Genomic DNA, 126,783 nt, shown 5'->3' with positions numbered 1-126,783 from the left:
CCCGTGGTCAAACCTTCCCCTAACCCAGGCGATGCTGCCCTATGGGACTCCTGGTTACAACCGGTAATGACCCCAGGCAGTAGTGACGCCGCATCACTGCGATGCAGTGCCTTAGACCACTGTGCAACTCGGAAGGCCACTTCATTCAAATCACATCAAATTGATTTATATAGCCCTTCTTAGATCAGCTTGTCACACCCTGGCCTTAGTTATCTTTGTTTTTTAAATTATTTTGGTTAGGTCAGGGTGTGACATGGGGGATTTACGTGTTTTGGCTTGTCTAGGTGTTTTGAATGTTTTATGGGGCTGTTTCCGTTCTAGGTAATTGTATGTCTATGGTTGCCTAGATTGGTTCTCAATTAGAGGCAGCTGTCTATCGTTGTCTCTGATTGGGAACCATATTTAGGCAGCCATATTCTTTGGGTATTTTGTGGATGATTGTTTCCTGTGTCAGTGTTTGTGCCACACGGGACTGTTTAGTTTAGTTCACGGTTTTTTGTATTTGTGTTCATGTTGAGTTTTTCACATTAAAAACCATGGACACCTACCACTCTGCATATTGGTCCGATCCTTGTTTCACCTCTTCAGAGGAGGAAATCTGCCGTGACACAGCTGATATCTCAAAGTGCTGTACAGAAACCCAGCCTAAAACCCCAAACAGCAAGCACCGCAGGTGTAGAAGCACGGTGGCTAGGAAAAACTCCCTAGAAAGGCCCAAACCTAGGAAGAAACCTAGAGAGGAACCAGGCTATGAGGGGTGGCCATTCCTCTTCTGGCTGTGCCGGGTGGAGATTATAACAGAACATGGCCAAGATGTTCAAATGTTCATAAATGCCAGCATGGTCAAATAATAATAATCATGGTAGTTGTCGAGGATGCAACAGGTCAGCACCTCAGGAGTAAATGTCAGTTGGCTTTTCATAGCCGATCATTGAGAGTATCTCTACCGCTCCTGCTGTCTCTAGAGAGTTGAAAACAGCAGGTCTGGGACAGGTAGCAAGTCTGGTGAATGTAAACTTCTGACCCACTGGGAATGTGATGAAAGAAATAAAAGCTGAAATCATTCTCTCTACTATTATTCTGACATTTCACATTCTTAAAATAAAGTGGTGATCTTAACTGACTTAAGACAAGGAATTTTTACTAGGATTAAATGTCAGGAATTGTGGAAAAACTGAGTTTAAATGTGTTTGGCTAAGGTGTATGTAAACTTCTGACTTCAACTGTACATTCGGGAAAGTAGTGTCATCCTGGCAATGGCCTAATCCAGATTTGTCTGTCGGACTGCCCGACGGAGAAGCGTGATTCATCACTCCAGAGAACGAGTTTCCACTGCTCCAGAGTCCAATGGCGGCGAGCTTAACACCACGCCAGCAGACGCTTGGCATTGTGCATGGTGATCTTAGGCTTGTGTGTGGCTGCCCGTCCATGGAAATGCATTTCATGAAGCTCCCGACAAACATGTGCTGACGTTGCTTCCAGAGGCAGTTTGGAACTAGGTAATGAGTGTTGCAACCGAGAACAGATTATTTTTACGAGCTATGCTCTTCAGCACTGGGTGGTTCTGTTCTGTGAGCTTTTGTGGCCTACCACTTCGCGGCTGAGCCATGTTGATCCAAGACATTTCCACTTCACAATAACAGCACTTACATTTGACCGGGGCAGCTCTAGCAGGGAGGACATTTGACAAACTGACTTGATGGAAAGGTAGCATACTATGACGGTGCCACGTTGAAAGTCACTGAGCTCTTCAGTAAGGCCATTCTACTGCAAATTTTTGTTTATGGAGATTGCATGGCCGTGTGCTCGATTTTATACACCTGTCAGCAATGGGTGTGGCTGAAATATCAGAATCCACTAATTTGAAGGGGTGTCCACATATTGTTGTATATATATATATATATATATATAGTGTATATGCCATTTAGTCAACACTTTTCTCCAAAGTGACTTACAATGAGTACATACAATAGTACTTATGATAAGTACTGATAAGCACTGCATCAATTGCTGACATGTATATTTCAATGTGACTACTCATTGCTTTTTGAATTGGGTGACAATGAGATTTTTAAACCTTTTTCCAGAAGTACTTTTCACAATTGTATTATTTTACATGAGCCATTATATAGCTGTGTGTGAATGTGTGTTCATGCGTGTGCGAGTATAAGAGATCACATACCATCAGGTCCAAAATGATTGTTACCCTTGATAAAGATCAAATCAAAGTTTATTCACCTTACAGTGAAGTGATTACTTACAGGCTCTAACCAACAGTGCAAAAAAGGTATTAGGTGAACAATGGGTAAGTAAAGAAATAAAAACAACAGTAAAAAGACAGTGAAAAACAGTAGCGAGGCTATATACAGGCACCGGTTAGTCAGGCTGATTGAGATAGTATGTGCATGTAGATATGGTTAAAGTGACAATGCATATATGATGAACAGAGTGTAGCAGTAGCGTAAAGAGGGGTTGGCGGGTGGCGGGTGGCGGGACACAATGCAGATAGCCCGGTTAGCCAATGTGCGGTAGCACTGGTTGTTCTGGCCAATTGAGGTAGTATGTACATGTGTACATGAATGTATAGTTAAAGTGACCATGCATATATGATAAACAGAGAGTAGCAGCAGCGTAAAAGAGGGGTTGGGGGTAGCCATTTGATTACCTGTTCAGGAGTCTGTATTTTTGTCCTAGACTGGGCACTCCGGTAACGCTTGCCATGCGGTAGTAGAGAGACAGTAGAGAGACTTGGGTGGATGTGGTCTTTGACAATTTTTAGTTCCTTCCTCTGACACCGCCTGGTGTAGAGGTCCTGGATGGCAGGCAGCTTAACGCCAGTGATGTACTGGGCCGTACGCACTACCCTCTGTAGTGCCTTGCGGTCGGAGGCTGAGCAATTGCCATACCAGGCAGTGATGCAACTAGTCAGGATGCTCTCGATGTTGCAGCTGTAGAACCTTTTGAGGATCTCAGGACCCATACCAAATCTTTTTAGTTTCCCAAGGTGGGAATAGGCTTTGTCGTGCCCTCTTCACGACTGTCTTGGTGTGTTTGGACCATTCTAGTTTGTTGATGATGTGGACACCAAGGAACCTGAAGCGCTCAACCTGCTCCACTACAGCCCCGTCGATGAGAATGGGGGCATGCTCGGTCCTCTTTTTCCTGTAGTCCACAATCATCTGCTTAGTCTTGGTTACGTTGAGGGATAGGTTGTTATTCTGCCACCACCTGCTAGGTCCCTGACCTCCTCCCCATAGGCTGTCTCATCGTTGTCGGTGATCAGGCCTACCACTGTTGTGTCGTCTGCAAACTTAATGATGGTGTTGGAGTCGTGCCTGGCAATGCAGTCGTGGGTGAACAGGGAGTACAGGAGGGACTGAGCTGTAGTCAATGAATAGCATTCTCACATAGGTGTTCCTCCACTGTAAAGGGCAGTGTGGAGTGCAATAGAGATTGTATCATCTGTGGATCTGTTTGGTCGGTATGCAAATTGGTCTCTGGGATAATGGTGTTGATGCGAGCCATTACCAGCCTTTCAAAGCACTTAATGGCTACGGACAGGAGTGCTACGGGTCTGTAGTCACTTAGGCAGGTTGCATTTAGGCAAGTTGCCTAGATGAGGGGTATTGATAACGAACGGGTGCCAATCATTTTGACCCCTATCTTATTTAATGCATCTCTTTCTCTGAGCAGTTGTATTCGTATAAAATAATATAATTAGATGTTTTTCTTCTTCATACAATAGGGTTCAGTATTTGTATTGTTTATTTTATACAGTCTTTTTTTGCTCATCTTTATCAAGGTTGCCATAATTTGGGACCTGACTGTACTTCACATATCTACATGTACTAATTTGCCTGACAATGGAAATCAGGCATGACACAATGACAAGAGAAAAAGTATCTAACATCCGTCTAACATCCGATACTTCGCAAACCAAACTAGAAGAGAAGCATTTTTAGCTCTCACAGTCTTCAAATGATGGATTATCATAGGACCCTTTAACATAAACATCTTAAATCAGACCTCACGGTCCCACATTCCTTAAAGAGTTTAATCTTTATGTTTGGTTTGGGAGTGGTTTATGTAATGGTTGGCAACTTGTCAATGACTCATGACCTAAAATCACAAATTCCACTTCTGTCCTTCCCCAAATGTTGACTTTAAAAGGACCTGTGTCTCGAATTAAGTGGTCGTGATAAAACGAAATCACTTCTGAAGAGGAGGGCGCTATATCCTACTATCGCCTAAAGCAGGGTTTCCCAAACCTGGTCCTGGGGACCCCAAAGGGGACACGTTTTTTTGCCCTAGCACTACACCGTTGATACAAATCAACTACTCATCAAGCTTTGAGCATTTCAATCAGCTGTGTAGTGTTAGGGCCAAAACCAAAACATGCACTCCTTGGGGTCCAGAGGACCAGGTTTGGGAAACTCTGGCCTAACGTTCTGTCTTTTTCACAAATGGAACTCATCAGACAATAGTTGACTTGAGTTATAGCCTACTTTTGATAGACAAAAAGACAATGACGTACCCCCAGTGAGCATTATTGGTTGATATTTGTTTAGTCCGCCCTAGCCTGGCTTTCAAAGTCCACAGACTTAGATTTTTGGTCTGGTCTGGACCGGCCTAGGTTTGGCCCCAAAATGGATTTGATTTGGCCAAAATGATATACCCCAGTGAGCACTGACTGATGCAGGACATCCATGGACATTGACTATTGGTTGATGTTTGTTCCGTCCGCCATGGTCTTGATTTCAATGTCTACAGACTTAGATTTTTGATCCATCTGGACCTGTCTTTATTTAGCCCAAACATAGACTATGATCTGTTCAGATTTGGTCGGGTTTTGGCCCAAACATAGACGTCTATGATCGGTTCAAATTTGGTCCCACCCTCAGCATTTGGCAAAAATTGGAGACATATGGTTTCCAGTGGAAAAGGAAGAGAGACTATGAATCGACTTCCGCTTTTGGATGTGTGAAAAGATGAAAGATATAATTTGATATATAATATTGTCTGTTTTTCTTTGAGATAAAATTCTTGACACAAAGTCAACAGACACCACATACCAATTTTGTTGATGTCTTCTTTGGCAGAGATTCCATTAATGCTAGATAACACTTGCTATCTTGCTCTCTGAAGTTGTTTCCATCCTGAATATTAACAAGGTGACACTGCATCTTAACTCCTCCACAACAGTCCAGAAGAGAACCTTCCCCGACATTTGACCAGAATGTGGGTAATTTAGTTTCAGCCGTTTCTTTTACCCGTGCTACATTAGGTTAATCCAGACCTGCCAAATTTGGTCTTGTTTGGGGGCAGAGCTCATTGGAATAATACCCAGGGTGCTTTGCAAGTGTTCATTTTTATATTTACAATTTGGTCATTTAGCAGACACTTATCCAGAGCCACTTACTGTGCATACAACTAAGGTAGCTAAACAACTACATATCACAATCATACACTCCCACAGTTTTAATTTGAAGAACCCCTAAAGGACACTCCAGGAACCTTTTCATTTTTAGAGTGGAGAAAGTCAAATGTTTCTGTAACCCATACTGAGAAGTTAAAGAGTTCTGTTGGTGGTGTCAGAAAACTTTGAACATGTTCACTGCCAATTCTAAAGCTTTTGAAAAGGCTAAGGTAAGTGCAAGTGACAGATTGTAGCAATAATAACTGTTCTCCATTTTACTCTAATTTGATATTTTATTTGAAAATAAAATGTATGAATGTAACAGACTTTTAAATGTACATATGTACATATGTACTTACAGATGTAAGTGAAATTTTTAATGGCAATAGCCTCACTCTCAGAAACATTGATGCTTGTTGGCTCCGGGGTGAAGATTCCACTAGATACAGATCTAGGATCAGCTTCCCCTCCAACTTAACCTTAACTATTAGTGGGGGAAATGGAAAATTGACCCAAGATCAGTGTCTAGGTGCAGCTTCACCCTTTACCTGCTTGTTGAGGAATTTCAGGATTATTTTTCAAGGGCCCTGTCCCACTGAAACATGTATATGGAACGTGTGGGAACAGGATGAAGAATTGTTAACATATTTGGAATACACACTCAGAGAAAGATTTTTTTTTTAGCTTCCCCATCTGTGCTTTTGTCACGACTTCTGCCGAAGTCGTTGCCTCTCCTTGTTCGGGCGGTGCACGGCGTTCGACGTCACCGGTCTTCTAGCCATCATTGATCCTTTTTTCATTTTCCATTGGTTTTGTCTTGTCTTCCCACACACCTGTTTTCAATCCCATTCATTACCTGTTGTGTATTTAACCCTCTGTTTCCCCTCATGTCTTTGTCAGAGATTGTTTTATTGTCAGTGTAGTGTGATTATTGTATAGGTGTGCGTCGGGTCCTCATACCCATGTTAGTGTGTTTATGTACATTTAGTGTTATGGAGCATACTCTGTGGACTTTATTAAAAGACTCCATTTTACACTCCATTTGAATCTCCTGCGCCTGACTTCCCTGCCACCTATTACACCTATGCATGACAGCTTTTCCTGTTTGGAATTCGTCAAAACTGAGCGATTTCCTTCTGATAACGATTAGTGTGTAGAACCAGGAAGGCGTGGGGCTTTGAATGCTGATTGTATCCCCTTTATGTAATTCTGACAATTACCATGAACTCTATGGCTGTGTTTTCACAGGCAGCCCAATTCTGATCTTTTGCCCAATTATTGGTCTTTTGACCAATCAGATCTTTTAACAATAATTGGTTCAAACATCAGATTTGGGCATCCTGTGTAAATGCAATCAATGTGGTCCATAGAATAGATCAGGTTAGAATCATTATTTTGTCTGTATTCCATCCATTGTAAACAAGTGGAATCCCCTGGTTTGTACTCGGTACATCTTTTTATCTCACTACATTTATAAATCAATTCTAAATAACCATAGGATTTCAAATTCTACATTATGGATAGGCAATGATTAATCCTCTCTATCAAGATGTCATACTATGTACTCGTCAGATATCCAGGTTAAAACCAGATGAAGAAATATTTTCTGGTTGCTAAAAAGTCAGACAAAATATCCTCTTAACAACCAGTATACAACTTGAACATGAAGATGTCATTGCAAACTTTTTCCTACTGTGTAGTTTTAATCCATTTAGTGACACTGAAAACACATCATGGCTTTTAAAACAGTTTGATCTTCCCGGATTTCATGGTGTACTAACTTTTCTTCACAAGAGATCAAAGAGTAACAAGCGTGGCCATCTTGACATGATTTAACTCACACAGCCTTCTCATGGCCCATCAATTACCGTGCTTCTTCACGAGCCCACGTTTGCCTACTAAATCATTTCAGATGCTTCTGAACTTTACCACCAGCCTCACCAAGTCTTTAAGTGTGGAGCCCAGTCCCTCAGTATTTTAATGCTATGGGGTTCTCAGACTGATAAAACATTGATCTGTCGTAGGGACTGTTTGTTGGAGTAGTATCAGAAGGCAGCAGGATCCGGTGCAAAATAAAGTTCAGTTTATGATAATCAGACCAGGGGCGGTCCTTGCCGTTCTGCCACCCGAGGAGAGTCCAGAAACTAGAAACATTTCAGTAAGCAAAATGACAATGAAAAGATGTCTAAAATATGTATTTTCCAGATGTTGAAATCAGGCAATTTTTTGGTTCTATTTATCTATGTTTGGGCCAAATCAAGGCTGGTCTAGACCGTACAAAACTTGAAGCAAACAGATGTCTATGATTGGTTTTTGGTCCGCACCAAATCTGAACCAATGGCAGTGGATGTGGAAATCAAGGCCAGTCCGAACTGCACCAAAAAATGTTTGTGAATGCCCATCTGTGGTAAGCCTACCGTTTGTAAAACAAAAAAAAGATGTCTGGTCTGGACCAAAAGAAAGACATCAGCTCGTGCTTACTGGGTTGTAGTGTAACGGAGACACAGAGTCGAGGTGCAGGTGAAACGTTGAATAAAACATGGAACGAAACATAACAGTAGCATAAACACAGGAACGATACTGACTGGGGAAAGAACCTAATGGAGTGCCAGATAAAGGGGAGGTAAGTGAGGTAATGGAGTCGAGGTGTGCCTCAAGACGTGCAGGTGTGTGTGATGATTGATCCCAGGACCGGTGGTTAGTATACTGGTGACGTCGAACGCTGGAGGGGAGGAGTGGGAGTAGACATGACAGTACACCCGACGCACGGGTCCAGCCGCAGGACAACGCCGACCAGAGGGTCGGTTGGTTAAGGTGGAAATCAGATGTTGGGATCCAGAATGTCCTCCAACGGAACCCGCTGGAGTCTCACGTGAGCGTCGCGCCACACTTCTGCGTGCCTGAACCATCTGCCGCAGGAGCGTTGGTCTGGTCAGGGGGCTATGGATCCAGGGCCGGCTGAAAACACTGGAAGGGGGGGGCTCAACCCAGTGGAGGAGTGACGTAGCCAATGGAAGGAGTCGAGCCCACTCTCCCTGCCGGTGACTCCTCAGGAACCTCCCCAGCTCCTCGTCCATCCTCGCCACCTGCCCATTGGACTGAGGCCTATACCCGGAAGTGAGGATGACCGTGACCCCCAGTTTTTCCATAAAGGCGCTCAATACCCATGATGTGAATTGGTGGCCACGGTCAGAGACGATGTCCTTCAGAAAGTCAGAAGACCTGCTGGAATAGTGCATCAGTGATCTAGAGAGCAGTAGGGAGACCAGAAAGAGGGATTAAAAACAGGATTTTAAATATCTATCCACAACCACCAAAATGGTGGTGAAACCATCAGAGGGGAAATCAGTAACAAAGACAATAGAAAGATGGGACCAGGGATGCTGAGGCATGGGAAGGAGTTTCCCTGCTGGAGCGTTCCGGGGGAATTTGATTTGGGCACATGCAGAACAAGATTTGGCATAGCGAGTGACATCCTGCGCCGCAGTACATTTCAAAGACGGATTGGGTAGTGCGAGAAATACCTGCATGTCCAGGAACCTTCCCACCGCTGGATGCTGCTACTGTCCGGAAGGTGAGCGCGTACTCAGCAGCCATATGGTCCCCCTGCCGTAATTGGAGTAGGCGCTCACCCCCCTCTCTGCCCTCTGGGTGATCAAAGATGCATTTGAACAGAGCCATGAACCCCTCATGAATCTAGCTCCTCTCCTATCCCAGACAGCCGTGGCCCATTCCAACACCCGCCCAATCAGCAGAGAAATAACCGTGGGAATCTTGGTCCTCTCGGTGGTGGGGGCTCCCATCTGGTGCGTGAAGTAGAGGGAGCACTGAAGTAGGTAGCCACGGCATTTAGATGGGGTGCCGTAATGAACCTCTTCCATAGCCATCCCCAGTTGAGTCAGCTTGTCATGATGTTGACGAGCAGGGGCTCGTCGACCATCTGGGAGATATTTTGTTTTCCTGCTGCCTCCATTGTTGGAGTCAGTATTCTGTAACGGAGACAGAGTCAAGAAGCAAGAACAAACATTTACCAAGATAACATTAGCACCTACACATAACCACAGGAACAATACTGACTGAGGAAAGAACCTAAGGGAGAGACAGATATAGGGGAGGTAATAAGTGAGGTAATGGAGTCCAGGTGTGCCTCATGATGACATGCAGGTGCGCGTAATTATCGATGCCAGGTGTGCGTAATGATGGATCCCAGGAACTGTGGTTAGTATACCAGCAATGTTGAATGCCGAAGGGGAGGAGTGGGTGTAGATGTGACATGTAGCCTATCATGTCAGCCCACAATGGAATTTTATGAGACCCACCATTTGTAAAGCAAGCCTTTGCTTTAGCTTTATTAGTCCTGATTCCTGTGACTAATAAATCTGGATGTTTAAGCTCTGAATATCGGCTACTCAACTTTATCAGGAGTAGCCGATAACATCTTTTAGTGATGGGTCGTTCACGAATGAGTCGGCTCTAAGAGCTGGCTCTTTTAGGTAAACGTTGGGAGCCGACTCGCATATCAGAAGAGCCGAATCTATTTATAAAAATATTGGAATACTTCCACAGGAGCACAGTAGGTGCTGAGAAACTAAAGTCTACACAACGCCAGATGGGGATGCCTGAGCTGAGGCTTAAACAAAACTGCACTACAAGGTGGAATTCAACATTTTATATGTTGAAGCGGTTTCTTGAGTCAAAGGATGCCATCATCTCTACCCTGGCCATTGTCAATGCACCTGTTGATGCTCTGACCCAAGAGGAATGGGAGGTGGTGGAGGAGGTGTGCAGAGTCCTGGAACCCTTCGAGCAGGTCACTGTGGAGATCAGTGGAGAGAGGTACCGTAAGCAGTTATTACTACATCATTATTTAATCCAGTATTATATATGTATATGAGCAGCAGATGGGAATGTAGTAGACAAAACATGAACCTGAACTAATAAGTTACTGAACACCCTATGTTCATCAATGGACAGAAAGTTCCACAGAATGGAATATAATCATGTGCTGTCAGAAACTGCTGCACTTGACCCCAGGTTTAAGAAGTTAGCCTTCAGTGATGCCAGAGCGATTGATGAGGCTTTTTAAAAAATAATAACCTCAGCAGCAGGGAGGGACAGCCCCAGCAGCCAGCTGGCTCAAGCACCAGGGCAACAGGAAGAAGAGGGATCAGATGGAGCAGAAGCACCAGCAGTAGTGCCACAAACGTCTGCTGTTTAGATGCTGTTTGAAGAGAGAGCAACTGGGGATGCGCACAAAGGAATCCCTCAGCAGATGCCATAATGGAGGTCCGATCCTATTTGGAGGAGCCCCTCCTCTGCAGATCCTCTGAGCTGGTGGAAGAACAAGGCCTCTGTCTACCCACGGCTTACTAAAGTCATGACAGGGAGACTCTGCATAGTGGCCACATCCGTTCCCTCTGAGAGGGTCTCCTCGAAAACGAGACAAATAATTACTGAGAGAAGAAACCACATCAGCCCCTCGAAAGTGAGGCAGTTTGCATTTCTGAATGCAAATCTCTCATAAAAGCAAAATATGTTCACCATTGCTGTGTGCTGCTGGTTATAACATGGCAATAAAGAAGAGAGAGAAAAGAGGGACCAGTTGAATGTTTAAAGTGAGATGCCACAGTTTTGCATCATTGTTTTTTATTTTTATTTGATATGGTGCAATATTCTATTATTATGTTGTTTAGATTGTATTCGTTTTTGAATTGTTACATTTATATGCACTTTATATACATTTATATAAATACGTTTATATACATTAAAAAAGTTATACTTTAAATGCACATGTGTAATAGCATCCTTCTTTTTTACATTTATTTCAATTTGTGGGATGCTGCAGTTTTACAAATGGTTATTTGTTTTTCTTTGATATGGTGCAATATTCTATTATGCTGTTCAGATTGTATTAGTTTAAATTGGTTAGATTTATATGCACTTTGTTTATACACATTAAAAAGTTATACTTTAAATGCAAATGTTTAATAGCATTCTTTTTCATAACAAACCAATGAATTTTTAAATACATTGTGGTTAAGGTAGACTATGATTTCATTTAGTAATTTAATTTGAATTGTTCTAACACCAATCATAGTCAAACTATCGCAAACGGTTTGACTTGAAAAAAGACTTTTTTTAAAGAGACGTTTGGGAGCCAAAAGAGCCAGAATGCCCATCACTAGAGTCTATTGGCAATATGTCTACACAGCAGGACATGCAGATGTATTTTCTTCTTCGCTATGATCAGCTTGTCAAAAACTGACGGATACAAACTTGAAACCACTAATCATGACAATGGGTTGACAACAGTTGTGATTGTCCATTCCATGTTGTCCATTTCACTTGGACCTGTCCTGTTTTTAGGATATGTTGTTAAGATAACAATGCATTGTTTTATTTGATTGGGCGCAATTTAGGTTAGGCTATTTGATCGGAGAAACCTGCATGATTTAAAAAGTATCCGTCTCATTACTGTCACACCCTGATCTGTTTCACCTGTCCTTGTGATTGTCTCCACCCCCTCCAGGTGTCACTTATTTTCCCCAATGTATTTATCCCTGTGTTTCCTGTCTCTCTGTGCAAGTTTGTCCTGTATGTTTGTCAAGTCAACCAGAATGTTTTTTTCCTGTACTCCTTTTTCTTCTTCTCTTTGCTAGTCCTCCCGGTTTTGACCCTTGCCTGTTTTCTGGACTCCATTCCCACCTGCCCTGACCTCGAGCCTGCCTGCCCTTCGGTACCTACTGGACTCTGAACTGGTTTTGACCTTTTGCCTGTACACGACCATTCTCTTGCCTACCCCTTTTTGGGTTAATAAACATCTAAGACTCCAACTATCTGCCCCCTGTGTCTGCATGTGGCTCTCGCCTTGTGCCCTTATACATTACATTGTCATACATTTTATCTTCGGCGTGTAGGCTACAGAAAAGGCCACATACTCTTTCTACCATATCCTCTATCTGCTACATGAATTACGTTAGATATATATTTTTTTAATGGAACGCTGGTGGAGCGCCGCAGAGATGCGTTTCTCTGACAGCACCCTGGAGCGGCGCCCCTGCCTTTGACAAAGTGGGCGCTGCTTATCACAGGGCGGCATCAACACTCACCTAACTAAAAATCCCTTATGCCACTGGTTGAGAGAACTTGCCATTGGTTTAGGGCAGAATTGTGAGGTTTTACATGTTGTTGGAGGTGCATATTGGTCAGTTTAGCTCAGAAAAGGCCGCCCTCGTCAATCTGCCGCCGCAGGCGGCCGCCTAATCCTGCCTAATGAGCGGGCCTGCCATGAATCAGACTCTCATGTAATTTGTTTTGATAATCTGATATCAAAACCTAAACCTCGATCAGGCCTCCCCTGCCAAAATAACCACAGCAAGTTGGGGTATACAGTACCTTCAGGCTATGGACAGCCTCTCCACACAGCTCACATACATGAGCTAGAAGATAACAGGTACAGGTACATATATACAGATGACCCCTCCCTATGGACCATACCCCATGGAGCTCTATTCACCCAAATGTACATATCCCGGCTAAAACGTTCCTGGCTCAATCTCAAAACAGGAACACTTTTAACAAATGAATATACGCTTCACAATAGTTCTGCAGGTCAACAGGCCCGAAAAATTTAGGCGTATTACTAATGAGCCGAGCACCTGCGCACGCTCCCATTACGAACGAATGACGTGCATGGGACTAGAGCGAGTACCCATTTGCACCTGCACATCCCATGGACTTGGAGGATTGCAAATGGGTAGACCTAAATTACTGCACTCAAATATGAAACTGAAATGGCCAAAATGTGACTTGACCAAACATTAAAGGGGCAATATGTTTTCGGGCAACCTGACCAAATTCACATTGAAATGTGTGTTATAGATCTGTAATTGTTATTTAACATCTACAAATGGTTAGATCTCTTCTATGGGCGGTATTTCTATGCTCCCTGTTCTTTAATTTAGTTTGGGCTTTTACTTTCGGTTTTGTGCACCAGCTTCAAACAGCTGAAAATAAAATATTTTTGGTTATGTAAAAGGTATTTCAGAGCGGTTTTGATTGTACAAAGATTCTCTACACTATACTTGCTTATTTTGTCACAAAAACTAAATATAAAATATGAACGCTCCAAACCATTTTTAAGGGGAAGTAAACAATGTGCCTTTCAATGATAAGAGTGGCAAGTCAGCTTCTTCACACAGTCCTTTATATATGCATGAGAGAAGATGGACCTAGCAATGGCCCCAGCTAGCAGGCAGAGGGGCATTGTGTACTACAACTGTGAACCAGTGTTGCTAGACACTATTGACACTTTCCTGCCCAATGCACAAAAAAGTAAAACAAATTTGCTAGCCCAATGACAAAACAAATGTTTGTAAAAACTGCCCAATTGTTTGTAAAACTGCCCAATCTGGCGAAACTGCTGTAAACCCTGGAACCATGGAACACACCGTGAACGACAGACACAACAAGACACTCTCGGAAACAGCAAGCCTGCATTGGGATTTCCAAAAGCAAGTGAACCTATACAAGTGAACGTATATCACCTGTACCTCAATTCTATCCACAATGTTCTATCACTGTGAGAAATCCCTAACTGTAAGATTCCTTCAGCTAGAGTGGAGATTGTTATTTGTAGTGTAGTTTGACACAGTGGGTTAGACAAATATAAAAAGCTGTCCTACTTGCTCTCCTAGATTCCTGTGATGTCATTAGTGGCGTAGAGATTGCCAAACAACATGCCACAGAGGAGCACAGCGAGGCTGTTTATTTTTTGTTTGTTGTGTTGTGTGTTCTGTGTGTATGTGATTTATTGTGACAGTTGGCTCGGTGTGCTTGGCAGAGGCGTTTGGTGACCGTGTTTTTGGTGAAGGACATAACCAAGTAGGTGAACTCTCTCTGTTCATTTCTCTCCATGTCTCTCTTTCTCTTGGTCTCTCTCTATCTCTCTTTGTTTTTGCTGTGTGTGTGTGTGTGTGTGTGTGTGTGTGTGTGTGTGTGTGTGTGTGTGTGTGTGTGTGTGTGTGTGAGTCTGTTCTCTCTCTGTCTGTTGTGTTGTGGGAGGGGGAGGCGGTCCACTGGCTAGCCATATAATTGAACCTGATAAATATTGTGGTTTCCTGTGTTGGGGTTGAGAGCTAGCCAGTGGGCTGTAGCCAGTGTGAAAGCAATGCCAGATGAGGTGTGAATTGTGAACCGAAGGGAACATAAGAGAGTTTCACACATCGCTTTGCAGAGAGATGGAAAGTGAAAGAGATAAGAGTGAGAGAGAGAGAAATCAAGAAGAAATAAAAGGAGACAGCCAATAGGAGGAGATTGCGAAAAAGGGGTTGTTGACAGACAGCGAATCGGAAACCTTGTCGTGTATGCTTAACATTGAATGGTTGCCTCTTCAGATTTGGCTATTTTCACCTGGCAAAGATGGACAAAGGCAGCATGGGCCCCAAGAAGACTTTCGTGTCCACTTTTCGGATGGATTTTAAGCCTGCCGCCCCTCAGCAGTTTGTGTTGAAGGGGATCAAGAATGAGCTGGAGGACAGGGACACTGCTCGGGGGGGTAGCAGCAAGCAGGGAACCATATCAACAGGTAAGGAATCAGTTTGAACTATTTTTAATAGTTTACTGTTGTCATCAATAAAATATTTCTGTCTCTTGAAGAACGGGATTCAGACCTTCTTTAAAAATAGCATAGTGCTTTATCGTGGCAATGGTAGTAATTATTTTAGTCATCATTTTGGAGTTATGTGGACGCTTTTGGGCATTGGTCCTATGTGAATCTCAGTGATTGAACTCAAGCATCTGACCCTCAATGATCATCCGAAACCTAATTAGCATATGATTCCGAGGTGTTTGCCTGACTCTCGAGGTAAGCAAGCCCCTAGACTAGGGCTGGATGTTTGTTGTTATTATCCTACCTTGCTGTATGGCCAGAAGGCTCTTTTTTGTTTTGTTGATTTGACAATATCAACATGTTCAAAGGCATTTGTGTATCTATACAACTGAACCACTTATAACATTTTCTAATAATTCCAGTTATAATTATTACATGTTTGAATGCATGAGCCTATTGCCAAAACATTGGTGACGTAAAATAAATAACACCTCTTTAGAGGTTCAAGCCAGCAAAGCTGCCTTATATTTAAATCTAAAAAGGTGTCACGTCCTGACCGTAGTTCCTTTTTTTATGTTTCTATTTTAGGTTGGTCAGGGCATGAGTTGGGGTGGGCATTCTATGTTTTGTTCTATGTTTGTATTTTTATGTGTTTGGCCTGGTATGGTTCCCAATCAGAGGCAGCTGTCAATCGTTGTCTCTGATTGAGAACCATACTTAGGCAGCCTGGTTTCGCCCTTGAGTTGTGGGTAGTTGTTTTCTGTCTCTGTACCAGACAGGACTGTTTCGTTTGTTCCGTTTTTGTTATTTTTGTTCTAGTGTTCAGTGTAATTAAAAGATCATGAACACGTACCACGCTGCACCTTGGTCCTCTCCTTCTTCCACCTACGACGATCGTTACAGAACTACCCACCATAACCGGACCAAGCAGCGTGGTAACCAGGAGCAGAGGGTTCTGGACTCCTGGACATGTGAGGAGATTTTGGATGGTAAGGGACCCTGGGCACAGGCTGGGGAATATCGCCGCCCCAGGGAAGAGCTGGAGGCAGCTTAAGCGGAGCGGCGGCGATATGAGGAGTTAGCATGGCAGCGCAACAGGCACGAGAGGCAGCCCCAAAACTTTCTTGGCGGAGGGCACACGGGGAGTGTGGTTAAGTCAGGTAGGAGACCTGAGCCAACTCCCCGTGCTTACCATGTCGAGAGCTTGACCAGGCAGGCACCGTGTTATGCCATGAGGCGCACAGTGTCCCCAGTGCGCAGGCATAGCCCGGTGCGCTACATCGCAGCTCCTCGTATCGGCCGGGCTAGAGTGGGCATCGAGCCAGGAGTAATTAAGCCGGCTCAGCGCATCTGGTCTCCAATGCGTCTCCTCGGCCCGGGTTATATGGCACCAGCCCTACGCACGGTGTCCCCGGTTCGCCACCACAGCCCAGTGCGGTCTGTTCCACCCCGCCGCACTTTCCGGGCTACAGGGAGTATCTAGCCAGGACAGGTTGTGCAGGCTCGGTGCTCGAGACCTCCAGAGTGCCTCCACGGTCCAGTCCATCCGGTGCCAGACTAATGGGCCCAGACTAAGGTGGAGTGGGGTCCACGTCCCGCACCAGAGCCTCCCCTATGGGTTTAGGTTTTGCGGCTGGAGTCCGCACCTTTGGGGGGTACTGTCACATCCTGACCTTAGTTCCTTTTTTTACGTCTCTATTTTAGGTTGGTCAGTGCGTGAGTTGGGGTGGGCATTCTATGTTTGTATTTCTATGTGTTTGGCCTGGTATGGTTCCCAATCAGAGGCAGCTGTCAATCGTTGTCTCTGATTGAGAACCATACTTAGGCAGCCTGGTTTCGCCCTTGAGTTGTGGGTAGTTGTTTTCTGTCTCTACCAGACAGGACTGTTTCTTTTGTTCTAGTGTTCAGTGTAATTAAAATATCATGAACATGTACCACGCTGCACCTTGGTCCTCTCCTTCTTCCACCTACGACGATCGTTACAAAAGGATTACATTTGTTTGTTTTTCCCAGCTGATCTACCCAACAAACAAAGAAAATGATAGACATTTTCTAATATTTATCAAAAAGCATGACTTCTGCCGCGTTCAAAATGACTGGAAACTGGGAAATCTCTGACTTCAGTGAGTTCAAGACAACTGGGAACTCGGGGGGGAAAAAACAAGCTCCGACTGGGAAAATACGTTTTGAACGGTCATCCAAGTCAGGAACTCAGGGCTCTTTGTAGAGCTCCGACCTGAAGATCACCGAAGTCATGATTGAACCTTGTTTTTTTCTGAGATCCCAGTTGTCTTGAAAGCACCATAAATCCAGAGAATGCCAGAATTTGATGACGAAGTTTGATGACAAAATTTACCCACGAAGGACCGCCGCGCCACCTTCCTGTTCAAGTGACCACAGCACAACAAGATTGTACAAAAATGTATTGTATGCTGCTGCATAAATTATGTAATATGCCAGGGAGATATGTATACTGCAGCTAAGAAATAAATACTAAGTGTATGTTGTGTAGTAAGCAGTTAGTAGCCAAATTAGTCACCCTAATAATTTGGTCCCTTTACCCTCGCTCTTTTGTTTGGGTACATCCCAGTGTTTTGTATATGTGTTTGTTTTGGGTCTATTAAAAACCCAGATGTATTCCTGCGCCTGTCTCCAAATCCTTTATACCAGCGTGACAGGTATATATTTCACCTCTTAATTTCACCTACGTTCCGACTTGGTGGTGCACATTTAGCCTATAGCCTATTTTAGAGAAATGTCATCAAATATTTTAAAAGCTTCTGACTTGGTGTACAGGGAGAATACTGTAAGAACGGCCCACGTTCAGAATTCTGTGGTTGCACATTTAAAAAGTGCTGAAGAAATAGTTCTATTGACCATGTCTGTCCTAGCTCGCTCATGAATGTCTTAATCAAAATTACGGATTGCCTCTTATCCATTCGTCGTCCCCTTAAGCCATAGTTTGTACATCTCAATTATCTGTAAAAAACACATTTGTTTAAGCAAGTCAGCCATATCAGCTATGTTTTTTTTAAAGGCAGTAAATGAGGCTGAATGAATTGTTTCGCTGCCAGACAAGGCTCAGCTGATAGCCAGGTGTAGCAGTGGTAAGGTGTTGAGACTGCTGTTGGGACTTTATGTAGGCCCTAACAGTTTGTGGGCACCGTTTGTCACCTTTATAGTGCAATTAATGTATTGTTTACTGTTGTGTTGTGTAGTGGCTTTGATGGCAATCATCACAAGTTTTGGGGGAGTTGGCCCCATCAAAATGGACATGCTAAAATCACCACTGGATAGATCCCAAATTAATACAATCACTAGCATCAAAAAACCTTTTAAGCATTGAGGCTGAGGCAACAGATAAGAACGTTTAGCTTAAAATGTTGATAAACTATTAGGCTATTTTTTCACATAAGCACAGCAATAAGCGCAAATGTTCCATTTGCAGGTATAAACACCATTCTCAAAAGTGACCACAAATGTAATGCTTTTATTATAAAGGTGCATATCTATGGTGAAAATGATCTTCCCCAAACTTGAAACTCACACGCTGTGTATGTATGCCAGTTAGGCTCTACACCCCTTGTAAAACGGATTAAAAAAATGTAAACATTTTAAGAAGTTGATTAGCCACTTTAGATGTGATACGGGCCGGCAGGTAGCCTAGTGGTTAGACTTGGACTTGTAACCGAAAGGTTGCAAGATCGAATCCCGAATCCTCGAGCTGACAAGGTAAAAATCTGTCGTTCTGCCCATGAACAAGGTAGTTAACCCACCGCTCCTAGGCCGTCATTGAAAATAAGAATTTGTTCTTAACTGACGTGGTAAAGGTAAAATAAAAATAAATAACAAATACAAACCTTATCAAAAAAATATAGGCTTTACGGGCTAGGCTACATGAGTGTGTGACTTTGATTTGTAAAAGTTGGGATAAAAAGCATGCGCTGTCTCGTGCTTTAAGCTGAGCACTAAGACGGCACTCAACGAGCTGTATAAGGCCATAAGCAAACAAGAAAATGCCCATCCAGAGGTGGCGCTCCTAGTGGCCGGGGACTTTAATGCAGGGAAACTTAAATCTGTTTGACCTCATTTCTACAAGCATGTTAAATGTGCAACCATAGGGGGAAAAAACTCTAGACCACCTTACTCCACAAACAGAGACGCGTACAAAGCTCTCCCTCGCCCTCCATTTGGCAAATCTGACCATGACTCTATCCTCCTGATTCCTGCAACACAAACAAAAACTAAAGCAGGAAGTAGCAGTGGTCAGATGACGTAGATGCTACAGGACTGTTTTGCTAGTGTAACGGATGTGAAACGGCTAGCTTAGTTAGCGGTGTGCGCTAAATAGCGTTTCAATCGGTGACGTCACTTGCTCTGAGACCTTTAAGTAGTGGTTCCCCTTGCTCTGCAAGGGCCGCGGCTTTTGTGGAGCGATGGGTAACGATGCTTCGTGGGAGACTGTTGTTGATGTGTGCAGAGGGTCCCTGGTTCGCGCCCGGGTATGGGCGAAGGGACGGTCTAAAGTTATACTGTTACACTAGCACAGACTGGAATATGTTCTGGGAATCTTCCGATGGCATTGAGGCGTACACTACATCAGTCACTGGTATATCCCAACATATCCCAACCAGAAGCCCTGGAAAACAGGCAACATCCGCACTGAGCTAAAGGCTAGAGCTGCCACTTTCAAGGAGTGGGGCACTAATCTGGGCGCTTATAAGAAATCCCGCTATGCCCTCAGACGAACCATAAACAGGCAAAGCGTCAATACAGGGCTAAGATTGAATCGTACTATACCGGCTCTGACACTCGTCGGATGTGGCAGGGTTTGCAAACTTTTATGGACTACAATGGTAAGCACAGCCGTGAGCTGCCCAGTGACACGAGCCTACCAGACGAGCTAAATAACTTCTATGCTCGCTTCGAAGCAAGCAATACTGAAGCATGCATGAGAGCATCAGCTGTTCCAGACGACTGTGTGATCATGCTCTCTGTAGCCGATGTAAGACCAGACGGATTACCAGGATGTGTGCTCCGAGCATGAGCTGATCAACTGGCAAGTGTCTTCAACCTGTCCCTGACCAAGTCAACCTGTCCCTGACCAAGTCTGTAATACCAACAGGTTTCGAGCAGACCACCATAGTCCCTGAGCACAAGAACATCAAGGTAACCTGCCTAAATTACTACCGACACATAGCACTCACGTCTGTAGCCTTGAAGTGCTTTGAAAGGCTGGTCATGGCTCACATCAACACCATTATCCCAGAAACTCTAGACCCACTCCAATTTGCATACCGCCCCAACAGATCCACAGATGATGCAATCTCTATTGCACTCCACACTGCCCTTTCCCACCTGGACAAAAGGAACACCTACTTTTAAAAAAATTACTTCAGTTTATTTTAGTAAATACTTAAACTTTTTTTTCTTAAAACTGCATTGTTGGTTAAGGGCTTGTAAGTAAGCATTTCTCTGTAAGGTGTTGTATTCGGCGCATGTGACAAATTACATTTGATTTGATTCGCAAGTGATAGGCTAATATTGTCACCCATCAGACTATTCTTGATGTAATCTTGTCTTTACATATACTAAATAATATATGTGTGAAATTAGTTTTGATTTAGAATGGACCATTATCATTCACATGTCTTGAAACAGGGGCAGAAGAAACATTTTTACTTTATCTATGCACTTAAATAGTGAATAGAGGACGCTTTTCCCATGGTTAATTTTCATGCCAGCCATGTAGGCTATACTCCTGTTGTAATGAGAAGCAATGTGCTTAATATTAGGAAAGTTGTGAAATAAATATAGTAGGCCTAGCCTATAGAAAGCTGATGGGATCCTCCTCTTTTTAATAGAGGCCTTCAGTCTGTTTTCTCACACAATTGCATAGCCTATTGAATTGCTGCGCAACGTGTTTGATGAGATGCTCAATCGCATTTGCATTGATATCAGAGTGAATAGAGGGACAATAGAGTGCTGAGTACCATGCAGATAGCACGTTTGGAAGGCTACTAATGACCATCGGTAGCATCAGAGCTTGGAGAAGCCTAGTTACCGTGACTAAACGGTCACATGGAATTTGACTGCCGGCATGACCACCGGTGTGACAGTAATAAGTCCCCGTTACAACCCTGGATGTGTGCACCCAAAAGTTGGATGCGATCCGCCAAACAAATCCCAAAGAAGAAGGAGACGATGAGACAGGAGAGAGGATGCGAGAAGTAGGCAATTGCGATCTTCCACCCCCCACCCCCCCCCCAAAAAAGTTAGAATATTAATTGCTATCTTCCCATAGTCAATCACCCATGTAATGTGACACTTTTTTTTCAGATATCACCTCAAAGAGAAGAGTCTCCACTGAAAAGGGTGAGTTGGTCCATTGACAACTGCTGGTCTTCCAGTCAGATTTAGAATAACAAGTATCAAGACAAAGGCCCTCCTATTCGCATGTGAACACTTAAAGTACCAAAAACAAGTCAAACTTTACCCAACTTGAAATATGCTTCAAACCGGCAGTTTGCATGTTTTGCAAAAAAAGAGTTGAGCTCAGTGATGTAATGTTAACCACTCGTTGTCTCTGCCTCTTCCAGGTCCCCTGCTGGAGTTTCTTGACCCCCAAGAGCAGTTGGAAGTGCGGGTGGGAGGACAGGCCAAACTCCACTGTGCATTCAGGAGCTGCAGTGTTCCTGTGGCTTCCTGCTGGATCTACAACAGAGAGCAGGTCTGGGATGAATTGGCTTGGGGTCAGAAATAAGTCTGTATTCCTTTTCCATATCTATTGTTGATACTTTAAATAAATGTACAACTTTTCACAGATTAAGTTAAATGTTTTACTTCTCAAAACATCTGGGACCAGTTTACCAGACTCAGATTAAGTCTAGTCCTGGATTAAACACCAATCTCAAGTACATTTTAGTCCAAGAATAGGTTTATTCTGCCTCTTCTCCCTCTATGCAGGTGGTTGCAGGTGGGCCGAGGACTCGTGTAGAGAGCAGTGACACTGACAGCAGTGTGGAGATATCTCAGGTTTGTCCGGACGATGCGGGTACATACACTATATTGGTGCGGAATCGCAGGGGCTTGGCTCAGCACACAGTCACCCTCAGTGTTATCGGTGAGTCTCCTGGGGCGTGTTCATGAACACTAAAGTTTCAACTGTTCAATAAACTAGGGCCATATTCACTAGGCACCAAATGAAAGAAAACGTACTGAAACAGAGAGGGACTAGCTGAAATCCAGCTTGTCCCTCTCTGTTTAAGGTTTTTGTTGCAAAACATTTTGCTACAGTGTACACTAATGAATACAACCCTGCCTTATCCCAATTGACAATTATTGCTGATAGATTGCATTACCACAACATAATACCAATGAGCCTCGATTCTGCTCCTGGAGAACCACAGAACAAGACGAGATGGTTACTCACACGTAACAATTCCAAGAATTGTCCTGCTAGTAAACTCAATGTCAACGAACCCTTAGGGTCGGGGAATGTGTCTTCCTCTTGAATAGTCTTGTTCAGGGTGAAGCAGGAAAAGTTCACAGCTGCTGACCTCGACTACGTCAAAAGAGGTTATGCATTTGGTCTCTCGGAGCTCAATTGCTTCCATCTAAAGTTAACCATGGGCCCTCTTCCAATAGTTTTAAATGGCTTCCTTCTTTCCTACATTGAGGTATCATCACTGCTCTAACATGACTGAACTAATGAGTTAAGTCAAGTATTAGGAAACCACATCTAACTTGGGCCCTGTTCCAATTCTGTACCACATCTACCTTGGATCTTGTTCCAATGCTTTCAAATGGCATCCTTCCTTAGGAATCCAAATCCACCACACCAGTCATGTCAGATCAGTGCTTTCAAAAGGAAGCAAATGTAATCTCACAGGCTCTGTGTTTGTCTCCCTGTCTTCTCAGACCGGCCTCACCCTCCGGCATCTAGTCCCATTGTCTCCCAGCTCTCCTCCTGCTCCCTGGTCCTGTCATGGTCGGGGCCAAGCTACGACGGGGGCACTGCCGTCACAGGCTACGCGGTGGAGGTGAGACGAGAAGGCACTGAGAAGCCCGAGGACTGGACTGAGGTGACGACCCACTGCAAGAACACCTCGTACCGGATCCGCTCGGTCCTGGAGCCCCTGGGGGAGTACCGCTTTCGCGTTCGGGCCTACAATTTGGCAGGTGTCAGTGAGCCGAGTGAGGTGTCAGACTGTGTCAAGATGGACACCAGAGGTTGGCGGATATTGATTTTCTCCAAACAGTGACTTTGATGATTACTACAAGTTTAGATCTTAAAACAGTTGCTGATCTGATTGGTTGTCTCTGTCTATTGGTTTTTCCTTTAAATGTCTCGTATCTACATTCTGTTGAATTCAACTACACATATACTGTACAGTAGTTCTTGTTGACTAATCTTGATTTTGTGCTTTTGAAGGAGAGACAAAAGTGGAATCCCAATCGTATGTGACTGTCACCATTGACACCACGCACAAAGTCAAGGATCATTACAATGTGCATGAGAAGCTGGGAGTGTAAGCATTAGATGGTCACTCACTCAGTATATTGACTCATTGCTGAACTGGGTTGCGTTCAGTTGGCATGAAACAGAACAAAACTGTCCGAAACTGAAGTACTATCTGGCTTCTATTAATTTGTGCTCATCATAGCAAACAAAAAGTGTCAATGAGTGTTTTCATTGGACAAGTTAAGGTATTCCCTCCCAGTTTTGTTTAGTTTTCTTCTGTTTGGCGTCTAGTGAATATGACCATGAACTTGTCAATTTTTATTTTCTTGTGGTGACCCATTTTAAAACACTTGAAAACATTTTGCTACTGTGTGTCCTAATGAACACAACCCTGCTAACTGCCTATTGGAACCTCAACAGGGGGAAGTTTGGCCAGGTGTTCAGGCTGAGTCACAAGGAGACAGGTCAGGTGTGTGCAGGGAAGTTCTACCGGGCCCATAGCTCCAAGGCGAAGGCTGTGGCGCGCAGGGAGATCGAGCTGATGAACTGTCTCCACCACCCCAAGCTGGTGCAGTGCCTCGGGGCCTATGACACCCGCTCCGAAATCATCATGGTGATGGAGTAGTAAGCACAGCCAGTTCCAATCATTAAGATTATTCTAGGAGTACAATTGCATTGATGTCTTTACTGAGTTTCCATTACAATATGATGTGTGCATATCAATATGTGTGCATGTTTATAGTGTGTTTCTCTTCTCTTCTGCACTTTCCTGGAGATAGGATTGAGGGCCACTGCTTGTAGCCTGGTACCTAGATCTCCTATGGTTGTTGTCATTGCCAAGTTTGGACTTGGCAAAACCACACAAACAGATCTGGGACCAGGCTACACGGCTGTTGAGAGATCTACATAGTTTACATTGAACGTGCATATCCAAGGGATCAGTCTAATAATGGGCTTGTATCATCGAGGCCTATCCAACCCTCTAGAGCTACAGGATCTATGGATTGGTTTGACATGAGGACCTTGGTCTTCCTTATACCTTCTATATCTCTAGCATTGCCGGCGGGGAACTGTTTGAGCGCATCGCGGACGACAACTTTGAGCACACGGAGCCTACCAGCGCACGCTACATGCATCAGCTCCTGGAGGGCATGCAGTACATCCACCGGCAGAACATTGTCCACTTGGACCTCAAGCCAGAAAACATTGTGTGCGTGGACACCACGGGCACGCGGATTAAGATCATCGACTTTGGCCTGGCAGCCAAACTGGGTGAGTGGGTTTGGAGAAGAGACTAATAGCATTTTCAAACTATCGTGCTGACCCAAACGTTATTTTGCTACTTTCCTGGCTCAGATATTTTGTTTGCACAGTACAGCTTGGCTGAAGCTCAACCCAGTAGTGTAAAAAGGGTCTTCATAGTGTCCTGCAGATACAAGGGCCACGTGCCAGTAGGGCACAGCGTTGTGGAACGTTCAGAATCAGGTCAAAATAAATATTGCGTAGAACAGACCTACAGTGCCTTCAGGAAGTATCACACCCCTTGACTTTTTCCATATTTTGTTGTCTTACAGTCTGAATTTAAAATGGATTACATGGTGTTTTTTGTCACTGGCCTACATACAATACCCCATAATGTCAAAGTGGAATTATGTTTTAAAAAATGACACTAAACCAAAACATTAACATCACATGTACAGTGTTGGTCCCATGTTTCATGAGCTGAAATAAAACATCCCAGAAAGGTTCCATAAGCACAAAAAGCTTATTTCTTTTTTTGTGCACAATTTGTTAACATCCCTGTTAGTGAGCATTTCTCCTTTGCCAAGATATTCCACCCACCTGACAGGTGTGGCATATCACCAAGTTGATTAAACAACATAATCATTACACAGGTGCACCTTGCAGTGAGGACAATAAAAGGTCACTCTAAAATGTGCAGTTTTGCCACGCAACACAATGCCACAGACGTATCAAGATTTGAGGGAGCGTGCAACTGGCATGCTAACTGAAGGAATGTCCACTAGAGCTGTTGCCAGAGAATTTAATGTTCATTTCTCTACCATAAGCCGCTTCCAAAGTTGTTTTAGAGAATTTGGCAGTACGTCTAACTGGCCTCATCACACCAGACCACATGTAACCATACCAGCCCAGGAACTCCACATCCGGCTTCTTCATCAGCGGGATCATCTGAGACCAGCCACCCGGAGCTGATTTAACTTGGGGTTTGCACAACTGAAGAATTTCTGCACAAGCTGTCAGAAACAGCCTCAGGGAAGCTTATCTGCGTGCTCATCGTCCTCACTAGGATCTTGACCTGACTGCAGTTCGGCATTGTATCTGACTTGAGTGGGAAAATGCTCACCTTCAATGTCCACTGGCACGCTGGAGAAGTGTGCTCTTTCAACTGTACCGGGCAGATGGCAGACGTGTGGGCGAGCGGTTTGCTGATGTCAACATTGTGAAAAGAGTGCTCCATGGTGGGGATGGGGTTATGGCAAAGGCAGGCATAAACTACAGACAGCGAACGCAATTCCATTTTATAAATGTCAATTTGAATTCACAGAGATACCGTGACGAGATCCTGAGGCCAATTGTCGTGCCATTCATCCATCGCCATCACCTCATGTTTCAGCATGGTAATGCACAGCCCCATGTCGCAAAGATCTGTCGCATGCTGAAAATGTCATAGTTCTTCCATGGCCTGCATACTTACCAGACATGTCACAAATTGAGCATGTTTGGGATGCTCTGGATCAACATGTACGACAGCGTGTTCCAGTTCACTCCAATATCCAGCAACTTCACACAGCCATTGAAGAGGAGTGGGACACCAGATACTGACTGGTTTACTGATCCCCGCCCCTACATTTTTAACATATCTGTGACCATCAGATGCATATTTATATTCCCAGTCATGTGAAATCCATAGATTAGGGCCTAATAAATGTATTTCAGATTGACTGATTTCCTTATATGAACTGTAACTCAGTAAAATCTTTAAAATTGTTCCATGTTGCATTTATATTTGTTCAGTGTCATTAAAAATGAAAAGCTGAAATGTCTTGAGTCAAAGAATGAATGTCTTGAGTCAAAGTATTCAACCCCTTTCTAATGGCAAGCAGGAGTAAAAATTTGCTTAACAAGTCACATAATGCGTTGCATCATCTCTGTACATTACATATTCAATTATCTATAAGGTCCCTCAGTCGAGCAGTGAATTTCAAACACAGATTTAACCAGGTTTTCCAATGCCTCGCAAAGAAGGGCACACTTATTGGTAGATGGGTAAAAATGTTTAAATATGACATTGACTATCCCTTTGAGCATGGTGAAGTTATTCATTACACTTTGGATGGTGTGTCAATACACCCAGTCACTACAAACATGCAGGCATCCTTCCTAACTCAGTAGCCAGAGAGGAAGGAAACTGCACAGGGAAGAGTCTTGGTGGTTCTAAACGTATTACAATAAAGAATGGAGGCCACTGTGTTCTTGGGGACCGTCAATGTTGCAAACATTTTTTGGTACCCTTCCCCAGATCTGTGCAGCAACACAATCCTGTCTCGGAGCTCTACGGTCAATTCCTTCGATCTCGTGACTTGGTTTTTGCTCTGACACGCACTGTCAACTGTGGGACCTTTACATAGACAGGTGTGTGCCTCTCCAAATTATGTCCAATCAATTCAATTTAGCACAAATGGATTTGTAGAAACAGCTCAAGGATGATCAATGGAAACAGGATGCACCTGAGCTCAATTTCAAGTCTCATAGCAAAGGGTCTGAGTACTTATGCAAATTAAGTTTTTCTGTTTTAAATAAATAAATTTGCAAACATTCCCCAAAACCTGTTTTCACTTTGTTCTCACTCTGTTTTCCTTATGGGGTATTGTGTGTGGATTGAGGAACATTTGTTTTATTTAAACCATTTTAATAATAAGGATGTAATGTAACAAAATGTGGATAAAGTGAAGGGGTCTGAATGCTTTCTGAATGCACTGTATCTAGATTTGTAAAATAGCTGGACAGCTATTTATTGACAACAGCTTGGACACACGCAGAGGAGGCTGGTGGGAGGAGATATATGACAGACTCATTGTAATGGCTGGAATGGAATGAATGGAAATGCGTCAAAGGTGGTTTCCATAAGTTTGTGTTCGATACACTCCATTTATTCCATTCCAGCCACTACAATGAGCCCATCCTTCTATAGCTCCTTCCATCAGCATCCATTGGGCATGTGAGCAGAGTTGAGCGGTTGGAAACCCCTATCCTAGCTCATGGAGCGGTGCTTGCACACCACTTCGCCGCTGACATTTAATCCTAGTAAAACTGTCCTGTTTTAGGTCAATTAGGATCACCACTTTAATTTAAGAATGTGAAATGTCAGAATAATAGTAGAGTGATTTATTTCAGCTTTTATTTCTTTCAACACCTTCCCAGTGGGTCAGAAGTTTACATGCACTCAATTAGTATTATTTGGTAGCATTGCCTTTAAATTGTTTAACTTGAGTCAAACGTGTTAGGTAGCCTTCCACAAGCTTCCCACAATAAGTTGGTTGAATTTTGGCCCATTCCACCTGACAGAGCTGGTGTAACTGAGTTAGGTTTGTAGACCTCCTTGCTCGCACACGCTTTTTCAGTTCTGCCCACAAATTTTCTATGGGATTGAGGTCAGGGCTTTGTGATGGCCACTCCAATACCTTGACTTTGTTGTCCTTAAGCCATTTTGCCACAACTTTGGAAGTATGCTTGGGGTCATTGTCCGTTTGGAAGACCCATTTGCGACTAAGCTTTAACTTCCTGACTGATGTCTTGAGATGTTGGTTCAATATATCCACATAATTTTCCTACTATGCCATCTATTTTGTGAAGTGCACCAGTCCCTCCTGCAGCAAAGCACCCCCACAACATGATGCTCCCACCCCCATGCTTCACGGTTGGAAAGGTGTTCTTCAGCTTGCAAACGTTTCCTCCAAACATAACAATGGTCATTATGGTCAAACAGTTCTATTTTTGTTTCATCAGACCAGAGGACATTTCTCCACAAAGTACGATCTTTATCCCCATGTGCAGTTGCAAACCGTAGTCTGGCTTTTTTTAGTTGTTTTTATTTTTTATTTTACCCCCTTTTTTGAGGCTGGAGCGGGAAAGAAGACCAAAGGCTGGTGCGTAGGCTATCTCGCTCCACACTCCAGTCAAATTGGGCACGATCCGCTCCTCGCTCACATACTCTGCCGGGCACACACTATCAGCAGGGGGGACAGAGGTCAGTAAACAGGAAAGGGCAGTCCACATATCCTGCAGCTGCACTGGCTAGCATCGCTTGTCAGCAGATGCATGCATGGGCCCTACACTACCTGCTATCCAGTACCAACTACCCTTTTTCATTTTGTGCATTCTGATATCCACTACCCATTTTTATTTTTGTATTTGACTACTGGACATTGGGAGAGCATAACTCTTGAGACGCTTGCTGCCATCCTTTAACGTATTATTGTCGATGTATTTTATTGTTTTACTGTAAAGTATACTGTATTTAGATGTGAAATTCACTTTCAGTTTGTTCCATTGTGATTTCATCTGCTCTGTACAGAGATGGATGAAAAATCTTGAACACAATGGGCACGTTACAGGTCATCTTTATTACAGGCTTTCTGTGCAATTGACCAGATCTCACAATACCACATTAACGTGACACAGCAGTCTTCTGAGACTGCAATAAAGGGAGCCTGGAACGTGGCCGGTATCAATGTAATAACCTTGACCATCATGTTTTTCAACTGTTTTCCTCTCCAATGCCAGAGCCTGGTACTCCACTGATGGTGATGCATGGGACGCCTGATTTTGTGGCCCCTGAGGTGATCAGCTACGAGCCGGTAGGGCTGGCCACTGACATGTGGAGCATCGGAGTCATCTGTTTCATCTTGTGAGTTATGAACAGGCCCACCGACTTGCTTCTATTCAAGTATACCAGGGTCCGGTGTTCAGTAGGGCGCACTGTGGAATAAAATGTCTAGGTTGCGTTCACACTGGTGCAACATGCTTAACCTTTCAGATAGAAATACCATGAATAGAGCAGTTTTTTTTGCTGACTCTACATGTCACAGAGACATGGCTGTAATACACCATATATTTCTATCAGACAGTTTGCAACATTGTGCATTATTGAACATGGTCAAGCGTAAGTTATTTTGTGGCAATGGGTGTAAAGCTTGCCTTTACTGCCATCTGCTGGCTATAAAAATATAACAGTGCCCCATAGGAACTGTCGAATGGTTCAATAAACACAAACAATGGGCAATGTGACCCTGCTTCTCTGCTGCCTCCCAGGTTGAGCGGTGAGTTGCCCTTCCAAGGTAACAGTGACGCAGAGACCCTGAGCCTGGTGACGGCCGCCCGCTATGAGTTTGACCAGGAAAGCTTCGAGGACATCTCGGACCAGGCTAAAGACTTCATCACCTCTCTGCTCAAGAAGGACACAAGGTTTGTGTCTCCTACTGTCAAGATGTTGGTTGACTGGATGGCTGCTTGCTGGCATCCATATTGTCTTATGCACTGGGGACACGTGTACATGCGTGCCTGCCTGTTTAGTCTGTCAGGCTAGATTTTATACTCCACCAAAATGTTCTCCTTAGCGAAACATTACTGACACTTGCTTAGTTACGACCTCTGACACGCACCCAAATTCTGTGTGGAGACCTGCGGCGTGTGGTGAAGTCACAGAGTCTCTATGTAGTACATCTAGTGGAGTATAAATCCAAAGAAATGGCTAACAATATACTACTGGAGTTGGAGCAGTTTATTATGTGTTGTGCTTGCAACTGAATGTGAAACCAAGCGAGAAATCGTATAAGGGTGTGCTCTTGCCCCTCCCCAAAACCTGACCCCGTCTTCAGGTGTAGGCTGTTGTGTGACGAGGCCCTTGCCCACCCCTGGATGGCCTCTTTTACCCTTCTGGTCCGCCGGCCCACCAAGTCCCTCAAGAAGGACAAGATTCGACGTTTCTTGGCCAAGCGCAGATGGAAGGTATATTACCTTACACAAATCAATTCTACATCACATTCCATTTCAAACGTTTTCTGCCCTAATGAACACATCCCTGGCCCCATACGGTATGTGCTGAAGTCAACTCTTCAGTCGTTATCATGTCCAGCCATAGAAACATCTTTGGCACAACTATGAACAGAGAGGAGTGAGCTAAAGCACAAACAGACTGGGCCAGCAGGCTAACTCAGTGAATGAACCAACAAGGGGTGTGTTAATAGCATCTCATTGATTCAAATGGCAGATGCCTGGTTCTCAGTGATGTGGTGTTTTATCTCTCTCCATAACTATAGAAAACAGGCAAGGCTGTCCTGGCACTGCAGAGGATGGCCAACCTCACCAACGGACCTGACTCTCCTGGCAGCCCTGGGGAGGGTAAGAGACGCATCCATTGACCTTCCAGGGCTCAATGTCAGTGTTTTGCCTTTTAAATGTTAAATCAACTTCTGCAAAGTAGTACGCTCCATGGTAGTGTGCTCCTGTTTACTAACCATTGTTGGAAGATGACAGTATTATTTTCCCTCTCTCCTCCCCCCACCCAGGGGCTAGCTGGAGCCCGGCAGCAGAGCAGGCCATCCAGACCCTGGATCAGGAGCTGCAGAGTGAACCCCGCTTCCAGCAGGTCCTAAGGGACACCAGCCAGCCCCGGGGATCTTCTGCCCGCCTGGCCTGCCGCGTCCAGGGTACGTTTGGTTGGAAGCTTAATCAAGAGCAGTGGTTGGGGCCAATTCGAATTGAAGTCAATTCAGGAAGTAAACGCATTCGATAATTGAACAAAAAATGTAATCTATTTCCAATGACTTCTCAATAAATGGAATAGGATAAGCTATTTTTAAAAGTGTTTCCATTTTGGAATTTTCAATTCAAATCATTCCAATTTGAGCGACTTCAGTCAATCAACCCTGCTCGAAACCCTTTTGCTACACACGATCAATGAGAGCACTCTGTTGCCAGTGAAGCAGTCTTCCCATCGGCGTGCTCACGGTGACCCTTGTGAACTTCAAGTTTAATTTTAACCCTGGTCTCATGTTGCTTGTTATTGTAACCTTAGTTTTCCGTCGCTCGTCATTTGAACCCGTCACTCACCATTTTAACGCTATCCCCGTCACTTGCCCTTTGCACCATTGACAAGCCACAGGGCGAGACATTTCAACCCTTCTCGCCCTTTCACTCATAATTTTAACCCTGGTCTCTCCCCATCACAGGCTACCCCGAGCCAGAGGTGGTGTGGTTTAAGGATGAGGAGACCGTGGAGTCATCGTCGAGGGTCACCGTGGGGTATGACGGCATGTGTGAGCTGGTCCTGACTGACCTGGGACCTGCCGACACTGGGGTTTACAAGTGCAGAGCTACCAACGACCTAGGGGAGGCGCTGTGCTCGGCCAAACTTACCGTGGAACTGTAGCCTGAAAACACAAAACAACTACATCTGGATCCCTAATCTCCACCCATTTCCCCAAAGTGTGCACTTTCCGTTATGGATTTAACAATGCTGGAAACTCCCTAGTAGCCGATGATAACACCAATCCAATGTTTTGAATCCATAACGGGAAGTGTGGAAGTGCACACTTTGGGAGAAGGGTGTAGAATCGGGATGTAGCCTACAATCAATGTTGGGGAAGCTATTCTGAAAAGATAGTTTACCAAACTACCAATTACTTCACACTGGAAGAAGTTAAGCTACAAATTGCAAGAACCGATCACTCTTGTTAATAGAATGTTTTTGTGCTCAATAGGACAAATTACACAATGTTTCAAGTGAGAATTAGACAGGTCTGATGTCAAAAAAGAAAGGAAATTGCCTACTTCACCCATATTTTAGCTAAATAAGTGTGTAGTAGTTAGCTTAATGGCAAACAAAAGTAATTAACTGCTGAAAACACTATCAAGATTTTAAATTTTAAAACTACTAATCAAGCTACTGCAAAATATAGTTTAATTAGCAATTGAACTACAATGCAATCTAGAAGGTGACCTTGGTCTAAAATGTATAATCGTTGTGAACTGCTCTGAGGTGGAAGAACCAGTGAAAGCAAATTCCAGGGTGTTCATTAGGTTACTGTAGACCTGTTTTCATGCCATTTCTTTGTTGCTTTTTCTGTTTTTTGACCCTGGGATAGATTGACCACTGTCGGTCATGTTTCTTTCCCATCTCCTAAGACTTCCGATCATTGCAAGATGTAGGAGAGATGAGAAGGCCACTTTAGAATTGAGATACGGTCATTGTTCAACTGTCCACAGATGTCAAGTGAACCTCAAAGACAATAGAATACACAATGGACTGAACTGAGGTCTAAAAAAAAGTCACAGTAAAGCTTAATGTATAGTAAGGGCAAACTAAGAAATGACAAGTGCACAAGGATGGGTAAATTCACTATTGCATGTTGATTTTTGTCATGACTTCCAGACAGTAAACTGTTCCTCAATGGTGCCTCTCACAGCTAGACGCACAAGGAGGGTGTAGAAAGGTCAAACTACACCACTTTCCATTCACTTTGATTCAGTTGTGACACTTAATTTGATACACTAACTTTCAATACCAGCAAAGAACAACGCTTTAGCAAACCCCTAGACTTTTTCCACATTTTGTCACAGCCCGAATTTAAAATGGATTAAATGTAGATTATTTTTTGTCGTCACTGGCCTACTACACACAATACCCCATAATGTCAGTGGAATTATGTTTTTATAAACGTTAACAAATTAATGAAATGCTGTTGTTATAGCAAGCCTAAATAAGTTCAGGAATAAAACTTTGCTTAACAAGTCACATAAGTTTCATGGACTCTCACTGTGTGCAATTAGTGTTTAAAACCTCTTTGGGATAGGGGGTGGTATTTTGACGTCCGGATGAAAAGTGTGCCCAAAGTAAACTGCCTGTTACTCAGGCCCAGAAGCTAGGATATGCATATAATTTGTAGATTTGGATAGAAAACACTCTAAAGTTTCTGAAACTGTTGAAATAATTGTCTGAGTATAACAGGAATGAAATGGCAGGCGAAACCCCGAGGACAAACCATCCCCCCAAAAAAGAATTTAGTCCTACCACTGATTTCAATGGCTGGCACTTTTATAATAGGGTGAAATCATGCCCGGTTGCAGTTCCTAGGGCTTCCACTAGATGTCAACAGTCTTTAGAGTTTCAGGCTGGTTTTTGGAAAAATTTGCCAGAAATTGTAGTTTTTCTAGGTGGCTCCCATTTTGGATGTCGTGTTTCCAAGCACATGAATGAGAGCGCGTTCTTTTGTATTTTTTTCCGTTAAAGACAATAACGATTCTCCATGTTAAATGTTATCGTTTATTTGCGTATTTGGGTACCTAAAGGGTTGATTGACTTGTTTGGATAAGTATTGGTAAACTGAATTTTTACGGATATAAAGAAGGAATTTATCGAACAAAAAGGACCATTTGTAATGTATCTGGGACCTTTTGGAGTGCCAACAGAAGAAGATCTTCAAAGGTAAGGCATATATTATATCACTATTTCTGACTTTCATGTTGCAACTCCCTGGTTGAAAATGATTTGTTATGCATTTGTGTGCTGGGCGCTGTCCTCAGATAATCACATGGTTTACTTTTGCCGTAAAGCCTTTTTGAAATCTGACACAGCGGCTGGAATAACAATAAGTTAAGCTTTATTTTGATGTATTGCACTTGTGATTTCATGAAAGTTTAATATTTATAGTACCCAGTCACGACAAAGATACAGGTGTCCTTCCTAACTAAGTTACCGGAAAGGAAGGAAACCACTCAGGGATTTCACCATGAGGCCAATAGTGACTTTAAAACAGTTACAAAATAAGGGCTGCGAGAAGATAGAAAACTGAGGATGGATCAAAAACATAGTTACTCCAAAATACTAATCTAATTGACAGTGAAAAAGGAAGCATGTACAGAATAAAAAATATTCAAAAACATGCAACAAGTTACTAAAGTAATACTGCAACAAAAAAAATGTGGTATGCAATTCACTTTTGTCCTGAATACAAAGTGTTCAGTAGTATTGGATTTTCCCAACATACGAGTACCATTTTCAAGCATTGTGTTGGCTGCATTATGTTATGGGTATGCTTGTAATAATTTAAAACTGGGGAGTTTTTCAGGATAAAAAAAAGAAACTGAATGGGGCTAAGCAGGCAAAATCCTAGAGCAAAACCTGGTTCAGTCTGCTTTCCACCATACACTGGGAGATGAATTCACCTTTCAGCAGTAATAATCTAAAACTTATGGCCAAATCTATACTGGAGTGGCTTACCAAAAAGAAAGTGAATGTTCCCAAGTGGCCGAATTACAGTTTTGACTTATATCTGCTTGAAAATCTGTGGCAAGACATAAATGGTTGTCTAGCAATGATCAACAACCAATTTGACAGAGCTTGAAGAATTTTGAAAATAATAAAATGGGGAAATGTTGGACAATCCAGGTGTGAAAAGTGCTTAGAGACTTACCCAGAAAAACTCAGCTGTAATCTATGCCAAAGGTGATTCTAACATGTATTGACTCAGGGGTGTGAATACTTACAGTAATAGTCAAAAGTTTGGACACATACTCATTCAAGAGATTTTAATTTTTTAATATTTTCTACATTTTAAAATAATAGTGAAGACATCACAACTATGAAATTACAATTTTTTGGGTTCTACATGATTCCATGTGTGTTAAACAAATCAAGATATTTTTTACATTTGATATTCTTCAAAGTAGCAACACTTTGCCTTGATGACAGCTTTGCACACTCTAGGCATTCTCTCAACCAGCTAACACAAGATCAGGAATAAGTGGAGGGGTATGAATACTTTGAAGGCACTGTATCTACGCTCTCCTAAACTGGTCCCAGATCTGTTTGTCCTGTCATGTTTAATCTATCTTTTCTCAATCTAGAAACAGCACAAAATTTGTGCTACATTTTTATTCCACAATTCCTTATAAACATCCCAAACGGTATTTTTCACTATACTCAACAATTTTATTTATTTTTTACTTAAAGCTATATTAACAAATACTTGATTGACACTAAGCCCTACAAAAGAAACCGTAGTCAAAATGCCCACCGCTATTTGACTCGATTTATGCATTCTCGTGTCTGAAATATTTGTATTTACAGTAGTTTGGTCTTTAGAGTATATTATACCTAGGATTGTCTGATGTCCGATGATCCATTTAAACATCCATATAAAACCAGGTCACGAGGGACTTTTATTTGTTCATTAAAACAGCAAATCTTCAAACTTATTCACTAAGTAGTAACATTAAGAGCTCGATTCAATCCATATCACGGAAGATCTGCGGTATAGCGCATTTTAAATTGTAAGGCAATGTTTTTTCCTGCGTTCGCAGAGACTGCATTCACAGTAAATGCTGCATATGTCGGCACAATCGGAAATAATCTTTAAATTTAAATTGCGTTACACCGCAGATCTTCTGCGATACGGATTGAAATCGAGTCCTAATTCTCTGGCCATGTTTCGTCTCCCACTATATCCACCCAAATGACAAAGAAACAACTATTTCTAAACGAGTGTGTGAAAAGCCAACCAGACAGACACACTGGGGCCATACTTACGAACATTAGAAACAGAAAATCCTAGATGACAGAACATTACATTGTAGCTGGTCGCATCAGATAACCTGGTACACCAGATGACAGTGATTATTTCCTGGAACAAGTTCTGCATCAGCCAATTGCAAATGTTGACCTAGATGGACCTGAACAAATACTTCTCCATGAGAGCGTCCTTAACAAAGTCTCTCGTTATCATCCCACAGATGACAGTATTGCGGCAAAGTTGTTATTTTCAAGATGTATCGCGAGTCCGGACTCAAACTCACGTTAGCAAGCATCCACACTAGAGGAAAGGTTCATTGTTATTCGTTCTACAGCACACCTGTCAATCGTCTGATCAACACATCCTACTGCACACGGTAGACATATTAATAAGGTCATAAGACACTTCAGTGCTTTCAGAGTGTGTTTGTTGTCATAGCGACAACCGCAAATAATACTTAAATTGTACATACATAGAAAAATATAAAAACGCATATTTAAAAATGTACCAATTCAACAGCAAACACCGTTTAGCCTGCATATCTTTTACAGCATGTCATTGCTTGCCTCGTTGCTCAAAGCTCCCCTAACGATTCTACAACACAAAGCAATAAGGAATGTATTATTGTTATCAAGTGAGTAACCGGTGGTCTATAGATAAAATTTTAATAACCGCTCAAATGTCCTGTTTTGTTTTAGCCGAAATAACTGCATACGACCTAGGCCTGATTATGCAACCATTTGGAACAGTTATGGGTATATTCTAGACAGTTTAGGAGGTCCAGAAAAGGAGTACATTAGCAAGCCACTCATAAGTTGTATTTTGTCAGGATGTATTGGTGCTAAGATAATATGGGCTTCTTCTGACACAAATGTCTCTCTCGCCTTTCCAACTCCCCGCCAGTTCTTAAAGCTGTAGCCTATTTTACATTTACATTTTAGCAGACGCGCTTATGCAGAGCGACTTAAAGTAGTGAGATTTCTTTATATATATATTTATTTATTCATTAAGCAAGAGAGCATCTCTCCTCCAATAGGCTATTATTAAATAATATAAAGTCAAAACAAGTGTCCAACAAGCAATTGTAATTTGGCTTTACCTGGAAATCCACACGATTTAAGACGAATAGCCGAGGCAGCAAAGATGCCAGGTGCATAATTGCGCAACAAAACCACGAACACAGACCGTCTTGAAATGTGTAGCCTAAGTTATAAAAGTGTATGCATATTAGGCCATAATTCATTAGCTCAATGCTAGGCTTAATACTGCAGTGAATATACACAAAATTTGAAAAAGTTATCAGATAACGAAATCACAGGTAGCCTACACTCCCAGTCCCCGGGCACGCAGTTTGAAAAGCTAACCTATTGGTTATATTTTATAAATGTACTTTGTCACATATGCATTATTTGACTCGAGGCCCAACAGCGCAGCGTTTTTTTCCTTGAATAAAAACCTTGCCCTGAGGGGGATTCGAACTCATGGCCTTCATACCTTACAGCCTTAGAGGATCACACCACCAAATATAGCGTCTTTACTTTACTTTAAAAAAAACGATATATGAATATAAACGTACATGTTGTATAATCCTCCTACATCTTTACTGTTGTGAAAGCACATGAATGTGTGTGAAATGGACAGGCCAAATTTGGGATTTTGTCATATTTGAAAACGTGAACATTTTGTCTAACGTTAGTACTAGTAGCCTAGTCAAGGATGCATCACTGCAATATTGGCACACACAATTGTTACAGACCAACGGAAACAAAAGTAAACCTTAAATTTGTAGGTTTAAAATATCCCTTTAGTGACCTGGGTTGACCTATTTTAAGAAATGCCAAAGACGGGTTATCTTCCAACGTCACGAAAACAACGCACACACTTCAATGGGGCAGAAGTCGGTGTTGTTGTGATTCTGGATGGCCAGATATCTAGCAACAATGACAAGAAGCTGCCATGTGGGGAATTGTAGGTGGCTCATTTCATCTAGTTTTTATCTTGTTCTTGATACAATGTCTTGTTTTGAGGTGTTGACTGATGTAACGTCTATGCTAATATGGATCAAAGTTGGGCAAATGTATTAATGTCTTCAATAAATATTGGAGACAAAATTTGTTTACATGTTGTCAACAATCTAAGTTTTGCCCCATAATTGCGTACTTGTCGGTTTTGTTGCTAAACAACCAACATGTCTATTGGTTGGTGGAAATAAAGTCTAAATATCTTTGATAGGCTGATGAGGGATTTTGTTCCAGGAAATAATCACTGTCACCTGGTGAGGTTAGCATAGGGCTAACGTGTGCCAGGTTATCTGATGGAACCCGCTACAATGTAGCGTTCTATTCATTTTAATTGGCTGATGCTCATTGAGACGGAGAAACTGTTTAAATTTAAACTGTTTCTAATGTTCACAAGTATGGCTCCAGTGTCTTTTGCAGGCACACCAAAGCAACCGCTGTGGTGCTCTTTTTAAGGGAGACACGTCCCTAACATGATTGCACCCTGGCAGTTTTGGAGCCACCCTCGTCCCTTGCAGGGCATACAGTCGGTATGTGTGCAGTTCACTGTTGTTGTTGTGGTGTGTATGTGTGCGCGCGCGGAGGTCTGACTCAGGACGGTGGCTTGGCTCCTTCCCGACTCTGTTGGATCCGCTTCTGAAGAAGATCCCAGGCCTTCCGTACCTGGGATTTAAATGCAGAGGAAGACGTGAGAAAGGGTTTGTTTATACAATGCATTGACTGGTATCTATATCCTCCCTGAAAGCCATAATGAAAATACTTGGTTGTTAAACGTTAATGTGTAACCTGTGTCCAGATTCTTCATTTTTCCCCCAAAGTGTTCACTTCCACACTTCCTGTCATGGATTTAACAATGGTGGAAACTAGAGATGTGCCGAACTTGCCATACTCTTATTTGTAGCCGTAAATTCACAGGGATAATACTCGTAATTGGAAAAACTGCTTTGAAACGCCTAAATAGAGGTTGGCAATACCTAATCGTCTCTCTGCATTTTCATATAAACCAAGGAAGCTGCAGATCAGGAGCAGCGGATAGATGCGTTTGCTGTCAGAACGCAGGGGTTAAAGCAAAAAATAATTAAAAAAAATACTAAAAACGTCCCATCTCGATCTCAGATCGATTGTCTGCAGGGCCAAGTTAACCTACCATGTAAAAATGTCATGACCATCATGCTTTTAAGGAAAGAGGATCATTTTGTACATTAAACTGCAAGTTTGACCAATTCCAATCTTTTTCAATAATGTAAAACACAAAATCATTGAAGGAGAACTTTAACCCCTGAGAACGTGCGTCAGCCTTTCATATTTTTTCCTACCCTCCCTCCGCTTGTTAGATATTTTTTTAAATCCATGTTTTTCCCAATCATGGAAAATAACCCCCAAAAAATACATCCGTTACAATACTCGTTTTGTCCGAGTAGTCACCCCCGAAAGGCGTCCGCATACTAGGTTCTCCTAGCAGAACTCGGATACGCGAAGCGATCATCAGTGCCTCGCATACTGCCTTAAAAATACATTTGAGAGCGGAATTTTTTTTTTTTCCCCTTGAGACACCGTAGCAACAACATACAGTAACACTTCCTCAAAATAGCCAGAATCAATGTAAAGATAAATCAAGAACACTGTCATCATTTTTTTTACTGAGGTCTTAGCCGCAATTTTACATCTAAGTGCAGTATTTTTAAGGTGACAAAATGTGCATGAAAGTTGTCATTCAACTACAGATGACTAGTTAACACTTAATTGAAGAAACCCTACTGTCGACCACTCACCGACGAAGGGATGTAGGGTATCGAACTTGGGCTTGCCTCAAGAAATACATTTGAACAGCTGTAAGAAAATAAAAACTGTCGAACACCAAAAAGTCATAGAATTTTGTCATAATTCAAACTGTTTTGACTGTTAAGCATACGGTAAGCTTTAGTGGAAACTCTCTCCAGCCAATGTTTACACCAATCCAATACTTTTTAATCCATGATTGGAAGTGTGCAAGTGGCATGCCCACTTTAGAAGAAGGGTGGAGAATCTGGACGCAGCTTAAGATACATAAAAATTATTGTTCCTATAAAAATGCAAGAAGCCTTTATGTGTGGATGGTAAAGGTTTCAGGACTTTTCAAATGTGCTTTATCAAGCCATTTTCCCCCGTCAGTGTGTCTGGCTTCGCCCTGGGTCATGTTCATTAGGGAATACCGTAACAAAATGTTTTGCAATTGGAAAATGGACCAGTCCCTCCTTGTTTTCTTCCTTTGGTTCCTAATGAACAAGAACCTGGTCTCCCTCTCTTACCTGTTTCTGGGTGATCTCGGGCTCCCACAGAGTGCAGAGCACCACGTTGGCCTGCTCCACCTGCTGCGTGTTGGGCCACTGGCTCTGCAGCCGGCGCACAGCATCCTCTTGGCTGACACCGTCCCTCACCGTGATCCGAGACACCGCCTGGGGGGGTAGGAGTGTTGGGGTGGATAATAAATAAATAAAAAGTGTCTGTATCAGTGTTGTGTCTTTTAGCATTAGATGTTATGCAAGGGTCTTACTCACAGTTACTGTGATAAGAGCATCTGCTAAATGACTTAAATGTAAAATGATCATGTAATTGAACTACCACTGTTTAAGTACCATTTTGTTTATTATTTTCAATTCAAAATGTTCTGGTATGTTGTCACTTTGACATTGAGGACAAAGTTGTGTTGAGGAGTTAAGATAAACCCTATGCCTAAATTCCAGGTTGTGTAATGCATCAAAATGAAAGAGTGCCCATTGCGCAGTTATCTATGAGGTTATTCTCAGACGTTCAAAGCACAGATGTGGGATACCTCTTCCTCGGGAATGACGGCGACCCAGACCTCGTGCACGATGTCCGTCCAGCCGGCCTCCAGCAGCACAGCCGCGTCCACCACACACACCTGTTTACCTAGGGGGAATAATAGAATTACATGCCATTTCGAAGACACTTTTATTCAAAGCGACTTACAGTCATGCGTATATACATTTTATGTTCAGATCCCACTCTTCTGGCGTTGCAAGCGCCATGCTCTACCAACTGAGCTACAGGGGAACACAAGCCCACCGTCTGTACACACAGGTGAAAGCACACAAACACCGACACACACAAATATACATACATATATACACACACAACTTTAACAAGTATCAATCAGCAACATACCTTCCTCTCGGGCCTGTTGGATCCTTTCCTTGACGAGTAGAGCTATCTCCGGCCACACAATGTCGGTGAGGGCTTTCAACCTCTCCTGCAACAATAGTAATACTAATTTATTACATTTGTAAAGCGCTTTCATTACACAAGTGTAATCTTAATGTGCATACAAGAAAAATGTTAAGAAAAAACAAGTACAGAATAACATATCTTAAAAGCATACAAGCATAGTTTGAGGATATCAATTGATATAATGATTAACAGAAGCCGATGCCATTAAGTCACAGAGCTAAACTGACAACACATTTTCAGGCCCGATAATGTTTTGGGAAAGAAGCCCACAAAGTGCCTTTAGAAAGTATGCATACCCCTTGACTTCTTCCATATGTTGTGTGTTGCAGCCTGAATTCAAAATGGATCAAATACAGTGCATTTGAAAAGTATTCAGACCTCTTGACTTTTTCAACATTTTGTTACATTACAGCCTAATTCTAAAATAAGTTAAATACAAATCAATCTACACACAATACCCCATAATGTTAAAGTGAAAATAGGTTTATATTAACGTTTGCTAATTTATTAACCATAAAACACAGAAATACCTTTACACAAGTATTCAGATCATTTGCTATGAGACTCCCAAATTGAGCTCAGGTGCATTGATCATTGAGATGTTTCTACAACTTGGTTGGAGTCCACCTGTGGTAAATTCTACTGATTGGACATGATTTGGAAAGGCACACATCGGTCTATATAAAGTCCCACAGTTGAAAGTGCATGTCAGAGCAAAAACCAAGCCTCGAGGTCAAAGCAATTGTTAGTAGAGGGTACTGGGGAAGGCTACCAAAATATTTCTCCAGCATTGATGGTCCCCAAGAACACAGTGGCCTCATCATTCTTAAATGGAAGAAGTTTGGGGGGGGATTAACAAGAACCCGATGGTCACTCTGACAGAGCTCCAGTGTACCTCTGTTAAGATGGGAGAACCTTCCAGAAGGACAACCAACTCTACAGCACTCCATCAATCAGGCCTTTATGGTAGAGTGGCCAGACGGAAGCGACTCCTTAGTAAAAGGCACGTGACAGCCGGCTTGGAGTTTGCCAAAAGACATCTAAAGACTCTCAGACCATGTGAAACAAGATTCTATGGTCTGATGAAACCAAGATGCAAAGTTACTGTGTTCGAACTTAGTCACGCTTGCTCAATATAGATTGATGCTTCTAATTGTGCATGTTAAACTTCTTTTTTTATGATTAAAGGTTACACTCTATGACTGGATTTATGTATTTTTTTCCAATGCTAAATTAATTTGGCAGACCTAACTTGATTGACCCTCTTTCTACAAGGCCTCTAGTCTATGAGAGGCCTAATCATATTTGTATGAATATTTTGTTAACGCCTAGGCTATAGAGACACATTCAGGTAATGAACTCATTATTATACATCAATGTTTTAATTTGATTACAATTATTTATTGTTAATCATTCTTGAATTTGTTAGGCTATACAATTAAGTAGATTAATAAACTGATAATACATTCATAACCTTTCAATAATTTTTGAATATGATAGGATGTATAATAAATAGAATGCAATATTCTATGTGAATAATGTTCATTAACGTTAATTTCTGTATTAATGATAAATCTGAAAATCAGTCAAATTGAATATTTTGGCAATTGTTAATGTCCATATAGCCTAGGACAATGTGGTACTGTTATTCCTTATCCACCTAATGATTATTTTTTTATTCCCTCCCTCGCTCGCCTCACATTTCTGGGGAAAAATCCGTTAAACTGAATCAATTGTCTGGCCTAACGTTAGCTATGATAAATCACAACATTTGCAACACCCCGGATAGCCAACAAGTACAGGTCAACTCCGCGTTGATGTGGAGTTGAGTTTTACTTGGCTAACGACGTACACCCCGGAGTAGTTAGCAGACTACAATTTGAAACGACTACCATAACATACACAAACCATAGCTATCATTGAAGTATATCCCTAGCTGACAAAAAAACTGGGAAAAACTAGCAAGGTAGGTTGCTGTAAACTAGCTAGAACAGACACTAGGGTTCGTGCGTGGAAATAACAACAAACACGAAGAGTGACAATAGCTAGCTACTTTACCTTGTACAAATATTTTAGCAAGGTAACATCAGTTAAGTGACAATCTCGTCTGCAGCAGGGTACTCCCAATGGCTAACTACATTATTGTAGTACCATTTGTTATTATTCTTTCAATAAAGACACCTAGATGGCTAGCAGTTGGACATGGACAACTTTCATTGGTTGAGAAATGTATTTAGGGACAATATTTGCACATTATTCTTTTAAATTCTACAAGCTCTGTCAAGTTGGTTGTTGATCATAACTAGACAGCCATTTTCAAGTGTTGCCATTTAATTCAAAACTATCTAGGCCACTCAGGATCATTCAATATCATCTTGGTAAACAACTCCAGTGTATATTTGACCTTGTGTTTTAGGTTATTGTCCTGCTGAAAGGTGAATTTGTTTTCCAGTGTCCGTTGGAAAGCAGACAACCAGGTTTTCCTCTAGAATTTTGCCTGTGCTTAGCTTTATTCCATTTCTTTCTTTTTTTTTTTCCTTTACCCAGTTTTCTCCTCAATTTTGTGGTATCGAATTGGTAGTTACAGTCTTGTCTCAACGCTGCAACTCCTGTACGGACTCGGAAGAGGCGAAGGTCGAGAGCCGTGCTTCCTCCGAAACACAACCCAACCAAGCCATACTGCTTCTTGACACAATGCCCACTTAACCCGGGAAGCCAGCCGCACCAATGTGTCGGAGGAAACACTGTGCACCTGGCGACCGCGTCAGCATGTACTGCGCCCGGCCCGCCACAAGAGTCACTAGTGCGCGATGGGACAAGGACATGCCTGCCGGCCAAACCCTCCCCTGACGACGCTGGCCCAAATGTGTCTCCCGGGTCGCGGCCAGCTGCGACAGGGCCTGGACTCGGACCCAGAATCTCTAGTGGCACAGCTAGCACTGGCACTGCCTTAGACCCCTGCGCCACTCAGGAGGCCTATTCCATTTATTTTTAATAATTAAAAAAACTCCCTAGTTCTTGCCGATGACAAGCATACACATAACACGATGCAGCCACCACCAAGCTTGAAAATATGGTATTCAGTTATGTGTTGGATTTGCCCCAGTTCATTTCTTTGCAACATTTTTTACAGTTTTACTTTAGTGCCTTATTTCAAACAGGATGCATGTTTTGGAATATTTGTATTCTGTACAGACTTCCTTCTTTTAACTTGGTCATTTAGGTTAGTATTGTGTCCTAACTAGAATGTAGTTGATCCATCCTCAATTTTCTCTTATCATAGCCATTAAACTAACTGTTTTAAAGTCGCCAATGTCATGGTGAAATCCCTGAGCAGTTTCTCCTCCGGCAACTGAGTTTGGAAGGACACCTGTATCTTTGTAGTGGCAGCATGTATTGATACTACATCCAAAGTGTAATTAATAACTTCACCATGCTTAAAAGGGATATAATTTTTATTTTTTTACCCATCTACCAATTGGTGCCCTTCTTTGCGAGGTATTGGAAACCCTCCCTGGTATTTGTGGTTGAATCAGTGTTTGAAATTCACTGCTTGACTGAGGGACCTTACCGAGATGAGGTAGTCAGTCAAAAATCATGTTAAACACTTATTGCACAGAGAGTGAGTCCATGCAACTTTTGTGACCTGTTAAGCAAATGTTTGCTCCTGAACTTATTTAGGCTTGCCATAACAAAGCGGTGGAATACTTATTGACTCAAAACATTTTAGCTTTTCATCTTTAATTAATTTATAAAAACATAATTCTACTTTGACATAATGGGGTAGTCTTGGCAAGTGACAAATTTAAGCTTTGACACATCAAGGGGTGTGAATAATTTCTGAAGGCACTATATCTCTGCTGATATAGTCCATTCCATTGATATTTGAAAAGAAAATGCTAAATACAACTAAATAAACCAACATTTTATTTTTACATCCCTTGCCATTTGTCTAAAATATCAAATATTATGTTCTCAAATATTATTGGGCTGTATTCACACATGCCACACACAAACATTACCTTGTTTCCAAAAACTTTCCTGCCTAGTGCGCGTCTGTTGATAGTTTTGTCCTCATTAATAAGATCTGCAAATGATAAGAGTCATTCATTGAAACAGATGCTTAGGGTAAAGCCTTACATTATATCTGTTAAATCAATTCTCCACTATACAGAATATGATGACAGCTTCTGTCAGCTATGTGGACGGAAGACCCACCCGCACCTGACCCAAACTCCTCCAGCACCCTGTTGTAGGCAACCTCCCCCGGCCGGTAGGTCTCGTGGCCCAGCTGGTCGCTGTCGATGCGGACCGCACCCAGGGCCTCCAACTGCTGGGCAATGGAGCTCTTCCCGCTGCCACTGCCCCCGGTCAGGCCAATCACATAGGGCACCAGGGGGAGATGGGACTTGTTCTGCTTCACAGGGGATAGGCAAGACGGGTAAAGGTGAACGGGGCATCAAAATGCATTGGCAGTCATATGGGGGCTTGTGTGTAAATAATCACACTAAATGTCTGACATATCATATATCTACGATACTGACTACACATTGTTAAATCATATACTAGGCTCAGGTCCAATTAGACTACAATGAGATAAGGAGGAACTGAATTGTGAAAAATCAGGTCTTGTGATACCTGATGCATCCCAACAACGTGCTTGACAAAGCACTCGCTTGCAATTAGTGAATAGTAGTCTATTGTGTGACTGCAATTGCCACTGAAAGATAATTTGCGGAAGCTGGATGAAAAGCATGTTTCTTCTGCTTGAGGAGAAAGAGTCCCTGAATATAGCCTTCTCTACCCTGGTAACCTTGCTGGAGTAACTATCAGTTGTTCTGAAAAAGCCCTGTCTGGGTCCCTAATGGCCCCCTTTTTTCCTATATGGTGCACAACTTTTGACCAGAGCCCTAGTTAAAAGAATTGCACTATATAGGGCAGGGATCAACTAAATTAAGCCGCTGGTCAATTTTTTTATTGAGTGGATGATCGGGGGGCTGGAACATGATTACAGATAATTATTCAATTGCAAATAGACCGCAAGCAGCACAGATACAATATTTGACTAAAACAATCATTTAAAATCTTGCTTACATTTGTCTACAATGACATGTCTCTCTATTATGCATGGAAATACGTGGGAACAGATTTCCAAAATTAAAATCACTTGGAGGCTGATTTCCTGGTGTTTTTGGTCTTTTATGTCCAACAATGAAAATTGGGGGGGTCAAATAAAACCACCTGAGGGTGAAATTCAGCCCTCCAGTTGGGTAAACCTGATATGGGGAATAAGGTGCCATTTGGGACACAGTCCCTGTTATTTGCATAGAGATCAAAAATACTGAAATTAGCCCCATCTTTTGCCAGTGTCAGCGACAAACTACTCTCAGGGGTACACAAAATCCCTTTCTGTCTCAAATATCAAGTAAAAATTAGTATGGTATGTGTGACACCCATGAGCAGGCTGGAAGGTAAGAGGGGGAATGTGTGCACTTTTGGGTCTGTGAGGAGGGTTCCCAGGAGGCGTGAACGGAGGCTGGAGGAGCTGATCTTCTCCTCCTCCATCTCAGTGTGGTGGGCATCCTTCAGCAGCTGGATCTCGTGCAGCACCAGTCCTGGAAGACCCTAATAGGGCAGACAGTTGATGACAAGACACCAGACATAACAAAGAGAATATATAGGCTACGTTCAGACGTAACACAAACAATACATAGCCAGCCATCCCTCAGCCTGTGCTGTATCAAGAGGTCCACTCACAACACTATGACTGTCTTTGCCAGCTAGTAGACACCATTGAAGCTTGTTCAAGTTGTACTGTATGTTTCTAAACCCAGAGACGCAACATCACGAGACTTCCGGGAACGCCTGAATTTGGGATTCGAGAAGTCAATGAGAGAAGTGAAGAATTCTTCCTTAGTAGTTTGTTAATTGTCTCGAAATCTAAAGTCACAACCTGGATTTGAGCCAATGTCTTTAGTTCAACATGTTATTACTCCAACCTCTGAAAGTGACAAACTAAAATGTTTTAAATTATATCGAAGGAGTTCTTTTGATTTGACGGCCTGCACATGCGCAGTTTGGCGCGAGAAGACCATTAAGCCCAACGCACTTACATTTTCGAGGCGCTTCTTGTTCACAGCCTCGCCTCCCCTGCGGGTCTCCTCGCTGACCACAATGCATTGCAGCTGGGCATCAATAACGGAGGGTCCAAAGGGGTCCGAAAGGGGCACGATCTCGTACTGCAGCGAGGGCTTGACGTCCTGCAGGAACTCTTGGAGCCGCTGCACCCGCAGAGCATATGGCTCAATTAGCTCCTTTAGCACCTTCTCTGAGGATAGGCAGAGAAAGATAAGAAAAAGAGGTAGAGAAAGAGGAAGAAGAGAACGAAGAATAAGAGGCAAGGAAAATGGCAGGGTAGGGGACATCAAACGTTTTATTCCGCTATTGTGTAAGCGTATCCGTAAATCCACACTCTTCAATGTCAAGGGTGAGTGCAGGGAATTTTCTGCCGCCTAAGCATTTTTTTCCGGGTCTCCTGAATCCAAACAGTGTACAAAAGTATATATAATAATAAAAAACAAACTTTATACATTTGTGATGGGAAAACACTTTCAGTGTTAACTTAAATGACTAAGAACAGAAAATATGTAGAAAAGATAATCGACCTCTATGTTTTTCAATAATATCATCTTGAGAATTATAACAATCCCCAAAATAAAAACTAGACAAAATCGGGGAGAATTTAAAATACCAAAAACAATGAATTTAGCAGTATTGATTTTGTTATTATGTTTGCGCAAAACAACACAGTATTATCCATGGCAAAATGCATAGGAAATTTACTTTAAAACATTATGGGGTAAGGAACACAATACCTTGTGTATGGATAGAAGACAAGGAGACCTAATAATGCCCAAAGAAACCTGTTTACACAGCAATCATTGTCCTTTCTCATCATTCCACTTACTTTTTAGAAGTTCTTGGTCACACACCCCAATAAGGAACCGCTTGTTCGCCAAGAGGCAAGAGATGTTCAGCAGCGTCTTGTGTGCCCCGTGGAGGCGGTCAAACGTTCCCCCTACCACCACCTCACTGTAAGTCTCCATGCGCTCCGACCTACTATCCCAGTCGTCCTTTTGGCCCTCCTCTACCTCTTCCTCCAGCTTCTGCAGCTGCGGGTGGAGTAGCACCGAGGCCAAGCCGGGAGTGCAGACGTAACAGTGGCCCGTGTACCTCTGCAGACACTGGGCCACCAGCGGGGACTGGCCTGGGTCCTGCAGGGCGTAGTCTGTTAGCACCACCTCAGGGGAGTGGGAGAGGGGCTGTGGGGAAGGGAAGGGGTTACATGCTACCCCTGTCCCACCTGTCTCTGGGCTGGAGGCGTTGTTGGGCTGGGCGCGGACGTTGGTGAGGAGCACTCGTACGTCCAGGTGGCCGCACACATTGGCAGCATTGCTGTAGAGCCCGGTGATAAGGCTGGACAGATCCACCACGGGCTGGATGAAGACAGGCCTGGGCTGGCCCCCACCTGCACCCAGGTTCAGGCCTGGATGGAGATGGACGTAGAGGGTGCGCTCCACCACCTGGGCAGCCGAGCTGAGTACAGGGGCAATGCGCAGAGGGAGGGTGTGGAGGGGAGATGTGAGTACCAGGATGCCCGTGCTGAACATGGACATGTTGGCCAGATGTGTCACCGGAGCAGGGACACACGCTACGCACAATGTCTGGGGTAGAGCAAAAGGCAGGGTCACACCATCACAAAAAACACTGACAAAACCTATACCTATTAATTAGTTACCTAAGCTAAAGGTTGTTATCAATCAAACGGCACAATACCATGCAGAGCGTTCAATTTGGCTGCTGGGGAGCAAGGAGACCAGCGCTACTGAAATGTGTATTTATTTAACCTTTATTTTATCAAGGAGTTATTTTTTCATCTATCCAGATATCTGTAAGCAGGGATCAACACCTTTCAAAGTATATGTTGGTACTAATATGGACACCTTTCAAAGTACATATGCTTAAATCAGAGTTATTTTTATGTGCTCTTCAGAACATATACAACATATACTTAGAATAGACCCCTGTGGGACACCTTTCGTAATATTCAGGAAACCTGATTTAACACCATCAGTGGATACACTAAGTTCTATCTTGTCAAGTAATTTTTAAACCAGTTACATGCAGCCTGGTCTAGGCCAATTGAGAAAAGCCTCTGAATTAACAGGGAGTGATCAACCGTATAGAAAGCCTTTGACAGGTCAATGAAGATTTGACAACTACATGCCATTTTCAAGGGATTGCTAAACAAATGTTATCTATTTGGCTTTAATATCATCACCTCTTGAAGAGCATAGTCAGAACTACACATTTCCAATTATTCCACATTTAACTATATGATCAGCGTTATACAGAAATGCTTTTCATGATCAGTAAACATCAATTGATCATCTATTTTCAGATTGGATAGGCTACCCTCACCTATTGGCATGTACTGTACCTAGCTAGCTAAGCAAACAACATGTGTCATTTAGCTTGCTTCATCAGAGATTAAGCTTTTGGAAAGAGCTTTACATGGGTAAGCCCTCCTCCTGGTAAAGTTGTAAATCGGACTACTGTCTTCAGCACTATAGATGGCGAGCAAGTATAGCCATCGAATTTATCCCCTGAAAGATAACGTCAATATAACAAGCTATCCCTTATATTCTGCTAGAAAATTTGACACGTAGCCTATCATGTCTGTCAGCTGCAATCTTGATGAAACTCTTAAAAACAAACTTTAGGTCTACTTACCAATATGCTCAACCAACTGTGAAAAGTTTCTACCGGTAGAAATTGCAAAGTAGTTTCTACTATGCAATTATATCTACTGGTAGAAACTTTGCACAATTGGTTAAACATACTGGTAAGTAGACCTAATGTATTTTTTAAATAAAGGATGGGAAATGAACCTAAACCACTCATACCTGTCAGGTATAGTTAACTTTTATATCACTCAAATATCCAATTAGTTGTGGCCAATACTGAGAGATATCGTGATGCTACACTCACGTATCTGAAATTACATGATCAATTTATGTTTACTGACCATGAAAGCAGTTCATTGCGGTATAACTTTGATAGCGCTAAATGTGCGCAATTGTTTTGCATGGAATAATAAGAAATGTGTAGTTCTGTGATGATATTTCAACCAAATAGTTGACATGTATTTAACAATCCCTTGAAAACCGCACGCAGTTGTCAAAGCTTTTAGCGGAGCTGGGGGGTCTGCACCTTAATGTGACGTTTTATTGATAACGACCTATTTAAGGGAAAGCTGTCACCCTGGCCTTGTACCAAGGACTAAACCGTAGGTAGCTACGTCTGGTAAATCAATAACGACTAAACAAACGGATGAAGACGAATGATTTCTTATTACTATAGCTAGCTAAGTTAACTATAAGACACATTGACCTTCGCTAAAGAAATAGGAACATTCGACGAAATGTGTTTAGTTAGCTTTGCTATTTGACTTGTTTTTGTTAGTTAGTTTCTGGTACTTGCAGCTAGCTGGATAGCCAAGTAGCTAACGTGAACTAGCTAGCTACGTTAACGTTAGTTGGTTGGTTATGATCAGGACATTGCCAACAAGTCAACCTCAACTCCACGTTGTGGAGTAGCTAGCTACAGTTTCCATTAGAGTGGAGTTTTACTTGGCAACGACGTACACCCCGGAATATTGTCAAAATACTACACCTGGACTTTACTACCATGACATACACAACCCATAGCTATCATTGAAGTATGTCGCTAACGTTAGCTGACTAAAACCGAGCAAGCTAACGTTAGCTACTGTAGGTTGCGGAGTAAGCAAGCTAGCACGGACAACTGCGTTCGTGCGTAGAAATAACATGAAAAGTGACAATAGTTAGTTACTTTACCTTGTGCAAATGCTGTAGCAAGGTAACGTGAGTTAAGTTTAAATCTGGTCTGTAACTGGCTATTCCTAATGGCTAACTACATTGTTGTACCACTGTCCAATATTGTTATTATTCTTTCGATAAAGAGACATGCCCATTTGACCTAGCTAGCTACCGGTTGCACATGGACAACATTCATTGGTTGATAAATTGATTTGGGGACATCTGGGTAATGCAGTCAGCGAAAATATCTAGCTATTCATTTCCATTTCATAATCAGCCGACAGAGGTCACTATTGATATGTTGGTGCTATTTGTGAAATACGATCTTAAAACAAAATTTCTGCTATTGATAGAATAAATCTGGTTCCATTTTATTATATAATTTATATTATACAATGTTTTATTTATTTGTATGCTATCTATTTTATTGCATCACACAGGAGTGTCATTTAACCAGGCAAGTCAGTCAAGAACAAATTCTTATTTACAATGACTGGGACTACCCCAGCCAAACCCTAACCTGGACGACGCTGGGCCAATTGTGCGCCGACCTATGGGACTCCCAATCACGGCTGGTTGTGATACAGCCTGGAATCGAACCAGGGTCTGTAGTGACACCTCTAGCACTGAGATGCAGTGCCTTATACCGCTGCACCACTCTGGAGAAAGAAATAATACAATCACAGACAGGAAATGGACAGTAGGCCGACCACCTGTAAAAACCTGCTTGGCATCTCAGCAATGAACTTTGTAATGAACCTCAAACCCAGTCATGTTGCGATTCCCACCATCATAGACTATAATGTTTCTTTTAAAACAGATCAGTGTCCAAACTTCAGTTCAACATTTATAAGTTGCACCACAAAGCATCTAAGAGTCGGAGTGCAGATCTAGGATCAGTTTGACCTTTTAAGTCATATTGAAAAAAGGTAGAACCTGAGCCTAGATCAGCACTACCGCTCTGAGAAGCTTTATACACACCCGTCTCACCGTTCTCAGTCCTTATTTCTGCTGCAGATGAGAAACAGTAAAAAGACAGTGAATAATAACAGTAGCGAGGCTATAACAATAGCGGGGCTATATACAGGCACTGGTTAGTCAGGCTAATTGAGGTAGTATCTACATGTAGGTATGGTTAAAGTGACTATGCATACATGATAAACATAATTTATATTATAAAGCAGTTGCATAAAAGAGTGGGTGGCAGGACACAATGCAGATAGTCCGGGTAGCCAATGTGCGGGGGCACCAGTTAGTTGGGCTAATTGAGGTAGTATATACATGAATTTATAAGTTAGTGGCTATGCATAGAGAGTAGCAGCAGCGTAAAAGAGGGTGGGGGGACACAATGCAAATAGTCCCGGTAGCCATTTGATTGCATGTTCAGGACTCTTATGGCTTGGGGGTAAAAGCTGTTGAGAAGCCTTTTAGTCCTAGACTTGGCGCACCGGTACTACTTGCCATGCGGTAGTAGAGAGAACACTGTGACTGGGGTGGGTGGGGTCTTTGACAATTTTTAGGGCCTTCCTCTGACACCATACACACTACCCTCTGTAGTGCCTTGCGGTCAGAGGGCGAGCAGTTGCCGTACCAGGCAGTGATGCAAACAGTGCTCTCGATGTTGCAGCTGTAGAAACTTTTGAGGATCTCAGGACCCATGCCAAATCTTTTTAGTTTCCTGAGGGGGGAATAGGCTTTGTCGTCCCGTCTTCACAACTGTGTTGGTGTGTTTGGACCATGTTAGTTTGTTGGTGATGTGGACACCAAGGAACTTGAAGTTCTCAACCTGCTCCACTACAGCCCCATCAATGAGAATGGGGGGTGTGCTCGGTCCTCCTTCCTGTAGTCCACAATCATCTCCTTAGTCTTGGTTACATTGAGGGATAGGTTGTTATTCTGGCACCACCCGGCCAGGTCTCCGACCTCCTCACTATAGGCTGTCTTGTCATTGTCGGTGATCAGGCCTACCACTGTTGCGGGCGGCCCATCAGGAAGTCCAGGATCCAGTTGCAGAGGGAGGTGTTTAGTCCCAGGATCCTTAGCTTAGTGATGAGCTTTAAGGGTACTATGGTGTTGAACACTGAGCTGTAGTCAATGAATAGCATTCTCACGTAGGTGTTCCTTTTGTCCAGGTGGGAAAGTGAGAGTGGAGTGCAATAATAGAGATTGCATCATCTGTGCATCTGTTTGGGCAGTATGCAAATTGGAGTGGGTCTAGGGTTTCTGGGATAATGGTGTTGATGTGAGCCATTACCAGCCTTTCAAAGCACTTCATGGCTACGGACGTGAGTGCTACGGGTTTGTAGTCATTTAGGCAGGTAGCCTAAGTGTTCTTGGGCACAAGGGACTATGGTGGTCTGCTTGAAATATGTTGGTATTACAGACTCAGACAGAGACATGCTGAAAATGTCAGTGAATACACCTGCCAGTTGGTCAACACATGCCCGGAGCAGACGTCCTGGTAATCCGTCTGGCCCCGCGGACTTGTGAATGTTGACCTGTTTAAAAGGTCTTACTAACATCGGCTACGGAGAGCGTGATCACACAGTTGTCCGGAACAGCTGATACTCTCATGCATGCCTCAGTGTTGCTTGCCTTGAAGCGAGCATAAAAGTGATTTAGCTCGTCTGGTAGGATTGTGTCACTGGGCAGCTCGTGGCTGTGCTTCCCTTTGTAGTAGTTTGCAAGCCCTGCCACATAAGACGAGCGTCAGAGCCGGTGTAGTACGATTCAATCTTAGCCCTATATTGGTACTTTGCCCGTTTAGTGGTTTGTTGGAGGGCATAGCAGGATTTCTTATAAACTTCTGGGTTAGTCTCGCACCTTGAATGTGCTAGCTCTACCCTTTAGCTCAGTGCGAATGTTGCCTGTAATCCATGGCTTCCGGTTGGGGTATGTACGTACAGTCACTGTGGGGACGACGTCCTCGATGCAATTTTTGATAAAGCCAGTGACTTGTGGTGTACTCCTCAATGCAATCGGAAGAATCCCAGAACATATTCCAGTCTGTGCTAGCAAAACAGTCCTATAGCTTAGCATCTGCTTCATCTGACCACTTTTTTATAGACTGAGTCACTGGTGTTTCCTGCTTTCATTTTTGCTTGTAAGCAGGAATCAGAAGGATAGAATTGTGGTCAGATTTACCAAATGGAGGGTGAGGGAGAGCTTTGTACGCATTTCTGTGTGTGGAGTACAGGTGATCTAGATTTTTTTCACCTCTGGTTGCACATTTCACATGTTGATAGAAATGAGGTAAAACTGTTTTAAGATTCCCTGCATTGAAGCCACTAGGAGCACCGCCTTTGGGTGAGCTGTTTCCTGTTTGCTTATTACAGCTGACTGAGTGTGGTCTTAGCACCAGCGTCCATCTGTGGTGGTAAATAAACAGCCACGAAAAGTATAGATAAACTCTCTTGGCAAATAGTGTGGTCTGCAGTTTATCATAAGATACTCTCTACTTTCTATACTTTAAAATCTTGAGACTTCCTTACATTTCGTGCACAAGCTGTTTACAAATATGCACAGACTGCCCACCCTCGTCTTACCGGGGTGTGCTGTTCTATCTAGCCGGCGCAGCGTATATCCTGCTAGCTGAATATTCATGTCATCATTCAGCCACGATTCCATGAAACATAAGATGTTCGTTTTTATATCCCGTTGGTAGGATATTCGTGATCGTACCTCATCTAGTTTATTGTCCAATGATTGTAAATTGGCGAGTAATATTGACGGTAGGCAGCTTTTCCTCTCGCCTTCTCCGGATTCTTATGAGGCACCCCGCTCTGTGTCCTCTATACCTGCGTCTCTTTCTCTTGCCAATAACGGGGATGTCGGCCTTGTTGGGTGTTCGCAGTATATCCTGTGCTTCCTGCTTGTTGAAGAAAAAAATCTTAGTCTAATCCTAGTTGAGTGATCGCTGTCCTGATATCCAGAAGCTTTTTTTTGCAGTAAAATACAGTGGCAGAAACATTATGTTCAAAATAAATTACAAATAACGCATTTTTTTTTGCACAATTGGTTAGGCGCCCATAAAATTGCTGCCATTTCTTCCGGCACCATTATACACGGCTGATCGATACAGAATTAAACATCAAGTAGTTTGGTGGGTTGAAGACGTTGCATTGTGTCAACCTGGTTGTGCGTCACATCATCAACTGCATAGTCTGCTTCTGATTGCCATATCGTGGTTAGCTGATATGTTTTCAGTTTATTTTATAAAGAAATAAGGAATTTCAGTTACCACCATCATGCTAGTGCTACACCAGGAAGTTGCATATGGCGTTCAGCCAAACACTGCACAAATGGACCAGGGCATGACTCTTTGTTAAGGGTCACCTAATTGGCTGAACACTGTTAGCTACACCTAGCATAGAGGGGATTATATTAATGGCTAAGGCCTGGCCCGAGTCAAAGTGTTGAAGTTGATTGCATTAGTTTTGGAACTGGGCTTCCCCGGTGCCCTACTCTGAAAACAAAAGTGACATAGGTTAAGCACGTGGAGTAATGAGTAGAGTTCTGTGTTTTCACATGCAAAAGTGATTGCTTTGATAAAAACACTTTATTTACCTTCCAAATGAAAACTAGTTTGAACATTCTTAAACATATACTGAACTATAAACACAACATGTAAAGTGTTACTCCCATGTTTCATGAGCAGAAATACAATATCCCATTAATTTCCCATATGCACAAAAAGTTTCTCTCAAATGTTGTGCACAATTGTTAATATCCCTGTTAGTGAGCATCTCTCCTTTTCCAAAATAATCCATCCACCTAACATGTGGTATAAAAAGAAGCTGATTAAACAGCATGATCATTACACAGGTGCACTTTGTGCTAGGGACAATAAAAGGCCACACTAAAATGTGCAGTTCTCACAAAACACAATGCCACAGATGTCTTAAGTTGAGGGAGCGTGCAATTGGTGGTCAGGCCATCAAAACATTGGCTTAATACATCACTCTTACAAAATTTCCACATGGGACGAGGATATTGGACATTTAATCAAAGCCTATTGGATGACATCTTGTTTTTAACCAGGACAGAATAATTCATAACTGACTTTTTCCCTACATAACATAGGTACAGCAGATCCCCTTATTGTATGGGACTCTTTTAAATGTGCCTTTAGAGGCCATGCAATTTAAAGACTCATCTTTAAAACAAAAGCAATTTAAGTCAAAATAATCCATAAAAAATAAAGGAAATAGAGGGACTAACAGTACAGAAAGCAATAAAAACAGTACCATAGAGGTACAGAATACGTTAGAGGAAATACAAAAAGAAATGGAGGAACTTACACAAGAAAGATCAAGTGTAATATATTATAAAAATAAAGCAAACTAGCATAGAATTAAAAGACTATTATCTGATATTGTTTATCCTAATGAGACAGTTTTTTTTTTACATGGATGATACATTGCAGATAATATATGACAAGTACTGGAAACAATAGAACACTTTGAAAAACCAGGCCTGGTATTCATAGCTGTCTTTGAAAAGGCTTTTGATAAAGTACGAATAGAATTTATAAATAAATGCCTGGAATATTTCAATATTAGAGAATCTCTTATACAATGGGTTAAATTTACAGTTGACGTCGGAAGTTTACATACACTAAGTTGACTGTGCCTTTAAACAGCTTGGACAATTCAAGAAAAAGATGTCATGGCTTTAGAAGTTTCCGATTGGCAAATTGACATAATTTGAGTCAATTGGAGGTGTACCTGTGGATGTATTTCAAGGCCAACCTTCAAACTCAGTGCCTCTTTGCTTGACATCTTGGGAAAATCAAAAGAAATCAGCCAGACCTCAGAATCTATTTATTAGACCTCCAGAAGTCTGATTCATCCTTGGGAGCAATTTCCAAACGACTGAAGGTACCACGTTCATCTGTACAAACAATAGTACACAAGTATAAACACCATGGGACCACACTGCCGTCATACCGCTCAGGAAGGAGAAGTGTTCTGTCTCCTATAGATGAACGTACTTTGGTGCGAAAAGTGCAAATCAATCCCAGAACAACAGCAAAGGACCTTGTGAAGATTCTGGAGGAAACGGGTACAAAAGTATCTATATCCACAGTAAGACGAGTCCTATAGCGACATAACCTGAAAGGCCGCTCAGCAAGGAAGAAGCCACTGCTCCAAAACCGCTATAAAAAGGCAGACTACGGTTCGCAACTGCACATGGGGACAAAGATTGTACTTTTTGGAGAAATGTTCTCTGGTCTGATGAAACAAAAATAGAGCTGTTTGGCCATAATGACCATCGGTATGTTTGGAGGAAGAAGGGGGAGGCTTGCAAGCAGAAGAACACCATTCCAACCGTGAAGCACAGGGGTGGCAGCATCATGTTGTGGGGGTGCTTTGCTGCAGGAGGGACTGGACTGGCACTTCACAAAATAGATGGCATCATGAGGATGGAAGATTATGTGGATATGTTGAAGCAACATCTCAAGACAATCAGTCAAGAAGTTAAAGCTTGGTCGCAAATGGGTCTTCCAAATGGACAATGACTCCAAGCATACTTCCAAAGTTGTGGCAAAATGGCTTAAGGACAACAAAGTCAAGGTATTGGATTGGCCTTCACTAAGCCATGACCACAATCCTATAGAAAATTTGTGGGCAGAACTGAAAAAGCGTGTGCGAGCAAGGAGGCCGACAAACCTGACTCAGTTACACCAGCTCTGTCAGGAGGAATAGATAAGCTCTTGCTTCCGTGGAAAGGAAAATCACCATAATACCAGTTTACCTATTTGCTTATGGCCTTGCCTACACCTAGTGACTTGTTTTTTACAGTACCAGGCAAAAGTTCGGACACATCTACTCATTCAAGGGATTTTCTTTATTTTTACTATTTTCTAAATTGTAGAATAATAGTGTTTAAACAAATCCAAATATATTTTAAATTCGTCAAAGGAGCCACCCTTTGCCTTGACAGCTTTGCACACTCCTGGCATTCTCTCAACCAGCTTCACCTAGAATGCTTTTCCAACAGTCTTGAAGGAGTTCCGACATGCTGAGAAATTGTTGGCTGCTTTTCCTACACTCTGCGGTCCAACTCATTCCAAACCATCTGGGTTGAGGTCGGGTGATTGTGGAGGCCAGGTCATCTGACAACTGATTGGCTCAAACACATTAAGAAGGAAAGAAATTTCACAAATTAACTTCTAACGAGGCATACCTGTTAATTGAAATGCATTCCAGATGAGTACCTCATGAAGCTGGTTGAGAAAATGCCAAGAGTGTGCAACTGTCATCAAGGCAAAAGGTTGCTACTATGAATAATCTCAAATATTAAATATGGTTACTACATGATTCTATATGCGTTATTTCATAGTTTGGATGTATTCACTATTATTCTACAATGTAGAAAATAGCCCAAATAAAAGAAAAACCCTAAAAATTTGTAGGTGTGTCCAAACTTTTGACTGGTACTGTATATATATATTTGCAAAAAAATATGGGGGATTGGAAATAATGCAGACAATTGCGCTGATCGTAGCTACAATCTGCAATATTAAAGCTGATCTACACACTAAAAAGAAATAAAAAGTTGAGGGAGCATGCAATTGGTATGCTGACTGCAGGAACATCCACCGGAACTGTTGCCACAGAATTGAAAGTTAATTTCTTTACATTAAGTCGTCTCCAATGTCATTTTAGACAATTTGTAGTACGTACAGTGCCGTGAAAAAGTATTTGCCCCCTTCCTGATTTCTTTTTGCACATTAGTCACACAAATGTTTCAGATCAAACACATTTTAATATTACACAAATATAACCCAAGTAAACACAAAATGCACTTAAGTGATCATTTAATTTATTAAGTGAAAAAAAGCTGCCCGAACCTTCTTGTCCCTATGTGAAAAAGTAATTGCCCCCTATACCTAATAACTGGTTGTGCCACCCTCAGCAGCAACAACTGCAATCAAGTGTTTGCAATAACTGGCAATGAGTCTTTCACATCACTGTGGATGAATTTTGGCCCACTCTTCTTTGCAGAATTATTTTAATTCAGTCACATTGGAGGGTTTGAGAGCATGAACTGCCGTTTTAAGGTCACGCCACAGCATCTCAATCAGATTCAAGTCCAGACTTTGATTAGGCCACTCCAAAACCTTTAAAAAAAAATGTTTTTTAAAGCCATTTAGGAGGTGGACTTGCCAGTGTGTTTTGGATCATTGTCCTGCTGTAGAACCCAAGTGCGCTTCAGCTTGAGGTCACAAACTGATGGCCGGACATTCTCCTTCAGAATTGTTTTGTAGAGAGCAGAATTCATGGTTCCCTCAATCACAGCAAGTCATCCAGGTCTTGAAGCAGCCCCAGACCATCACACTACCACCACATTTGACTTTTGGTATGACGCTTTTTCTGAAATGCTGCGTTACTTTTACGCCAGATATAAAGGGACGCACACCTTCCAAAAATGTTCAACTTTTGTCTCGTCAGTCCGCAGAATATTTCCCCAAAAGAATCATCAAGATGTTTCTTGCCAAAAGTGAGACGAGCCTTTGTTATTTTTGGTCAGCAGTAGTTTTCGCCTTGGAACTCTGCCATGGATGCCATTTTTGCCCAGTCTCTTTCTTATGGTTGAGTCATGAACACTGACCTTAACTGAGGCCTGCAGTTCTTTAGATGTTGTTGTAGGTTCTTTTGTGACCTCTTGGATGAGTCGTCGCTGCACTCTTGGGGTAATTGTGGTAGGCCGGCCACTCCTGGGAAGGTTCACCACTGTTCCAAATTTTCTCCATTTGTGGATAATGGCTCTCACCGTGGTTCACTGGAGTCCCAAAGCATTAGAAATGGCTTTGTAACCCTTTACAGACTGATAGATGTCAATTACTTTGTTTCTCATCTGTTCCTGAATTTCTTTGGATCGCAGCATGATGTCTTGCTTTTTGAGATATTTTGGCCTACTTCACTTTGTCAGACAGGTTCTATTTTTTTTAAATATTTAATTTTAAAAAAAATTACCCCTTTTTCTCCCCAATTTCGTGGTATTCAATAGTTTTTTAGTAGCTACTATCTTGTCTCATCGCTACAACTCGCGTACGGGCTCGGGAGAGACGAAGGTTGAAAGTCATGCGTCCTCCGATACACAACCCAACCAAGACGCACTGCTTCTTAACACAGCGCCATCCAACCCGGAAGCCAGCTGCACCAATGTGTCGGAGGAAACACCATGCACCTGGCAACCTTGGTTAGTGCGCACTGCGCCCAGCCCGCCAGGTCTGGCAGTAATCAAGTCTGGGTGTGGCTAGTGAAATTGAACTCCGCTATCCAAAAAATGTGTTTGACCACAGTAAATTCATGATTTAACAAGGGGGGGGGGGGGGGGCAATTACTTTGTCACATAGGGCCATGAAGGTTCGGATAGCTTTTTCCCTTAATAAATAAAATTATCACTTAAACTGCATTTTGTGTTTACTTGGGATATCTTTGTGAAATATTAAAATTAGTTTGATGATCTGAGACATTTAAGTGTGACAAATGTGCCAAAAAATAATAAATCATGAAGGGGGCAAATACTTTTTCACAGCACTGTACAACCAGCCTCACAACTGCAGACCACGTGAAACCACACCAGCCCAGGCCCTCCACATCCGGCTTCTTCGCCTGCGAGATCATCTGAGACCAGCCACCCGAGCTCCGACTGGGAAAAATCATTTTGAACAGTCATCAAACTTGGAATTCCAACTCGGGAACTCGGACCTCTTTCTAGAGTTTCAACCTGAAGATCACGGATGTCATGATTTGACCTCATATTTTTCAGAGTATCACAGTTTTTTTAATGTGGCAACTGTGTAGGTGTAGACACATGGTGTTCCATGATCAGAACTCTGTAATCAGAACACTAAAACTGCATGAGAACACTAAAACCGATGCCCTGGCTAGCTGTCTAAATCACCAACCAACCTCTCCACTCACCGGACCCTTTTGATCACTCGACTAAGCATGCCTATCCTTAATGTCAATATGTCTTGTCCATTTCTGTTCTGGTTAGTGTTTATTGGCTTATTTCACTGTAGAGCCTCTAGTCCTGCTCACTATACCTTATCCAACCTATTAGTTCCACCACCCACACATGCAATGACATCTCCTGGTTTCAACGATGTTTCTAGAGACAATATCTCTCTCTTCATCACTCAATACCTAGGTTTACCTCCACTGTATTCACATCCTGCCATACATTTGTCTGTACATTATACCTTGATGCTATTTTATCGCCCCCAGAAACCTCCTTTTACTCTATGTTCCAGACGTTCTAGACGACCAATTCTCATAGCTTTTAGCCGTACCCTTATTCTACTCCTCCTATGTTCCTCTGGCGATGTAGAGGTGAATCCAGGCCCTGCAGTGCCTAGCTCCACTCCTATTCCCCAGGCGCTCTCTTTTGACGACTTCTGTAACCGTAATAGCCTTGGTTTCATGCATGTTAACATTAGAAGCCTCCTCCCTAAGTTTGTTCTATTCACTGCTTTAGCACACTCTGCCAACCCGGATGTTCTAGCTGTGTCTGAATCCTGGCTTAGGAAGACCACCAAAAATTCTGAAGTTTTAATTCCAAACTACAACATTTTCAGACAAGATAGAACTGCCAAAGGGGGCGGTGTTGCAATCTACTGCAAAGATAGCCTGCAGAGTTCTGTCCTACTATCCAGGTCTGTACCCAAACAATTTGAACTTCTACTTTTAAAAATCCACCTCTCTAAAAACAAGTCTCTCACCGTTGCCGCCTGCTATAGACCACCCTCTGCCCCCAGCTGTGCTCTGGACACCATATGTGAACTGATTGCCCCCCATCTATCTTCAGAGTTCGTGCTGCTAGGCGACCTAAACTGGAACATGCTTAACACCCCAGCCATCCTACAATCTAAACTTGATGCCCTCAATCTCACACAAATAATCAATGAACCTACCAGGTACCTCCCCAAAACCTTAAACACGGGCACCCTCATAGATATCATCCTAACCAACTTCCCCTCTAAATACACCTCTGCTGTCTTCAACCAAGATCTCAGCGATCACTGCCTCATTGCCTGCATCCGTAATGGGTCAGCGGTCAAACGACCTCCACTCATCACTGTAAAACGCTCCCTGAAACACTTCTGCGAGCAGGCCTTTCTAATCGACCTGGCCGGGGTATCCTGGAAGGATATTGATCTCATCCCGTCAGTAGAGGATGCCTGGATATTTTTTAAAAATGCCTTCCTAACCATCTTAAATAAACATGCCCCATTCAAGAAATTTAGAACCAGGAACAGATATAGCCCTTGGTTCTCCCCAGACCTGACTGCCCTTAACCAACACAAAAACATCCTATGGCGTTCTGCATTAGCATCGAACAGCCCCCGTGATATGCAGCTGTTCAGGGAAGCTAGAAATCATTATACACAGGCAGTTAGAAAAGCCAAGGCTAGCTTTTTCAAGCAGAAATTTGCTTCCTGCAACACTAACTCAAAAAAGTTCTGGGACACTGTAAAGTCCATGGAGAATAAGAACACCTCCTCCCAGCTGCCCACTGCACTGAAGATAGGAAACACTGTCACCACTGATAAATCCACCATAATTGAGAATTTCAATAAGCATTTTTCTACGGCTGGCCATGCTTTCCACCTGGCTACTCCTACCCCGGACAACAGCACTGCACCCCCAACAGCAACTCGCCCAAGCCTTCCCCATTTCTCCTTCTCCCAAATCCATTCAGCTGATGTTCTGAAAGAGCTGCAAAATCTGGACCCCTACAAATCAGCCGGGCTAGACAATCTGGACCCTTTCTTTCTAAAATTATCTGCCGAAATTGTTGCCACCCCTATTACTAGCCTGTTCAACCTCTCTTTCGTGTCGTCTGAGATTCCCAAAGATTGGAAAGCAGCTGCGGTCATCCCCCTCTTCAAAGGGGGGGACACTCTTGACCCAAACTGCTACAGACCTATATCTATCCTACCGTGCCTTTCTAAGGTCTTCGAAAGCCAAGTCAACAAACAGATTACCGACCATTTCGAATCTCACCATACCTTCTCTGCTATGCAATCTGGTTTCAGAGCTGGTCATGGGTGCACCTCAGCCACGCTCAAGGTCCTAAACGATATCTTAACCGCCATCGATAAGAAACATTACTGTGCAGCCGTATTCATTGATCTGGCCAAGGCTTTCGACTCTGTCAATCACCATATCCTCATCGGCAGACTCGACAGCCTTGGTTTCTCAAATGATTGCCTCGCCTGGTTCACCAACTACTTCTCTGATAGAGTTCAGTGTGTCAAGTCGGAGGGTCTGCTGTCCGGACCTCTGGCAGTCTCTATGGGGGTGCCACAGGGTTCAATTCTTGGACCGACTCTCTTCTCTGTATACATCAATGAGGTCGCTCTTGCTGCTGGTGAGTCCCTGATCCACCTCTACGCAGACGACACCATTCTGTATACTTCCGGCCCTTCTTTGGACACTGTGTTAACAACCCTCCAGGCAAGCTTCAATGCCATACAACTCTCCTTCCGTGGCCTCCAATTGCTCTTAAATACAAGTAAAACTAAATGCATGCTCTTCAACCGATCGCTACCTGCACCTACCCGCCTGTCCAACATCACTACTCTGGACGGCTCTGACTTAGAATACGTGGACAACTACAAATACTTAGGTGTCTGGTTAGACTGTAAACTCTCCTTCCAGACCCATATCAAACATCTCCAATCCAAAGTTAAATCTAGAATTGGCTTCCTATTTCGCAACAAAGCATCCTTCACTCATGCTGCCAAACATACCCTTGTAAAACTGACCATCCTACCAATCCTCGACTTTGGCGATGTCATTTACAAAATAGCCTCCAATACCCTACTCAACAAATTGGATGCAGTCTATCACAGTGCAATCCGTTTTATCACCAAAGCCCCATATACTACCCACCATTGCGACCTGTACGCTCTCGTTGGCTGGCCCTCGCTTCATACTCGTCGCCAAACCCACTGGCTCCATGTCATCTACAAGACCCTGCTAGGTAAAGTCCCCCCTTATCTCAGCTCGCTGGTCACCATAGCATCTCCCACCTGTAGCACACGCTCCAGCAGGTATATCTCTCTAGTCACCCCCAAGACCAATTCTTTCTTTGGCCGCCTCTCCTTCCAGTTCTCTGCTGCCAATGACTGGAACGAACTACAAAAATCTCTGAAACTGGAAACACTTATCTCCCTCACTAGCTTTAAGCACCAACTGTCAGAGCAGCTCACAGATTACTGCACCTGTACATAGCCCACCTAAAATTTAGCCCAAACAACTACCTCTTTCCCAACTGTATTTAATTTTTATTTATTTATTTATTTTGCTCCTTTGCACCCCATTATTTTTTTATTTCTACTTTGCACATTCTTCCATTGCAAAACTACCATTCCAGTATTTTACTTGCTATATTGTATTTACTTTGCCATCATGGCCTTTTTTTGCCTTTACCTCCCTTCTCACCTCATTTGCTCACATTGTATATAGACTTGTTTATACTGCATTATTGACTGTATGTTTGTTTTTACTCCATGTGTAACTCTGTGTCGTTTTATCTGTCGAACTGCTTTGCTTTATCTTGGCCAGGTCGCAATTGTAAATGAGAACTTGTTCTCAACTTGCCTACCTGGTTAAATAAAGGTAAAATAAAAAATAAAAAAAAATGAGCTGTCAAGTCAACCACCTGATAGAGGCCCTAGATGGCAGGGAGCTCAGCCCCAGTGATGTACTTAGCTGTCGGCACAACCCTTTGTAGCGCCAGGCGATCGAGGGGGGTGCTATTGCCATACCAAGCAGTGATGCAGCCAGTCAGTATGCCATTTAGCAGACACTTATCTCTACCAACTGAACTAGTGTCAGAGGACTAAATTAAAGCATAAATGCTTCAAATGAGTTTGCAACTAAAGTTTGTCAATATAACTTATGACATTGCATATGTTTTGTGATTGCAATGTAATGTGTCCTGACCCTCTTATGACAAATGCAGGTTATACAACAAAAAGTTAACATAATTTGCAGGAGATTCTGGTTCCCTATAGTCATGTTTTTTTGCTTGTCATTATCAACATCTATAGAATAAAATTCACACAACTGGAGCTATGTAGTAAACACATTCAAACATTAAAGAGATTTCTGGGTAAAAACAATTCAGGTAGTTTCAGTGTAAAAATAACCATCCAATTAACCAAAATCACTGTATTAAAAACAAAACATTGAATTCCTATGCTGTTTTTAAACCAAGGATTAAACCATGAGAATATTGTGCCTCTAGTATTCCTAAGAAAAATGTGAGCCTCCTCAAGGTTTCCCCATCGGCAGCATTTTGACAGCTGAGTATTTCGCTAGTGTTTGACAATGTAGAGAGACATTACTACCACACGGAGACCATGACTTTTATAATTTGTGAATTTTCTGGTGTGATTTTAGGGAAGATGCCGTTGTGAAACTTCTCCCACAGTCCGAGCAATAGTATGGTTTCATTCCAGTGTGTCTCCTCTGATGATTTTTCAAATCTGTTGAAAAAGCAAAGCTTCTCTCACACTGAGAGCACTGATATGGTTTCTCTCCTGTGTGAATTCTCTGATGCTGTGTTAAGTTTCCAAATGAAGAGAAGGCTTTGCCACAGTCAGAACATCCGTACGGCTTGTTGTCTAGCCTGTGCACTCGCTGATGTGCATTTAAAGAGTCTGCCCTAGCAAAACCCTTCCCACATTCAGTGCATAAGTGAGGCTTCTCCCCTTTATGAATTTGCTGATGTGTTTTGAGGTGATGTGATCTGGAAAAACCTGTCCCACAATCAGGGCACATGTATGGTTTCTCTCCAGTGTGCACACGCTGGTGTTTTTGCATGTTACCAAAATGTGAGAACCCCTTTCCGCATTCAGGACAGTTGAAAGGCTTCTTTCCTGCATGCACAGCGCTCTCATGCGATTTGAGGTTTCCCAATTGAGAGAACCGCTTTCCGCACTGAGTGCAGGGATAGAGTTTCTCTTTGGTGGGACACTGCACCCTCTCTGAAGTGTGAACTCTCTTGTGTATGGTTAAGATGTCTGACCTAGCAAATACCTTCCCGCACACAGAGCATTTGTATGGTTTCTCTACACTGTGAATTTTCGCATGTTTTTTTAAATAGTCTGACCTTGAGAAACTCTTCCCGCATTGAATACAGCCATAGCGTTTCTCTCCTGTATGCGTTTTAATGTGTAATTTCAGATGTCCCAATTGAGAAAATCCCTTTCCGCACAGAGAGCAGTTGTACGGTCTGTCTGATTTGGGCAGCTCTCTGTCTGATTCCCCTGACTCCGAGGAAGTCTTCCCACTGTCGGAGTGTGAGTTTGGGCTCCCTCCTGGCCCTGGCAAAAACAAACAAGATCTTGAGTTAGAGCTTAGTAAAATCTCCACATGATAAATTGTCATGTGACCAGTCCAAATCAGGGCTCTAGACTCCCTATTCCTAGGTTTACGTTAGTGTAGGGGACTGATTTAGACCTGGGACAACAGGTGGGAACAATCCATTATCTGGTAGAACAGAAAACCAGCATTACTCTGGACCTTGCAGGGTAAAAGGCGCTGCATGGTCAATACAACGTCTGCATTGGCCGTGCAGTATTTACGCTCATACTTCTTGTGCTTCGCAGAGCAGCGCAGAGCTGTTGTCAAGGAAGTTTGTGTTTATACAGGAACTCCCGCCCCCACCTACCATCAACCAAACATGTCAATGCAGAGCTATACAGAACCTCCGCATTGTTACAAAATTTGGGATGTGCATGGCGATGCGGTTCGGAACTCAATTTGGCCTCTGCATGCCTCCGCCATTGCGTCGCACCCTTTTTACAAGTCACAAGTAAGTCTCAAGTCTTAGAACTCAAGTCCCAAGTCAAGACCGACAAGTCCCAAGTCCTTAAGTCATGTGCTCTTCACCAAATTGAATAGAAATTCATATTTTGAACGAGTAATAGTTAGTATATTAAATTTACACAAATCATGAATGCTTTTAAAAATATATATATTTATTACTTTCCAAATAAACTTGATATTTTCATGGAAATATATGGATAGCCATGAGATAAACATCAATGAAACAAAACAAATATTGTAGTGCTCTCTCTCTCTTCAGATATACTCTAGACACCTAAAAACGATCCTGTCATAAAGTTACAATCATTTAATAAAATCTTCTTCGGGATCGGTGTCCCTTCCATGGGACGGTTGAGCTAATGTAGGCTAATTTAATTAGCATGACAAACTTCAAAGTGTTTCCTTTCTTTGTGCAGCTTCAAATGTCAAACAAAGTTGGAAGTTGTTGCGCCGCAGTCTAATTTTCTTCTCGCATGTTTTCCAAGTTGCAATCAGTTTTTTGTTGACTACAGCGTAGTCTTTATATCATCTTTCCAAGGGCTCCGTCTGAATTCACCTGCCGACGTTCCTCAGCACTGCCACTCGCAACATTTTCTCCGCTGGCACAATTTGATTGGCTGCTCTCTGATTCAAACTGTAATCCGTTAAATGAAGAATTGATGCGCTGAACACTTTTTTTAATAGCATCATTTTTATATATTTGGGCTTGGGGAGGGTATCAAGTCAGTTTGAGTCAAAAGGCTCAAGTCCAAGTTAAGTCACAAGTCATTGGTGTTAAAGTCAAAGTCGAGTTGAAAGTCTTTTTTTGATTTTGTCAAGATGAGTTTAAAATAATCATGTGACTCGAGTCTGACTCGAGTCCAAGTCATGTGACGAGTCCACACCTCTGATATATCATACACAGCATTTGAGGAAACAATGGGTAAGTAATTTGGATTTGAAAGTTGATCAACTTGTAAACTCATTTTTGAGAAATCTTTCAATGTTTTGGTACTACTATTAGAGAGCCCTTCTTTGTCTACACCCATTCACACCCTCTTAAGCCTTAGCCCCACCCATCTCTTTAAGGGTTGATCTGACCATTCTGTACTAACTTGTCAGCTACTTCCAGACATCTAAGAGAGAGAGAACCGCTCACTGAACATTACTCGCCCTAGCAGAGCTGGTTAGGCTGTTATGTTATCTTCTTATGGCTGGGGGCAGTATTGAGTAGCTTGGATGAATAAGGTGCCCAGAGTAAGCTGCCTGCTACTCAAGCCCAGTTGATAATATATGCATATAATTAGTAGATTTGGATAGAAAACACTCTGAAGTTTCTAAAACTGTTAGAATGATGTCTGTGAGTATAACAGAACTCATATGGCAGGCAAAACCCGAGAAAAATTATCTAACCAGGAAGTGGGAAATCTGAGGATTGTAGTTTTTCAAGTCATTGCCTATCGAATATACAGTGTCTATGGGTTCATATTGCACTTCCTAAGGCTTCCACTAGATGTCAACAGTCTTTAGAACCTTGTTTGAGGCTTCTACTGTGAGGGGGGGGGGGAATGAGAGCGGATTGAGTCAGGGGTCTGCCAGAGTGGCATGAGCTGATCACGCGCGCTCATGTGAGAACGACCTGCGTTCCATTGCGATTCTAAAGACAAAGGAATTCTCCGGTTAGAACATTATTGAAGATTTATGTAAAAAACATCATAAAGATTGATTTTGTACATCGTTTGACACGTTTATACGAACTGTAATAACTTTTTGAACTTTGTCTGAAATTTCGCCTGGACTTGCCCGCGCCTCGCGAGTTTTGGATTTGTTTACCAAACGCGCTAACAAAAGGAGTTATTTGGACATAAATTATGGACTTTATCGAACACACATATATTGTGGAACTGGGATTCCTGGGAGTGCATTCTGATGAAGATCATCAAAGGTAAGTGAATATTTATAATGCTATTTCTGACTTCTGATGACTCCACAACATGGCTCGTATCTGTTTGGCTTGTTTTGTTGTCTGAGCGCTGTACTCAGATTATTGCATGGTGTGCTTTTTCCGTCAAGTTTAAAAAAAAATCTGACACAGCGGTTGCATTAATTAAGGAGAAGTGTGTATATAATTCCATGCATAATAGTTGGATCTTTTATCAATGTTTATTATGAGTATTTCTTTAAATTGATGTGGCTCTCTGCAAAATCACTGGATGCTTTAGAACTACTGAACATAACGAGCCAATGTAAACTCAAGATTTTTGGATATAAATATGAACTTTATCGAACAATACATACATGTATTGTGCAACATGAAGTCCTATGAGTGTCATCTGCCATAAGAAGTTATCCAGAGTGTTAGTGACTGCAACTCTGCTGTCAGATAGTCCGTTTGTAAATTCAGAGTGTTTCACGTTCAGAGCGCACACTGGATCCTCAATAAGTAGGCTTGTTCTGAAAGCTCTGACCTCACAACTACAGTCAAGCACCCAAGCTAACTGGCTAACTACTTCCAGACACAATGAGAAAACACCCCACTCTGACCATTATACTCACCCTAGCAGAGCTGGTTAGGCTTGTTTCATGTTATCCAGAGCATTGGTGGCTAACTGTGCTGCTGGCAACAATTGAATTACACTTTGTTTATGACGTTTACTGACACCGGACATATTCAACTATTCAACGGATGTTGAACGTTAAAATATTATTCTGCGCTCTGGCACACTAAGACAAGCTTCTTTTGTTAAGAAATATAGCTAGATAGCTAGCTAGGTAAACAATAAATCCAATGCATGAAGTAATGTTAGTTAACAAGCCAGCCAGCTATCATTAGCTAGGTAGCTAACAGTACATTAACTTAAAATGAAAATACTTTGTCAAAATTATAGTAGAGTCTTTTGTTAAGACACGTAGCTAGCTAAACAATGGACCATAATCACAACTCGCGATACGTTTTCAAAAAGCCGCGTTCGACACGATTACCTAGACATACTGACCAGCTCCAATAGACAGATATGTGCTATATGGCAGACCAATCCAAACTCATCTCTCGGCGTGTCCAGCCCACTCATTATCTCAGCCAATCATGGCTAGCGGGAAGGTTGCTCACGTCTTCTGTGGCTAAACCAACTAAGCTTGTAATTTAACGATTTTATTTGTATTTACAGATGGCATACAAGTTTGATAATAAGGCACATGAAAGTTCACATGTTCGAGAAGGCATTTCTTCCTTATACTGTAGCTCTCGAATTCCCTTCTCAGAGAAGGACATGTACACTTCACAGGGAGGGAAAGAAGATAGGCGTAGGCAACCCTGTTCCCGGAGTGCTGCAGGCACTTCATGTTTTTGATTTAACTGACCTGGAAGACCAGGTGTGCTCAGTTGGTCAGGGCTGCGTTCAGTACATAAAAACGTAATAGAGTGTTCAACTGAACAGAAGCCATGCTGCACTGATCGATCGACCAGTTGGAAAACCGGGAAGGGCTGGGTTGGGAGTTCAAAATGCACCCTTGCCCTTTAAATACGTCACTCGTTGCTTCAAGTCTGTTAAAGAACATTTGGGGAAAACGTGTAGTTCAGTAGAAAACGTTCCGCAACGTACCAAACGTTCAAGCGTTTGATCAGGGCCTAGATGGAACAAAATCCAGCAGTACCTGTGGCATTCCAGGAACAGGATTGCCTACCCCTGCAATAGTGTGTGTCATTTTCAGCGCGTGGGCCACTTATTCTCCCAATATTCATTGATTTGTTTTCTCTATGTAATCAAAATGCAGTTAACCAGTCCTATAATTCATCTTCCATATCAGAATAAACTAACGTAAATAGCAAATTAAGAAAAAAGGTCATTGGGGATTTTTTTTGTACCACAACACTTATCCAGTAATAATCCCCAGCCACCACTCTTACTTTGATAACTGAAATCGCCATGGTCCTCTTCTTCTTTGACTTTCAACTCCGTCGGTTGATATTTATTCACCGATGTCCTGCCACGAGGCTGCGTAGATAAATGTATAGATTAATGAGCATGAACGCATTCTATAAAAAAGCACGATTAGCCTATATCGCGGTCAAAATCCTACAAGAGCTCCACGTGAAGTGTGTCTCCTGCCTCAAAGTTGTAGCAGACATTAACCAAAGCAAAGGGGCAATGGTGAAACAGGCATGCCAAATGTACCTCTTCTTCCATCGTGTCCCGCAAAATCTAGTAAAGAACATGAAGCCTATGTAGGAGGCTATTATTTTGAGCAAACTTTGTGTTAAAGTATAGTCTGTAGGCTAGTCTGTGTCCGGTAAAGCGTCGAATAACGATGTAAACGCTCCCATGGGGCAGAAGTCAGCTTGTTGTTGTGATTCTAGATGCCCGGGACGTCACGCTCCAGGAAATCGATGAATCCGGGAGAGAGAGAGCGCGCGTGTTTGAAAAAGGGAAATCTTCGTGGTAGCTATTGATAAAGAAGAACATCAAGATGAAGCAGCTGCTTTACAAGTGGGACGCACTTTTGAGCGCTACATCCGGAGGGGTTCTTGCTGATTTTAGGGAGATTGTGAGGTGGTAGTTTTTGGAAAAAGGGGACCCTTGCCCTTTGGCTGATCCATTTGACGTTTGGGCTCCCGAGTGAAGCAGCGGTCTAAGGCACTGCATCTCAGCAAGAGGCGCCACTATAGTACCTGGTTAGAATCCAGGCTGTATCACATCACAGGGTTGTGATTAGGAGTCCCATAGGGCAGTGTTTGGCCGGAGTAGGCTATCATTGTAAATAAGAATTTGTTCTTAACTGACTTGCCAAGTTAAATAAATAACTATGTTAAATAAATTAAAAAGTTGGGTGCTGTGGAATCAATGAGGGTAACCATAAGTGGTCTTGTGATAATTGTATATGTTTCTGCTGGTCAGAGGGAGCAGGTGCTCCATGTTAAACGAGTGGGGGCAAGAGATGTGAATTGTTGTTTTGCTCTCAAGAAAAGGGCACCATTGAAAGTAGTGATTACTGGGGTAGCGGTAAATGTGAAAGCTGACCAACTGAAGGGGAAAATTCACAATATTTGTGATGCTCATCGTTTGAGGCGACACAGACAGGGTGACGTGAGTGGAGAAACAGAAGTCATTGTCTTTCCTGTTGAGTTTTGATGTTGAGTTTTTGCCCGACAAAGTGATGTTAGGATATAGAAGTGCATTTGTGCTGACTACATTATGTTGTTACAGGTGTCAAGCTTATGGGCATGTTGCAGCAGTGTGTAGGAGGGAGGTTCCTAGGTGTGAGGAGTATGCAGAAGGGCAGGAGACAAAAGAATGTGTAGCATTGGGGAAAGTAGTGGTATGTGTTTAATTGTGGGGGTTCCCATGGGGCTGGGGATTAGAAATGTCCTGTGCGAGAGAGGCAGGTTGAGGTTTCCAGGGTTAGAGTAGTGAAGAAAGTAGAGGAAGATGGATCAAAGGGGAGGGATCCTGAGAGGAGTGGTGTGAGTAGTAGATTTGTACCAGTACCAGAGGGATAAACCAACAATTGATATGTTTCAGTAAGAATGGATTTTTGGCATTTATGGCAATGGTTATCAACTGTACTGCAGGGATGGATTGTGAGTTGCAGAAAATAGAGGTTGCAGAAAGGTATTTGAGTGTGCGAGACTTTACATCAGAAGAGTTACAGGGTGTTTTAAGTGGTGGTGTCCCATCCTTCAAGGCTGTCGGCCTGAAGTAGGACTAAATCGATTTAAATAGTGGAGTATGGTATTTATTATTTTTAGTGTGTAGTGTTTTAAAAAATAAAAAATAATTATGCAAAGTATAAGGGAGTTATACATCAGTCTAGTAGGTGGCGGTAATGCAACGTGTATTGGATGCCAACCCCCGTTAAACCTAATCGAAGAAGAAGAATTCTAGATGGCCAGATTGCTAGCAAGAATGACAAACTGCCATGTGGGGAATGTTAGTGGCTCATTTAATCTTGTTCTTGATACCATGTCTTGAGGTGTTTTGACTGATTTCATGTCAATGCTATATGGTTTAAAATGGCTAGCTAGCTAACCAATAACTGTAATGATGTATTTGAGACAAGTGGTCATTGTGCGAATGTATTTATGTTTTCAATAAACATTGGAGATGAAATATACTTTACATTTTGTCAACAATCTAAGCCAACCCTGTCTGTTTTGCCCCATAGTTGTGCACCATTAGGTTGTTGCTTAACAACCAACCCCTCTATGTTCACCTAGCTAGAACATTTTGGTTTCTAACCTTGGCATTTTAACACAATGGGCACAGAGGTGTAAATTGCTATTGGGCAGATGGAGCATGGCCATGAAATGCCAGACAGACCACCTGAATATGGTTCCTGTCTTTGTGAATTGGTGCATTAACACAAAGCGTTGACCCAAAGATATAGAACCTTGTTGATACTTGAAAATAGAGGGTTTCACTCTGTTTTTGTGTTGTATGCCAATTCGATTTGAATCAAACCTGTAGTTTCTAATTGAAGCCAGAAAGTTCATTTCTTTACCATGTTGTCTTGAAGTAGCCTTCTTAACGCCTTAGTACCACAACATGAGTCATAATACCCATAAAACCCATTGGTCAAACAGGGAAATGGTTCCAATCGTTTTTCCACCATTCAATTTTCCCATTTGAGGATTTTAGAAACACTTAAAGTAAGGTCTGTTTTGTTTAGGCTTGCACTGGCGTGACGTTTTGATAACTGGGTAAATCTCTAAGGTAAGAAACTGGATTACCTATGAATAAACTGGCAAAAAAAAATGTAATGGACAATTCTGTGAACTGTCTCGTGCACATTTTAAATTAACGGTACCTGGTAGCAAAGGTGTCAGCTAGAGATAACGTGCAGGAGCTTGCAGGGATTTGACGTCTACTTTGAAGCGAATTAGGATTTTTGAATCAGAGGAAATAGAGCCAAATATATTGATAAGTCACCTTGTCCGAAAGAGATTTACATGGTTATCAAAACGTCACGCAAGGGTAAGCCTACACAAAACATAGCCCTTATGTCTTTCTAAAAGCCTTAGTGTTTATAAAATCCCCTTGGGAAAAATGAATGGTGGAAAAACATTTGGAACCATTTCCCTGTTTGACCGCTAGGTTTTATGGGTATTATGACACCTCCACTGTGGGGCTCTATTGCTAACATAATGGATGCTTTGGAGTGGATTACTTAACGCAGGCTTCTTTCTTTTCACCTTTTCATACAGGCCAGTAAATGTGGAATGAATGCAATGTTGATCCTGTATTTTCAAGTATTGTGGTACCTGTTATTGGTATGCTTGTCACAGCATTGTCACAGCATTGTGGAGTTTGTCAGGATCAAAATAAATATCAAAAGGAGCAAAGCCCAGGTAAAACATTAGGTCTTCTGAAAACCTAACCCTGGGATAAAGTAAAAATTTTCAGCGGGGCAATTACACAAATGTTTTTTTATTTAACTAGGTAAGTCAGTTAAGAACAAATTCTTATTTACAATGACACCCGGACGACGCTGGGACAATTCTGCACTGCCCTATGGGACTCCCAATCAGGGCCAGATGTGATACAGCCTGGAATAGAACCAGGGTCTGTAGTGATGCCTCTAGACCTCTAGACCACTGCGCCACTCGGAAGCCCAAATGTTCATGCCAAAGACACACCAGAATTGCTTTCCAAGTTGACTGAGCCTGAAAGGTCCAGTCTCAGTCTCTTTTTACCTGAATGGCAAGCATCACATCTGGAGGAAACTTGGCACCATCCCTACGGTGAAGCATGGTGGTTGCAGCATCATGCTGTGGGGATGTTTTTCAGCGGCAGGAACTGGGAGACTGGTCAGGATCGAGGGAAAAATGAACAGAGCAAAGTACAGAAAGATCCTTGACGAAAACCTGCTCCAGAACACTCAAGAACTCAGACTGGGGCAAAGGTTCACCTTCCGAACAGGACCACAAACCTAAGCACACAGCCAAGACAATGCAGGAGTGGACAAGTCTCTGAATGTCCTTTACTGGCCCAGAGACCTGAAAATCGCCGTGCAGCAATGCTCCCCATTCAACCTGACAGAGAGGATCTGCAGAGAAGAATGGGAGAAACTCCCCAAATACAGGTGTGCCATTCTTGTAGCGTCATACCCAAGAAGGCTCAATGCTGTAATCGCTGCCAAAGGTGCTTCAACAAAGTACTGAGTAAACTGTCTGAATACTTATGTAAATGATCAGTATTATTTATTTTTTTGTAATACATTTGCAAACATTTCTTAACCTCTTTTTGCTTTGTCATTATGGGTTATTGTGTGTAGATTATCCTCAATTAATTATATATATTTTAGAATAAGGCTGTAACGAAACAAAATGCAGAAAAAGTCAAGGGGTCTGAATACTTTCCAAATGAACTGTATATACACACATAATTCATGTGTACATTACTCTTTATGACAACCTGAACCTCCTTGTCATCCAAGTGAGGATAAGTACAATGTAATTACTCGGTGTTACACTTCATTTTAACTAGCTAAATCCTGTGCATCTTGGATGTGTATTTACTTGTAATTATTGTATACCTACAACGCACATTACCCATTCTGACTATCTAAAACCACAGTAATACCTTGCCTGTGTTTAGCTCCATTCAGTCTTTTTTTTCCCCATCCTGAAAAACCTCTGTCCTTCAAAATTACAAGCACACCCATAACATGATGCAGCCACTACTATGCTTGAAAATATGGAGAGTGGTACGCAGTAATGTGTTGGATTGGCTTTACCACAAACATAAACCTTTGTATTCAGGACAAAACGTTAATTGCTAAGCCAAATGTTTTGCAGTGTTACTTTATTGCCTTGTTGTAAACATGATGCAAGTTTTGGAATATTTGTATTCTGTACAGGTGTTAAGGTTTTCTTCCGGTGAAAGAGAGGCGGACCAAAATGCAGCGTGGTTATTTCGATACATGTTTAATAAAAGAAACACGAACAATACAAAACAATAAACGTAACGTGAAACCCTAAACAGCCTTATCTGGTGCAAACAAAACACTGAGACAGGAACAATCACCCACGAAACACTCAAAGAATATGGCTGCCTAAATATGGTTCCCAATCAGAGACAACGATAAACACCTGCCTCTGATTGAGAACCACTCCATGCAACCATAGACTTTTCTAGACAACCCCACTATACCACAATCCCAAAACCCCAAGACAAAACACACCACATAAATAACCCATGTCACACCCTGGCCTGACCAAAATAATAGAGAACACACAAAATACTTAGACCAGGGCGTGACAACAGGCTTCCTCCTTTTCACTCTGTCAATTTGGTTAGTATTGTGGAGTAACTACAATGTTGTTGATCCATCCTCAGTTTTCTCCTATCACAGCCATTCAACTCTGTAACTGTTTTAAAGTCACCATTGGCCTCATGGTGAAATCCATGTGTTGTCCTTCCTCTCTGGCAACAGAGTTAGAAAGTACGCCTGTATATTTGTAGTGACTGGGTGTATTGTGCCGTGACTAACATTAATCTAAAGACAGTTAATTAGATAACTCTTTAATCGTTACCCGATTTTAAATTAATCATAACAATTAACTCATGATCTGGGGCACCACGAGAGCGGTTCTTTAATGAGTTAACATCTCTCGAATTAAACTCAAAAAGGTCTTTACCTATCACGTCTATAAACAGTCAATTTGATAGTCATAACATCATATCATCATTGTGAAGTCGTAAACTCTTTGCATCTGAAAAAAACAGCCTTCAGTACTACACATTGTTTTCATTTTTTATTTACTAGCTATTTAAAATGGGAACACAGGATAAACACACACAGTGTAGACCGGTTGACTGGAGAATTAATGCGCTGAAAACAGGTCCCTAGCGGAATGACAACATGGATGCTTGTTAATGAAGAGAGAGGGGGACAGAGACACTTAATATTGCCACATTCAGAAATGACTCCCACCTACAGTAATCATATACTTTGCACACGAACCTCCACCCGCTTTGAACAAGAAATCATGAATGTATTGACGTGAAATGCCGGGGTTCGCCGGGGATCTCTCGGTGAACGTGGCAGCCTTGGAAAGGGGGTTGGGCCCTTTCGCGGCACGCTTGTAAGGCTCGGATTGTCTGAAATGGTTCCAAGAACACTTCTCCCGTTGTTCTTCTTCGTAGTTGTCCTGTATCCAGTAATTTGTCGTGCAGCCCTGAATAGAACTACAGCGTTGATTTTCCTTCCATTTGCTCTTGAAGATGCTTCTTTGAAGATAGGCTAGCCAGCTGTATCGATGGTGTCCCAGTGGGGTAATGAGAGTAGCATAATACGACGGTTTGAGCAGAGTAACAGGATGGTCCTACTTAAATTCGCTTTCGAATATACTATACTTACGACAGCTAATCAGCTGTACCAGTGATTGTCCGAGAGGTGAGTTTATAGTATCCACCTTGTGTTGAGATTCAAAGTTCAAATCCTTTTAAACTCGCAGCTGCGGGTTCACACTCTTCTGGTCTACTGTGTTAATTCTTAACACATCGTTTATACCTTTTGCTCGAGAGTGGCGATTCCGGCAGGCTGGCACACTCCCTGACCTCACTTCGGGGCCGGTGATTACTCAAGTTATTGGGAAAAAAAATCTTAACTTCTCAGATCACATCCATCTTATCAAAAACACTTGCAATTTTTCATGTTACATGCACAAGATTTCCTTTATAACATTTATGACATCACTAGTGTTCTATAAATCGCCTCTGACCATTCCACACGTTCTACGTTAGAAATATTGTTCCAGTATTCGCTTTTGAACGTGTTAAGAGTTTCAGCGGGGAAAAGGGTCTGTTGAGACAAAGCACATTCCTTTGTTGAATTCGGAGAGCACAGGCCTGGATCTTCTCCCTTGATTTACAACAGGACGTGAGTTGTTAATCAAATCAAATCAAATTGATTTATATAGCCCTTCGTACATCAGCTGATATCTCAAAGTGCTGTACAGAAACCGAGCCTAAAACCCAAAACAGCAAGCAATGCAGGTGTAGAAGCAACTAGTTCTTTCCTTCCCCCTTTAAGGCCAAGAGGGGGTCTGATTGAAGTTATTCATTGCAAACCTGATCTGACCTATTTGGATTCTCATGGTCAGACATGACAATTGATACACCATCAAGTATAATTTATAACTTCACCATGCTCAAAGGGATATTCAAATGTCTTATTTTATGTGACTTGTTAAGCACAAACTTACGTTCTCTCCTGTGTTGATGTTTTTGACATTGTTTCTTTTGCAACGATCTTTCATGGTCTGGATTTTGAACACGGACACTGTTCTCAACCTCGTTTTTTTTTAACACTATTACATGACATCAGTGTCAACACATACGGGCACGTTCGAGGTCGTCGTTAAATAAATTGCACCAATGCATCCCATCCAAAAGTGAGACTGTTCCTCAACATTAAAACCCTTGCAAGGTTACATAATGGAATAAGAGTTTGTGTTGACCATTAAGTGTATTTATAAGCCATTATTCAGCCAAGCTTAATAGGCTTACAATTTGGCAAGCATCAATTTAAACCATTACTGTTTCTTAATGTAATAAAAAAAAAATGGTTAAAGTAATTGAACCATTGTCAAATGCAACATTAAATGATTCAACAAGTATGTTTTTTTTTTTATGTGAACCATTTGTTAACCCGTTTTTGCCATTGGGCCTGGGCATCACACTCCAGATCTTTATTGCCGAGTTGTGGCAATGAGGTGGTCGGTTTTCAATTGGCTAACACTGGATCACGTGGTTTGTGCAGGCTGAAATACAGTACAGTGCATTAGGATGCTATTGGAAACTTGTCCACCAGCATGGTAACAGGTATTTGTTGTTACACCCCTGTACTTAGACTGCAATTACCACCAGTTACATATTACTACAGTGTATTACAATACTTAGTGTAATTACACTGTAATAAGGACCCCTTAAAATGAAGTTAGCAACATTTTCTCCCATGTTTCTTCTATTAGAATATTGTGTGTAATCTGTATATAGACCCTCGTAAAACTGACTATCCTACCGATCCTTGACTTCGGTGATGTCATTTGCAAAATAGCCTCCAACACTCTACTTAGCAAACTGGATGTAGTCTATCACAGTGCCATCCGTTTTGTCACCAAAGCCCCATATGCTACCCACCACTGCGACCTGTATACTCTCGTTGGCTGGCCCTCACTACATATCCGTCGCCAAACCTACTGGGTCCAGGTCATCTATAAGTCTTTGCTAGGTAAAGCCCCGCCTTATCTCAGCTCACTGGTCACCATAGCAACACCCACCCTTAGCACACGCTCCAGCAGGTATGTTTCACTGGTCACCCCCAAAGCCAATTCCGCCTTTCCTTCTAGTTCTCTGCTGCCAATGACTGGAACGAATTGCAAAAATCACTGAAGCTGGGGACATATCTCCGTCACTAACTTTAAGCATCAGTTGTCAGAGCAGCTTACCGATCATTGCACCTGTACACAGCCAATCTGTAAATAGCCCACCCAACCTTCCCCAAATTGTTATTCATTTCTGCACCCCAGTATCTCTACTTGCACATCATCATCTGCACATCCATCACTCCAGGGTTAATGCTAAATTGTAATTATTTTGCCACTATAGCCTATTTATTGCCTTACCTCCCTAATCTTACTACATTTGCACACACTGTACATAGACTTTTTCCTATTGGTGTTATTGACTGTACGTTTGTTTATCCCATGTGTAACTCTGTGTTGTTTTTGTCACACTGCTTTGCTTTATCTTGGCCAGGTCGCAGTTGTAAATGAGAACTTGTTCTCAACTGGCCTACCTGGTTAAATAAAGGTGAAATTAAAATAGAGTGAATGTTTGAATGCATCCCACATGCGACCACATGCACACAAGAAAAGCTACATCAATGCACCCCTCCAAGACACAAATCTCATATTTTCATTGCATTTCTTATGAGGCGAAATCAGCCATTTAAAAAAAAATTGCTTCACAGAAAAGAGCAATTTCTCAAGCAAGAATTTTTCTGAAACTGTCGGAGTAGTTTGAGTAGGGAGGGGTGTTGTAACTCTAGGGGTCATGGGATCACATTCCCATAGTGTGATTGTCATGAGACGGGGTGATCTCTCTCTATGTTCACCCCCAAAGACCCCTTTTTGCCCAACCCTCATATCATGAGTCATAAACCTTTCAGGAATCAGGGAAGGGACTGTTGTTTCTGGCCAACCAGGAATAATTATAGGCAGATGGAATCAGACAGACAACTGACTTGTCTTCCTGGTCTTCCGAGATATTGCTGACAGAGTGTTCACTAGGATGTATAAACAAAAGGTAGCAGTCATACCAGGAAAAGTTTGAAATCTGTCCCTCAAGAGACACAACCGAGGTCATGTGGTGTGTCTAATAAAGGTTTCCTTGTTCAACATCCCATGATGTTGGACAGGAAAAAACCCAACTCCCTCTCACAAGAACGTTCGTAACACAGACAAACGATTAAGTATAGATTTTTAACTCCATCCCCCATGATGAGGCCATCGTAAGAGTCACACCCACCCTAATAAAAACTGCTCCCTGGCAGTTGTAAATGGAGATAAACTCAGACAGACAGGAGACTGGGAAAATACCTGTCGAAGAAGAATAGACTAAAAACAGAGGGTCTGTTCAGGCGGGGCCATGCTATGGCTTCCTAACTACACCGACTAATGGAAAATGGAACCGACTGAGGAGAAAGAGACATCTTGCAAGACGGAGAGGCACGAGAGTTGTCATTCTTGAATTGAAACTTTAGGAAACGGCCTCTGAACTCAGAGGCACGTCTTCCTCACAGAGAAACAGAATACTGACCAGGACTAAAGAAAAATGGACAGAACTTAACACTTAGCTGAAAAACAAAAAATGGCCCACGTATGGAGTCTTAAAAACACACCTTCATACCATGTGCTGCAACACAAAGTTGACTGCACCAATAGACGGTACTGACACGGGTCGAGTAGAGAGAGGACCTGACTAAGGCTGGGTGTATACCGTATTTTACTAGATACCGGTATTGATGCACGGACCGGTTTGGGTTTTTACTTTACCTTCTAACGGTATTTAAGTTGGTTAAATGTGATACACAATGTGTAACGTCCATTTGTAGTTTACTCCGCTACTTGAGTCATCCCTCTCCGCTCTCGCTCTCTCCCCCCATTCAGCTTTCCATACATACCTAGTCCCACCCCGTCAATCAAGGAGCGCATCTGTTGTTGCTTGACCACGAGACATTTTCGTTCAGTCTGCATGGTCAGTGCAGCACATGCAACAATGTTGACAACGATGTTTCCACTTTGATCTTAATATAAATCCACAAGCATTCTATAATTACCCATATTAGTTTGTTTCTTACATCTGCAGCTAGTTTGTATTTTCTTGGCAAGTTAGGCTAACTTGCCAAGTCACTGTTGCTTCATACTCATTGCCAAACCCACTGGCTACAGGTTATCTACAAGTCTCTGCTAGGTAAAGCCCCGCCTTATCTCAGCTCACTGGTCACCATAGCAGCACCCACTCGTAGCACGTGCTCCAGCAGGTATATCTCACTGGTCACCCCCTAAAAAATGTTTTTTGAGAGGATGCTCAGGGGACCGTAGTGTAGTTACAAATCAATTTTAGACTGCAAATTGACAGCAATAAGCCCAAACAAATCATATTTAACTAAAACGTAATAATTTCAAACCTTGCTTACATTTGTATATGATCACGTCTCTCTCTTATGCGTGGAAATACTTGAACAGATTTCCCAAATTAAAATCACTTGGAGCTGATTTCCTGGTGTTTGCACAGTTTATGGCAAAAAAAATGTTGCTTACAGAAGGAGCAACAACGGCTTAGCCGAGAAGTGGTATGCCACACAAGCTCACAGAACGGGACCACCGAGTGCAGAAGAGTGTAGCGCATAAAAATAGTCTGTCCTCGGTTGCACCATGCGCAATGCCAAGCGCTGGCTGGAGTGGTGTAAAGCTCACCGCCATTGGACTCTGGAGTAGTGGAAACACGTTTGGCGGATGCCAGGAGAACGCGACCTGCCCGAATGCATAGTGCCAACTGTAAAGTTTGGTGGAGGAGGAATAACAGTCTGGGGCTGTTTTCATGGTTCGGGCTAGGCCCCTTTGTTCCAGTGAAAGGGAATCTTAACGCTACAGTATACAATGACGTTCTAGACGATTCTGTTCTTCCAACTTTGTGGCAACAGTTTGGGGAAGGCCATTTCCTGTTTCAGCATGACAATTCCCCAGTGCACAAAGTGAGGTCCATACAGAAATGGTTTGTTGAGATCGGTGTGGAAGAACTTCACTGGCCTACACAGAGCCATGACCTCAACCCCATCCAACACCTTTGAGATGAATTTGAACGCCGACTGTGAGCCAGGCCTAATCGCACAGCATCAGTGACCCGACCTCACTAATGCTCTTGTGGCTGAATGGAAGCAAGTCCTTCCCAGAAGGCTTCCAAAAGGCACGCATCAGCAGCTTGTGTGCATAGAGGCCTGGGGATTCTAAAAGTGTTTGTTAATTCATGTTCAATTACCAAGAAACCAGCAGTCATTTGCATGATTTCATGACCACCACAACTGATACCATTCCATTCAATAATTTAAAAAAAGACAATACAAGTCTCTAGTAAAATATTTATGCCGAGTGCCAGGGCTCTCTATTCAGAGACATCAGTATCAAGCCCATCCGTCAGTCTGGACTTCATCACATCATCTTGCAAGTCTGTATTAATAGTAATCCCTAGGGATGTGCATCTTTTCCATACGTGTTTCTGTGAACACATACACAGTGTCACTGTTCTATAACCAATGGCAGTTAGGATAGGTAATATCTGACACACAAACGGGTACTATGTTGAACATGTCAGATTAAACCTAACCCATCTGGCAAAAGCATCTCCAGACCATGTGTAGATATAGGCAGAGTTGAGGCACATGGAATGAAAAGGGTGTAATTATTGCTGGACATTTGTGCTGTACTGTATTATTAGTAATCCCTAGGAGTGTGCATCTTTCCCTTTCAAGGCGATTTGATACGTTGGCTATCAAGATACATTGGCTCTGATAAAATACAGGAACGATACGTATAAGTATGAAACAATTACGTGCGAATTGGTTTGATTAGAGAACGAATTGATGCAAACTCATTCCATGCAATAAGATACGATTCCATGCATTAACATCTGTTGCAAAAACACATTTTTCCATTGTAAATTAAAATCTGCTGCTGATGGAGCTCCCGAAGCCACTCCTGCGTTGTCTTGGCTGTCTACTTAGGGTCGTTGTCCTGTTGGAATATTAACCTGCTCCAGAGCGCTCAGCACCTCAGACTGGGGCAAAGGTTTTCATCAAGAATCTCGCTGTACTTTTCTCCGTTCATCTTTCCTTCGATCCTGACTAGTCTCCCAGTCTCTGCCTCAGAAAAACATCCCCACAGCATGATGCTGCCACCAACACCGCTTCCGAGTGTATTACTCGCTAATGTTCAGTCTCTGGACAATAAAGTAGACCAGCTCAGGGCGAGGATCTCGTTCCAGAGAGACATCAGGGACTGTAACATACTTACTCTGTTGTTTCACAGAATCATGGCTCTCTCGGAATATACTGTCTCTGTCCATATAGCCAGCTGGGTTCTCAGTTCATTGTGCAGACAGGAATAAAGAACTCTCCGGGAAGAAGCAATGTGGGGGTGTACGCTTCATGATTAACTACCCAGGGTGTGATTGTGAGAACATACATGTATGTATGTACTATGTAGGCACCTATGCAGAGCCATAAGGGAGACTAAGCATCTACTACCACAATCAGATAAGGGGGTGCAATGTAGCACCTCTTTTGTCTCCCCAACTTTGATTCTGAAATCCCCATCACCCACTAATTAACTTGTAGTTCTTGCAGATTAAATGTTTGAGCTTGTGACGTATCAATCAATATTTGTTTACAAATTAGCTATGACATTAATATTTAGCATTATTAATAACCTAGCTAATTCCATAGGTTGTCACTCAACTAATTAAAGCCTAATATCGCACAAGCCATTTTAGCATTTGAATGCTGAAGGTCCTGCGTAGAGATGTGCAAGAACAGGCTGCCTACCTAGTGTTGGTCAGCGTTTAAAGCTGGGCAGCGTGCAGTTTGACCACAGCAGGCTACTGAGATTGCCTGGGGCATGCAAAATTACTTGTAGATCAATGACTATCAGCAGTTAAATGCTTAGTTCGACACTGGAGATTAGGTTTTAATGGGAATTGTTGTGTTTGTGCTGTTCTATTTATGTGCTGTTCTATAAACCAATTTCTGTGTTCATTCAAGTGGCTGACTGTACAAATCACCGATCATTAGCTGCAATTTGGCAGTACACCCAGACTGTTTTGAACAAAAGACTGTTTTGAACAAAAGATCTCAGTTTCAAGGTCTCAGCTTAGAGAGAAGCTTCGTGAGGTGTTGGTAGGTCACATGAATGAAACAGAACTGTAATGATGAATTAATTATGCTAAATCATGCAAATATAACTTGTCTGTGTATAGCCATATATAAGACAACTGTTGGGACTGGCCCAGGAGAGCTCCTGATTGACATGTGTACTATGGTGCATTGAGTTGGTTGGAACCTCTCCAGCGCGCTGACAATGATTCATTTAAGATTGACTTCAAGTGTCCCTGTGTAAGAATTTTTCAACAACAAGGTATTTTCAGGAGGTAGAATAAAAAAAAAAATGTATGAGCAAGAATAAAAATGGTGAATCAGCAATTCATAATGTTTGAATCAATTTTCTGACAGATGCATGCCACTTATGGACAGGTTTGGGGTCTACGGACCAATGCACTTGACTAGAATCTTAAACATTTGAATTGTGACGATTCGTATCGGTGAATGTTACATCCCTAGTAATCCCCTCATTGTGGATACGTTGAGTGCCAGGTCTCTCTGCATCTGAACAAATACACAGTGTCACTGTTCTATTACCAATAGCAGTTAGGGATAGGTGATATTAAGCTTTATTCATTTAAATCGGTTTTAGAATAAGGCTGTAACATAAAAAAAAAATGCAAAAAGGTCTGAATACTTTCCAAATGCACTGTAAATTATGTTTCACAATTTGGTTATCAAATGTATCAAAGTAATGACGTGGGTTTACGTGAGGGCATGTCTGCATGATGCTGATGGACATTTGGGACATTTGAACGTGGAGCATAATTTGATGACAATTGTAATCCAAACCCAACCGTCATTTACTCATGGTGACGAACTGAGGTTCCATACTCAGTTTTAGACCAGACTGCCTTTACGACCAAAAGGATCCTATTTACACTTTAGTCAAATTTGACACTAGAATAAATGATTTTGGCTCATATTGATGCCACATAATCCCCTTGAAAATGGCCTAGTTGGTTTTTAGGGGGAGTCCCTCTTTCACAATCTCCCCCTGAAGGTCCAATAAGAGGTTACACAAACCGGTTGAGTGTGTATAATAAATATTTATGCAACTTGTAACTCCCCTCACAGAAATTACAAGCATACTGTAGATAGGCAACTATGTTCTTTGGCTTGTCATTTTTATCTCAGAATTTGTTTTACTTAAAAGACAAAACAAGCTTTACCTTGAAGTCCTTCTACATCAGAAAGAGGATGTCATACTGGTCTCCCAGGGTGGACCACTCTCATACAGTGATTTCAGAAAGTATTCACATCCCTGGACACGTTGTTACAGCCTGAATTAAACATTTATTGACATTGTTTTCTTCCTAGGCATAATGCAAGGCATTATCACTGGGATACGAGGTGACAACAGGGCCTAAAAGTACAAAGTGTTTGTTAGGTTAAGCCTGTTAAAATATGCTTACAATTATTAAAAGACAAAAAGTGTTTGTGATTGAATTGTGTTTGGGAAATAAAGATGGTAATATTTCATTCAGTACAGACATTTTTAGGCGGCTTAACTAATCAAATCAAATTTTATTTGTCACATACACATGGTTAGCAGATGTTAGTGCGAGTGTAGGGAAATGCTTGTGCTTCTAGTTCCGACAATGCAGTAATAACCAACAAGTTATCTAGCTAACAATTCCAAAACTACTACCTTATAGACACAAGTGTAAGGGGATAAAGAATATGTACATAAGATATATGAATGAGTGATGGTACAGAGCGGCATAGGCAAGATACAGTAGATGGTATTGAGTGCAGTATATACATATGAGATGAGTATGTAAACAAAGTGGCATAGTTAGTGGCTAGTGATACATGTATTACATAAGGATGCAGTAGATGATAGAGTACAGTATATACGTATACATATGAGATGAATAATGTAGGGTATGTAAACATTATATTAGGTAGCATTGTTTAAAGTGGCTAGTGATATATTTTACATCATTTCCCATCAATTCCCATTATTAAAGTGGCTGGAGTTGAGTCAGTGTTGGCAGCAGCCACTCAATGTTAGTGGTGGCTGTTTAACAGTCTGATGGCCTTGAGATAGAAGCTGTTTTTCAGTCTCTCGGTCCCAGCTTTGATGCACCTGTACTGACCTCGCCTTCTGGATGATAGCGGGGTGAACAGGCAGTGGCTCGGGTGGTTGTTGTCCTTGATGATCTTTATGGCCTTCCTGTGACATCGGGTGGTGTAGGTGTCCTGGAGGGCAGGTAGTTTGCCCCCGGTGATGCGTTGTGCAGACCTCACTACCCTCTGGAGAGCCTTACGGTTGTGGGCGGAGCAGTTGCTGTACCAGGCGGTGATACAGCCCGACAGGATGCTCTCGATTGTGCATCTGTAGAAGTTTGTGAGTGCTTTTGGTGACAAGCCAAATTTCTTCAGCCTCCTGAGGTTGAAGAGGCGCTGCTGCACCTTCTTCACGATGCTGTCTGTGTGGGTGGACCAATTCAGTTTGTCTGTGATGTGTACGCCGAGGAACTTAAAACTTACTACCCTCTCCACTCCTGTTCCATTGATGTGGATAGGGGGGTGTTCCCTCTGCTGTTTCCTGAAGTCCACAATCATCTCCTTAGTTTTGTTGACGTTGAGTGCGAGGTTATTTTCCTGACACCACACTCCGAGGGCCCTCACCTCCTCCCTGTAGGCCGTCTCTTCGTTGTTGGTAATCAAGCCTACCACTGTTGTGTCGTCCTCAAACTTGATGATTGAGTTGGAGGCGTGCGTGGCCACGCAGTCGTGGGTGAACAGGGAGTACAGGAGAGGGCTCAGAACGCACCCTTGTGGGGCCCCAGTGTTGAGGATCAGCGGGGTGGAGCCTACCCTCACCACCTGGGGGCGGCCCGTCAGGAAGTCCAGTACCCAGTTGCACAGGGCGGGGTCGAAGACCCAGGGTCTCGAGCTTGATGACAAGCTTGGAGGGCACTATGGTGTTAAATGCCGAGCTGTAGTCGATGAACAGCATTCACATAGGTATTCCTCTTGTCCAGATGGGTTAGGGCAGTGTACAGTGTGGTTGAGATTGCATTGTCTGTGGACCTATTTGGGCGGTAAGCAAATTGGAGTGGGTCTAGGGTGGAGGTGATATGGTCCTTGACTAGTCTCTCAAAGCACTTCATGATGACAGAAGTGAGTGCTACGGGGCGGTAGTCGTTTAGCTCAGTTACCTTAGCTTTCTTGGGAACAGGAACCATGGTGGCCCTCTTGATGCATGTGGGAACAACAGACTTGGATAGGGATTGATTGAATATGTCCGTAAACACACCAGCCAGCTGGTCTGCGCATGCTCTGAGGGCGCGGCTGGGGATGCCTTCTGGGCCTGCAGCCTTGCGAGGGTTGACACGTTTAAATGTTTTCCTCACGTCGGCTGCAGTGAAGGAGAGTCCGCATGTTTTAGTTGCGGGCAGTGTCAGTGGCACTGTATTGTCCTCAAAGCGGGCAAAAAAGTTATTTAGTCTGCCTGGGAGCAAGACATCCTGGTCCGTGACGGGGCTGGTTTTCTTTTTGTAATCCGTGATTGCCACATACCTCGTGTCTGAGCCGTTGAATTGAGATTCTACTTTGTCTCTATACTGACGCTTAGCTTGTTTGATTGCCTTGTGGAGGGAATAGTTACACTGTTTGTTTTCGGTCATGTTTCCAGTCACCTTGCCCTGATTAAAAGCAGTGGTTCGCGCTTTCAGTTTCACGCTAATGCTGCCATCAATCCACGGTTTCTGGTTTGGGAATGTTTTAATCGTTGCTATGGGAACGACATCTTCAACACACGTTCTAATGAACTCGCACACCGAATCAGCGTATTCGTCAATGTTGTAGTCTGACGCAATACAGAACATATCCCAGTCCACGTGATGGAAGCAGTGCGGGAGCTTCTTGTTTTAGTTTCTGTCTGTAGGCAGGGATCAACAAAATGGAGTCGTGGTCAGCTTTTCCGAAAGGAGGGCGGGGCAGGGCCTTATATGCGTCGTGGAAGTTGGAATAGCAATGATCCAAGGTTTTTCCAGCCCTGGTTGCGCAATCGATATGCTGATAAAATTTAGAGAGTCTTGTTTTCAGATTAGCCTTGTTAAAATCCCCAGCTACAATGAATGCAGCCTCCGGATATATGGATTCCAGTTTGCAAAGAGTCAAATAAAGTTTGTTCAGAGCCATCGATGTGTCTGCTTGGGGGGGGGGGGGGAATATATACTGCTGTGATTATAATCGAAGAGAATTCCCTTGGTAGATAATGCGGTCTACATTTGATTGTGAGGAATTCTAAATCAGGTGAACAGAAGGACTCGAGTACCTGTATGTTGTCACGATCACACCACGTCACGTTAACCATAAAGCATATGCCCCCGCCCCTCTTCTTACCAGAAAGATGTTTGTTTCTGTCCGCGCGATGCGTGGAGAAACCAGCTGGCTGCACCGTCTCCAATAGCGTCTCTCCAGTTGAGCCATGTTTCCGTGAAGCAAAGAACGTTGGTCTCCGATGTCCCTCTGGAATGCTACCCTTGCTCGGACTTACCCTGTCCCATGGCTCAACTTACCCCATATCCAGTGTACTTTTTGCCAAAATACCACTTTCTTTGGACAAGCTATATTTTCAAAACTGTTTACATGAATTCTGATTATTTCCAGGGGTATATACAACATCCTGAAATATATGTAGATATCTTTGTTAGAAAACTATATTTCCCTTGACAGTGATGCTAAATGTAATAATGGCTCAACTTACCCCACTCTCCCCTACAGCAAGTTAGGGTGTTTTTGTTACTATAGAAAGGTGAACAGAGACTGTTTTCCTGGCGTTGTAGTAATGTTCGTTCATGAGCAAACAAATAGTGCAGCTCTGATTCATCATTGAACTGTTCCGTGCGATAGCTTGATAAATCCCAATAAATTTGTTGTGCACGAAAATCCTAGAATCTATATGTACGCCTGAATTTAATAAGAAATTCATGCACGGTTGATGAATGAGGCCAATGCAGATTTCTCCTATGTCTCATAGTTTGAGCTAAGGAACCTGGCAAGAAATCCCCTGTGGGAACAAACAGTGAAGAGCAAATAGCAGAACTGAAGAGTTATGTCTAATAAAAAAAAAAAACTCATTCTGATTGGCTGGGCCTGGCTGTCACTACACCCTCCAAGGACCACCCCCCCCCCCATCTGCTCAGTCATGATATCCATAGATTAGGGCCTAATTAATTTAGGGCTGTCCCGACTAAAACAAATCTTAGAAAGATGATGTTATATATATATATATATATATATACATATATACATACACACACACACACACACATACATATACATATATACACATATATATACATACATACATACATACATACATACATATACATATATACACATATATACATACATACATACATACATACATACATACATACATACCCTATATGTTTTAATAAAATCAACTACAGTGCGTCCTGAAAGTATTCAGACCCATTGCTATGATATTCGAAATTGATATCAGGTGCATCTAATTTCCATTGATCATCCTTGAGATGTTTTTACAACAACTTGGAGTCCACCTGTGGTAAATTCAATTGATTGGACATGATTTGAAAAAGGCACACACCTGTCTATAAAAAGGTCCCACAGTTGACAGTGCATGTCAAAGCATAAACCAAGCCACGAGGTCAAAGAAATTGTCCATAGAGCTCCAAGACAGGATTGTGTCGAGGCACAGATCTGGGGAAGGGTACCAAAAAATGTCTGCAGCATTGAAGGTCCAATAACAGTGGCCTCCATCAATCTTAAATGGAAGAACTTTGGAACCACCAGGGCTCTTCATAGAGCTGGCCGCATGGCCAAACTGAGCAATTGGGAGAGAAGGGCCTTGGTCAGGGAGGTGAATAACCAGAAGATAACCAGAAGAAGAAAAACAACCTGACCCAACTATTCTCCTCATGCTGCTAACTTGGGTCCGGTCCAAAACCAGCGAACGAACTTGCAAAACTGCAAGTTTTGAAAAGAGCAATGACGGCTCTGTCTCTTATAATGCACGCTCGCACCTGCAGGCGACGTGCAGATGTTTCATTTCTCTCTCTTGCCGTCATTGCCGAAACCAGAAAAAATTCCTACTATTTATTTATTTTTGAGTCCAGGTTATAAACAAAAAGTCGGATAAATTCATGGTTATTGCATCATTTTCAGATATATTAGAAGCGATTTAAGACTAAACAACAATGTAATTTTACCTGGCCAGAGAGCAGGGCATTCATCAAATACTGCTAGTTGTTCCCCTTGCAAGGGCCGCGGCATTTGTGGAGCAATGGATAACGATGCATCGAGAGTGGCTGTTTTCGATGTGTTCCTGGTTCAAGCCCAGGTAGGGGCGAGGAGAGGGACGGAAGCTATACTGTTACACTGGCAATACTAAAGTGCCTATAAGAACATCCAATAGTCAAAATACAAATGGTATAGAGAGAAATAGTCCTATAATTCCTATAATAACTACAACCTAAAACTTCTTACCTAGGAATATTGACTCATGTTAAAAGAAACCACCAGCTTTCATATGTTCTCATGTTCTGAGCAGGAACTTAAGCTTTAGCTTTTCTTACATGGCACATATTGCACTTTTACTTTCTTCTCCAACACTTTGTTTTTGCATTATTTAAACCAAATTGAAGAGGTTCCATTATTTATTTGAGGCTAAATTGATTTTATTGATGTATTATTATTAAGTTAAAATAAGTGTTCATTCAGTATTGTTGTAATTGTCCTTATTACAAATCAAATATATATATATTTTTATAAATAAAAAAACATTAATAATAAAAATCGGTATCGTAATCTGAAAATCTGTCAAATTGAATATTTCCCCAATTGTTCATGTCCATATAGCCTAGGGCAATGTGGTAAAGTATGTGGTAAAGTACCCAATTCATTGTAAAAACAAAAACCTTTTTTTTTTTTGGGTCGCTCACCTCACTTTTCTGGGGGGGGGAATCCATTAAACAGTGAAACAATTTTTGTCTGGCCTTAAATAAAATAAAAAATGGAATAAAATAAATTGGCCATGCAGCATTTATGGTGATATGGCCTAAGGAGAAGTCAAGGGCATTCATACTTCTTGCGCGTCGCAGAGCTGTTGTCAAGGAAGTGAGTTTGTGTTTATACAGGATGTACCACCGCCACCGATCGGCAACAAATCATGTCAACGTGGAACTATACAGAGCCCTCCGCATTGATACAAAATTTGGGAGGCGCATGGCGATGTGGAACAGAGCTTGTTTTTGGCCTCTGGAGGCTCAGCAATTGTGTCACATCCTCCTACCACATTTTTGGATCAACCATAAATTGGCTTTTAGTGTAGGCCTTTGCAATGGATTAGTTCACTGTCATTGTTTTAGTCGAGCAGTGAACCATCTCGGGCGACCAACAGCTTAACGATCAAACAATCGACTATTGGGGTCAACCCTAATTTATTTAAATTGACTGATTTCCTTATGAACTGTACCTCAATAAAGTCTTTGAAATTGTTGCATGTCGTGTTTATATTTTTGTTCAGGATATCATAACGCACTATCATTTTTTTTTCTTTTTTAACAGCTGAAGCAAGCACACATTTCTTAAATTGACCATTTTTAATGGGTCGTTTTATACCATTTTATAGGTCGTTAAGCCATGCTAAGCCGCTTCCACATGAAACGTCTTAGAATGTCTCAAATGTTTAATTGTAAACAAGATTAGAAGTAATCACTTTCCTTAAACGTATTCATAATGGAAAGAAAATAGCCTTTATTCACATTGTACGCAAAATTCATATGATCCTAAATTTCTTGATTCTCTGAACAGCATATTGTTAAAATTAACTGAATTCCATCTGGTTATTTGAACAGACATGAATGCCATGGGAGAAATCTAATAAAACCAACTACAATCCACATGCAACCAAGGCTCTCCAGCATATACTCTGATTACAACCTCATTGATGCCTGACGAGCACATAATCCTAAATAAAATAAAAAGTACACTTTCTCCTCAAACAGGCATATAACATTCTCACAAATCGATTTCATACTATTATCTACACCTGTATTTAATTTAATTAAGAAAATAGAAATTAAACATATGAGCATGTCTGACCCACCACGCTTACTACTGCCAACTTCAGAATCTCCTAGAAGAGTCACAAGATGGCGTTTCAACGTTTCTTTACTACAAAATCCTGAATTCTTTGATCAATTTGAAATTAAATTAATTCATAATGATCAATAAAAGATTTCAGTCGATGACCCCTGGATTCTATGTAATGCCACCAAAGATTTTATTAACAATAAGGCAACTGCATTTGGATCGAATAAATCACAACATTTAGAAATCGGATTTCTTTAACTGTGTTAGAGCGTTCTCCACAAACTCTTCAGACCAGGTAGCCATTTTTCCAAAGTCAAGACAGAACTTAACTTATTGATTAGACAGAGAGCACAATTTGCCATCAATAGAGTAATACTCAACCATTATTTCCATGGTAATCGTCCCAGTTGTTTACTAGCCAACAAGCTAAGTAGTAACGATCAATTGGCTGATATTAGCAACTATTGAATCTGAAACACGGTAATTACTATCAGAACACAAATTAATTCAAGATTCTCTCGCTTCTATAAAGACCTGTACACCTCTGATTGCTCCTTAACGCATCAAAGATCATAGATGAAGCTGAATTGAGCTCAAGCTATAAAACGTATCTAATCAAAATCAGTCCTAATGCCTCTCAAGGCACCGGTGGAGGACTTATGGAATCCCAATAGTTCCCATTTAAAATATTTGGGAGTAGAAGGCTCCCCTTCTGGCTATTGGGATCAAATCCATATTGCGGTACAAAGAGGGAAAGACGTAGGACTATCCGTGCGAAGCTTTCAATTGTATTTCCAGGCACTAGCATTTCGCCACATCCTAAAATGGTTAAGACATGATTCTTCTGCACACCGGCTGAGTATATATAGAGAGACATACGGTGTCTGCTATTGCCCTGGAAGAGGTAGTCTTCACTGATACGGTGTCTCCCTTCAACAATGTAAACTACACTTTGGTCCCATTATTGCTCACACAATTTCTATTTGGCGCAAAATTGAAAAAACAATGTAACTGGGAATCAAAATGGCATGCCCATACGCCAACATTCCACAATAATGCCTTGCCATCTGGAGGACGGCCTTTTGAGTCACCCCAATAGTCCAAAGGTGGAATCCGTACCCCTATCGATATCATGAACAATAATGATTTGAGAACATTCCAAAATTTGAAAGATACATTCACATTACAGGGCAATTCCTTTTTTTCGTATATTTACAACTTAGGTCAGTTATGCTGGCCTATGGAGTCCCTTGGGAAACCAAACTACTGAAACTTCCAATGATGGGATTCATAAATAAATGATCTGGGCTCCGAAAGGACTGCTCTCTATAATACACTGAGTATACAAAACATTAAAAACATTGCTCTTTCCATGACAGACTGACCATGTGAAAGAGCAGGTGTTCCTAATGTTTTCTACACTCAGTGTATTAATTAATGGTGCAATTAAGTCATATATTAATCTATGCCGGTTATAGTAATTCAGTTTAAGGCCCAGTGCAGTCAAAGTTCAGATTTTCCTGTGTTCTGTATAATTTTTGTATAACGGCTAATGAAAAGAACACTGTAAAAGTGTAAAAAAGAATGTGATCAGTGTTAGTTGCTGGTTGAAAAATACAACCCAGGACCTTCTATTCAGCAGGTTTTGTAGGGGTTCTGGCTCGCCTCGTGTTTTGGCTCATCTTATCGAGGCAAAATAAGTTATTAGACCAATAATAAAAATAGACTTCCAAACCTCTGCAAATAACAGTTCGTTTTCAGGTTGCATATCCCTCCCATTAGGCCTCTCTGCTTCCTTCCACAATCCTGACTGTGATTAATGCAACACTCTGGTCCCCTTTCCACACCCAGATAGTCCTAGCAAAATGCTTGCTTGAGAAATAATTGTGCTAAAAAGCTATTTAAAAAAAAAATGTTACTGTAAAACTCCTTAACTTAGTTGTTACCCAGAAATGATTTGAGCCAAATACAGCTGCACTTGGCCTAGGGTTAGTTCAGTGAAATGCATGCCAAGGCTCAAGCAAGGCTATTTAACAGTGAAATATATATTTAAATATTTGTTTCCTTACCTTGAAAGCAGCCTAATTTCATGCCCAAATCATCTCCCTTTTTTTGTTTAAACCAAGTAAGCAATTAGGCAACAAAATCCATTTAAGAGATCAATAGGGCATTATATTTAAAACATGCTAAACGAGGGAGATTGACTTGCATTAGTTTTTGCTCTGAAAATGCACATTTTACCATTTGTTGGCAGTGGTAGTTTAACAAAACCGAATAGTGGATTGCAGTCACTCCTTGTCCATAGACTGCTTCGAAGGTAAGAAGAAAAATATCAAAAATGTCATTTTGCTGAACTCTATTTAATGTCATAGTTCTTTTTCCTTACACATTTAACATATGTTCTCATCTTCAATATGTACATTTGTATGCTGCTCTAGTAATCTCAACAATCCACAATATAATTATTTACAAAATAAAAGGGTATTTTGAGCCTCTGAGTACATTCTACAGAAAAGTGATTGGGGGAGGGGGGGAGAGACATTCTTCTCGCTGTGAAAGGAGATAAGTCTTTCGGCAGATTACAGACAGGCTCACTTTAGTCTCTCCAAAGCCTGTGGATAATACTTGAGGAAGATTCTGCTGACTATGTCGTAGGTGTCACCCTGTGGTTTGGAGGGGTACTTCCGCTTGTTGAAAACAAAGCCCTTCTCCACCTGGAAGACGGCCTGGTTGAAAGCGTCTTGCCTGAAGGGTCGGCCTCTCTCCAGGCACTCCACCAGGGTGTTGACAAACAGGCTCCATCGCTGGGAATAGTAGTCTTCCATCAGGCCACCCCACTCCTTGCTGGCATAGTCCAGAATGTTGCCCTCGGGCCCCCACAGGGTGATCTGGTTCCGGGCGTTCATGTCGTACAGCCGCGCCTCCGCCTCATCCAGGGCCAGGGAGCGTGCCTGCTCCAGCCACGTCCCCAGCAGGAAGTGGCCGTCGCTGGACAGCAGGCGCTCCAGCTCAGGGAGGAGGTCGTACACCAGCACGCCCCCTGCCGTCAGGAGTTCCGGAAGCTTCTGGGCCTGGAAGGCATCCCGGATCTCGTGGTAGTAGTCGGTGGTGAGAAGCTGCAGAACCTCTCGGGTGACGTCCACCAGGTCGTATCGAAACGTCTCTTGGGCCATGAGAGGCCAGGCCGCCTGGTACAACAGCCTCCAGGCCTCGTACAGGTCGGCCCGCTGGTACAACACCTCTGTGGTCTTGTGCAGCGAGGGCCGGTGCACCAGTGGACTCTTGTTGTGGTTCTTGTAGTGGGGCACGGTGCAGTTGTAAACGCTACCAAAAAGCAGTCTCCAGGCGGCTGTCAGGTTCTCGTGGGTGCTGCCGTAGCGGCGAACCGCATACAGCGACACCCACTTGGCCAGGTTGACTGGCTCTTTGCGCCACGCCAACTCGCTCATCAGCTCGTACACCACAGGGTTCTGCTCGATGCCCTCCGGTGCCAGCCCGAGCCCAACCAGGGTGGAGTTGGGGAAGGCGAGAGCATCGAAAGGCCCTGAGTTGATGCTCTCCACCGTGCCAAAAAGCCCGCTATTGCCGCCAAAGTTGTGAAGCATGCACCATATGAAGGGCTGGCCGTAGAAAGACTTGGTTAAGGAGAAAGCCGGCGTGGACTCTGCAAACAAGTCCAGCACGATCATCCGACCGATGGGCACTCCGTGCAGAAGGGCCTGAATCTGGGCAGGCTTCCAGAATGCTGTGTCAAACACAAAGAGCCAGCCTTGCATCAGCCAAATGGCCCGGGGATCCACTGGAGACAAAAAAAGATTTTGGGGTGAGAGAGAAGAAAGGCAGAGCTCTTGATATGGCTAGGAGTATGGGCAAGGGGTCTGTGTACAACCCCCACAGGTGGCACTATGGCAGGGCACCCTGGGGTTATGAAAGTAGGACGATTACAGTAATTACGACCCAATTTATACTGCCATTTTAACATCCGCTAACTGTTGTGGCCGGAATTCCCGGAAGAAAAACTACTTAACACATTAGAGGGTAACAAAGCTATTGTCAGCTAATTAACAGACAGCGTTTTTTTTGCGGCGTTCGGCATGCACGTCTCACCAGAGGTCATGGTGTCGAAGACTGCGCGGCTGACCGAGGACAAGTAGGTGGGGTCCGAGGAGGTCGGCGTCATCTCGTTGAAGGTGTCTGTGTTGTAGATGTGGTCTGTGCCAAATTGCTTGACCAGCTGGGACAGGAACAGGGAGCCGATTGAATGGAAGAGGGGATCACGGGGGTCCAGGGTATATGCGCAGGAGTAGCTGCAGTTGAAATGGCTCCAGGGCGCCAGTTTGGTCACGTTGGCTTTCGGAAAGAGCCTGGAAAATGGAACAAACAAGGACTGAACAATCCAGGAAAACATTGTTGCCGAGCACATTGATCTTAACTGATTCAAATACCTCCAAATGGCTATTTATTTTGTATTCAAACAACAACAAAAATATAGAACGGAAGACATGGATGGATGAAACGGTTTTGAATAAGCAGTCATACCTGACGATGCCCTGAGGCACAATCCCAGAGAATGCCGGCAGGACAGGCAGCATTCCAAAGGATCTCATTCGGTCTAAAATCTTGAACTGGAGTGCAGAAGAAATATACAACATATATATCATTATTATTCCAAATGCAGGAGGGAACCAATGTGTGTATGGAGACCAATCAAAATGTTAGTACTTGAAGGTAGAGCTGCTTCACATGCCAGGACTGCGGTAGGGGTCCGCCCCACTGGAACAGGTTCCCCATACGGTTCCAGGCTAGGAAGGCGGGGCCAGTGAAGAAGTGGTCAATTTCAGTCTGGTTCAGCCCCAGTGAGAGGTACACCTAATCCATCAAAAACAGCTAGATGTCAGAGTTGTTCTAAAATACAATACAGTTAAGACAAAAATGTGTATTTAAATAGGAAAAAGTTTGCAAAAAATTACTTTGCACTTTTATCTGGCATTACCCCCACCTATTAGTAGGAAATTAGTTGTAATATGCATTCCAGTTTGCTCCACCTCAGCACACACACACACTATGGGATCTCATTACCTCTTGCCACAAGGCCTCTTGTCCAGTAAATGCCAAAGGCAGATTGATGCCATTCAGTGCCATCCAGTCGATCTCTCTCTGCCATCGTGGCCAGTCCCACCACAATGTGGAGTAGCTCTGAGTGCATACGTTCTGATAGTACCTGAATCTAGAAACAAGAGAAAGGCATTACCAGGGAGCTACACTGGGACGTCAAGAAAACATTGGTGTTTAGTTGCTACACTGGACACAATGTGTCCTCAATCCCATTGAGCACATTTGGGACCTGTTGGAACAGAGGGTAAGGGCTAGGGCCATTCCCCCCAGAAATGTCAGGGAACTTGCAAGTGCCTTGGTGGAAGAGTGGGGTAACATCTCACAGCAAGAACTGGCAAATCTGGTGCAGTCCATGAGGAGGAGATGCACTGCAGTACTTAATGCAGCTGGTGGCCACACCAGATACTTTTGATTTTGACCTCCCCCTTCCTTTGTTCAGGGACACATTATTCAATTTCTGTTAGTCACATGTCTGCGGAACTTCTTCAGTTTATGTCTCAGTTGTTGAATCTTATGTTCATACAAAAATTTACATGTCAAGTTTGCTGAAAATAAACGCATTTGACAGTGAGATGATGTTTCTTTTTTTGCTGAGTTTATATATTTTTGTCTCTACAACAACTGTCAAGTTCAGTCATGGTGTGGTGCTCAGTACCTGGATGTGCAAACTACAAGCAAGCACAGGCTGCTGGGTTAACATTTCATTGGTTGCCTTACTAAGAAGTCGAGCAGCGTTAACGTAGTGTTTATCTAAACCAATATCTAGCTAGCTTTCATAATATGCTGGCTAAACATTCCGAAGCATTTCAATGTAATTAGCCAGCTGCTATCTGGCAATGTGATTTGTAACTTTGCAAGCAAATGTAAGCTACGCTAAGTTACGTTAGCTACCGGACCATATCTATCTATTAGCTAGCCAACTAACTACTGTAGAGGCTAACTTGACTGGCCTGTGTGTTCGATTAACATCTGCAGTGACATCAACCGATCCCATTAACATCTGTAGTGACAACATCAAGCTCAGCACCAGGAACTAGCGCAAGTCACCTTTGCTAAATCTTTCCTTGACTCCGTGAGGAGCAAATAAATAGTGTATTCAGAAAGTATTCAGACCCCTTGATTTGTTCCACATTTTCTTACGTTACAGCCTTATTCTAAAATTGATTAAATAAAAAAATATATATCCTCAATCTACACACAATACCCCATAATGACAAAACGAAAAACAGGTTTAGACATTTAAAAAAATATATATAAATTAAATACCTTTATATATTTTTTGAAAAATGTCTAAACCTGTTTTTCGTTTTGTCATTATGGGGTATTGTGTGTGTGTGTGTATTGAGGATATATATTTATATATAAGCATTCAGACCCTTTGCTATGAGACTGGAAATTGAGCTCAGGTACATCCTTTTTCCATTCATCATCCTTGAGATGTTTCTTCTTCAACTTGATTGGAGTCCACTTGTACTAAATTCAATTGATTAGACATTAATAAAAAAACATTTGTGCAGCATTGAAGGTCCCCAAGAACACAGTGGCCTCCATTATTATTATTAATTGGAAGAAGTTTGGAACCAGCAAGACTCTTCCTAGAGCTGGCTGCCCGGCCAAAATGAGCAATCGAGGGAGAAGGGCCTTGGTCAGGGATCAAGAACCCGATGGTCACTGACAGAGCTCCTCTGTGGAGATGGGAGAACCTTCCATGAGGACAACCATCTCTGCTGCACTCCACCAATCAGGCCTTTATGGTAGTGGCCAGACGGAAGCCACTCCTCAGTAAAAGGCACAAGACAGCCGGCTTGGAATTTGCCAAAAGGCACCTAAAGGACTGACAAGATTCTTTGGTTTGATGAAACCAAGATTGAACTCTTTGGCCTGAATGCCAAGCGTCACGTCTGGAGGAAACCTGGCACCATCCCTACGGTGAAGCATGGTGGCAGCATCATGCTGTGGGGATGTTTTTCAGCGGCAGGGACTGGGAGACTAGTCAGGATCGAGGGAAAGATGAACGGAGAAAAGCACAGAGAGATCCTTGATGAAAAACTGCTCCAGAGCGCTCAGGACCTCCGACTGGGGCAAAGGTTCACCTTCCAACAGGACAACAACCCTAAGCACACAGCCAAGACAATGCAGGAGTGGCTTCGGGACAAGTCTCTGAATGTCCTTGAGTGACCCAGTCTGCCCGGACTTGGAACATCTCTGGAGAGACCTGAAAATAGCTGTGTAGCAACGCTCCCCATCCAACCTGACAGAGCTTGAGAGGATATTCAAGCGGCAGGGTAGCCTAGTGGTTAGAGCGTTGGACTAGTAACCGGAAGGTTGCAAGTTCAAACCCCCGAGCTGACAAGGTGTCGTTCTGCCCCTGAACAGGCAGTTAACCCACTGTTCCTATGCCGTCATTGAAAATAAGAATTTGTTCTTAACTGACTTACCTAGTTAAATAAAAGGTAAAAAAAAATAAAAAAAGAGAAGAAAATGGGAGAAACTCCCCAAATACAGGTGTGCAAAGCTTATAGTGTCAACAATACTGAATGAACACTTATTTTAACTTCATATAATACATCAATGAAATTTAGCCTCAAGTAAATAACAAAACATGTTCAATTTGGTTTAAATAATGCAAAAATAAAAGGGATGGAGAAGAAAGTAAAAGTGCAATATATGCTATGTAAGAAAGCTAACGTTTCAGTTCCTTGCTCAGAACATGAGAACATATGAAAGCTGGTGGTTCCTTTTAACATGAGTCTTCAATATTCCCAGGTAAGAAGTTTTAGGTTGTAGTTATTATAGGAATTATAGGACTATTTCCCTCTATACCATTTCTATTTCATTAACCTTTGACTATTAGATGTTCTTATAGGCACTTAGTATTGCCAGTTTACAGTATAGCTTCCGTCCCTCTCTTCGCTCCTCCCTGGGCTCGAACCAGCAACACAACGACAACAGCCACCATCGAAGCAGCGTTACCCATGCAGAGCAAGGGGAACAACTACTAGAAGGCTCAGAGCGAGTGACGTTTGAAATGGCGCTAACTAGCTAGCCATTTCACTTCAGTTACACCAGCCTCATCTCACGAGTTGATAGGCTTGAAGTCATTAACAGAGCAATGCTTGACACACAACGAAGACCTGCTGGCAAAACGCACAAAAGTGCTGTTTGAATGAATGTTTACGAGCCTGCTTCTGCCTACCACCACTCAGTCAGATACTTAGATGCTTGTATGCTCAGTCAGATTATATGCAACGCAGGACACGCTAGATAATATCTAGTAATATCATCAACCATGTGTAGTTAACTAATGATTATGATCGATTGTTTTTTATAAGATAAGTTTAATGCTAGCTAGCAACTTACCTTGGCTTACTGCATTCGCATAACAGGCAGTCTCCTCGTGGAGTGCATTGAGAGGCAGGTCGTTATTGGGTTGGACTAGTTAACTGTAAGGTTGCAAGATTGGGTCCCCGAGCTGACAAGGTGAAAATCTGTCGTTCTGCCCCGGAACGAGGCAGTTAACCCACCGTCCCTAGGCCGTCATTGAAAATAAGAATGTGTTCTTAACTGACTTGCCTAGTTAAATAAAAGGTATAAAATAAAATAATAATAACAAATAATCGTCACATCAGCGCCCAAAAATACGGACATCCGATTGTTATGGAAACTTGAAATCGGCCCTAATTAATCGGTCGACCTCCAGTCTGAATACTTATATATTTCATATATTTAAAAAAAATTGCTTTGTTTTTGCTTTGTCATTATTGGGTACTGTGTGTAGATTGATGAGGGGGGAAAACTATTTAATTAATTTTAGAATAAGGCTGTAACGTAATAAAATGTGGAAAAGGTGAAGGGGTCTGAATTACTTTCCAAATGCACTGTGTACTGCATAAACATGGTGTGTGTCTTGTGGTAATACATGGTGTGTTATAAGTAGGCTACAACTTCTACTGTAGTATCTGTCTTGTAGCTGCTTAGTTGATTGTTTATGCAAAGCTTGAAGTCTAAATTGGAGAAAATTAGTAAGGAGGAGATGTTGTGGGTGACTGAAGGTTAGTATGCATGATCTATTGACACGAGTGGGGTAGGTGGGTGAATGTTGTACTTTGAATGCGTATTGATGGGGACAAAGTAGTAAAATGTTGCCTAATCACCAACTTGTGTATATTCTACAGACTAATCCTGCTGCTGACCTTGACACCAGCGTTTGTCATACAGATCCTGTAGATTCATTGGATGAAAGCTTTCAGCCGGGAACAAGCTCGAGCTCAACATCTGATCTCAGCCAAATCATAATTGACTTACACTTCACTGTTAATGTCGTGTCATGGGAAATAACTGCCCCATGCGCTTTACAATCCAACCACTGTTAACATGATGACATTGCTGGGGTTAGCTGATGTGCGACTAATGCACTATGGCTAATTGTAGGGCACAAATGTCCACAGCCCTCACGATAAACAAGGAAAACTCGATTGTAACAACACTCCATTCTTCACGTCCCACTGATTTACACTTTAACAGGGCCCAGCCACAGCACAAATGTCTACAGCCCTCACGGTAAACAAGAAAAACTAAATTGTAACAATGCCCTGTTCTCTCTCTCGCTCCCCCCCCCCCCCCACCCTCCAATTTTAACTGTGCCATAAAGCAGCGAAAGAGAGCCCAGAACACTGAACTGGTCATATGCAAATGCTGACACTCCAAAAGAGACTACGCACATATTTCACATGCAGGGTCAAACATAATGTGCAATATTTTTCTTTCCACATTCACCGCTATTGTCTGTCGATTTAATGAACGAGCATTGATCTTAACAAGACTACATACAGTGGCTTGCGAAAGTATTCACACCACTTGGCATGTTTCCTATTTTGTTGCCATACAACCTGGAATTAAAATTTATTTTTTGAGGGGTTTGTATCATTTGATTTACACAACATGCCTACCACTTTGAAGATGCAAAATATTTTCTACTGTGAAATAAACAAGACAAAAAAACAGAAAACTTGAGCGTGCATAACTATTCACCCCCCTAAAGTCAATACTTTGTAGAGCCACCTTTTGCAGGAATTACAACTGCAAGACTTTTGGGGTACGTCTCTATAAGCTTGGCACATCTAGCCACTGGGATTTGTGCCCATTCTTCAAGGCAAAACTGCTCCAGCTCCTTCAAGTTGGATGGGTTTCGCTGGTGTACAACAGACTTTAGTCATACCACAGATTCTCAATTGGATTGAGGTCTGGGCTTAGACTAGGCCATTCCAAGACATTTAAAATGTTTCCCCTTAAACCACTCGATTGTTGCTTTAGCAGTATGCTTAGGGTTATTGTCCTGCTGGAAGGTGAACTACTATCCCAGTCTCAAATCTCTGGAAGTCTGAAACGGGTTTCCCACAAGAATTTCTCTGTATTTAGAGCCATCCATTATTCCTTCAATTCTGACCTGTTTCCCAGTCCCAGATGCTGCCACCACCATGCTTCACTATTGGGATGGTGTTCTCAGGGAGATGGGAGGTGTTGGGTTTGCGCCAGACATAGCGTTTTCCTTGATGGCCAAAAAGCTCAATTTTAGTCTCATCTGACCAGAGCACCTTCTTCCATATGGGGAGTCTCCCACATGCCTTTTGGCAAACACCAAACGCGTTTGCTTATTTTTTGATGATTTTTTTTTCTTTAAGCAATTACTTTTTTTCTGGCCACTCTTACGTAAAGCCCAGCTCTGTGGAGTGTACGGCTTAAAGTGGATGTGGCGGCAGGTAGCCTAGTGGTTAGAGCATTATGCCAGTAACCGAAAGGTTGCCACATCGAATCCCCGAGCTGACAAGATAAAAATCTGTCATTCTGCCCCTGTTCCTAGGCCGAATTTTTGTAACTGACTTGCCTAGTTAAATGAAAGGTAAAATATTTAAAAAGTGGTCCTATGGACAGATATTCCAATCTCCGCTGTGGAGCTTTGCAGCTCCTTCAGGGTTATCTTTGGTCTCTTTGTTGACTCTCTGATTAATGTCCTCCTTGCCTGGTCTGTGGGCGGCCCACAGGTCAGTACTTCTCCATAACTTCATACCCTGACCTGTTTGGAGAGCTCCTTGGTCTTCATGGTGCCCCTTGCTTAGTGGTGTTGCAGACTGGGGCATTTCAGAACAGGTGTATATATACACACTGAGCTCATGCGGCACAATTGGCCCAGCATCGTCCAGGGGTTGGCGGGTAGGCAGTCATTGTAAAGAAGAATTTGTTCTCAAATGACTTGCCTAGTTAAAAGGTTACACACACCACAATGACCAAAAAGGCATTTTTTGGGGCATTTACACATGTCCCCATTACCAGTAAAACAATCAAAACCTATTTCTTTCACTTACTTCCTGTGCTGTTTTGTGGTTCATTTTCAACCAGGATTTCTCATTCTTTGGCACGCAGTTTGGGTCTTTGCATGTCAAATAACACTATTTGACGTGTAAAATAAGCTTGTTGACCAATCAGGACCTGAATATCACTGCACATCATAATTTAACGTGTTCATACATTTTCTTTGTTGTTATTACCCCATCACTCGTATTTCATATGTCACAACGATTCTTCAATACGTATGCTATGATGCTGGTAAAGTTGTCTCGCGCACCTACACTGCTGGTCATAAAAAAAAGCTAGCTAGCTCATGGATGCAAACAATGTTCTTCCCACAAAACAACATAATCTGTTTCAGTAGCTATAGTTAGCTAGCTAACTATATAGTTTGGTGTCATGATCTAAAATAACCCTAATTTATAAGACAGTTCTTATTTGATTAATGGTGGTTGGACCCATCTATGTGAAGCTTGCCACAATAAAGATTAGCCACAATAGTGGACTTTGCGGTTAGCCTTCAAATTAAAAGTATGTAATTGACAGTGATGCAAATGAATACAAATAGTAGAATTATGCCATAATTGAATATAAAATGCCAGACGAGGATGTTTAATCACACTGTACAGCCTTACCTATGGATTGTGGATCAATTACATGGGGTATCAGCCTACTCAGTGACACCCAGAGGACATTAGCGTCATAGCTCTTATTGCGGGACTCAAACAACTGAATTGAGCCACATGTTGTCAACCTATGTGTATTGAACACTATTCCCGAGGAAAAACAATACTGCGTGGATGTTTGAGTCCGATAACCGAGGAGGACATTGGGAAAAAACATCTTGGGTATTGAGTAGACTGATACCCCATTTTTTATTTTTTATTTATTTTACCTTTATTTAACCAGGTAGGCAAGTTGAGAACAAGTTCTCATTTACAATTGCGACCTGGCCAAGATAAAGCAAAGCAGTTCGACAGATAAAACGACACAGAGTTACACATGGAGTAAAAACAAACATACAGTCAATAATGCAGTATAAACAAGTCTATATACAATGTGAGCAAATGAGGTGAGAAGGGAGGTAAAGGCAAAAAAAAAAGGCCATGATGGCAAAGTAAATACAATATAGCAAGTAAAATACTGGAATGGTAGTTTTGCAATGGAAGAATGTGCAAAGTAGAAATAAAAAAATAATGGGGTGCAAAGGAGCAAAATAAATAAATAAATACAAATTAAATACAGTTGGGAAAGAGGTAGTTGTTTGGGCTAAATTATAGGTGGGCTATGTACAGGTGCAGTAATCTGTGAGCTGCTCTGACAGTTGGTGCTTAAAGCTAGTGAGGGAGATAAGTGTTTCCAGTTTCAGAGATTTTTGTAGTTCGTTCCAGTCATTGGCAGCAGAGAACTGGAAGGAGAGGCGGCCAAAGAAAGAATTGGTCTTGGGGGTGACTAGAGAGATATACCTGCTGGAGCGTGTGCTACAGGTGGGAGATGCTATGGTGACCAGCGAGCTGAGATAAGGGGGGACTTTACCTAGCAGGGTCTTGTAGATGACATGGAGCCAGTGGGTTTGGCGACGAGTATGAAGCGAGGGCCAGCCAACGAGAGCGTACAGGTCGCAATGGTGGGTAGTATATGGGGCTTTGGTGATAAAACGGATTGCACTGTGATAGACTGCATCCAATTTGTTGAGTAGGGTATTTGAGGCTATTTTGTAAATGACATCGCCAAAGTCGAGGATTGGTAGGATGGTCAGTTTTACAAGGGTATGTTTGGCAGCATGAGTGAAGGATGCTTTGTTGCGAAATAGGAAGCCAATTCTAGATTTAACTTTGGATTGGAGATGTTTGATATGGGTCTGGAAGGAGAGTTTACAGTCTAACCAGACACCTAAGTATTTGTAGTTGTCCACGTATTCTAAGTCAGAGCCGTCCAGAGTAGTGATGTTGGACAGGCGGGTAGGTGCAGGTAGCGATCGGTTGAAGAGCATGCATTTAGTTTTACTTGTATTTAAGAGCAATTGGAGGCCACGGAAGGAGAGTTGTATGGCATTGAAGCTTGCCTGGAGGGTTGTTAACACAGTGTCCAAAGAAGGGCCGGAAGTATACAGAATGGTGTCGTCTGCGTAGAGGTGGATCAGGGACTCACCAGCAGCAAGAGCGACCTCATTGATGTATACAGAGAAGAGAGTCGGTCCAAGAATTGAACCCTGTGGCACCCCCATAGAGACTGCCAGAGGTCCGGACAGCAGACCCTCCGACTTGACACACTGAACTCTATCAGAGAAGTAGTTGGTGAACCAGGCGAGGCAATCATTTGAGAAACCAAGGCTGTCGAGTCTGCCGATGAGGATATGGTGATTGACAGAGTCGAAAGCCTTGGCCAGATCAATGAATACGGCTGCACAGTAATGTTTCTTATCGATGGCGGTTAAGATATCGTTTAGGACCTTGAGCGTGGCTGAGGTGCACCCATGACCAGCTCTGAAACCAGATTGCATAGCAGAGAAGGTATGGTGAGATTCGAAATGGTCGGTAATCTGTTTGTTGACTTGGCTTTCGAAGACCTTAGAAAGGCACGGTAGGATAGATATAGGTCTGTAGCAGTTTGGGTCAAGAGTGTCCCCCCCTTTGAAGAGGGGGATGACCGCAGCTGCTTTCCAATCTTTGGGAATCTCAGACGACACGAAAGAGAGGTTGAACAGGCTAGTAATAGGGGTGGCAACAATTTCGGCAGATAATTTTAGAAAGAAAGGGTCCAGATTGTCTAGCCCGGCTGATTTGTAGGGGTCCAGATTTTGCAGCTCTTTCAGAACATCAGCTGAATGGATTTGGGAGAAGGAGAAATGGGGAAGGCTTGGGCGAGTTGCTGTTGGGGGTGCAGTGCTGTTGTCCGGGGTAGGAGTAGCCAGGTGGAAAGCATGGCCAGCCGTAGAAAAATGCTTATTGAAATTCTCAATTATGGTGGATTTATCAGTGGTGACAGTGTTTCCTATCTTCAGTGCAGTGGGCAGCTGGGAGGAGGTGTTCTTATTCTCCATGGACTTTACAGTGTCCCAGAACTTTTTTGAGTTAGTGTTGCAGGAAGCAAATTTCTGCTTGAAAAAGCTAGCCTTGGCTTTTCTAACTGCCTGTGTATAATGATTTCTAGCTTCCCTGAACAGCTGCATATCACGGGGGCTGTTCGATGCTAATGCAGAACGCCATAGGATGTTTTTGTGTTGGTTAAGGGCAGTCAGGTCTGGGGAGAACCAAGGGCTATATCTGTTCCTGGTTCTAAATTTCTTGAATGGGGCATGTTTATTTAAGATGGTTAGGAAGGCATTTTTAAAAAATATCCAGGCATCCTCTACTGACGGGATGAGATCAATATCCTTCCAGGATACCCCGGCCAGGTCGATTAGAAAGGCCTGCTCGCAGAAGTGTTTCAGGGAGCGTTTTACAGTGATGAGTGGAGGTCGTTTGACCGCTGACCCATTACGGATGCAGGCAATGAGGCAGTGATCGCTGAGATCTTGGTTGAAGACAGCAGAGGTGTATTTAGAGGGGAAGTTGGTTAGGATGATATCTATGAGGGTGCCCGTGTTTAAGGTTTTGGGGAGGTACCTGGTAGGTTCATTGATTATTTGTGTGAGATTGAGGGCATCAAGTTTAGATTGTAGGATGGCTGGGGTGTTAAGCATGTTCCAGTTTAGGTCGCCTAGCAGCACGAACTCTGAAGATAGATGGGGGGCAATCAGTTCACATATGGTGTCCAGAGCACAGCTGGGGGCAGAGGGTGGTCTATAGCAGGCGGCAACGGTGAGAGACTTGTTTTTAGAGAGGTGGATTTTTAAAAGTAGAAGTTCAAATTGTTTGGGTACAGACCTGGATAGTAGGACAGAACTCTGCAGGCTATCTTTGCAGTAGATTGCAACACCGCCCCCTTTGGCAGGGGTACATATTGCTGTACAGTGCAATATGAATGGCAATACACACAATAGGTTGACTGGGGAGGTGATTTCACAAAGTCAGTCTCGCGATAAGAGCTCATATTTGCATAAACCTTTAACAGTTGTGTTCTGTGGGTGTAACCAAGTTTGAGTTTGAGTTTATTTTTACAGGGACAGTGCACATTAATCAACATTTCAGTAAAAGTGCCGGTTTTAGCCAGCCGGCTAATTTTCAACCGCAGTCCCTGGGCAGGTTATTAAAAACAATTATAATATAGACAATAGCAACATAGAACAAGCAAGACATAGCAACATAGGACAAGCAAGACATAGCATACAGACAGAGCAACATAGGACAAGCAAGACGTAGCATACAGACAGAGCAACATAAAACAAAAAGCAGCAAGACAAAATTCATAAAAGCAACAAAGTGTTTCCACACCTCACAAGCTACAGACAACATGGAGAGCGGCAACACACACCTAGGGACCATGTTCACAAATCTGATTGACCTTTAGCCATGTCTTCAAGCATTTTGTGAAAGTGTGATATGTGGTGCAGTTATGTGTGTCTGATGGCAGTGTATTCCAGACATGGGATGCTCTCACAGAGAATGCAGATTTACTAAAGGTGCTTTTCCTTAGGGGAACTATACAGTCACCTCTCATGGCAGACCTTGTGGATCTGCTGCCATATGTCTGGGTTTTCTGTTTAACAAAAATATTGGCCATTGAGGATCTTGAATACAAGACATGCGTCGGTGTATTGCACAAGATTTTCCCAACTCAAGAGCTCATGCTTTGATAATCTAGACTAATACCCAATTTCATTGCTTCACATTCCAACCTTGTTTAACATTATCGTGTCTAAATATGGCACAATTCCACCAATTGTAACCTTCTGCATCACTTTCAAAGAGGTACTTTTATTTTGAAAGCAAACTGCAAATTCCACTATTGTGCCTAAAATCCGTATTGTGGCTAGCTTCACAACACATAACCCGGCGAACCTCACTAGCCAGATGAAGCTAGCTGGCTGCTTATAACGTTAAGCTTTGGGCAACAGGGTTAAGTAGCTGGCTAGCTATTCATTTTCATGAGCTGAAGTTCAATTTCAATAGGCGAACAAGTGGCTACCTAGCTAATACTTCCTCACAAGGATTCCTAAATCATTGCTAAGAACAATGAAAATTACTGCAATTTCTACTGGTCATCGTTTTCAGGCTGGTTGTATTGGTGCTAGCTAGGTACCAAGCTAAAGCTAACTACCCCAGAAGTTGCAGTTTAACAAATAATGCTTTATTACCAACATGGTATTGTAAACACATCATTCGTGGCCTGTGTTTGCAGACTTTTTTTGTACAGCTTTGACAGAGCTACTGATAGTAGTGGTGGCGCTTGGCTTGCACGTGCAAATTCAGAACACACAACATTCTATAATAGAACTGTTATTTGACTCGTCAAATAGTGTTATTTGACATGCATCTTTTTTGACACGCAAAGCCCCAAAACGGCGTTCCATAGTATGCCGTGAAGCTAATAGCAGTGACGCTATTACTGTGTAACTCTGGTAGGGCAACATGTGGTACAAGTGCTCGAACAGTCAGTGAAAGCCAACATCACAACAAAGAACGGTTGATTGTCAAGGGCATTTAATGCCATTATCTTGGCGTTAATGGATTTCACCTTCGAGTTATCTTGCTGAAATTCTTACTCTTTCAAATGACTGCTCGACTTGTTGACTGCTCGATCCACACAGCATACATTGTGGGCTAGGTTAGGAATGCTGTTTTGCAAACAATTGTATCTTACGTCATTACGTCATGTAGGTATGCACATCAGCTTTGACATCAGTTTTGCACAATCGACGTTAAACTAGACATCGGGTCGATACCGATGTCGCCATTTTTAGCTAATAACGTATGATTCCAATATATCGTGCATCCCTAATAAGAGGTAATCGGGTAGGCCTATTTTACGACGTTTCCACCGGATCAGAGAATGACACCTCCCCCCCTTTCACGCTGAGTGGTTATCGAAAGAGAGCTGCAAATATTTTTTTAATAGGCTACGTTGAGGATCTATTGTCATTCACAATGGGTGTAAAAACAGAATTAGTTTACTTGCTGTCTGAGGTCAATAAAAAATTATTTTGAGAAGTAAGCAGTGGTGAGTTAAGACAATCAGAAATTCTATCAGATCACCAAATGGGCACATTTATAGGCCTACATTTGCACGCAGGCCAGGTAGCCCAGGCCTACTTTTATGGATAAATCAGGTGCATGTCCTTACTCAACATTGACAGGAGCGCTACAAACAAACAATAATGAAAAAAAATGGACTACTCCTAAACAATAATGAAAAAATGGACAACTCCTAAATGGAATGAAATAAACCAAAACTTGTTCCTCACAAGTGTAGCTTAGGTTGTGCAGTCCGCAAACAACGTGTCCACTTCGACAATGAGAATGGTAAAAGACTAATAAGAATATATTGAATGCATTAAAAGAAATTACCGTAACCAAACAAACATTGTACATTAGAAATGATGGGAAATAACAGTATATGTGATACTTGTGTGCCATCCCCATGGCCTCCACAATCGATTAGTCCACTGAGACAGGCGTGAATCAGACCGGTGTCTCATATCATAAAATCTATATATTTTAGAATGCTTGACAAAAAAAAAAAAGATCTTAGTCAACCAACAGCCTATCGACCGAACAATACTGAGACTGAGTATCTCAGATGCTTTCTCCAGTGAGATACTGTACATTCAGCCTCTTGCGAATTGAAGGAAAATTAGGAAACAGACTAAAGACAAATTATTTTATTCATAGTCAATTTTGGGGGGTATACCTGGCTTCCCTTGGCATCCATGAATGAATACACGCCACTGCTCTCCGTACAGGAGGAGCGTGTCCCCATGCTTAGCAATAGCAAGTCCCTCATGTACGTGCCTTTCTGATGGCCTCATTCCAGCCATATCCCACTTATGACTCCAATGTAGCGAACAGCTACATTACAATGCTTCTTCCGGGTCAGGAACCCGGGTCTCCCAAGCCATTGGCACAAGAATGTACTATTAAAACCTCTTGCATTCGTGAGAATCGGCCTAGGGCTAAATTGAAATGTTTCTTACAGAAGAAATCTGGAAAACATATGCATAACCAGGTAGCAATGAAAAGGGAATAGTTTGGAGATTATGGGAACATTAAACTAAAAAGGTGAGGACACAACAGTTCACCCGACGAGACTGAATCCAAACATTAAACTGTTCATTTTAGATTTACTATACTTTGCGGTTCCTTATGTTTCCAAAAACTGTACTGCAAGCAATGTGTGTTCACCCTCTGACTGAGTTGTCTGGGCTCTTAACAAAAGTCCCCCGGGAAGAAGATATCTTCATCAATAGGCACTAAAGATAGTTAGCGTCTATGAATAAGGTAACTTGCTCACTGCTCCAAAAAAGATCTCACTAGGAGGTCGTAACAAGCCAAAGGCGCTAAAGACTGTATGTATGCCCTGGCATAGCATTGTCATATTTGTGGTGGAACTAGATTTCCACATCTGAGCAGCTTTTTCAAGCTTCTAAACATAAACGTAAATCCCAGACACTCCATTTAGTATGTATGGCATGTAATCAATTTGTGGATGTCCCATCACCAATTTCATATGATATGTTGCAATTTACAATTCATACAAATTGTCTAAGCATACAATGTGTTATGATTTTGCAGAACGTACAATATGTTGAAACAAACGTAGGAAATGATACGAATTCTAGCTAGGTGGATAACATCAGCTAGCTGGCTAATGTTAGTTAGGGGTCAGGGTTATGTTTAGGAGTTAGGTTAAAGCATTAAGTTTGTGGCTAGGGTTAGCCAGAGGTGTGGACTCCAGTCAGACTCGAGTCACAAATATAATGACTTGCAACTTGAATGACTTAACATCAATGACTCGTGACTTGACTTGGACTTGACATGACTTGATACCCTCCCCAAGCCAAAATATTAAAAATTATGCCATTAAAAAAATGGCATGGATTACAGTTTGAGGGGTGGCAGGGTAGCCTAGTGGTTAGAGCGTTGGACTAGTAACCGGAAGGTTGCAAGTTCAAACCCCCGAGCTGACAAGGTACAAAGCTGTCGTTCTGCCCCTGAACAGGCAGTTAACCCACTGTTCCTAGGCCATCATTAAAAATAAGAATTTGTTCTTAACTGACTTGCCTAGTTAAATAAAGGTAAAATAAAATAAATAAAAATAGGACAGCAGCCAATCAAATTGTGCCAGCTGAGAAAAAGTAGTGCGGGTGAATTCAGATGGAGCCCTTGGAAAGATGATACCCAAAGTTATTATTTTTGGATATAAAGACGACGCTGTATCAACAAAAAAAAGGATTGCAACTTGCAAAACATACAGGAAGAAAATTACAGATGGAGGCTCAACCATTTCCAACTTTGTTCGACATTTGAAGCTGCACAAAGAACGGTAAGTTGTGGCTAATATAGCCGACAGCTATACATTTTATTACTTTACTAGTGTTTCATGTAGGCTAACGTAACATTAAATCAATGAGCCACAGTCAGTCAGTCAGTGCGGGAACGTGATCATTGCACCCAAGATTGAGCTACAACTGGCTAGGCAGTTGGTAGCCTAAATCCTGCCTGATGTTACTATTGTTCCTAAAACCATTTACATATGTTAGCCTACTGTAACCACACAGAGTGTGTGTGTGTGTGTATTAAGGTTGGGCGATTGTGTACAAGCCTACTTCACCCGATTGCGCCCCATAGCGATCCTTGATAGTCGATTACTATTGGGGGAGTGTGTGTCTTTCTCATGGCTACCAATCATAACAGATCATACTCTGATTCAGAAGGGTTGGGTTAAATGCGGAAGACACATTTCAGTCGAAGACATTCAGTTGTACAACTGACTAGGTATCCCTAATTTGAGTGTCTCGTGTTTACGATGTTACGTCTAGTCTATGAGCCCAGGTTGCGGACAGTAGTACTACCTCCGCATAAAGTTTCGTTCACTTACCTGTGTTGGGTGCTGATGCGCAGTACGCCTGTGAGTTGCGGCAAAGGGCGAGGAATGTTAAGTTGATTACCTGACCACGATACGTGACAATTGCAGAAGTATTTTAAGTAGTTGTAAATCCCAGAGGCGACTGCCACCCCAGTGCTGCCTGTGGCTATGATTTTATTGTTTTTCGCCGACCGGAGCTCACACACTTCCAAATTATCATTGGATAAAGTTCTGTTGACGGACACTATGAACTCACGAGATCTATTTCCAAGTAGACGTCTCAGAAGTTCCACTACAGCTCTTCCCTGAGTCTTGTCGTTGGCTTGCGGTTTTAAATGTGCGAGAGTCTGAAACTCGCAATGTGCTGATAAAATAGAGACTACTACAAGTAAAGCAATGCTATAAATACATTTAAATCTCATTTTGATCAAAACTAACTTAAGCGAAAGAGTCGTATGCGTCCGTGTAATAAAATATGAGTTTGGTCAATTTTCAGGCAAACAGGAAGTTTTCGTTTTGAGAAATGCTCTGTGCCAATCAGAGTGTGATTTGTTTGGAGTCAATCAAAGTATTAAACCAATCACAGTCGAGGGGTTGGTAAGTAAATGGTAAAATCGTGGGGGAAAAAAATTGTCACCCGATAAAGTCTGAGGAAGTTTTATTTTAGATTAGATGTATTTGGGTATAGAAAGGCACAGGGAAATTCCTCAGCAAAACGTCACAAATTATGCTATTTGCGTTTTCAAGGCTGGACCTACAGTAGGCCTATATGTAAAAATAATATATATATATATATGTATATATATATATATATATATATATAACAACGCGAATCATATTGAGAGGACATAAAAAAAAACGGTCCTCTCAATATGATTCGCGTTCATCCGCCCATTCAAACCAAGCAGGACGTTTACGCACTCCACGGCCCGCCCTGGCACTTCATTTTAATGCTTGTTTACTTACAGAACCAAATCATATCAGCATTAAGCACTAACGGGTGAGGGCATTCACAACCGACCGTTCAGACGAGCTCCAGCTAGCCGTTTTTACAGTAGATCACTAACAAAGGCTTGAATGAATTCAGTCACAGGTTGATCACATTGCAGAAAACATTTGTCACAATTAAGCATATTTTTAAGTAAACAAAACATTTGAACATGTTTTAACCAAAACCAATTGGGGCCATACTTGCAAACACTAGAAACAGTTTAAGTTTCACAGTCTCAAAATGTGCATCAGCTAATTAAAATGGTTGATTTACTTGCACTTAATAGAACGGTATATTGTAGCTGGTCCCATCAGATAACCTGGTACACATTAGCCATATGTATGCTAACCAGTCATCTTAAGTTACCACAGCCACAAAGTCATAAGGCCTGCCTACTCTACCAATCAGATGAGTTCTTGGATCAGGGAAGCACACCACAGTATTTTTTTATTTTACCCCTATTTTACCTGGTAAGTTGACTGAGAACACATTCTCATTTACAGCAACAACCTGGGGAATTTAGCCAGGACACCACTTACAATAAGTGCCATGGTATCTTTAGTGTCCACAGAGAGTTACACCTGTTTAACATCCCATCCGAAAGACAGCATCCTACACAGGGCAATTGGGATATTTTTTTAGATCAGAGGAAAGGGTGCCTCCAACATCACTTCTAGCAGCATTTGGTCTCCCATCCAGGACCAACCCTGCTTAGCTTCAGAAACAAGCTAGCAGTGGGATGCGGGGTGGTATGCTGCTGGCAGTCTGAGTCATTAATACCCATAAAACCTAGCAGTCAAACAAGGAAATGGTTCCAATCATTTTTCCACCATTCATTTTTCCCATAGGGGATTTTAGAAACAATTAAAATAAGGTCTGTGTTTCATGTAGGCTTACCCTGGCGTGACGTGTTGATAACCGTGTAAATCTCTCTAGGATAATGAGACTTTTGCCAATATGTTTTCCTGTATAATATATTGTGTAATTTTGGAGTTACTTTTATTGTAATTAACAATAGAATATGTTTCTAAACACTTATACGTTAATGTGGATGCTACCATGATTACAGATAGTCCTGAATGAATTGTGAATAATGAGTGAGAAAGTTACAGGCCCACAAATATTATACAGTGCCTTGCAAAAGTATTCGGCCCCCTTGAACTTTGCGACCTTTTGCCACATTTCAGGCTTCAAACATAAGGATATAAAACTGTATTTTTTGTGGGACACAATCATGAAGTGGAACGACATTTATTGGATATTTCAAACTTTTTTAACAAATCAAAAACTGAAAAATTGGGCGTGCAAAATTATTCAGCTCCTTTACTTTCAGTGCAGCAAACTCTTTCCAGAAGTTCAGTGAGGATCTCTGAATGATCCAATGTTGACCTAAATGACTAATGATGATAAATACAATCCACCTGTGTGTAATCAAGTCTCCGTATAAATGCACCTGCACTGTGATAGTCTCAGAGGTCCGTTAAAAGCGCAGAGAGCATCATGAAGAACAAGGAACACACCAGGCAGGTCCGAGATACTGTTGTGAAGAAGTTTAAAGCCGGATTTGGATACAAAAATATTTCCCAAGCTTTAAACATCCCAAGGAGCACTGTGCAAGCGATAATATTGAAATGGAAGGAGTATCAGACCACTGCAAATCTACCAAGACCTGGCCGTCCCTCTAAACTTTCATCTCATACAAGGAGAAGACTGATCAGAGATGCAGCCAAGAGGCCCATGATCACTCTGGATGAACTGCAGAGATCTACAGCTGAGGTGGGAGACTCTGTCCATAGGACAACAATCAGTCGTATATTGCACAAATCTGGCCTTTATGGAAGAGTGGCAAGAAGAAAGCCATTTCTTAAAGATATCCATAAAATGTGTCGTTTAAAGTTTGCCACAAGCCACCTGGGAGACACACCAAACATGTGGAAGAAGGTGCTCTGGTCAGATGAAACCAAAATTGAACTTTTTGGCAACAATGCAAAACGTTATGTTTGGCGTAAAAGCAACACAGCTCATCACCCTGAACACACCATCCCCACTGTCAAACATGGTGGTGGCAGCATCATGGTTTGGGCCTGCTTTTCTTCAGCAGGGACAGGGAAGATGGTTAAAATTGATGGGAAGATGGATGGAGCCAAATACAGGACCATTCTGGAAGAAAACCTGATGGAGTCTGCAAAAGACCTGAGACTGGGACGGAGATTTGTCTTCCAACAAGACAATGATCCAAAACATAAAGCAAAATCTACAATGGAATGGTTCAAAAATAAACATATCCAGGTGTTAGAATGGCCAAGTCAAAGTCCAGACCTGAATCCAATTGAGAATCTGTGGAAAGAACTGAAAACTGCTGTTCACAAATGCTCTCCATCCAACCTCACTGAGCTCAAGCTGTTTTGCAAGGAGGAATGGGAAAACATTTCAGTCTCTCGATGTGCAAAACTGATAGAGACATACCCCAAGCGACTTACAGCTGTAATCGCAGCAAAAGGTGGCGCTACAAAGTATTAACTTAAGGGGGCTGAATAATTTTGCATGCCCAATTTTTCAGTTTTTGATTTGTTAAAAAAGTTTGAAATATCCAATAAATGTCGTTCCACTTCATGATTGTGTCCCACTTGTTGTTGATTCTTCACAAAAAAATACAGTTATATATCTTTATGTTTGAAGCCTGAAATGTGGCAAAAGGTTGCAAAGTTCAAGGGGGCCGAATACTTTCGCAAGGCACTGTACCTCCAAGACATTTTTGGGTGGGAGGTATGATATTTGTGGGCCTGTAACTTTCTCACTCATTATTCACGATTCATTCAGGACTATCTGTAATCATGCGATATGCATGAGACGGTAGCTTCAGTCTTTACTAAGTCTTTCTTAACAAAATTATAACAACTCTCATATAAAGTAAATTCGGTGTGTCCCTTCAAATCTCGGTAGGTAGGGGTTTTGTTCTATTTTTAATTGTCTTCTTTTATATTTTTTCTTCACCAATGGTCATAATGTAATGTTCATCCTTTTCTCAACGTCTCTCTCCCTCTCTTTTTTTCCCAGGCCTCCCTTTAAGCAAACTTGAAATAATTTGGACGTGGGTTGTGCACGACTCATTGGGGTTTATTATTTTTTATTTATTTTGATGTGGTGCTTAGAAAATGTAATTATACACATCTTGAACCTTATTTATGTGTGTTGCCTTGGTGGAGTCATTTCGTGTTTCAATTTCATTTAATGCATGGGAAAGTATATCCTTATACAATAACAAAAACCTATAATCATTCCATCTGACGTTAATCCCCTAACGTAAACTCACTCACTTTTGTACATCGCCTTGGTCCGTAAAATTGACCTTATTTTAGCACCCCAAAACCGTAATACTTCCAGATCAACTGTAATGTCAATACCACTGTAAAGCACAGTTTCTCCCCTTTCCAACAAAATAAATTACCTCCACACTGCCCGTTTCTGCATGATTCAAGAAGGCAATGTGCTCCGTCGGTGCTTTTTTTCACTCGATCTGTCCAATTTATCACCTTATCGCCTCTAAAAATGTAAATAAAACACTATAACGCATTTATATAATGTGTCATTACATACCTATTTGAAGGTTTGTGGCGAATTTGAATCGGGGTTTTAGGGCGGTGCTAAAGTGATCTTCAGAAATAAACATGGTCTTTTGAGAGTCATGATCGCTTGCAGTGAAGATGCAAAAAATGACTAGGTATCCCCCCTTACCCCCGTCACTGTCCATTTCTTGTTTTTAAACGATGAGAGAAGTGCTACACCTGGTGAAGAGAGATTGTAAGACAGAAATAGTTGCTTTACGTGTGCTGTACGTTACGGCATGACAAGTCACGATGTAACGGAGGGTCAGTTTTTTTCAACTTTTCTCCAATACTATAGAGCCATTACCATGTCGATCAACGCTTGAATAGAAACGTAGTTCACACCCCAGATTTTGAAGTCAACACAGTCGCTACAGTCCCATTAGTTTTCTTTGCAGCCTCGTTTGAATGTCGCGGTTGCGCACATTTGTACGGAATGGGGTGAGTTTACCTTATTTGTCATCACCCTAGACAGTTTACAATAGGAATTCTTATCGGAGATGTCCTTCTCACCTAACATCCCATGCTGTTGAGATACTCTACGTAAGTTAATATTGTGAGAGTCTAATTCGAGCCTGGTGAGAGGGTTACATGCAGAAGCAGTGAAGGTAGTTCACGCAGAAACAATCGAGACACCTAGAGGAGCATGTATTCCAGGGCAGATTGGGATGCAGGTTGGGCGTGATGTAGGGAGCAGAATGGGCGAGAACACAAGAATGGTAGTAGACATGAGGAAGTTTGTTACATTTGTCAGAGCAGCAATCAATTGTGAAGGAAAATTACATTTGAAGACTAAGAAGACATCGATTATAGTGGAGCAGGTGGTGAGGTATCTTGGGGTCACAGGACTAACATGGGAACATGTACAGGATGACCTCAATAAGATTGAGAATCAGTCCAGCCAGGAATCATGTATTGGTTAATTTTCATTATGGTGTTAATCCTTCAATGGAATGCCAGAAGTTTGATGGGTAATGGGCAATATTTCAAACAGTTTCTTGAGGACTTACCAGCCAAACCAGATGTGAAATGTCTCCAGGAGACATGGCTTAAACCTACTCTAGATTTTGTATTACAAGGTTATGTTGGAGTCAATAGAGATCGTGTGGCAGGGGGGTGAGGAGGGTGTGCTACCTTTATAAAGCAGGAGATCCCATATACAGTACCAGTCAAATGTTTGGACACCTACTCATTCAAGGGTTTTTCTTTATTTGTACTACTTTCTACATTGTAGAATAATAGTGAAGACATCAAAACTATGAAATAACACACATGGAATCATGTAGTAACCAAAAAATTGTTAAACAAATCAAAATATATTTTAGCACCATTTGCCTTGATGACAGCTTTGCACACTCTTGGCATTCTCTCAACCAGCTTCATGAGGTAGTCACCTGGAATGCATTTCAATTAACAGGTGTGCCTTGTTAAAAGTGAATTTGTGGAATTTCTTTCCTTCTTATTAATGCGTTTGAGCAAATCAGTTGTGTTGTGACAAGGTAGGGGTGGTATACAGAAGAAAGTCCTATTTGGTAAAAGACCCAAGTATATATTATGGAAAGAACAGCTCAAATAAGCCATGAAGGTCAAGCAACACGGAAAATTTCAAGAATTTTTAAAGTGCAGAGCTACCTCTCCTGCAGCGGATACGTTCATTAGAGTTAGCAGCCTCAGAAATTGCAGCCCAAATAAATGCGTCACAGAGTTCAAGTAACAGACATATCTCAACATCAACTGTTCAGAGGAGACTGAGTGAATCTGGCCTTCATAGTCGAATTTCTGCAAAGAAACCACTACTAAAAGACACCAATTATGAAGAAGAGACTTGCTTGTGCCAATAGACATGAGCAATGGACATTAGACCAGTGGAAATCTGTCCTTTGGTTTGATGATCTCCGCACGGATGATCTCCGCATGTGTGGTTCCCACTGTGAAGCATGGAGGAGGAGGTGTGATGGTGTCGGGGTGATTCGCTGGTGACACTGCCAGTGATTTATTTAGAATTCAAGGCGCACTTAGCCAACATGGCTACCACAGCATTCTGTAGCGATACACCATCCCATCTGGTTTGGGATTAGTGGGACTATCATTTGTTTTTCAACATGACAATAACCCAACACACCCCCAGGGTGTGTAAGGGCTATTTGATCAAGAAGGAGAGTAATGGAGTGCTGCATCAGATGACCTAACCTCCACAATCACCTGACCTCAACCCAATTGAGATGGTTTGGGATGAGTTGGACCCCAGATTGAAGGAAAAGCAGCCAAAAAGTTCTCAGCACATATGGGAAATCCTTCAAGACTGTTGGAAAAGCATTCCAGGTGAAGCTAGTTGAGAGAATGCCTAGAATTTGCAAAGCTGTCATCAAGGCAAAGGGTGGCTACCTTGAAGAATCTCAAATATAAAATATATGTTTATTTGTTTAACACTTCTTTTTGGTTACTACATGATTCCATGTGTTATTTCATAATTTTGATGTTTTCACTATTATTCTACAAAGTAGAAAATAGTAAAACATAAAGAAAAACCCTGGAATGAGTAGGTGTGTCCAAACTTTTGCCTGGTACTGAAAGTGTGTGGGAGAGGGAGTTGAATGTGAGTATGTAGTGGTAGAGGTGTAGTTGGGAGGGGGAAATATGGTAATAGTGAACTTTTACAACCCGTGTAAGAGACTAGAGTTGCTGGCCCTTAGGAATGTAGAAGGTCAAGATAGGAGACGGGTAATGTGGTGTGGCGTCTTTAATGCTCATAGTACGCTCTGGGGAGAGTTACGGACTGATGTAAATGGACAAGTGTTGGAGTAACTACTGCATGAGAAAGGGCTTGTGAGTCTTAATGATGGCCGGGAACCAGGATTGACCCATTAACTGAAAATGAATCTGCTCTGGATGTTACTTTGACCTCAAGTTCAATGGCAGGCAGATGTAGTTGGGAGGTTTTGGAGGAATCTACAGTGGGCAATGATCACTATTTTATCATGTGTAGTAGAGGTCGACCGATTATGATTTTTCAACTCAGATACCGATACCGATTATTGGAGGACCAAAAAAGCAGTTACCGATTAATCTGATGATTTTTTTATTTATTTATTTAATTTATTATTTATTTGTAATAATGGCAATTACAACAATACTGACTGAACACTTATTTGAACTTAATATAATACATCAATAAAATCAATTTAGCCTCAAGTAAATAATGAAACATGTTCAATTTGGTTTAAATAATGTAAAAACTAAGTGTTGGAGAATAAAGCAAAAGTGCAATATATGCTATGTAAGAAAGCATACGTTTCAGTTCCTTGCTCAGAACATGAGAACATATGAAAGCTGGTAGTTCCTTTTAACATGAGTCTTCAATATTCCCAGGTAAGAAGTTGTAGTTATTATAGGAATTATAGGACTATTTCCCTCTATACCATTTGTATTTCATTAACCTTTGACTATTGGATGTTCTTATAGGCACTTTAGTATTGCCAGTGTAACAGTATAGCTTCCGTCCCTCTCCTCGCTCCTCCCCGGGCTTGAACCAGCAACACAACGACAACAGCCACCATCCAAGCAGCATTACCATTTTTTAAATATGATTTGTCAGTACATTATGTAAATGTTTTGCTGATACAGTGGTTCAGTTTTACATACAGAGCATGGGGAACAACTACTAGAAGGCTCAGGGCGAGTGACATTTGAAACGCTATTAGTGCGCGCTAACTAGCTACCCATTTCACTTCGTTTACACCAGCCTCATCTCGGGAGTTGATAGGCTTGAAGTCATAAACAGCGCAATGCTTGACGCACAACGAAGAGCTGCTGGCAAAACGCAAAGAAAGTGCTGTTTGAATAATTGTTTACGCCTGCTTCTGCCTACCACCGCTCAGCCAGATACTTAGATACTTGTATGCTTGTATGCTCAGTCAGATTATATGCAACGCAGGACACGCTAGATAATATCTAGTAATATCATCAACCATGTGTAGTTAACTAGTGATTATGATTGTTTTTTATAAGATAAGTTTAATGCTAGCTAGCAACTTACCTTTGCTGACTGCATTCGCGTAACAGCTTGTGGAGTGCAAGGAGAGAGAGGCAGGTCATTATTGTGTTGGACTAGTTCAGTGCTTCTCAATTATTTTGAGAAGCACTTCCCCCCAGGAAGAAGTAAACATTTCGCGCCCCCCAACTCTCTGCCGCGACTGTAAATAGTATCATTTGTCTATAAAATTGTTATAAGTACACCTCTGCATAACATTGTATCCATTGTATTTGATACTGAAAAATTAAATTAAATATAATCAATAAATAATACATTCAAATTGATCAGCAACATTAACTCAGGAGCACAATATATGAAACACTTTGACCTATAAAACAAAAATGAATAAAACTATTCGTGCTGATTTAAAAAAAATCTAAATGAGGAAGTCGGGATTAATGGCTACAATGAGCACGTTTTGCAGAGCACAGCTTTTCGAAGAGGGGTTTGAAGCATGATACTGCAACTCTCAGCTCCTGCTCAGTGTTTAGCTGGGACCTGTACTTGGTCTTCAGTGCAGCAACAGCAGAGAAGCCAGTCTCACAAAGATAAGATGTTGCACCACCAGTCAGCTACTTGCCCCCTCTGTCCCTCAGACTTCCTTAGCTGACATGGGCTAATTGAGTGACTTTCAGTGATTGACATAACGATTAAAACTGCTGATCCACAACCAAATTTCAAAATTGCACCTAGTGTATTATACTGTTCTAGTATTGGCTTGGGGTGCTCAGGCCGCATGACCCCGAATGCAGGCTGCATGACCCCGACTGAGGGGGGCATCCGGCCTGCGGGCCACCATTTGCCCATCGCTGACCTACAGGCTATGGTAAAAGTTTAGTGTATCAAGTGTGGCCAACAGTCTGCAATTTATTGAAAATTAAAGTGGAGAAATCTATGATAATAGTAGTTTCTCCTCTGATGTCAATCATCGAGGATCAGGTTCACATTCTGAACTCTCAAGGAACGCTTACAAAGTGAGATGGAGGATGAGTACTTTTGTTGGCTCAGAGAAATGGCGATGCCTACTTTAAACGTAATATTTCCGCCAGCGTCTCCTTGGAATGACTGTCGGTGAATTATCTGTGTGTAACTAAAATGTGTTTTGAGCATTTTTGACTAAGTTGACTAAAACCAGGGCCGGCTGTAACCTTTTGTGGGCCCTGCGCAAGATTTGGTTGACCCCCCTCCACCTCGCGGGCAAGACATTTTAGTGGCTGCCCCCTTCTTGACGACATAGAGAAAAGTTTACGTTTTTAAGTAAATTTCCTGCAATTCTAAAAATTTTGCCATGGGGCAAAGAGAGAGAAATGTGCAGTTCTACAGCTTTTGCCATGGGGTGGAGATGCATTTTTTTCCAGTTTTAAAGCAATTCTACACACTCTGCCATGACTTATGCCATGTTAATGATATTTGAGTGAGAGTGACTAACAAAATCAATGGGGCCCCCTGGAGGTCAGGTCCCCTGGGCACGTGCCCTGCCTGCCTGGTCGGTATTCAGCCATGATTACTACAAGAGATAGCTGGCTAGACTAACTTATCTAATTGACTGTCATAATAAGAGAAAAATTGCTGATGCACAACCAAATTTCGAACTTGCAACTTGTGTATTCTACTATTCTAACTCTCAACAGTAAGGGAGGGGTATGGTTGCTGCTATGTGGGTAGAGTATGTGTGTATGTTTTACTTAATTTCGAACTCGAGTTCTTACTGTGCTATAAACTGTCTCCAGATAGGACCACTGAATAATAGTCCCGTCATGGCCATGGCAGGCAGTGATTGGCCCCTCCACGCCATGATGCATAATGCCCCACCCCCGAGGGTATAATACGCACTATCCTGCCTGAGAGTGTCACTCTTGCTTTATTCAGCCACTGCTGTTCATCAGAGCTATCATTCTTATCTTCTGTAAATTAATCTATTCTTATTTTGGTCTAAACTGCTACATTTCGGATGGCCTACGCCTTCGACAGAGTGGCTAAGAAGTTATTTTATAATTTTTTTTTGATTCTGTTGACGTTGGTCTGTTTAATAGCCTGAGTCAGCTGGCTAGCTAATGTGTGTCGTTCTTGCAAGAGACAAGGATTCTCAGGTAATTCTTTCATAATCACCTTCCCAATCACACTCAAACAGTGAAGGAAGTAGACAAAATCACACTCAAACCGTGAGGGAAGCAGACAAAATATTGGTCATTATCAGAAATATTTTCTAGTGCCAAAGAAAGACGGTGGCATGAGACCAATCTTAGATTTGAGGGTGTTGAACAAATTATTACGAAAACGACCTTTCGCATGTTAACACACCTCCGTTTATTCAAAGTAGTCAGACATGCAGAATATTTCACAACAGTGGACCTCAAGCACAAGTTGTTATTTTACGTACCTATTGTGGAAAGGCACAGGACATTTCTCAGGTTCTCATTTCAGAACAAAGAATACAAGTTTTGTGTCCTCCCGTTCAGCCTGAGCTTAAGCCCTCACTGCTTCACCGTTTCCGTGAATGTAGCTATTGCCCCCCCTACGATCACAGTGGATACAGATAATGAGCTATCTAGATGACTGGCTTATAATAGCGAAATCGAGAGAATTGGCCGAGACACACACTAGGATAGTGATAAATCATATCTGTAATCTGGGTTTCCTGATAAGTCAACAGACAAGCTTTTTAGGCTTGAAACTGAACTCTCATGTGCACGGGTCTAACAGTCAACAGACAGAGGTGCATTCTGACTGCAGGATGCGCACTCCACCGGAGCCGGACTCTTGCACGTAAACAACTTGCAGACTTGTTTACGTGTTGCTGTGCGTTTTGTTGTCAACCTTACTTTGCTACCTGACAACTTTACGGTTTTTACTTTTTAATTACCGTTTATATTTTTGGTTTTTCCCTCACTCAACTTTTTTTCATTCAACTTTTTCACTCCGGACGCTTTATCTGGACGTGGTTCGTCAGGACCTCCAACAGCCGAAGCTAAGTAGTAACATTAACATGATGCCTTCTAATTGCAGTCGCTGTACTCATAATATACAGGAGAACGATCGCCTTACGGCGAGGATAGCTGTGCTACAAGCCCAGCTTCAGACGCAACTGCTAGGCAATGGTAATTTCAGTGTAGGAAAGGATGAAACAGGGGCTGTGCCACCAGTAAGTACAGATAGTAACGTTAGTATAAATCCCCTCGCACAGTCCCCGCAGCCGGACAACTTTCTCATGGTTTCTGGAGGGAAATGCTGTAGGAATGCTCAACCGGTGTCGCTCATTCAGCCGACAGAAACTTTCAACCGGTTTTCCCCATTAAGCAGCGAGTCGGAGTCTGAGGCCGAGCCTTCTCTTGTCTCTACTCCTCCCGTTACGGGGTCTGAGACACCGAAGCTTCCCACCATTAGCTCTGACAAATTGAAAACCCTAGTCATTTGCGACTCCATTACCTGCAGTATTAGACTTAAAACGAATCATCCAGCGATCATACACTGTTTACCAGGGGGCAGGGCTACCGACGTTAAGACTAATCTGAAGATGGTGCTGGCTAAAGCTAAAACTGGCGAGTGTAGAGAGTATAGAGATATTGTTATCCACATCAGCACCAACGATGTTAGGATGAAACAGTCAGAGGTCGCCAAGCGCAACATAGCTTCAGCGTGTAAATCAGTTAGAAAGATGTGTCGGCATCGAGTGATTGTCTCTGGCTCCCTCCCAGTTAGGGGGAGTGATGAGCTCTACAGCAGAGTCTCATAACTCAATCACTGGTTGAAAACTTGTTTTCTGCCCCTCCCAAAAGATAGAATTTGTAGATAATTGGCCCTCTTTCTGGGACTCACCCACAAACAGGACCAAGCCTGACCTGCTGAGGAGTGACGGACTCCATCCTAGCTGGAGGAGTGCTCTCATCTTATCTACCAACATAGACAGGGCTCTAACTCCTCTAGCTCCACAATGAAATAGGGGGCAGGCCAGGCAGCAGGTGTAGTCAGTGTAGTCAGCTCAGCTATCCCCATTGAGACCGTGTCTGTGCCTCGACCTGGGTTGGGCAAAACTAAACATGGCGGTGTTCGCCTTAGCAATCTCACTAGGATAAAGACCTCCTCCATTCCTGTCATTATTGAAAGAGATCGTGATACCTCACATCTCAAAATAGGGCTACTTAATGTTAGATCCCTTACTTCAAAGGCAATTATAGTCAATGAACTAATCACTGATCATAATCCTGATGTGATTGGCCTGACTGAAACATGGCTTAAGCCTGATAAATTTACTGTGTTAACTGAGGCCTCACCTCCTGGTTACACTAGTGACCATATCCCCCGTGCATCCCGCAAAGGCGGAGGTGTTGCTAACATTTACGATAGCAAATTTCAATTTACAAAAAAATATATATGTTTTCGTCTTTTGAGCTTCTAGTCATGAAATCTATGCAGCCTACTCAATCACTTTTTATAGCTACTGTTTACAGGCCTCCTGGGCCATATACAGCGTTTCTCATTGAGTTCCCTGAATTCCTATCGGACCTTCTAGTCATAGCAGATAATATTCACATTTTTGGTGACTTTAATATTCACATGGAAAACTCCACAGACCCACTCCAAAAGGCTTTCGGAGCCATCATCAACTGGGCCATCATGTCTCTGGACCTACTCACTGTCACAGTCATACTCTGGACCTAGTTTTGTCCCATGGAATAAATGTTGTGGATCTTAATGTTTTTCCTCATAATCCTGGACTATCGGACCACCATTTTATTACGTTTGCAATTGCAACAAATCATCTGCTCAGACCCCAACCAAGGAGCATCAAATGTCGTGCTATAAATTCACAGACAACACAAAGATTCCTTGATGCCCTTCCAGACTCCCTCTGTCTACCCAAGGACGTCAGAGGACAAAAATCAGTTAACCACCTAACTGAGGAACTCAATTTAACCTTACGCAATACACTAGATGCAGTTGCACGCCTAAAAACTAAAAACATTTCTCATAAGAAACTAGCTCCCTGGTATACAGAAAATACCCGAGCTCTGAAGCAAGCTTCCAGAAAACTGGAAGTCTGGAAACTGGAAGACTAGCTTGGAAAGACAGTACCGTGCAGTATCGAAGAGCCTTTACTGCTGCTCGATCATCCTATTTTTCCAA

The 126,783-nt window shown here is 42.3% G+C and overlaps 3 protein-coding genes and 1 long non-coding RNA gene across 13 annotated transcripts; 1 reads left to right on the top strand and 3 right to left on the bottom strand.

Moving 5' to 3' along the window:
* Window positions 1–6,936: 6,936 nt before the first annotated feature.
* LOC116355386 (uncharacterized) lies at window positions 6,937–9,502 on the bottom strand. Its single transcript, XR_004204404.1, has 2 exons — window positions 8,941–9,502; window positions 6,937–8,662 (listed from the first exon to the last, which is right to left on the bottom strand). It is a non-coding gene; the product is annotated as an uncharacterized LOC116355386 (long non-coding RNA).
* Window positions 9,503–14,168: 4,666 nt separating this feature from the next.
* Window positions 14,169–33,307, top strand: LOC109865537 (myosin light chain kinase, smooth muscle). 2 transcript variants are annotated; one of them, XM_020453801.2, is made up of 15 exons: window positions 14,169–14,299; window positions 14,812–15,002; window positions 21,366–21,401; window positions 21,626–21,756; window positions 21,993–22,149; window positions 22,947–23,258; window positions 23,461–23,557; window positions 23,911–24,114; window positions 24,545–24,762; window positions 29,296–29,419; window positions 29,824–29,976; window positions 30,390–30,519; window positions 30,831–30,912; window positions 31,080–31,220; window positions 31,743–33,307. In XM_020453801.2, exons 2-15 carry the CDS (start codon window positions 14,837–14,839, stop codon window positions 31,940–31,942), a joined length of 2,151 nt encoding a protein of 716 aa, XP_020309390.1. In that variant the 5' UTR covers window positions 14,169–14,299; window positions 14,812–14,836; the 3' UTR covers window positions 31,943–33,307. The 2 variants fall into 2 exon arrangements, with proteins under 2 accessions (XP_020309390.1, XP_031655584.1); XM_031799724.1 differs by lacking the exon at window positions 14,169–14,299 and having other exon boundaries at window positions 14,491–15,002.
* A 2,367-nt stretch (window positions 33,308–35,674) lies between these two features.
* Window positions 35,675–71,642, bottom strand: coasy (CoA synthase). 9 transcript variants are annotated; one of them, XM_031799719.1, is made up of 11 exons: window positions 71,243–71,624; window positions 70,975–71,062; window positions 48,297–49,053; window positions 47,443–47,657; window positions 46,823–46,954; window positions 45,548–45,746; window positions 45,352–45,416; window positions 41,267–41,351; window positions 40,914–41,011; window positions 40,390–40,536; window positions 35,675–38,764 (listed from the first exon to the last, which is right to left on the bottom strand). In XM_031799719.1, the coding sequence occupies exons 2-11, from the start codon at window positions 70,993–70,995 to the stop codon at window positions 38,693–38,695; spliced, it is 1,791 nt and encodes a 596-aa protein (XP_031655579.1). In that variant the 5' UTR covers window positions 70,996–71,062; window positions 71,243–71,624; the 3' UTR covers window positions 35,675–38,692. The 9 variants fall into 9 exon arrangements, 7 of the variants coding, with proteins under 7 accessions (XP_031655579.1, XP_031655581.1, XP_031655580.1 ...); XM_031799721.1 differs by having other exon boundaries at window positions 45,554–45,746; window positions 71,243–71,622; XM_031799720.1 differs by having other exon boundaries at window positions 45,548–45,743; window positions 71,243–71,622.
* Window positions 71,643–92,240: 20,598 nt separating this feature from the next.
* Window positions 92,241–113,560, bottom strand: naglu (N-acetylglucosaminidase, alpha). Its single transcript, XM_020453793.2, has 6 exons — window positions 113,043–113,560; window positions 97,683–97,830; window positions 97,326–97,472; window positions 97,143–97,228; window positions 96,711–96,967; window positions 92,241–96,402 (listed from the first exon to the last, which is right to left on the bottom strand). The coding sequence occupies exons 1-6, from the start codon at window positions 113,450–113,452 to the stop codon at window positions 95,195–95,197; spliced, it is 2,256 nt and encodes a 751-aa protein (XP_020309382.1). The 5' UTR covers window positions 113,453–113,560; the 3' UTR covers window positions 92,241–95,194.
* Window positions 113,561–126,783: the final 13,223 nt, after the last annotated feature.

The sequence above is a fragment of the Oncorhynchus kisutch genome, linkage group LG20 (assembly GCF_002021735.2).
Source record: "Oncorhynchus kisutch isolate 150728-3 linkage group LG20, Okis_V2, whole genome shotgun sequence".
Taxonomy (NCBI): Eukaryota; Metazoa; Chordata; class Actinopteri; order Salmoniformes; family Salmonidae; genus Oncorhynchus; species Oncorhynchus kisutch.
This window is presented reverse-complemented; position numbering and strand designations above follow the sequence as displayed.

Coding starts and splice junctions, on each gene's coding strand:
- LOC109865537 (XM_020453801.2), top strand. CDS start 14,837: ATGGACAAAGGCAGCATGGGCCCCAAGAAGACTTTCGTGTCCACTTTT. Junction 21,757..21,992: donor GGATCTACAACAGAGAGCAG/GTCTGGGATGAA, acceptor CCCTCTATGCAG/GTGGTTGCAGGTGGGCCGAG. Junction 30,520..30,830: donor TGGCCAAGCGCAGATGGAAG/GTATATTACCTT, acceptor CCATAACTATAG/AAAACAGGCAAGGCTGTCCT.
- naglu (XM_020453793.2), bottom strand. CDS start 113,452: ATGAGATTTAAATGTATTTATAGCATTGCTTTACTTGTAGTAGTCTCT. Junction 97,473..97,682: donor AAGAGGCCTTGTGGCAAGAG/GTAATGAGATCC, acceptor TTGATGGATTAG/GTGTACCTCTCACTGGGGCT. Junction 96,403..96,710: donor CTTCGACACCATGACCTCTG/GTGAGACGTGCA, acceptor TTTTGTCTCCAG/TGGATCCCCGGGCCATTTGG.
- coasy (XM_031799719.1), bottom strand. CDS start 70,995: ATGGCGATTTCAGTTATCAAA. Junction 41,012..41,266: donor CCAACAGGCCCGAGAGGAAG/GTATGTTGCTGA, acceptor TATTCCCCCTAG/GTAAACAGGTGTGTGTGGTG. Junction 38,765..40,389: donor CCGAGATCACCCAGAAACAG/GTAAGAGAGGGA, acceptor TTTAAATCCCAG/GTACGGAAGGCCTGGGATCT.